Source organism: Carassius carassius, chromosome 23 (assembly GCF_963082965.1).
Source record: "Carassius carassius chromosome 23, fCarCar2.1, whole genome shotgun sequence".
NCBI classification, from domain to species: Eukaryota; Metazoa; Chordata; class Actinopteri; order Cypriniformes; family Cyprinidae; genus Carassius; species Carassius carassius.
Window position 1 is genome coordinate 9,050,780 of NC_081777.1, and position 114,814 is coordinate 9,165,593.

A 114,814-nucleotide genomic window follows, 5' to 3' on the forward strand; every position below is an offset into this window, starting at 1 on the left:
CACCCACGCCTCCTTGAATGTGGTCACATCTCTTTAAGAATTTACATTTCAACTTTAGCATGTTGCATTTGTGACACACCAATGCCACACCAAGCTAATGACATTTGACCCTGCGTTATGTTATCGACTGGGACTATGATTGAATTTCTGTCTGGTCCTCGTACAAACCAATATTTCTGGACCAAACCATATATTTTTTTATCCACTTGTTCCTTTTTTTATTGTTGAGAAGTAGTTACTGTAGGTTAGCATAGGGTTTGGGTTATGTATTCAAAAATATATATAAATATATGGAAGTAGAGTAGTGGAGGTGTGGATCTAGGTTAATTGCCGCTTTTATTCAAATGAACAAAGATAGTCAAGATGATCGGACAACTAAAGACACAGGATAGTGAGAAATTATCTAAACGCATACTGTAAATAAACCTTAACCAAGGAAATGTAGTGGGAAACAATGGAACTACTTTAAATTAAGAGTCCTAGGGAGACACAGAATCACATGGAACTTAAGAAATAATTGTGTAATGTGACAATTTATTTTGGCTGTTCAAACTGAAAATCATCAGCATGGAAATAAGTGTTTGTGTGTGTGTGTTTTTTTTTTTATTCAATTTAAAATAAAAATAAAATAACTCATCCACATAGTGCTGAATTCATTTATTTGACTTGAACAGCTTTTGACATTAGTACAGTATATCACTCCATGAAATTGCACTGATGAACACATGAAATAATTACAGCTACAGGAACTACAAACTCTCTGGTCCTTCAGTAACAGACCAAGGACCTCAATGGAGAAGCAAACATGAGATGTTCAACTGATCTGCATTATTACAGCAACTATCGATGTCTGCATAAGCTGTTTTTATACAAGCATGAGAGCAGGCTGATCTTGATACAATGAGCATCAGACTGTGGACCAGCTGATGTAATGTGAAAGTCATTTTTTACTAACCACTTTAGAACCTAGAACTGAGACTAAAGACTAAAACATGGCTGTTGGATCGGTGCAACAAATCTGAGTTTTTTTTTTATGTGCAAATCAATTTTTTTTTAAGAGGCATTTGGAAATCTATACCCATTTCAACAGGAATTATACAGGTTTATACTTCACAAATGTCAATAAAGCAAATGAACAGAATATGAAACCCCACAGAGAAACAAAAGTGTTACACTGAGGTTGTCCATTCAGAGGTAAGGTTTTATCTAAAATATGACATTGTACTGTAAATAAAACCATGTAAAACATGTTAACATTCAACGACTTTTTTTTTTTTTTTTTTTTTTTTTCATTTTCACTTGTGTTCCAGTACAACTTTGTTATTTTCAATTTGAAGTGATATGCATTTTTTTTTTTTATCAAATTGCATTTGTAAATCTTCCAACCTTTTTTATTTGAATTCGACAACAACTGGACTAACACAATAAAAAAAGCAAAGGTCACACACACACACACACTCATACACACAATGGTCCCATGATCATAAAACTCCTGAATGATTCCGTACACTGATGAGAACTGAGATGTTGAATGCTGAACTTGATTTCAGCTGTGCTCATCTGAACTGAACATAAATAAGCTGCAAAACAGCAACAACAAAAACTAAAAAGCTGATCACTATTTTTGTCTTGTTTTCCAGTAAAAATATCTATATGACCAAAACATTCTAAAATGATGTAAACAAACTCCATTTAACTGAGAAGGAAAATAAGACATTTTCAAATAATATTTTGAATTAACTTTCCCCCCTTACCCCATTACGTTTTTGATTTTATTTTCAACTACATTTTTGCAAATGCTTAAAATTTGAAAAAGAAAATCACCAATGAGGTATGTCAAATAAATGTAATTCAAGAAAAAAAACACTGGAAAACAATACAAAATTGATTATAAAAAAGGTCTTTGCACTGTCATATATGTGCGCACACACATTGAAACACTGATCTCCGTCAGAAAGCAGTTGAGACTGATAGAATGATACAGAAGCTCTGCGTGATACTGGATGGACTATAACTACAGTAAGGCATGGTAAAATCTCAGTGCATTCCAGTGAAATGGCATGAGATTCTCTATTTAGAACCAAAGCTGTATGTTAATGGCCATTAACACACTGAACTAGTATGGAAGATCATGCAGTAGACAGAGTATCAACATGCGTCATCCGACCCTAAAGCTTTTATAATATAATATAATATAATATAATATAATATAATATAATATAATATAATATAATATAATATAAAAAGGTGTGTGAATGTCTATGTGTGTGTGATGGAAAGTATGGCTGCACTACAGTGACTGCTTTAATTCCAGAAGTTATAGAACAAAAACAAATACAAAACAAATAGCTTTCCAATAAAAGCTGCCCGACACATTCAAGATAATACTGATATCCAGCCAGATGTGAACACAAAAGACAAACAGTGAAACAAAGCACACGTGACAAAAAGAAATGTGTCCATATATATTAACTCATCTGACAGCACATGCCTTAAAATAAAAAAGCTGTGTCTAACCTTTAAAAACATATAATACTGAAATAAATAACAGCAAGTTTATGATAAACATCTTCGCGTGTTGAGACAGTCAGTAGTTTGGGGTTTCGTTTAGCTCTGTTTGGGATATCCAGCGTGCTTTTGTGCATACAAGTCACCTCTATGAATCTAACAAAAACTATTTTCTTATTTATCTTTTCTTTAAAAAAAAAAAAAAAGTGTATTAATGTATGTACTGAGCAATATGATTTTTTTTTTGCCCATTTGCAAAACTAAGCACAATTATTTCTCCATCAATTCTCAATACTGTAATACAAACAATAATAAATTATGTTATTTAAATTGTAAAGTACACAAGTAAAGATCACGGAGTTACAATAGTGAGAATTTGGGATTAAAACATGCCTAATTATCCTGAAAATAATGCAACAGTGCAATCATATTCTTCATAAAATAGGCTTAGTATTCTTTGTTATTTCATTTCATATTTCACTGGGACATTTCTTTATGAGATTCACCAAACAGTAGAACGGTGGAGGGCCCAAACCATCTGAAACTTCATTAAACCTCATTTAGGAGTCTAGATCTCACCTGAACTAGCTCAAGGTCTGCTGAAACCTGTGGAACACGGATCTCATGCTCTTGATATGTTCGTATAATGAAAACCAAAGCAATCCCATCATGCACTGGGTCTGGACTGTACCATCTCTTTGGAAATTATTCCTGAAGATCAGAGATATAAACTTGAGAAAGCTCTTGAGGAAGAAATAAGCTCTGGGGCAGTGCATGGATGCAAAGTTTTCTTTCCGGTTACACCAGACATGACTTTTTACTAGCTAATCAACATCACCACACACTACTAACAAATAAACACCTACATTAATGAAGTCAGCTGACATTTTTTACTGAGACTAGGATATTAATCTGTTATGGATGAGAGTAGAGGATTAGAGTATGTTCCGCAACTGGATATCCATGTTAGCTAGCATCTGAGAGAAAAGAAAAAAAAAATATGTATATATATATCAGATATATATATCTGATAGGGTAAAGCAATAAATAAAATATCCTAGGATCATACATATTCATAGATTATTTCTGTATACGATTATACAGCCCCGTGAACGTATTCTTGTTGTGCTCTGGAAAGGCATTAGTGTTAGAATTAGTTATTTTGACCTTCATTCTTCCTTTCATAACGTAAAACATTGCTGAAATATTCCGGTTTAAAAGGTGAATCTCACAGAAATATCCAGCTCCCACAATATAAAGAAAATATTATAAGAATATACCTTCCATGAAGTAAATGAAGAACTTTATTATTATTATTATTATTTATTTGTAAGGTGCTGCTGTGGATATGTGTTTTGATCATTTCTGTTATTCTGTTCATTTAAAAATAATTAATTTTTTATCCATAAAAAAAAATCACTGTATTAATTATTCATTAATTCAATTATTTATTTTAATCCGCATATGTTAGGAAACACTGTACAATGTCAATAGTATATCGAGTTAAAATTATTATTATTATTTTTTTTTTGCATTTCAGTAATCAGAATTTTTCAGTAATCAGAATTTTTCAGTAATCAGAATTTTGGGAGGAAGTGAATGAATGTCATTAAAATTGCACCACAATATCAAAATATGAATTGTCCAAATGAGCTTAATTTTCTTCAAGCAAAGTAGTTTCTTGTGTTTCTTTTGATTGTTGGGTCAATTGTGATCTGAACACATACTGGACAGGTTTCGTGAGATTCACTCTTTTATTGAATAAATAAAATAATGAAGAAGTGCAAAAATAAGGATTGATGGCATGACTGATTTAAATTGCATTCTCTTTAAGTGTGTGGGTTAATTACCTACAGTATTATCATTTTTTTTTTCATTTATATATTTTGGCTCCCTGTTCCTGCCATGTGATTGGTTGAGGTGAGGTGATTGACAGGTCTACACACGAGTGAGGAAGCCCACATTGAGGCTGCTGGGTATCTGAATAGTTTCCAGGGCCAGTGAGGAGGGGTTAAAGGGGAAGGTCACGGGGTAGATGAGTTTGGTGTCCATCAGCAGCTGAGGCGACTCCTTTCGATCCCGTAAACGTGTCTGGCAGAGGAAACACACAGACAAACATGAAGGAGATTGACTTAAAAAACACAAGTATTGTGTTATAATGTTGAGTTATGAAACATACCTGTATTGTTCTTATGAACAGTACTGACACACGCTCTTCAAATGCGTTGACAGGTGTATACAAGTTCAGCACCTTCACAATCTGGATAGAAGAGAAGAAATGATGAAGAGTGTGTGTGTCAGGGGTATGATAAACTGAAACAAAAAAAAAACAAAAAAAAACATTTTCATAAAATAAAATGTTACCGAGGCAACATTTTCATTTGTTTAAATTTGCTGTACTAAAATAACTATTGAAATAAAAAATTATAAAGACTATACAGACAAAAAAATACAAAAATTACTCAAAATCACAAAAACAACATAAACACAAACATTCAGACATGATTCTGTATCTGGTGTGTTTTCCTTTTATTTTGGAAACATTACCACACTAAAACTTAAAGGGTTAGTTCACCCAAAAATTCTGTCATTAATGACCCTCATGTCGTTCCAAACCCGTAAGACCTCCGTTCATCTTCGGAACAGAGTTTAAGATATTTTAGATTTAGTCCGAGAGCTTTCTGTCCCTCCATTGAAGCTGTGCGAACGGTATACTGTCCATGTCCAGAAAGGTAATAAAAACATCTTCAAAGTAGTCCATGTGACATCAGAGGGTCAGTTAGAATTTTTTGAAGCATCGAAAATACATTTTGGTCCAAAAATAACAAAAACTATGTCTTTATTCAGCATTGTCTTCTCTTCCGGGTCTGTTGTGAGCGCGTTCAAGTGTAGTGATGTCCGGTTCACGAACGAATCATTAGATTTAACCGGATCTTCTTGAACCAGTTCACCAAATCGAACTGAAACTTTTGAAACGGCATCTCCAATAAGCATTAATCCACAAATGACTTAAGCTGTTAACTTTTTTAATGTGCCTGACACTCCCTCTGAGTCAAGTCATATCCCGAAGTAATTCATTTACTCAAACAGTACACTGACTGAACTGCTGTGAAGAGAGAACTGAAGATGAACACAGAGCCGAGCCAGATAACGAACGAAAGATTGAATCTTCTGAGTCAAGAACCGTTTCTGTTAGACGCATCTGATTCGAGAACTGAGGAGCTGATGATAACTGTGCATGTGTGATTCAGCAGACAGACACACAGCGCGTCTGAACCTAACTGATTCTTTTGGTGATTGATTCTGAACTGATTCTGTGCTAATGTTATGAGTGCGGGTAAATCGAAGTCTTGAATGAAGGCCAATCATCGCCAATGATGTCATTACTTCGAGTACAAAAGAACCGGTGAACCGTTTTCTTCAACCGGTTTATTGAATCACACTGTCCGAAAAAAACGATTCGCAGAAAAGAACCGAACTTCCCATCACTACTGGTGATCCGAAAACCGATGCAACCGGTTCTTGACTCGAGAACGATTCAATCTTTCGTTCGTTATCTGGCTCAGCTCGGACATCACTACACTGCAATGTTGTGAACATGCTCACAACAGACCCCGGAAGAGAAGACAATGCTGAATAAAGTCGTAGTAGTGTCGTAGTTTTTGTTCTTTTTGGACCAAAATGTATTTTCGATGCTTCAACAAATTCTAACTGACCTTCTGATGTCACATGGACTACTTAGATGATGTTTTTATTACCATTCTGGACATGGACAGTATAAAGTACATAGATTTTCAATGGAGGGACAGAAAGCTCTCTGACTAAATCTAAAATATCTTTAACTATGTTCCGAAGATGAGCGGAGGTCTTACGGGTTTGGAACGACATGAGGGTCATTAATGACATAATTTTCATTTTTGGGTGAACTAACCCTTTAAATATAAAATAAATAAATAGCATTTCGATTGATAGTGTAAATCATAGTCACTTAAATAGTCATGAACACTGCACTAAAATATCTACTTACACAAATCAAATGGTAAACATGGAAAATGAATCAAGTGGTGTATAACAGATAAAAAGAAATCATGATCATCTGAAGTGCAGTCTGGTGTGTTTGTTACCTGTGCTGTAGAGAGGCTGTTACACATGGAGCAGATGGCCTCAGCATCCTCATCCGTCTTCTTCTTGACCTGCAGTAGTTGTGCAGCCTGAATCAACGGCTCCAGCGTCTCTTTCGCACCGCATGTCATGAGGTTCTTATCTCTCAGCCACTCCTCCAGCTGACTCACGTTATACCTGAGCACACACAAACACATATATAAACCCTTGTACTGGAGATAAGACGACTAAACTAAAATATGGCTAACTATCTTGATCTAACTGTACATACTGTACAATGTAATCTACCAAAAGATTGGGGTCGGTAAGATTTTTTTAGTTTTGAAAGAACCAAAAAATTCCCCTGTATAAGTTTTTATAAGTGATAAGCGATACCACACGAGCAGAAAGTAGTATTACACGAGTGCTGATTTTGTCCTGAATACCACGTTTAAATGTGATTTATACAAGTTGATATTGTGTTATATTTTAAATGCAATATTATCTGAACATATTACCTTTAAAACCATTGCAGAAATACTGTGCTTCTGTGAGCAACACTGCGGTGTTCAGTTTCTGAATGAATTCTCATTTTGAATGAATCTTGTGAACCAATGATTTAAAGGCCCATTCATAGAGGGAGCTGAATCGAATGAATGAATGACTCATAAAGACATTTACCACCACCAGCTGGCAGATTAAGTTCCTTATTTGAAGTATAATTTCATATTTATTATTATCAATAAATTATTCATAATGAAATTTCATAATTTCAATAATAATAATAAAAATAATAATAATAACTACATTAAAAACATTAAAAGGATAGTTCACACTCTAACATTAACATTTTAATCGACTAACAGCCCGTTTTAATATGTAATGTATTCCCATGATGGCAATGCTGAATTTTCAGTAGCCAATACTTCAGTCTTCAGTGTCACATTCATCTTAAATATGCTGATTTACTACTCAAGATTTTATTATTTTTATTGTAACTCATTAGAATAAAATTGTAATATTTATTTTAATATAAAAAAGAATGTTCAATTGCCTTATATTTCTCAATGGTGTCAAAACGATTTTCATGAATTACTGGTATTGACTACTTAAATTTACAAGGACAACCCTATGTGGTTACAATTGTATTTATCTGGTCTCCATATGTTTTGCATTGCTTCATCTGCACACACCTGATCTGCATGCCCTTGCTCCAGGAGCACATGTCTTTACGCAGCAGCAGGTTGTTGAGGGTGACGGCGCCGATGATGTAGAACTGCTGCTTGACCACCTGTTTGATGAGCTCTGGGTCGGTTCCGTGCTGACACATGATGGAGTGGAAGGAGTTGAGCTGCCGGATGATGGAGTCCAACGTGTATGTCCCCTCATCAGCAATACTGGACGTCCTCTTACGGAGACCAGTGGGCTTCACCCCAGACACACCCTGGATGGTTTCATGCTCCAGCATGCCAGAGACTGAAGAGAGCAACATTCGGAGGGTTAAATACACAGGAAGAGAGAAACAGATGGATAGAAAGGCACCCAGAGATCACATGCTCACCGATCATGGGCTGCAGGATGTTCTCCATACACTTGATGAGCTGCTGGTAGATTTGAATGGCCAGATCACTCAGAACCTGCCGGTACTCGGCCAGGTCAAAGTTGGAGAGACAGTGATCGTTCTGTTTAGTAGTGTTATGCTTCATGAATTGCTGGAGAGAGGAAGGACAAAGTGTTGATTCTGGTTGAAAAACACTGGCGACAGAGAGAAATTGTGGCCACATATACAACGAAGATGAAGGTCATCACTGGGTAATGTACAGGATTCACAGTTTTCACTGACTTTCCCAGACACTTCCAGCTGTTTGTGATTAAAAAACTGGATTGACTAATTCATTCAGTCTGTCTGCTATATTTTTGTTTAGACCAATGCGAAAATCAGACCAAATGTTTGTTGTAAATCTTAATGGTCAATGGAAAATAGACAACCTTGTTATCAGAAGTTGAGTAGACCACAATGTCAGCTGTTCTGACTTACAGTCTGTAAGTACATTTACATATTTAAAGGATTTGCCACTGATGATTTAAATGCAAGTTTTGAGCAGTGTAGAGTAGAGCTTGTTGTTTGTAATTTCTCTGTTCACAAATGCAGACATGGTTTTATGTTACGCGGCACGATGCATCGCAATGCATAAAAAGTCAGTATAAGTCATTATAATTTGTGATTATGTCACCACTGGATACAACAAATGCCTCGTTTGTAATGTGTTTTATGTATTTTGCCTTGCCGCGCCGGTGTTATGACAATTTGTGGTACCCTGTCATTAAAAGAGATGGTAGCATAATTTAGAATCAAAATCCATTATTTACATGTATACCTATCCCAGTGGTTCCCAATTCCAGTACTCACACCCCCCAGCTCTGCATATTTTGCATCTCTCTCTTTGTTAACAAACCTGATTCAGATAATCAGCTCGTTAGAAGTGAACTCCATGCATGAACTGTGTTCCCATTTACATGGTCCCTACACAGTGTTCATTGCTCCTTACTCCCTGAGCAGGAGAAATCTGTTGAAGTTTACTTCACTTCAGAACATTCATTCACGCTGATCTACAGTAGGATAAATACAGTGTTGGTAGCATAATCTGATAGGTAGCATTATTTGTTAGAACACCGGGTATGTTAAGGAGCATAACATTTCCGTCACATGCTTGAGGTATTCGGCCAATCACAATGCACTGAATAGCTGGCCAATCAGAGCACACCTCGCTTTTCAGAATGATGAGCTTTGTTTCAGAAAAGGCGGGCATAGAGGAGAAACAATGATGCACATTATGTGGAAAATAATGTGTTTTTTAAACCTTAAACTGAAAAAAAAAAAGAAATTCATTACACCAGATACACAAAATAAAGTTCTTTATAGCAACATCCTATGACCCCTTTAAAAAAAGTGTGAATAATGAATATGTGCTAATTTGACTTTATTTGAACATGTATGCATGTCAGTAGATAATATTTTTAGTTAGTTTAAAGTCTGGCCATCATTTTTTTATGTTTTTATTTCACTGTTTATGCAAACAAAAAGTGAATATGCGCAAATTTTTATTTGTTGGCTTTAGTCATAAAACTTGGTAAAATGATTTCAGTGTGTGTATAAGTACTTTTCCAGCACATTTTAACAATGCCGTGTATAACAGTTTAGATTTATATTTAAGAGATTTAAGTATTGTATAACACTGGTACCTCTCAGCCGCATTCATTTTTAAAAAGTAGCCCCCGAATGACATAAGGTTGGAGATCCCTGTTTTAAGGTGTGATATCTTACCTCGTCACCACTGTACTGTTTCAAGCAGTGCAGGAAACGACATGTATTAGACAACCAGAAGGAAACAGTCTCAAAGTCATCACCTCTTTTCTGTAGAAAAACAAAACATTAATGAGAAAGGAAGATAGTATGCCTTTTTAAGAATATTATCAAAACACAGTTGTGTTAAGTTATAACATTTTAAACGTGAATGGTTTGTGACCTTGAGGATCTTCTTGATGCTGTTGATGACGGAGGTAAGTAGAGATCGGACTTTCTGGTCATCATTAATGTAGTCGGCATGACGCAGACACATGAAGAGGATGTATGCCGGCAGACCCGGTATCAGATTCACTGCCACTCCACGAGGCTTTAGCTCTGACAAAAAGATACATGCACAAACCAGAGTCACAGTCTGCTTTTTTATTATTATTTTTTTATTATTATTATTAAACAGAACCAGGAATTGGGTAAGTTGAAGTCAAACTAATGAAATCATTTAATAGATGTATTATTTTTACAGTTATAGGACTATGTGTCTTACCAAGTATGAGGTTTTTGACCAGTTTGAGTTCATCCTCTTTCTTGTATTCCAGCATTCCCTGGAAATCTTTCTCCCTGCGTGGAATATTCACTGGATGAACAGGCTCATCAGTCGTCTGTCCTGGAGACACATCCATCTGGCCACCTTCAATACACAGACAAACATCAATCGATATAATCATTAAGGATCGTAAATGTAAATTTAAGATGTTCCTGAACAGAGTCTCTAAACACAGCCTGTTACACGTACCTTCAAGGTCATTGATCTTCTTTGCGAAGACTTTAAGCTGTTTCTTCAGTTTGCGGACGGTCTTGTCCTGTTTCTCCAGTTGCTCCATAAGATCCTGTCACCGCAGAGACAGACATCATCATCAGACAATCACAGCAACACTATGACAAATGAGTCTCTTTGGCAGAAGGGTGAAAAATATTGAAATAAAGGGTTTATTTTTAGAGAATCGGGACAAAGCATCTTTAAGCTCTGCAACAATCTGAAGATATCAGCTGACTTTCATCTGTCCATGCAACTCATTAAACAGAGAGAAAAAATAGAGAAATAGTAACAAAGGTGGGGGGTGGTCTCACAAAGAAATGTCATATACCACCTTATCAAAAAAAACAAGTTTAAAGAGTTCAAAGCATTTTGTTTTTTTGGTTTGTGATGACAGTTTTTTTTTTTTTTTTTTTTTGTGAGGTTCACCCGGATATTGAGAGAGAAACATATTAAAAAGTGTATTGATTCACACTGTTGTGGGTTAAACACACAGTTAGAGTTCAACGCAGCTCAGATTCTGTGCAACACACACTAGTGCCAGTTAGTTTTCTGATACATGCGCACACACACACTCGTACACACACGATCCTACATACAACCATCCTGCGTAACATGCTGATTCTGTAGGCTTTATACTCCTTTGGATCATCAGAGTGAAGCTCCTGTGAATGAAACATCTCCACATCAGATGGTGCAGGTGCACAGTACAGCACTCAGACCAAAATCACACTCCAACGGTTTCATGAGTGAGTAAATCTGAAATCATTTATTTAGAATCACACAAAGCAAAAGGGTGAGCAGCAGGATTTCTAAATGCGTCTTTCTAATGCAAATACCGCTTTTGATGCTCATATAGACTCCCAGTGAAAAAAGGCATCTGGACATGACCCAAAATTACATTTATAGCCTACAGCCCAATAACACGTATCATATATATTTATGCTATTCCACTATATATGCCTCTAAATGTGCTTTCAGCTTATACAGTTTTTAGTTTGAAATGACATCTGTAGTTTGTTCAGGCCCATCCTTCTCATAATTAAAGACACAATAAACTGGTTTGACAAAAGTATTCTTTTTGGTGTTTATGTTGTCCGATTGAAACAGGATATAGACCAATTCAATGACTTTTTGTGGGCGGAGCCTTTCTGGTGGCAGAAAATAACAATATCAAGTAGCGATCAATGGAAACCACGGAATAAACAAATAAAAAAAGGTAAATTTGAGTTTATATTTCAAAATTCTGACTTGATTTTCGCAATTCTGAGATTATATCTCTGATAAGGAAAAACAACTATTCCTTCTTTCTGTTCCCCTCAGCTCAGAATATAAGTTTATATGCTGACTTCTGGCTTTTTTTCCTCTGTATTGACAAAAACGCTACTGTTAAGTTAAATCGAGTTATAATGTCCAAACAAACTTGCATTGCGAGAAAGAAGAAGTAAAATTCTGAAGTTGTCAGAATTGTGAGATAAAATAGGTAAATGTTATGTAAAATTTTAATAGTAATAGGTTTAAACAGTATTAAATAACATTCTTATTCTAGAGAGAAATATATAAATCAAGATTCTGTGTAGGATTCTTTGTATGCAAATGTAACCCATGTCTGCATTATCTGCAGCAGCTTAGAGTTTTGTCTGATTTCTGAACCCCCCCCCCGGATAACTATATTAGCTTACACACCAACAGTAATATGTAATTTATGTTTATTATAAGTGAAGCTGCTAATTTAAATGCTACGCTTTTTAATATTGGAAGTATTCTGATTAATGTTTTGTTGGTCATAAGCTTGAAAAAAAGTTCTTAGAGGGTCTGTCACTTTAATAAATAACTGGTTGGTTTCACAGCAAAGTACATAAAAGTGCATCAAATGTCACCATTTAAAAAAACACAACAAAACAAACAACAAATACAGTTTTTACGCACCGCAAAAAAATTTGACAGTGTCAACAATAATTTATATATTAAATAATAAACATATCTTAAATTATTTTAAATAAAAAAAAAAATTGAATATCTGGCTAGTTTTGCCAACTCACTGTACAGGAGAACACTCAAATCTAACATAATTCATTCAATTATGAATTCATATTCATAATTATTAACTAATAATGAAAAACAGATAATAACGCTACTCTAATTATCAATTGACTTTTATGGGACACCTAATGCTAAAAGGAAAGGATGTAGGTTGAGAACCACTGGTAAAGGAAAGTGTTGGTAGTGTGTTTGTACTGACCAGGTTCTCGTTGGTGAGGCGTGTGATCTCGTGCTGTAGACTGGCCTCGATTCGGGCCTCTGGAGGAAGCTGCAGATTCTGAGCTAACAGCTGCTGCTGACGGTTATTCTCCTCTTTAACACTCTGCAATTCTCCACGCAAAGCCTCCACCTCGTTCTCATGAGACCGACGCTGAGCCTGCAACTGAGACTCCAACAACCTACACACACAGAGAGAGCAAATAACCAGAAACACAGTTCTTCATTAGAACAGCTTTTGATTCTGTTTTGAGTTTCCTGGTGTGAAGCGTTAAAGGAACAGTTCATCCAAAGATGAAAATGCTGTCATTATTTATATAATGATCATCATTTTAAACCTAAATATTGTAAAAACTATTTCCAGTGTTTTTGATGCAGCATTTCCACACAATGATATTACACCATAAAAATAAAAAATGCAATCCGTGTGCTATATTCCAGGTCATCTGAAGTCATATAACAGATAGCTTTGCCTAAGTATCAAATTGAAATTATGTTTTTATTCACAGTTTATCTTCATATTTGGCTTTTTAAATATTGCGCTAACAAGTGTAATTTTAGTATCTTTAAGATATTATTATAGTTTTCTTTTTTTATCTTATATTTATATTGTATTTTTTATATTAAAGTTTTAGTAATTTTTTTCTGTTTCTGTCATTTTTTAATGTCTATATAGTTTTTTATATTTATTTTTATTTCAGTTTTAATTATTTTAGTACATGAAGTTAAATTGAGTAATGTTAATCTGTTAAGTAATACATGTATGTTTAGAGTTATTATGTTTTATTTCAGAGCTGCAAAAAAAAAATTGCATTTTTTAAATCAAGAAATTTTGAAGACAATTAAAAATTATTGTCTTGTTTTCAGAAAAAAAATAGTTAAAATTAAGTTAGTTTTTGCTTAGAACAAGCAAAATAATCTGCCAATGGGGTAAGAAAAATAATCTAATTTCATACAGAAAATAAGATAATTTATTTTACTCCATTGGCAGATTATTTTGCTTGTTTTTTCAAGCAAAAACTCACTTAATATTGACTTGTTTTGTAAGTATTTCCACCTGGTTTTCACACAAAACTACTGAATGACTTCAGGCGATTTGGAATATCACACAGTTGTACAGACTAGTTTTGTAGTTTTTAATATTATGATTTTGCCATAATGGTGTGGAAGAACATTATTCTTGACATTCAGAACAAGATTTGTTATAATGGCCAGTTTTTTATTTTTGAGTGAACCATTCCCAACTAAGGCTGAGAAACCGGCCTATTGTTTCTTGCAGTGCAGCAGCATTCACCTTTGTCTATAGCTCCTTTATGGCCATTGTGACTACATGCTGTTTTAAAATAAGAGTTTCCCTATTTCATATTGGTTAGTCCAGTATTACCACTTTAAAACGAGTACGTTATTACAGGTTTTGATACCATGAAGCACTACCCATATGTTAAGGAGAGCATTCTGCAGGCACTAGTGTTAAGGAAAGTATCACACATTTCTACATGCTCTTATCTCTCTGCACTTTAACCTGTTAGTTTCCTTTAACCCTTCATAAACCAGCCACAGTTCTCCATCCTCATTCAGCTTATGGTAGTCAGGGAATGGGGATCTGATGGGGTGGAACAAAAAAAAGAAAAGAAATGGTAACATGGAGGAACGGAAGAAAGATGAGTAAATGATGAGAGAATTTTCATTCTTGAGTGAACTATTGTCTGGTTTGGGCGAATATTAATATGGATTATTCTGATTAAATGACTTGTTTAAGAAAAACAAAGAAACAAACAAACAATTGGCTAATTCAAGTATTAAGTAAAACGATGAAATGCAAACACAATACATGATAAAATAATTATGACAAAGAATACTGCAAATGTAGCAAACACTGAAAATTTTTAAAAAGCACTTAGTTTGTCATCAGTTAATTTGCTTTAATTACTGTAATTATTGGTCCACTGCATTATAAGTAATAATCGGCATCTAAAGCAGTCAGCCAGAAGCCATGTGTAGGTTCATTCATCCAACACACTGAGTCACATGACCAAGCGTTGTTGTCGCAGCCTGTTCAAAACTGCAAAGCAATCACCTCAAGTAATCTAATAGGCTGAATTTGTTGTTTTGCATCTATTTGGCAGAGTCGATAAAGCCAAACCTCATTACTCTTGCTCAAATTTTTGAGAAGGCGGCATGGCATTAGTTCAGCCTCAGACACTTGGCCACAGACCAACATAGTACTGACAATCTGATGCATAATGCACACAAAACTACAAAATTAGTTTTGGTTTTTACCTTTGGACGGACAAATTATCTGATCAAAAAGACATCACATAATGCAATTTTTTGGGCTTGTTCAGTAGAATGGTTTGCACAAATTGCTGCACTGTTACATTGCCATGCTATAAACTATTTCAAATAAACTTTCTTCTAAAACCTTTTCCTGACTACGTTCACACTGCAGGCTAAGGCTACGTTCACACTGCAGGCTGAAACGACCCAATTCGGATTTTTTTGCCCCTATGCGACCTGTATCTGATCTTTTCATGACAGTCTGAACGACACAGATCCGATCTTTTCAAATGCGACCCAGGCCACTTGGGTATGTGGTCCTAAATCCGATACGTATCCGATCTTTTGAAATGCGACCTCCGTCTGAACGGCCAGGTCACATGTATCCGACCCGTACGTCATTGATATGCTACAAACGTCATAATTCTGCGTTGAAGAATGCGGGAATGAGAAGATAAACAACAACCATGGCGGACGATGCTGCTTAAATAACTTTTAATATTGCTAAACGAGCTCCGCTGTTGACTACACTGTTGTTGACATCCATGTTTAGCTACTTCCGCAAACAACGAGTGACGTCGTTGGCCGTTGAGTACTCTTCTGCGCATGCGGATCACTTCTGGGTCATTTCACGTTCACACAGTAGATCACAAAAGGTCGCATTTAATTGGAAATGTGAACGTCCTTGCAAAAAAATCGAATTTATTCAAAAAAATCGGAATTGAGCATTAAGCCCTGCAGTGTGAACGTAGCCTTAGAGGGTGGTGCCTGGCAGTAATAAGCTGTAAAGTGGACCAGACTTTATACCGATAGCCAAAGGCCTGGCTATGTGAAATAATTCCTTTATATTAGAGTTGAAGCCTGGAATTGGACTTTGTTTTATGTTTTGTTGTCTATGTATGGGCTCTGGAATGAGGCTGATTCGCCTCTCTGCTCTGAGCTGCACACACATGCAGTGAGAGTGGCCCATCATGCCCGTCCATCTGTTACCTCAACCTGCTCACAAGCTCGTTCACTTCAGTCGGTCTGCGTGTAAACCTGGGTGATCTGCGCAGGACAGAGATGAGCCATCAACAGACAGACAGACAGACACAGACAGACAGACAGAGGGATGATCCAAACAGGAAGGTAGGATAGGGTAAACACACAGGCTTGTGAAAGGATTGTGAGAGTGATAAGTCATCATTTCCTTGGTTGGAGATAGAACATAACTACTATAACAACTACCTTACTTACTTTCGATAAGCAGCAAATTAGGAGTTTGCTGAGGGAAAACTCTTTAATTAATAGTGAATATGTGTTTCATATGTGATACTCAAGTTCTTTCAATTTTCAATTATTAGACCTTTATTTCATAGTTATGTAATATTCTCTGCCATTCAAAGGTTTAGGGTCAGTAAGGTTCTCTCTGTCTTTTAATAAATATATTTATTTTTATAAAAAAAACATATATATAAATATATATTTACTAGAACCTTTAAAAGAAGCAAAACAATATGTAACACTGGAGCACAAAACCAGTCAAAAAGGTAAATAGTGAAATCTGAAATCTGTATAAATAAGCTTTCCATCGATGTATGGTTTGTTAGGGTAGGATAATATTTGGGCGAGATACAACAATTTGAAAATCTGGAATCTGAGGGTGCAAAAAAATATTTCCATGACATTTTTCAAAATCTTACTCGCCACAAACTTCTGAAAGGTAGTGTATAAAACATTTCAAAACTGAATTTCTACCACAAATAAATACATTGTGACATGAGAAGCATTATCTTTCTGGGGGATGCAAGTTTAAGAACTTCTGTTGTAAAAAAGATGGAGGACAGAGGACATCAGGCAACATATACAGTGTGAGTAGCTCCCAGATGAGGGACACATTCTGTAGACTCAGCAATGGATTTCATGTTTTGTGATTCAGCATGTGATTGACTGAAAGTGAAATAAATGTAAAAAGAAGTAAGTACCTGTTGGTGTCTTTAAGGCCCATGTAGGCCTGGGAGATCTCCTTGGCATCAGTCAGCTTCTGCACATCCTCAATATACGGCAAAGGCTCAGTCATGGTCTCCTAAACACACACAGGAGGTTCACATTCACAAGTTATAAATCACAGCATCCATCGACTAACTTTGACTTATATAATACATTTAAGCATCAGACAAAACACAAGACTTGTATCTAGTATATCACTTTACTTCATTCTCAATTAATAAAAGTACAATTAAAATTTGTAAAAAAAAAAAAAAAAACGTATGCATTAACATATGCATTATGCAGTTAACATTAGCACAAATACATGACAACAGATGACATGCTTTATACTTTTTTAGTATAAAGTTCACTTCCAGGACAATTCCTGATAATTTGCTCACTCCATGTCATCCAAGAGGTTTGTCTTCCTTTCTTCAGTTGAAAATAAAGGTTTTTGAAGAAAATATTTCAGGATTTTTCTCCATATAGTGGACTTCACTGGTTATCAATGGGATAAGGAATAAGGGTCTTATCTAGAGAAACAAACTGAATTTAAAAAATGAATAAAATAAAAATGCATATACGTTTTAACCACAAATGCTCATTTTGCACTAGCTCTGTGCCACTTCATGCATTACATAATCACGTTGGAAAGGTCATACATGGTTAGTTCTACAACTGTGTACTTTGCTTCAAAAAGGTAGGGTAGGGCGAAAAACTCATAATCTAATTTTCTCTAACTTCAAAATCGTCCAACATCGTTGTTTTACCTTTTTTATAAAGGGTGTTTCACATTTTTTGGCATGTTCACTTTGTAAACATTGGACAGTGATCTTTCCAATGAGACTATGCAATGCATGGGGTCAAGCTAGTGCACAACGAGCATTTGTGGTTAAAAAGTATATACAATTTTATTTTCTTTTAGAAAAAGTCTAGATAAGACCCTTATTCCTCGTCTGGGATTGTGTACAGTAGAGCCCTTTGAAGCTGCAATGAAATTGCAATTTGGGCCTTCGGCCAATTGATCCCCATTGAAGTCCACTATATGTAGAAAAATACTGGAATGTTTTCTTCAAAAACCTTAATTTGCTTTTGACTGAAGAAAGAAAAACTTGGATGATATGGGAGTAAATTATCAAGCAATTTTTTTTTCTGGAAACGAAGTAAAGAGCATCTTGGCAAGTATGTTTCAAAGTAACTTCTTTAACGTATTTTACAGGCCAAAACAGAGGTGAAGTGAAATTATTGTTATGCTGTCTGACCAACATACCTTCTCATCCTGATATGAGCGCAACATAGGACAAAAGGAGAAATTAAGTTATAGATGTTAACAAGACTTAATGAAGTCGAATAATGTAAATAACAGATACTGTATTATGCACTAAACGTGCATAATACACTGAGATGTCCACATGTTTAGAAACATCTGGAAATCCTGAAATATTTGATGTAAGAATGAAAGGTTTTGTTTCTGACCTTGTGTTGCATGGCTTCTTTCTGACTGACGAGTTGAGAGCGCAGGATGAGCACCTCCTCCTTCCGCACCTCCAGCTCCTCGTTGGAGGCGTTCAGCTGATCCAGCAGGACCGTGTACGCAGGAGAACCCGGAGCAGCAGAACCGGCCTTAGCGCTGCCTCTCAGAGACTGACGCATCTCATTCAAATTATGTTTTAGCTTTTTGTTCTCGGACTCCAACTCCTGACGCTGATTACACGAGAGACAGAGAGAGAGATCTATATATGGCTTTATTTTCCTCATCATTTATCTAGCTTTATGGTGGGGGCAAAATTCTAGGTGTTTTAACAACTGTGAGCTTGGAGAGAGTTCAGTGAGTTTCATGAAGAATTTTGCAAGCAAAAAAGCAACCACTGCTTTTCAAATAACCCAATCAATTCTAAAGACTGCAAACTGAAGTGGTTTGCCACAATGCAGGAAAAAAAATGAAATAGAACACAGTGTGTGTGCTTACCTTTAGGGATTCATATTCCAGCTCAGCACTGCGAGCTTTCTTGTGTTCCTCATCGTCCTGGTCAAAAAAACAACAACAACACACATTATCAGTAACATAGTATACAAAAAATACAATACACTTATTTTTTTGTCACATTTAAAAAATAAAATTTAAATTTAAATATGACAAAATCTCTTATTAGGATGTCCTTAAAAAAATCTATATACTTTTATTATTTGGGTTACGGAGAGTCATTACATTTAACCAGAGCCGACCCAAGGCATAAGCGAACTAAGCGGCTGCTTAGGGCCCGTGGAGAGTACAAGAAATGGCTTGATTTTTTTAATAAACAAGAAAGCAAAAAACAAACTCCAATTCCAGGCATTAACTCTAATATGAAGGGATTATCTCACATAGCCAGACTTTTCTTGTTGGCGGAGGCTATTTACATTAACTGTGAATCGGCTAGTGAACAATACAAAAGACATTTTTTCTCCCATCTCAAATTCCAGATCACATCTGAAAAGCATTTATTTTCAATGAAAATTAACGATATAATCAAAAAGTTACAATAAAGAATCGGGTAGGGTTAGGGTAGATGTAGGGAGGGATTAATTGTCCCAATAAGGTAGCATCCATTTAATAATTTAAATTAAAATGATAATTTACACTCAATATGTTATTAGTGCATACTGTTTTATAATGTACTATAATACTGAGGTGCAAATAACTGCCCCTATTTGCAACAAGTAGTATAAATAGTGTTCGTCTTCTGTGTAAAAATAACTTTCCAGGGTAGGCAATATATTTTTGTAATAAAACAATTCTTTTTCATAAATTTGGTACTAACAATAGTTTAACATTATTTACCTTTGCCTACCTTTGGGGTCTTTGCTAGTATACTCCAATATCATTACTCCTCAATTAGTTAGTTATAGATTAAGATTTGTTATTTTTTAATCTACAGATGGCTTGCTGCTGTTTATAATAATTTATGTTGTTAAAATAACATTATTTTCTTTAAATGCAATGTCTGCTGGTTTATTTAGCTACCTTTCAGTGCACCACATTATATAACACTTAGTACTGTAAGACTGGATGTTAAAGTGCAAATTAAAACCTGAGCGCTCTTGTGGTTTGCTACTGTTACAATTAAAAATCACAGAAGGGTAAAAACATTGGTGTGATGTAAGCAACACAGCTACAACGAATAAAACTGATAATGGGGGAGTTAGATTTATAAGTGTTTGAATAATCAAGCATTGACAATAATCAGTTGTACTGGCGACAATGAGGGGCCCCCAAATAAAATCTGCTTAGGGCCCCATAAAGGCTTGGGCTGGCTCTGCATTTAACTTCAAATAAAAACAGATGCAACATCATCAATTAAAAAGTAAATACTGTAAACGTGTGTGTGTGTGTGTGTGTGTGTGTGTGTGTATACCCTAGCTCTAGCCCGCTGAAACTGCTCTTCTCTCCGATCGAGTTCGTTCTGTAGTGACTGTTTCTCTTGCTCCAGCTCGGATACTCTCTTCTGCAGCTTTAGGAACAAGGACATATCCAGTATCCCCTTGATAGCGTCCTGAAGATAGATGAAACTCATCCCATAATTACACATGCAATATATGCTATTTTATGTCACTTTTATATTTATGATCTTTGAAAGAGTCAAACAAAGTAGTGGAATTTAAATTCTATCATAGACATAGATACAGTATAATGTGAAAGATTTGAATGATATTCCAAATTCTAATCTCACCTCCCCTCCGCGGGTCCCGTCCTCGGACTCTGCAAACTCTGAATTGTAGGTACATTCTGATTCGTTGCTGCTGTGTGTGGAGTCTGTGCGTCTGTGACCAGGTTTTGGTACATTCTAGAAAAAAAAAAAAAGATATGCTATTTGAGTAGTCATTCAGAAAACCCAACTGAAGATTTACAATCCCTGAATAAGTGCAAACTCACTACAGCAAGTGTGATCTCCTCTTTCAAATCGTCGTATTTCTCCTCTAGTCGGAGGTGTTCGGTAAGAAGGTTCTGGTAGCGTGAACGTTCCTCGTTTAAATCGTTTTCCAACTGCTCGGTTTCCTCCTTCAGTGCCCTCTGCATTTTCTCTGCAAAACACACAGATACATATTATATGTACACCACTGACACACATTCCCACAGCGCAGTCAACCAATATTGAATTACTCAGTCATCTGACACAATATTGACATTGTAACAGGACTGGGACGAGCAAGAAATTGACAGAAAATGTTTATATTATATTGTTTTTTTTTGTTTCAGATCTGAGTTGGTCTGGGCATCAGACAGTATATTAAAGTCCTATTATGGATTTTTGAAAATGACTTTTCATGCAGTGTGTAACACAGCTCTAAGTGAATGAAAACTTTCTGCAAAGTTTTAAATCTGAAAGTGCACCATGTTTATAAAGTTATTGTCTCTCAAAAGAAAGTCGACTCTGAATCATTGAAATCAGTCATTTTTAAAACTAATCCCAAGCCTTTTTTAAGGTTGATGTCAACATGAAACATTAACATATTACACGGCCACTTGATGGACTTTTCGCATTGGACTGAATGAAAATGCTAATTCTTTTCTTTGCCACTAGGTGTCGCTTTTGGAGCGGTAAAAATAGCGGTTTCTCCGGTAAAGCTGTTCACAAAGCAGCACTGCGCTAACAAATGCTACTTTATTAGACATTGCAGGCAAGTTGAAATTAAAATGAGACCAATCGGACCAATCACGTAAAGGAGGGAAAAATTGGAAAAATTAATCGTTGAACGAATCATTTGGGAACCGTTGAGCAAGTAAGACAATATTGTAAGACAATATAAGTGTTTTTTTTTTACCTTGCATGCATGTCAACCTGCTACTAGGGACTCCCAAAACCAAAATATGAACGTTTCATTACCCATAATAGGGGCAATTTAATGAGCAATATATTCCACTGTTGTTTTAATATTATTTATAACATAGTGAGTTTTGTGAAAAAAATAAATAAATTACCTTTCCATTGCTGGCTCTGTTCTTGGATCAGTCGGTTCAGGTCGTTTTTCTCGTTCTTCAGCAGGTGGTTTTGCTCCTTTAGCTCTGAGATCATCTGTTAGAAACATTTCACAAACATAATCATTATGACATATTAAATAATGACCCAGGAACATTGTTTTAACTGCTGAGAAATATGATATTATATACACAACAACACACACCCAGTACTGTGTTTATTGTGGCTTTGTGAATCGTTCTAGTCCTCTACCACCCTAAAACTACAACTACATCTAACATTTAAGCTGAGCTCTAGTCTCTATCTCTCTCACCTGTGTCAATGAACAGATCCTTTCTTTTCCCAGGTTTAAGACAGTGTGTAGGTCTCTCTAATCCCTGAATATGGAGACACAGTATATCTGTGTCTTTAGAGGGTTTTACAATCTAGGAGGACTGTCTAAAAGCAAGGGAGTGATGGTAACCTATGGGTCTAACTTTACTTTTTTGGGGGATCTGCTGTGGAAATTTGATAATGTAATGCCACATGTTTAGTGAGGTTTTGTATGAACACTCAACACACATATCGAAAACACATTTACTGTACGAGTCCCACACTAATAAATTGGAACGGGTTCTTAGAAATGATTCTGTTATGTTCAAAGATTTTGCAAAGTAGTATGAGAGAACTTTTGTGCATTAGAACCAGGAATGTGTGTGGAAAATTTAATTAATCATTTTTTGACTCTGTCGATATGAGCCATTCAAATGAACTGACTGACTCAGTCAGTTCACTGAAATGAACCTTTCAAATGGACCATCTTTAAAGGAACACCAATGGGAGATGACTCTAATGCATCAGCGAATCAGTTCCCTGTTCAAATGAATTGCCTTCTTAGGAACATAACTGGGTGATGACTCATTGAATAAATAAATCTGTTCATTTTTATATTTTTTTTCAATGACACAAACAAACTGATTCGTGAATCGCCCCCGACTTTTTGTAAAGAGCTTTGTGAAGCCCGCACCAGTGCAGGCACATCACGTCTGCTACATATCTAACTAATAGCACCTGTTCCATCTCATCCTGGTAGGTTCGTGCCCAGTCCTCGATTGCTTTCTTCTCCTTCTGTGTGTTCTGCAGGTCTTTGCGCAGTCGCTCCACCTCTTCCAGAAGAGACGTAACTTTGTTGGCGTTGTTTTTGGCGTCCTCTTCTGCCCCTCGCAGACGCGTCAATTCTACACGCAGACGCTCCGACTCTGCAGCATGGCTGACCTCTAAACTGTTCAAACGCTCGCTGAGACCACGGTTCTCCTTGTTCTAGAGTGAAAGCAAAACAGAACATCAATCAATTGTATTTAACCCTACAAAGCCTAGGGCATCATACTGCATTTGATACAACAGTTACTAAGGCCTAAAAAACAGAATCGAAACCTTCTGCACTCTGATTGACAGTTCATTCTTTTTAGTATGTAAAACGTCATTTTAAGCATCTTTCTTTAAAAAAAAAAAGTTCACTTTCAGGTTGTTGTTCTGCGAAAGGTTTACTTATTTTTATAAAGTAATCTTATGTATAAAGTACATAAGATAACTTTTATATATTTAGTTATATTTCAAGATTAACATTTCCGGTAACACTTTAGAATACTGTTTCTTACTTACTGCATAACTAATAAGGATTCATTGAAGAACTAACAGGTGATTATTCATTAAGACTTAACTCACTACTGTTAACTACTAAGGAAGATGTGTTAACTAATCAGTATGTAATATAATTTTATGATTGTGTTAAGTAACAGTTAGCTAATCAATAACTAATATATTCTATCATACCTCCTGAAGAACTACTATTAATTATCTACTAGTTAAGGTTCAAGAAAAATAACTATGAAATAACTACTAATGAACAGTTATACGCAAATAATCACTATAATAATCAGGCTGTGGCCCACAAATCAAGTACTTGAGTAAAAGTACAGACACCCCAATAAAATATTACTCCAGTATAATTATAAGTAGGCCTGTTCATTTTCAAAGTTACTTGAGTAAAAGGACAAGTACAAAGTACTACTACAGTAGCAACTTTGTTAAAGTCCACTTATTAGCCTATAATGGAAATGAAATATGCATTTTGTTTGCTTCTAAATGTTTAAGTTTTGAATATAAAATGTGTGTTAAATTAGTTTAAATGTGGGCAGTATGCATGTTAAAATTGAATAAAATATGAATTATCTGATAATTATTTATTAATTACTAAAGGGTTCACTATAATTTCACTTTAGAATAGGCCTGCTGTTTCAGGTTCGAAATAAGTCCGGCTGAATTATTTGATAATTATTTATTAATTACTAATGGGTTCCCTATATTTTCACTTTAGAATACTGTTTTAGGTTCTAAGTAATTATTGAGGAATTATCTAATAATTCTTTATTAATTACTAATGGGTTCCCAATATTTTCACTTTAGAATAGGCCTAATGTTTCAGGTTCGAAATAATTCCTGCAGAATTATTTGATAATTCTTATTAATTACTAATTGGTTAACTGTATTTTCACTTTTCCTCAAGCTTTGCCTTACATTAAGAAATTGAATTAATGGTAATGTGGTATATGCTGATGAGGCACACATACAGTACTATATATAAAACATAAAAACGAAGGTAATTATAGCAAGGCACTGGAGTTGTGGTAGGATTCCTACTGGAAGCTGATTTCTTACAAAACACACTCACAAAACAATTCACTACACAGGCAAAACCTCTGTAAAATGTATTGCATTTATTAATATTGCATTTGTATACTACTACAACTGCTAATAACTTTTATATGAAAGGGTTACACAGCAAACAATCCAGAGTGAAATTAACTCTGCTGGGAGTACATGTGAGACCACACTCAAGACTGTGAAAGTGTTAAAATAGGAGTGTTAAATTAACACTGAAGCTGAGTTAAAGTTAATGAGATAATTAAGTGATTAATTGAGGGATGATTGACCATTATTGATGAGACCTGATGTTAACATGCAGAATCAACAAAGATGAAAATCAATATTTTTATGTCACCATTATAGTGGTCAGTGTTTGGTTTAGTTGGGCTCTTGAGCCTTACATTTTTAAAGTCAGATTTGGTTTGGTGGTTACAAATGTAGTGTAACAAACAGACAAGAAAGAATCGAAACATGAGCATTTGACCTGAATCACCAGACTCAATTAAAGCTTAAACAGATTTGATTGACCTCATTGATTATAACAACCCTGTGATTGTACAGTACCCACTAATTAAGAGGATTTCTTGAAAGTTGCTCTGATAATAAAAAAACCTTGTTTTAGGCACACACATACATCAAAATTTAGTGTAGGAATCTCAACAACGGTGACAAACAGCATATTAAGAAAAACAGAACATCTCTAAACATAAGAAAACAAACTACTAAAAGTAACATAAAAAACAAAAATAGTAGCAGAAGAATAAAGGAAATTACTGAAACAATTCAGCTAATAATTTATTCATGACGCAATGCATCATGGGAGCCATGGATGAATTTTGATAGGTGGCACCCAGAATGCACTGCAACATGTTATTTTGATTTTCACCATTGTTGAGATTCATAGGTTGATTCTTGATGTTCGAATGTATAACTGAAAGACTCTTTTGAAACACTGTTGAACAAACAACTTTTAAGAAATTCCTCAGATTGTATTTAAAATGCTGGAAATGCTTTGTTGAAGAATCATAGGGCTGCAATAATCAACAACTTTAACTCAATAATTCAGCAATAACTATAGTCTTTGCTTGTCCATCAGTTTTATAACTCAGTTATAACAGCCAATTAAAATCTGACTTTAACATTTTAGGGGTCAAGAGCCCAACTAAAGCAAACAATGACCACCATAATGGTGACACCATAAAAATATTGATTTTCATCTTTGTTGATTCTGCATGTTAACATCAGGTCTCATCAATAATGGTCAATCATCCCTCAATTAATCACTTAATTATCTCATTAACTTTAACTCTGCTTCAGTGTTAATTTAACACTCCTATTTTAACACTTTCACACTCTTGAGTGTGGTCTCACATGTACTCCCAGCAGAGTTAATTTCACTCAGATTTTTTTGCTGTGCACAATTCAATGAAATTGTGTATAACTGTTAATTCGTAGTTACTTCATTGTTATTTTTCTTGAACCCTAACTAGTAGATAATTAATAGTAGTTCTTCAGTAGGTATGACAGAATTCATTAGTTATTGATTAGCTATCTGTTAATTAACACAATCATAAAATTGTATTACATACTGATTAATTAACATATCTTCCTTAGTAGTTAACAGTAGTGAGTTAAGTGTTAATGAAAAATTACCTGTTAGTTCTTCAATAATTCCTTATTAGTTATGTAGTAAGTAAGAAACAGTTTTCTAAAGTGTTACCACATTTCCTTGATCAAAGAAAGTTAGGTTTAGTTGATTGAAAAGTCATGGTCAAACACAAGTATAACATGATATTTGATACAGGCTTGAACATGCTTTTGAGTAACATTTATTTTTTATTTATCTCTCAATCATCATTGTACTGTGTTGGCCTCCCACAATAAAAACCACAGAGCTCTGCTCACAAAACTAGGTGCACATATTACATATTACTAAGACATATTATTGTAAAATGACAACTATGCATTTAATGTAACTACTCTGCTATACAATAATCGATCAGCAATTCATCTTAATTTTTAGCCATATACATAAAAACATCTGACCAAATTGCATTATTTTGCCCAGTTTGGGCCTTTAAATTAGATGTGTTTCTTTTTCCCCCTCCTCATGTGTGAGCTAAATGTTCTCACTATATTATAATATGCAAGCTATAAAAGCCTGATGTATCAAAACATAAAACACATATGCAAACACAAAACAAGCATGTGTTTTTCAATGTATATATAAAAGAAATATACAAAGGATTTTTTGGACTTAAGTATCATTTTGGGGAATCTAAGCAATAAATCTTAAATATTTCTTTCTCATTTATATTTGCTGTTTTGCATTTTTCAATTCCAAAAGCATGTTTTCAATGTGGATTTAGACTTTTGAATCCCACTGCACAACTCATTTGAATTTACATTGCACCTACATACTGTAACAATTACACTTTGTCTTTCAAATCAAGTATTATACCGACAGCTACATACATATACACAAAGATCCTGCCCAGGGAAGCCAAGATCTAGATGATGTGATCATGTCCTGCTAACAGATTCTGATTCATTCTAAAGGAATCAAGTTAACACTGCATGCTTGCAACCTGTTTCTCTTCCATAAACTGAGATACCAATACTGACAGATCTTTTTAATGAGGCACAACAAGCCACAGCATCTTAGTGTGAAGTGCGGTACCTGTTCGTCTATCCTGCGCTGCAGTTGCATGATCTTGTTCTCCATGCCGATGTTGAGTTTCTTGAAGTGTTCCACCGACCGGGCTTCGATCTTGAGCTTCTTGAGTTCTCGCTTGGCTCGCATTCGCCGGATGCAGCACTGCAGGTAAACGATGGCTTTGAGCGACCGCTTGTACCACTGCCGCGCCAACCAGCCTCGGACCATCTTCTGAATGATGATGGCCTTATGCTCACGCAGAAGCTAAACAAACACACAACAACACATGATGAACAGGAAAAAGAAAATACACACAAGAGCTAAGAAGAAGAATGCATGCAAAGTAGAGATCAGTCCAGTGAGTGTTTTCAAATCGCTTTTTTCCTCTCACACCTTCTGCCTTTTTAATTTGCAGATATTACACATCCTGCCTCGATAATCCACTGCTGATCAACAGAGCTCTAACGGCAGGAAAAGAGAGGAGAGTAATAATACAGCCGCAGCTGGTGCGGTCAGTCAGTGGGACAGTCCCTACACTGGGACATCCTGCTCCTTGGATGACTGTACCTTTAACACCATTCAGTTCTCTAGGGGTGCAGTTAGCAGCTTTCACTGGTCATGTGTCTCATGCCTGAAATAATTCACTTGTTTCCAGTGTGTTAATTATAAACCACCCCGCCAGCATCATATTTTACCCTGTATGTAACCTGTGTCAGTGTTCCTTTAAATGTTAAGATCAGAACTAAATTGGAAATACAAAAAAAGATGCATGTAAAAATGCAGTAATGAGACCAGAAGAGTAGAGTCATGTGTTTTTGACTGCTGTCAATTAGGGATGTTCATCTTAACAGGTAAACCGTTAACCGGCTGTTAAGAATTTTTATCGATAAATACAATCAGTTAAATAGTTAAAAAAGTTATTAATTTATTTATTTTCAGGAATTTATCAAAATATTTAAATAGGCTTGCTGCATGGTTAAAAAAAGGCATATGCTACGCATATTTAAAAAAAGGTGTTTTTAGAGAGAGAGAAAAAAAACTAAGCAACGTTTTATTACTTCATTCAAAAATAATTTTGAATTTTCCACCTACGCGGAAAATTTTTACAAACATTATACCCTAATAAACACTGTAAACATAGCTAGGCTATTTTAGTTACCCTCACTCTACAAAAATACTTTCAATTAACAGTATTTAGAAAAGAACAAGAATTAAAAATATAATAAGTCATAGCAACATAACGACAAGCCAAAACGAATTAATTTAGGCTAAAACGAAACTGAAACCAATGTTGGGTCTCTCATTTGACACAAAATCAAACATTTCCGTATTGGGTTTCAATATCCATGTAAAACAAAATGTTTTGCATAACATCACGGCGGTACAGTGATAACACTTAACGGCACAGGTTTTACTACAAATTTAAACTGAGCAGTGTTTTTTTTTATGTTTGACTGACGGTATTTTATTATGATAATGAACAGGCTGCACTGTCAAAGTAGCAAAGCTTAACTGTGTGTGCATGCTGCGTCAGTGGAATCACTATTTTTTCCCCAGTGAAAGCAACTACTCCTTTTAGTCAAAAAGATAATCTGAATTGTAAATGGTTTGCCTTTATTATTGTACATTAACAATAAAAACAAATCTTTATGCTTAAAATAAGCCAAAAAAAAATTAAAAATAGGATGCCGCTTTCTGCCATCTTCTACGAACCGACACTCTGCATACTAGGATACTTGTTGCACATATTTTGTTAATTCTCTTAATTTATTATTTGAGTAAAATATATTTATCATATAGGCCTTTTTAACGGGTCACCGACATTTATCCATTCTAATTTAATTCAATTCTAATTTAAAATAAACTTTTTTGGTTAACGGTTAATATAATATAATAATAATAATCGGTTGATGAGCGTCGGATGTCGATTAGGAAAAATAACCGAAATGAACATCCCTACTGCCAATATAATTTAAATGTAAAAAGAGTGTATTAGTATGTATGGTTTCCTCCTCACCGCTTTGTACAGCTGTCTGGCCATGTACGCCCTGAGGATGCACTGCATGGCCAGAGCGGCAGCCTGCTTGCGTTTGTAACACGTTCTCTGGACATACATGCGCTGGTACTTCTGAATGATGATCGCAGCACGTGTGCGACGCAGGAATTTCGCAAGACTGTAGGGAAGAAAGAACAGCTCAGAGGTTACTACTGTACTTGCGCACCTTCTCACTTAAAACAGTGCAAAAGTTTGGTTCCGGAAATTAAAATCCCTTTGAGCTTCTCAGCAGGGAAACTGATTTTTACCAATAACCTACAAACCCTGAAAAGGTGGATATGCTGTCTGAGCGCCAAGGTTCACATTTTTTCAAACTGTTTTTCAAAAGAATTATGTCTAACAGAGTAATTCTTGGTCAAAAACTACATTCTAAGGATTCTGCAAATCTACATTACTCACAATTCCACCATTTAGAGATATGCAATGAGTAAATCGTGCCAAAAGAAAGACCAACTTCTTTAATATTTTTCAGAACCTTAGCCAGGCCCCACCCACTAGGGGATTAGTCCCCTCCCCCTCACCAGCGGGCCTGGTATCCACGGACGTATCTCTGGATGGTTGTGGCAGCATATTTCATGCGCAGGTACTTCTTGCGTGCCAGCCAGCAGCGGATAGTCTTCTGGATGCGGATACAGGCAGCACGCAGCTTATCTGCACGCAGTTTCTCCAAATACGCAACCTGCCCGGCGCGGAAAAAGATCTTGGTCTTGCCAAACTGGTACTTATCTGGATCCTATTAGGAGGACAAAGAAGTTATCATTATTCATCAGTCAAACTTTACTTTCAACTAAATTTCCTACAGAAAATGTGAATAGTCCCAAATTCTGGCATTCTGCTGTTTGCTAAGTGTCTGAGTAGTTTTAGTTTAAGAGCTTGTTATATTATGGTCTTTGCACAAAGTCTATCCAGAGTACCAGTATGATTTCATGAGATGACTTGATTGGCTTGTTGTACCTGCACCAGTTTCTCCAGAACATTCTTACAGGTCATCTTCCTGTCTGTCAAAACATCTTTTTGTTTCATCAGGACACGATACCTGCTAAAGAACTCCTGATATGTCCACCTGACAAGCAAAAGCAGTCACACAAACACAAATATACAGTCAGGTAGTGTTTGACAAAAGGGAGTGCAGTATGGTAATGTAAAGAACTTCACAGTACCTAGATGGGAAACCAGCTGCAGAGATGCGGATTGTTTCCAAAACTCCACATGCACGCAGTTGCTGTACTGCTCTCTTGGGGTCAAACCTATTAATGGCAGAAATCAGGTATCAGCCTCGCAACACTGTGTTCCTAATAGCTCACCATCAATTCTGCAAAGGCTACTGTTATAAAATAGTTCAAAACAGAGTCAACTGAGACAAATTAAAGAATTCCACCTTGACTCAACCAATGGTGTGTGTATGAGGTGGACCAACAGTACTTGTTTGCTACATTCTAAAGTCCTGTTCACACCAAGAACAATAACTATACACAGCTCATGACAGCTAGATGGAATCTGATTGGGTGTCAATGTTTTTATTGTTGATCAGCTGGAAAAAAAATTGTTCTGAAAGTTATTCCGTTATAGTGATACATAGAGTCCACACGACTCTTCTATTCTTTAATATTGATGATTTTTAGAACTATATCTTTATCGTTATCTTTATAACTGAAACCATTAAAAAATCTTTACTTGAAATAACTTGTAATAATCAAAGTATGTATACTAACTTAATTGTTGTAATTTATGAACCTAAAGTTGGTATCAGAAGTTGGTATCAGAAGTTACAGAAGTTTAAATTTACTGTAAAGCAAATGCACTATACTAATTTTATTTTATATATAATAAATATTTTATGTAACAGGTTTTATTCTAAAATTGGTATAAAATTAAAGCCATATGTCTAAATAAGTTATTTTCCAAATTTGAAGTTGATATGAAAAAAAAATAGGTCCTGTGAGATTTTATTTAGTTCATTTATAGAGATTTTATCAGAAACAGCCACCGAGTGCATTCAAACTCCACTAAATTGCTATAATGAATTTTTCTGTCTCAAATGTCTAGATTTCACTGTCAATATTATTTCGTTGGAATCCTGAGACTCAGACCTTTCCAATGATATGTCTTGTTTTGTCAATGGTTTGATTCTAAAAGACCATAATACATTTTGTAATATGACACTCAACACACCCCCCTAAGGGGGGGGAGACCGCTAAAATATCTTAAAGTACCATTTCCATAGTAATGCAATGTCCGATTTCAAAATGGTTTTCACAAGATGAATGTTAGGTTTCTAAGCTTTCAAATGATATATAATTTGATGATTACTAAAAGATCTGATAGAGACAACAACAACAAAGAAACGCCAAGCTTCCCACAGGTGGGATGGTGACCGTTAAGGGTTTTTAAAGCTCGCATTCTGATAAAAACCGAGTGTGCCGTGATTGGTCAGCTGGCCCAGCAAGTTGAATGTCTATAATTACAGCATCTCTTAATTGTTTTTTTTTTTTGCTACGTCTCCTTAAAGGGATAGTTCACCGAAAAATGAAAATTATGTCATTAATAACTCACCCTCATGTCGTTCCAAACCAGTAAGACCTCCATTTATCTTCAGAACACAGTTTAAGATATTTTAGATTCAGTCCGAGAGCTCTCATTTCCTCCATTGAAACTGTGTGTACGGTATGCTGTCCATGTCCAGAAAGGTAATAAAAACATCATCAAAGTAGTCCATGTGACATCAGAGGGTCAGTTTGAATTTTTTGAAGCATCGAAAATACATTTTGGTCCAAAAATAGCAAAAACTACCACTTTATTCAGCATTGTCTTCTCTTCCGTGTCTGTTGTAAGACAGTTCAAAACAAAGCAGTTTGTCATATCCGGTTCGCTAACGAAACATTCGATGTAACCGGATCTTTTTGAAACAGTTCACCAAATCGAACTGAATCGTTTTAAACGGTTCGCGTCTCCAATACGCATTAATCCACAAATGACTTAAGCTGTTAACTTTTTTAATGTGGCTGACACTCCCTCTGAGTTAAAACAAACCAATATCCCGGAGTAATTCATTTACTCAAACAGTACACTGACTGAACTGCTGTGAAGAGAGAACTGAAGATGAAAACCGAGCCGAGCCAGATAATGACTCGTTCAAGAGTCAAGAACCGTTTCTGTCAGTCGTGTCCGATTGGAGAAGCGAGGAGCTGATGATACTCCGCATGTGTGATTCAGCGTGAAGCAAACAGACACACAGAGCGTCTGAACCGAACTGATTCTTTTGGTGAATCAGAGCTCTCTTACTAAATCTAAAATATCTTAAACTGTGTTCCAAAAATAAACGGAGGTCTTACGGGTTTGGAACAACATGAGGGTAAGTTATTAATGACATAATTTTGCAAATTTGGCGAACTAACCCCTTTAACAGGAAAATCACTTACCCAACTACCGTATTTTCCGCACTATAAGGCGCACTTAAATGCCTTATAATCCGGAGCACCTTACATATGGATCAAGGTGCTCTGTCAAAATGTTGACATTCCCTTTAGCACAGCTCCATCTAGTGGATGCATAACGCAAACCCAGTCAAACGTTTGACTGCAGTATCTTCTATTCAATGTGCCTTAGAATCTGGTACACCCTATATATGAAAACAGTTCTAAAATAGGCCATTCATTGAAGGTTCGCCTTATAATCCGGTGAGCTTTATAGTGCGGAAAATACGGTATTCTTTGAGGGCAGGCCTAATCTACATATTAGAAAACTGACAATTAAAAAAGATCAGCGAATCTCAACTTGTGATCACAGCATGTGTATGCTTAGAGAAAGAGAGAGAGAGAGAAACACAGATAGTTCAATTAAAAACAGTAGAAGAACTGACGTGAAGGCATATTTGTAATCGTTGGGTTTGATGCAGCGGACGTAATGTGGTGTAGTCGCATTCAGTGTCTCCATCAGCAGCTGCAGAGAGTTACGGAACTACAGAGAAAAAGAAATGGACACATTCTCATCCACTGTTGGTCCTTATCAGTTTACTTAATCCAAAAATACAAATCATAAAGATATTCAGTACAAGTGAAAATAAGTTAAGACGAGAGCAGTCTTTCACCTGCAGTCCGACTGTCTTCTTGTGTTCTTTGCTGGCTTGGCCAGCTTTGTTCTTGTCTGGTTTGACGCTGAGGCGAGTGCGTCCTCCTGTAGCAGGAGCAGCACCGGTCGGACTTTTGGCTTTCTCCTCATCCCGGAACAGTTCCACCAGCAGGTCAAACTGAGAATTACAGCCAAGGCAGACTTAACATACATGCCACGACAAGTGTTCAGATGATCAACCAGAGGCACATTTTGACAATTAAACTCTATGTTATTTTACTTAAGCTACAATTAAATCCAGTTGTCACAAGAGTTCTTAACCCTGTTCTATACATTTAGTTGTTTATGGAAATGGCAACTGCATTTTACTAAAGCTATAAGTCCAAAAAGCCATGGTTTACAGTGGGAATTTTTCTGCTCTAACGCAAAACTCCTGATCATGTAAATTCCTGTTAGAATAACTGCATTCCACCCACAAAATTGCACAGAGCAATGGTAAATGTGACTGTGACTGAAATACCCTTAGCTTTATAAAAATGCTGTAAACTATGGCTTCACAGGATTGCTGTTATAAAATGGCCGGTAACTACATTTACCTGGCAATGTTTCATAAAATACATGTACAAACACAATAATACTGAGGTAATGATGTCACAGGTATGTGTTTATAGAGTATTTTACAATGGCTCTGAATGCAGCTGAGCCAGGATTTCACTCCAGAACAATTCAGGTAAATAAAATTTAACTGTGTTAAACGGTTAGCATTCATGCTTTTTTACAGGCATGAGACACTGGAGCATTTATCACTCCCAAAACTTAGCAAGGTGTTGTGGCCTTTTTTACCTGAATTAAATGTCTGCACTCAAAGAATCACTTTTATTTCAGATTAACCACATAGAAAATAACACTAAGCAATTTTGTTATAATTAAGAATAATGCACATCAAGACAAACAAATTATATTAAGTGGGATAGTAATTAACAGAAAAGTCTATGTGCTCAAATAATGTCCCTGGAATGCCAAGAGCACTAAGGGACGCTAGTGCTGGTACTAAGCAGCATGCAGCCTAAGCATAAAATAAGAGTCTTTATGGGACCGACAATTTAAACATCAAATCCCAACTCGCAGCAAACAAACAAACTCCAACTCTGTGTTAAGCCTGAACTTTTTGGTCTATGTGTAGTACATATCGATGTCTTCAACTGTTGAATTTTTAAGAACAGTTCACCTTAAAATGAAAATTCTGTCATTATTTATTGCCCATCAGATTGTTCTAAACTTAAATGTTGTTATTTTTCAGTGTTTCCCATTAATTACCTAAATTTCATCAAAAATATTTATACACTTCACAAGATTCCCAACATTGTGTTTTTCTTTAGCAAAGCATCTGTCAATCAAACTAGAAGCCTGACATTTAATTTAATCAGTGGTGTAAAGCTTGTCTCAGAGTAAAGTGTGGCACAGTGTACACATTTATTTTGCATTTGGGAATGCAAATTCCATCATTTTGTGGACAGATGTTTACAACCTAATTTTACAGAAACAGCATTTTTCCCAAAAAAATTAAAGGTTTAACAAAGACTTTTAGTAAATAATGACAGAATATTTATTTCTAGGTTAACTGTCTTTTTAACAATAAGTACTAAAATGACAGTCCAGCAAACAGTCAAACAGATGTTTCATTTTGATGGGGTGGTTGAGTTTGTTTGGATGGTGTTTGGAGGCTCTAGAGCTGAAGCGGGATTTATTTTCCTATAGAGTCAATGCAGTGCTGAGTTTGTGTCCTGCACAGCAGAAAGCAAGAGACTGAACATGCTAATACACACACACACACACCTCATACACACACACATCCAATCCAACATGCATCCAATCTTAATTTTCATATAGCAGGACAGCAGTAATTTTGGAGAGAGAGAGAGAGCGCTTAAGAGACAGAGCTAAATTTTACCTTCTGCAGGGGTACAGGTTGTCATGTTCACAAACAGCACATAGACAACATGACACGATGAGAAAATAGAAACAGAATTAACAAATGCAGAAAACACAGATACATCAGACAGATGTATATAATGTACTAGGTGAACAGACACCAGCTCTGAAGCATATTCTTATCTCGGCTCCTATTTAATAAACTAGATTTAGCTTGTTTTCTAAATTCCGAACCTATGACTGAACTGTCTAAACAGAATTCCACTAAGGCTAAGTCCACATTATCAAAAAAATGTATAAAGGCCAAATTAATGCTAAATAATTTTGAAATCGAATAAAAAAATAAAAAATATTTTTAGCTGGTGCCTGGCTTTATTTCTAACTCGTATGAAAATATAAATGTATACATGATAGATGGTAAGCAAATACACACATGATGATATGAACAGACGCAATGATCAATGATATGAATGTAAAGCAAAATGAATATGATAAAACCAGACCTGTGGAACAAGTGAAATGAAGGATTTGGATTAATCACTAACAGACTGATCTGGATAAGCAACAGAGAGCCGAGCCTATTACTGATATGAATTGTTAATAACTTTTTAAATAATAGTTGACTTGACTCAGTTTGAGGCATTATTATTATTCTCAGGCAGTCTGGATTAGTACAGCATGTGTTTACTCTTACCACACACATTTACTGCCTCACGCTGAGGAGACAAAGCATCAGACAGCATTCAGAAACCCCCAAATACAGAAGAAAACGATTTTACAAGAAGCAAAATCCACTTAAAGTCCACTCACATTATCAAATCATTTTAGGGAATATAAGTATTGGATTCTGATCATTTCAGTTCATTAATTTCCACGTCTTTGTGCTAGTTTATGAGCCATTTTATTTATTATTTTCAGAGATTTCATTTTTAAATATATTCGAGTTAAGCATAACTTGAAAAAGGTCAAAAATAAATTAGCATTCTAGGATATACATTGGAGGACCAAGTAAACACCATGGCAAATAAATACTGAAATAATTTAGTGCCATGGTTTATATCAAAATGTTATGATTTTACAGTTTGATATTTTTTTAGTGCAACACATAATGTGGCCATAAGTTGTAAGAGGTTGGGAAACTATGATCTGTGGAGGCTTTTATTCAGCATACATTCGGCTGCCTTGCCTGTGTCTCGATTACCAAATATGTTTGAATGAATACCCTCCTGAAAAATCCACAAAACACACCCCTGGCCCTGAAGGCACAGCTGATGGCATGAGGACTGATTTCATAACAGGCAGGGTATGCAGTGGTGTTCTGTCTGAACCTGCCTCATTAAAGAGCAGTCAGAGCACAGAGCTGCTGAGTCATGCTAGAGCTTCAAAACAGCTCTGATCTATAGATACTATGAGTCAAGACTGCAGTGACCTAGGACAGGACAAGGATATGTCAGAATCCAAACAACTAGAAATATGAACATATACTCCAATGAGTTTGGCAGATATCATGTTGGAACTGTGGGTGTGGACTGCACTACTGCACCTTGACCAGCAGATGGCATCCTTCCATTAACCTTCTCAGACATTAAGCCTCATTTAAGGTCAAAAATCTTGGACGAAAACACCCTGGCTTCAGCCAACACTGAAGGTTTGTTTGTCTCACCGTACAGGAAATAACTTCACCAAGACCTCCTAATGTCAAGTTACATTACAAAGACAATTTGACCCTTCCTGTGCATTTTTTACCTAATCAGTGCAGCCCTTGTTCATAAGCTTATAGAATCAGTTTATACATGATATTTGTAATAAAAAGAAGAAAATCAAGTGCCTGCACTAGCTACACAATGCGACAAACATACAATGGGAAAAGAATGCCAGTAAACTGAATTGCACTGCCTTGATTTTGTTTTGTTGTTAAGGGCATTATTTTTCTGTGAAAATTGACCAATGGCGACATCAGACTGACAGATATTCACTCACCTTACTGGCCTTCAGAACATGTATCTGCTCCTCATTCACTGTGTCTTTATTCTTCTCCAGAAAGCCATCACACTGATACTCCACCTGACAGACACAGACAGACAGACATGTGAGGTTATCCTATAAGAAAGAAAATCCATGAACTGGTATCTGAATAAACTCGCAATTCTGAGAACACATCAGTCGTTTTCCACTTCAGGATTGGAATTTATAACTTGTTGTGTTATAAAGTTTATATCTCACAATTTTGAGCAAAAAAAGTCAGAATTGTAAGATACAAACTCACACGTGTGAGCAAAAAAAGTCAGAATAGTGAGTTTTCATCTTGCAATTTTTACTTTATTTCTCGCAATTGCAAGTTTATATCCCACTATTCTGAGAAAAAAAGGGAGAATTGTGAGTTTGTATTATGAAATTCTTAAAAAAGTCAGAATTGTGAGATTAAAAAGTAACAATTACCTTTTATTTATTTTGCTATTCAGTGGCAGAAATGGGCTTCCATAGTAATTAGAAGGAAAGCAAACAACAACAATAATAAATACTACTCTATTCTTCTTACATTTTGCCCAAGTCTTTATATTGTAAAATTTGAGAAAAGCTTTACAATAAGGTTTTATACCTACTGTTTTTTTTTTTATTATTGATATAAGATTTAGTCAGTCAACATAGCTGACTGATATGAAATAGAAATGAACAATAATGCAGTTTACACCATTTGTTAACCTAGGTTAATGTTAACTTCTACATATATTAATACAATTTTACATTTCAAGTATAGGACTGAATAAAACATTAAAGGGGTCATATGATGTGATTAAAATTTGTCCTTCTTTGGAGTGTTACAAGCTTTTGGTGCATAAAGAAGATCTGTGAAGTTGCAAAGACTAAAGTATAAAATCATAAGAGATATTCTTTATAAAAGTTAAGAGTCAACCACTCTAACACAACCCCAAGTCTACATCATTATGTGGGAAGATTTGAATAATGCCCAAATGTTCACACAAAGAAAGGAGTAACTTTTATTCTCGCTGTTGCCACCAGTGCCATGTTGTAGAGACAGTGTGTGTTTTGTTGTAAAAGTGAAACTACTTTCTTTGGCCTTCCAAAAGAGGACACAACTAGAAATCAGCTTTATTACAACACTGTTCCAGAACTGTTCAATCAGCGCATTTTACAGAGGACAAGGACTGTTTCCTGTTAGAGTAGCCTACAGTGCCGGTGACTGTTTCTATAAAGTGGAGCAGTTCCAAGGACAGTCTTCTACTTCTGACTCACAGTCTGTAAGTACGTTTTTATATGTAAAGGATTTGCCATTGATGATTCAAACATGAGTTTCGAGCAGTGTAGAGTAGCGCTTGTTGTTTATCGTTTCTCCGATCACAAATGCAGACATGTTTACAAAGCGCGATATGCAGCGCAATACGCAATGAAACGCAACTCGTAGAAAGACAGTATGTCATTATAATCATTAATTATGTCCCCTCTGGATGCAACAAATGCCTCGTTTATAACTGGTTTTAATGTTTTTGTCTTGTCGCTCCGGAACACAGCATCACAGTATGGTGCGTAACATCTCTGTCACATGCCTGAGGAATTCGGCCAATCACAACTCACTGAGTAACTGGCCAATCAGCGTGCACCTCGCTTTTCACAAAGATGAGCTTTGTAAAAAAACAATACACGCATTTCAGAAAGGCAGGGCATAGAGCCCTTTTTAGCAACATCATATGACCCCTTTAACCCTCTGGAGTCTAAGGGTATTTTTGGGGCTTCGAGAAGTTTTGTCATGCCCTGACATTTGTGCTTTTTTCAGTTTCTTATAAATATCTAAATGGGTAAAGTCTAATCTCACTGTAATCAGCACAAACTTGGTTGTAATAATATGTGAAATGCATGTATGTACATGATTGTGTTTTTGAGAAAAAAAATATTATGTGTGGTTAGTGAAAAACTAAAAATGTTAAAACACTTGAATAAGGCAAAAAAACACATAAAGAACAATGGTTCCCGGGATTTTTGAGAACTGGAGCTTGTAGACTAGAATTTTTCTTTCTAAATGATGTGAAAATCATCTTGTTTACTCACTCACAGAAAACAATATATTGATTTAAATTTTCTAAGACACTTTTTGTTGGTAAAAGTCATATGCGAGTAGGCATCAACTATCATGAATATCATTGTGATTTACACCTGAGAAGACAAAGGCCTGCATAATGAGCTCCATAATGAGCCTTTCAGTCATCTGTGCCACTGTGAGTGAGGAGTTACAAGAAAGAATGTGAGAACAATATAAAAGTATATAATTTTATGTTTGTAGTTTATTAAGAATATATTTAATTATCCCACAACATAATTTAATATCCACTTGGGGGAGCAGTTAAACAGTTTATTAGAAACAATCAAAGCTGACTTTCAAACAAATTGTTTGGCATCCTTACTCCAGTCACACAATCCTTCAGAAATCATTTTAACAATCTTATTTTCTACAAAAAAAAAAAAAAACATTTATTGTTATTATTATTATCATTATTATTAATGTTGAAAAGAGCTGAGAATATTTTTCTGGGTTTTTAGGGGGAATAAATTGAAAGAAAAGCATTGTTTTTACATTTGTTACAGTTATCTATTTGTTACATTTATATTATTTACATCAAGCTTTTGAATGGTATAATATTGTATATTGTTATTGAAACTTCATAATGTTTCACTTGATTATACATTTAGTCAGGAATTATAGTTTGGAAAAAGTCTTTGGAAAAAGTCTAACTAGTAAAATGTTTACACGTTATGTGAAAACTAGTACAAGTATATAAATAAATAAAAAGAGACTTACTCATGTTTATGATCTCTGCTGAATAAAGGAAATCCATTTCTCAAATCCTCAACCACATGACATCTTTTTGGGGTGATTTATGTCTTATTCCTCTCATCGCGAAGCAAACAGTAAAATAAAAAGAACTTGAAGAACAGTCTGGCTGCGTTTTCTTCTGTTATGGGCGTATTCAAGCCGCGCGCTTCAGTTTGAATCTGAATAGCGCGTTCAGCGCGGGGGCGTGGTCACATTAGATATAATGAAGGGAGACATGAAAAACAGACATCGCGTTGTTTTCATATGGATTACTTTATCACATAATATCTGTTTTCGGCGGCACTTGTTTAGATAGACATGTCAAGCTTTCAATAGATATCTCTCTCATGTATTTTCGTTGTTACAGTTCATTTAAATGACGTGTTTGTAAAAGAAGATCAGCGCAGACAAAGGCTGCAAACAGCACACCTTGTTTGTTATCTTTATTTTATAAGTGCACAAAGTTTTGTTGTTATGTCTGTATCCAAAAAAAAGTAGACCCTTTACAGATTCGATTGATGTATTGCTCTTATCTGTACGATTAAAACTGAAAGTGTAATTTAAGTTCTTTTCGGGGTTATCAGGAGAAAATGATTCAAAACGCGTATCCGCGTTAATCGACTCAAGAGGGTTTTAACATTGTTAAATCAACAATATATTCTTATTTTTATGGACTTTTGTAGTGTTTTTATAGATGATTAATTTGTGAAAATCATTATATATATTTCAAACACATGAAATAATATGGAAAAAATATTATCACAAATGTAATTCTTTGCCAACTTAAATGCTGCAAAAAAATCTAAATCATGATATAGTACCTGATTATACAACTGTAATCAGCTGAATTGTACTGTTAAGTGTTACCAAGATTTATTTATACTTTTGTAACCTGATTTACTTCAGAACAAACCTCTGAGATCAATTAGTCATTGTACTTAAATTAAAGCGAAGAGCTCCATTAGCCTCCCTGTTTTCCACCTGGCGTAAATGATGTTATTTTATGTATTCTATTACATTTAAATGATTCAGACTTTCATTTATATTAGTAATGCAGATTAGAGACTGAAGTGATTTAACCCTGAGGATGTTTGGGAAAGCACCTACTAATGCTCAAACCCTGATTCAACACTGTATGTTTACTGAATGTCTATCACACACTCTAAATGTGTCTCATTACCCCCACCCCCTTCTCCATCAGTGCTTCCAAACGGATATTGAACACCACTTCTAAAAACAGATCTGTAGCCATCATGAGCTCATGCGAGGACGTATGTAGCAGTTGCTGTGTCATACAAAGACCCGACTTCTGGTGTTAGCATGCTGCTAAGCTAACAAAATTATACTCTAATGTAATTTTTAGAACTATTTTATATCTATTAGTGTTTTTTGTCTTTTAGTGGTAGGGCTGTTTCACATACAATATAACAGTGGCCCATCTGACAGAGCCTACGCAGAGTTATTACAAACTTAAAGGATTCATATGACGCGATTTAAATTTCTCCTTTCTCTTTGGAGTGTTACAAGCTCTTGGTGAATGAAGAAGATCTGTAAAGTTGCAAAAACTAAAGACTCAAATCCAAAGAGATATTCTTTATCAAAGTTAAGACTCTGCCACGCCCCCCCAAAGTGGCTCGTTCTAACACGCCCCCATATGTCTACATCACTATGTGGAAATATTTGCGTAATGCCGCCCAAATGTTCATGCAAAGAAAGAAGGAGTGGTTTCACTAACCGCAGTTAGTGTTGAAGCAGACATGTCAGGGAGATTCTGTGTGTATCTAGGCGAAAGCAAAAGCACTTTATTAGACCTTCCGAGAGTAGATGCATTATATATATGTACGTTTTGTTATTAGTATTTGCTATTGACTGTTCAAATGCGGAGTCACGTGTGTGTGTGTGTGTGTGTGTGTGTGAGAAAGAGAGAGAGAAAGAGAGACGGTCACACAGTGGAGTCAGCTGTCTTAACTGTCCGTGGCTTGTGTACTGCAAACACATATGATCTTCATCACTGTGTCTGTCACACAACTCCGTTCCCCTTCGGTCTTGAACTGATGTTAAAACTAAGGACATTATTAACTGTCTTTACACTTATTTTGAAAGATGAAGTTCGCAAATATGGAGAGGGGCGTTACATTTCCAACGAGTGATTGCTGTGTTCGGCCAATCACAATGTACTGGGCCAGTTGGCCAATCAGAGCAGACTGCACTTGTCAGAAGGAGGGACTTTGTAGAAAACAACACATTTGAGAGAGGCCTAGGCCACAGAGGACCTACAATAATGTACAGTATTTGAAAAATAATGTGTTTCTTGAATATTAAATCATGTCAACATATTCCATTCCATCAAATACACAAAATAATGATCTTTAAAAAAGCATCATATGACCCCTTTAAATATTGTGATCTATTTTATATGAGGTGGATAACATGTATATTCAAATGGTTATCTTTCTCCAAATTAACTGAATAACTCACCTGGATTCAGTCAGATTTACTGAACAGGAAGCATTTGTCTACCTGTTACTGTGCATGAATTTTAACAATGCATGAGTAAATTGCTCCACAATCGTACAACCTGAATTCCGGAAAAGTTGGGACGTTTTTTAAATTTTAATAAAATGAAAACTAAAAGACTTTCAAATCACATGAGCCAATATTTTATTCACAATAGAACATAGATAACATAGAAAATGTTTAAACTGAGAAAGTTTACAATTTTATGCACAAAATGAGCTCATTTCAATTTTGATTTCTGCTACAGGTCTCAAAATAGTTGGGACGGGGCATGTTTACCATGGTGTAGCATCTCCTTTTCTTTTCAAAACAGTTTGAAGACGTCTGGGCATTGAGGCTATGAGTTGCTGGAGTTTTGCTGTTGGAATTTGGTCCCATTCTTGCCTTATATAGATTTCCAGCTGCTGAAGAGTTCGTGGTCGTCTTTGACGTATTTTTCGTTTAATGATGCGCCAAATGTTCTCTATAGGTGAAAGATCTGGACTGCAGGCAGGCCAGGTTAGCACCCGGACTCTTCTACGACGAAGCCATGCTGTTGTTATAGCTGCAGTATGTGGTTTTGCATTGTCCTGCTGAAATAAACAAGGCCTTCCCTGAAATAGACGTTGTTTGGAGGGAAGCATATGTTGCTCTAAAACCTTTATATACCTTTCAGCATTCACAGAGCCTTCCAAAACATGCAAGCTGCCCATACTGTATCCACTTATGCACCCCCATACCATCAGAGATGCTGGCTTTTGAACTGAACGCTGATAACATGCTGGAAGGTCTCCCTCCTCTTTAGCCCGGAGGACACGGCGTCCGTGATTTCCAACAAGAATGTCAAATTTGGACTCGTCTGACCATAAAACACTATTCCACTTTGAAATAGTCCATTTTAAATGAGCCTTGGCCCACAGGACACGACGGCGCTTGTGGACCATGTTCACATATGGCTTTTGCATGACAGAGCTTTAGTTGGCATCTGCTGATGGCACGGCGGATTGTGTTTACCAACAGTGGTTTCTGAAAGTATTCCTGGGCCCATTTAGTAATGTCATTGACACAATCATGCCGATGAGTGATGCAGTGTCGTCTGAGAGCCCGAAGACCACGGGCATCCAATAAAGGTCTCCGGCCTTGTCCCTTACGCACAGAGATTTCTCCAGTTTCTCTGAATCTTTTGATGATGTTATGCACTGTAGATGATGAGATTTGCAAAGCCTTTGCAATTTGATGCTGAGGAACATTGTTTTTAAAGTTTTCCACAATTTTTTTACGCAGTCTTTCACAGATTGGAGAGCCTCTGCCCATCTTTACTTCTGAGAGACTCTGCTTCTCTAAGACAAAGCTTTCATAGCTAATCATGTTACAGACCTGATATCAATTAACTTAATTAATCACTAGATGTTCTCCCAGCTGAATCTTTTCAAAACTGCTTGCTTTTTTAGCCATTTGTTGCCCCCGTGCCAACTTTTTTGAGACCTGTAGCAGGCATTAAATTTTAAATGAGCTAATTAAGTGGATAAAAGTGTAAAATTTCTCAGTTTAAACATTTGCTACGTTATCTATGTTCTATTGTGAATAAAATATTGGCTCATGTGATTTGAAATTCCTTTAGTTTTCGTTTTATTAAAATTTAAAAAACGTCCCAACTTTTCCGGAATTCGGGTTGTATATTGCTTCATATTACAAAAAAAAAAAAATGTATACATAGTTTTAAAGTGCATTGTCAGTATTTCCTGCTGAGTTTAGCTTGTGTCACATAGCAAAAAGCTCTTAACTCTCAGTGTCTAGGACACTTCAGGGACACAGCGGCATGTGACTTATGCAAGCGGTGAATGCTGTTAATCTGTTAATATGTTGAAATGATTATGCACTGCTGAGATGCAGTAAGTGTGAGGCAGCTCATTAGGTTTTACGGAACAGAAATACAGTAGGTCTCTGTTTAGACATTGATATATGAAATATCATACACTGTGTATATCACAGTTGATCAGAAATGCTGATCCAGCCCACGTGTGAGGTGTGTGTGTGAATACCTTATCTGCAAAGTGCTGAATAATGAAAGCTTTATTGGACATCCGTGGTTTTTCAAAAAGTGCACACGTCTTCAAATGAGTGTTATACAGTTTCTGAGCCCAGGAGTCATCAGAGCCCTTCGGCATCTAAGAAAGAGAGACAGAGACGGAGTACACTATATGAAGTCTCAATCAGGATTATGCAATTACTGTAAAAACAAACAAACAAATACAGTGTTGTGTAACTGTAATGTACACTACCATTTAGAAGTTTGGGGTCAGTATGCTTTTTAAAGCAACGATACACACAAAACAATACTATATATATATATATATATATATATATATATATATATATATATATATATATACACACACACACACACGCTGAAGATTTAAGATTACACTTAAAGATTTGAAAATCATTATGCATGCAATCAAGTACCTGGTTTATTGACATTACATGGTTATGACAGAAATACTGGATTTAAATTTACAAATACCAGTTATATAAGTGATTTTTTGATGCTAGTCTCATGTTTGACTTATTAAGTGCATGCACCGCTCATATTTAATTAATTTACAAATTTGTATTTGCAAATTGTCACATATCTGTGCAAAAAGCTATGTTGAGTAAGCCAATAACATTGTGAAGATATACCTTGCACTCTTCATCCAGTAGGTCCAGGATGCCCATCTTGGCCTCGATGAGGTTGATACATGGCTGATTATCATAGAAATCAATGAGAGTCCAGGGGATCTGCTCTTTCATATACTCTTCCTGCTCCAACTTAAACACATGCTGCATGCAAGAAGACAGGAGAAAAGAAGATACAACACAATTTACTGTCAGAATTTATAATCAAACATGAACTGACGAGATCTGGTGTCATGTGGAGTGGCTCAGATGGGCTCACCATGTTGAACTGTTGCTGTAGTTTCTCATTGGCATAATTAATACAGAACTGTTCAAAACTGTTGATTTCAAAAGTCTCAAACCTGGAAAAATAAAATAAAACAAAACATCACAATTCACTTCTGTAAATCTAGAACTGAAGATCTTTCAGAGGAAATGTAGTCTGTACCCGTAAATGTCTAGGACTCCAATGAACGAGTGCTGTTTGACCGTAGAATGCAGCGCTTTATTCACATGGTCCACGATCCAGTTGAAGAGTTTGGCGTAGATATGTTTGGCGAGAGCATCGCGGGAGTTTATGGCCTGTAGTTTGGGAACAGGCTTAATGTATGTCTCAGTCGCCGTCTTCAGCTTCTTATGACACAGCCAATGAGACATGTCTTGATATGTCACTCCCATCAATTCACAAAACACACTTAAGTGACCATTATTTGGCTGAAGGGAAAAAGAGAAAGAGAATTACATCGTTGCTACATGTTAAAATTGGAGACTCTGGAGAATTTGGGTAAAAATGTTTCTGTATATGTAAAAATTTAATAAATTGTCAAATTTGTTCAATTCAAGTTTTAAATATATAATTATTTAAAATCTCTTCCATCTTTATTTGACCCTCTAACTTTAAAACTCACTATTCTAATTCTATTCTTTAAAAATCTAACTACCTTTCTAATCTTTTTGTATTCTATTTTCTTTTCATTTATTATGCAATTGTATGTGTGTGTGTGTGTGTGTGTGTGTGTGTGTGTGTGTGTGTGTGTGTGTGTGTGTGTGTGTGTGTGTGTGTGTATGTGAAAAGATCTCTAACACTAGCTTGCTCTATTCTTTTTTTATTCTATCGGTTTTCTTTTTTCTTTTTATTTATTCATTATTATTTTTTTATTATATTATTTAAAATCCCATGCTACGTATACTGTGTTAACCTAACTGAGACTTGTTATAGCACTTATATATCATTGCTCTTTTTGTTGTTTTTGATTGCTTCCACTGTCCTCATCTGTAAGTTGCTTTGTCTGCTAAATGAATAAATGTAAATGTAAATGTAAATAAACCACAATGTTGTAGCAAAAAGGTAAACTGTATTAACACACTATATATAAAGTTGGGATACACATTATATCCAATGTCATCTGCATGCATACACGTAAATCAATATACACTATACAGCAAGTCTCCTTTATGTTTTTTTTTTTGTGCTGTCAAACGATTAATCACATCCAAAATACGTTTTTATTTACATAATATATGTGTGTGTACTGTGTATATTTATTATTTACATATAAATACAGACACATGCTTGTATATATTTAAGAAAATATATGTTATTTTTGTATATTAAATATATTTATACATAATATAAATTATATAAATATACATGTAAATTGTATGTATAAATATACAATTATGTATAATAAATATCTACAGTACACACACATATATTACTTAAACAAAAACCCTTATTTTGGATGCGATTAATTGTGATAAATTATTTGACAGCACTGATATATATATATATATATATATATATATATATATATATATATATATATATATATACTGCTTCAAAGCTTGTATCTTAGCAAAATGTTGATTATTTTATTGCCCAGCTCTAATTTGCTAAATGTGACTATAACTCATGAAGATACTGAGATCTTATTAACATAATGATTTTCTGTAAAACAGCTTTGTAACAATGTGTATTAAAAATGGTGATATGCAAATCAATTTGACTGGAACATTATTTTTTTTTTTTTCATAAAATGCATACACTGACAAAAAAGCATTGAACTTCAAGGCATTTATGAAGTTATTTGGTTTATATTTTCACCAAAAAAATAAATACATAAATATTGAGAAAATTGCCTTTAATCATTCTAGTAGTGAGGTTTTTTTTCTGGCAACTGTTATTTTAGAACGTTTCCCCTTACTGTTTCCATGGCGATGCGTCATGCTTGTCACATGACACACCGCGGCCACAAAAACACTGTATGACAGATGGATCGCATTTATTTTGTTTTTTTTTAATTAAATATTCATAAACTTGCTTACCATTACATGAACAATCTGATATTGCGATTCACAAATGTGTGTAAATGAGTGCGTTTTGATGTTTAAAAATCTTTCTAAAGGATCTTAATCGTGATCTTTAATGTGAGATGAAGCTCTCAGGAATGCATATGACCAATCAAAATGTAAGTTGTGATATATTTACGGTAGAACGTTTACAAAATATCTTCATGGAACATGATCTTTACTTAATATCCTAATGATTTTTGGTATAAAAGAAAAATCGATCATTTTGACCCATACAATGAATTTTTGGCAATTGCTACAAATATGACTGGTTTTGTGCTCCAGGGTCACATATTTGAACTTAAAAGTCAACACGAAACTCACTGGAATAATACTGCTGTCTGAGTCTCTATCCTTTACTTCCACGTTCCCCAGGTGCAGAATTGAAGCCAGAATCTGAAACAAGCCCAACTGATAGGACTCGTTTACACCTAAAGAGACACATCAACAAATTACCAATATGAAAAATCAAGAAACCAGCTCAATTTGTGCTTGTTTATAACAAAAATCATTCCGTGTCGCAGTGCATTGTGGACTATGCAATCCATGATCAGGGGCTTCATGCATCTAGTTTTTGTGAGTGGGCACCAGTGACAGTTCTTGCACTTCTTTCTAAGTCTTCCTGAGTCTACTCTGAGTCATGATAAATCTAGTAGCACTGTTTGTGTTTCATGGGAATAAACCCAAACCCAAATAAAAATAACTATTTGTTATGGTTTATAATCAAACTTGATTATCAAGTGTAAAATGTCTTGTCATTTTCATTCACAATCCATATGCAGAAAATAAAAATACATTTAAAATAAACAGATTTTAGACAGGACTGACCAGAAACTAATCTAAGTCTAATATTAGATACTGTAATCTAATCTAAGATGGTTATTTTGCCCATTAAACTATCCACTACATAAGATATGGTTGATCTTTCAGTCTGACCTAGCAGTGTGAAGGCGTTTCTGGTGGTCGACATCTCCTTGGCATCATCTATTCCATCTATCACTGGGTTCCTGCCCTGTTTGGTGTAGTGAAATTCATCAGCCTTTCCTGTGGGGGAACACACACATACACACACACATTTATTACACCATGCAAATACACAATTAGCAGACCTTCTCAAGGATCTATTCCAAGGACAATATGTTCATCAATAAAGATATAATTGTACAAGAAACTCCCCCATCATTAATGAACAGAAACTTAGTCATTAGTACTAAGAAAATCTGCATGAATAAACATGTCTTATTCACAGACAAACCCTAAAATACAAAACCCTGTTCATAGATTTAATGAACGGTACACTGTTGCTTGGCAACAAAGACCTTATTGAGATACACACTCACACACACACAAACCCTCACATTAACGGGGCGTCAGCTGAGCAGGCAACCAGCAGGAGAGTGTACAGAGCCAGCAGTGTGTGTGTGTGTTTCAGAGCAAGTCAGTGAAGCAAACATAGAAGAGGTGATAAGGAGAGGTGTGTGTGGAACTGAACTACAGTAGATAGCTACAGTATTCATAGGTGTGTGTGTGTGTGTGTGTGTGTGTGTGTGTGTGTCTGTGTGTGTGTGTGTGTGTGTGTGTGTGTGTGTGTGTGTGTGTGTGTGTGTGTGTGTGTGTGTTTGCATAGCCGGCCTCTCAGTAGGGCAGCTCTGATAGCCGCTCTCCATGCTGTGCCAACACGAACACACTCTAATAAGACACGTTACCCACAAACACACACATTTACTTGGGCCCTGGAAATTCTGTCTTACTTTTTATTATTATTATTATTATTAAGTTTTTTTTTTTCATTAAAATTTTTCTGGATTCTATTAAATAATATTTTTGAAAAAAAGCATGTTTAATTAATAGAACCTATACAAATTTAACAGCAATTCATTTTAAATTAAACAAAACATTTTTTTTAATTAATTTATCTCTTTTATTTATTATTTCCCAGATATATTATATATATTACATATTATAATCATATAATCATAATATATATATGATTATAATTTTTTTTTACATTTTTCTGGATTTATGACTTATTGGCAAAGATTGTGGTAATCAAATAAAGCATGAAACATTCAAAATGTAATATGTAATCAAATGAAGATTAACTATTCCTTTTATTTTTTGGCAAACAAAGTATATATATATAATTGCATTGTTATTCAATTATTTATTATATTATAACCATACGTAAGATGTATTAATAATTAATGTTATTATTAAATAATATAAATATTATATTATTTACTTCACAACTTATTAAAGTTAACCAAACTTTTATTTGGATGGGCTGTCATGAACTTTGCATTTCTGTGTGCATTTATTAACAAGATATTTAAATGCTATTGAATTATTTAAATTGTACAACCTTACTTTTGATTTATTCATTCAATATTTGCCAACTTATTTGACATTCTGCAATTATCTGTTAATTCTTTAATTTAATTTAATTTTTTATGAGTGGATTCTGCTATCCAGCTTTCTCCGCATCGCAGAAATCATAGGGCCCTTAGGCTTAGTTATCAATTGTATTTAAATGGCGACATGCCATAGACTTTATTCCAAATATATATATATTTTTTTTAAACAAATTATTACTACTACAGACCAGGGGTGACGAACATTGGTCCTGAAGAGCCAAAGTCCTTATATAATATATTTTATATATATATATATATATATATTTTTTTTTTGCAGGATTCAAACTTTCTAAACATTTTTTGTCAAAACAGCATTGTATGTTTGGCTCACCGAGTTTCAGGGCTTTGAACTCCGGGAGTTGAGCAGATGCACAGAGCTGATAGAAGATATGATAATTCCTCTCCTCATCCGCCTGAAAATCATAGGATGCAAGAAAAACATATATAAGAATATTTCAAATCAACAGCTGGTTTCATCTGCATATTTTCTTTTTTTTGGCCACAAGAAACATACAAGGATCATACATAAAATGAAACAAACAAAACATACCAATAACTGCTCATTTAGCCACATTTACTCACTTAACGTGTTTGATATTATATAACCATGAGGTCTAAAAATTGTGTAAGGTGTTTTTTAACTTCATTAAAAAGCGTATGGCAAAAATATCTTGGTTGTAGCTTTGATGATGATCAGTTGGATGTTGTATACAGTTCAAGTGTGTCTATTTCTCATTCTCTGGTAACAAAATAATTGAATATAATTACAAATTTATTTAAAGAATATACATGACCCCAGTTCACCCAAGACATATTGGTGCTTCTCTTTGGTGTAACTGACACATGCATGTATATATTTAAGAAAAATATCTTACAGAAGACAAAAAAGGGCACCATTATGCACATTTTTTGGAACTGTGAAAAACTAGATGAGTTTTGGGATACTGTATATTAGTTCTCTGTGATGGTCCTGGGGAAGAAGTATCACAAGACTTCTTTAATATAAGTTTTTGGGGTGAACCTTAAAAAAGATAGTTCACCCAAACTATGGACTGTCACATGGACTACTTTGATGATGTTTTTATTACCTTTCTGGACATGGACAGTATACCGTACACACAGCTTCAATGGAGGGACAGGAAGGTCTCAGACTAAATATAAAATATCTTAAACTCTGTTCCGAAGATGAACGGAGGTCTTACAGGTTTGGAACGACATGTGGGTGAGTTATTAATGACATAATTTTTTTTTATTTTTCGGTGAACTAACCCTTTAAGGAGATATCAGACCCTTTATTTATCAAAAGGGTAGGTCTGATCTCTTACACATCAAAGAAATCTGTTCTATTAAACTGGAAAAAGGAAAACCTCCAACATTTTAATTACTTAAAAGATATCATAAACCACAGACTGTGCATGTAAAATTTAACATGCAGTTTAAAAAACAGAACCCTCATCTCAGAGACCTGGAATTTATTTTATTTATTTTTTGGACCTAGAATGAACCCTTGGACTTGTGCTTATATAACTTAATATCCATTGTTATGACACTGACCATTCATGTGCTATCATTTGATTTCCATTAGATTTTTTTTTAAATGTATTTGATGATGTATGTTTTCATATTTGTATACTCATATTTTTTTTTATCATTTTGATTGTTGTAATATTGTAAACCGGAAAAAAAAAAGAACTACTTAATGTTTTTTCAAAGAACTGCGCTTACTATAGGAACGTTCTTACATTCTCCTTAGAATTTACCATAAGAAATTTCTTGTCTTTTGAGATGATTTTCATGAATCCAGCCTCGAACCCATAAAGACATTTTCCATAAATAATAAAAAAACAATAACTCAATATTAAATGCCCTCTGCCTCTTTGTCCCAACAAACTAAACCATCAAAATATGTGAAAACGTTAGGAGGAAAATACAAGAGGTCGATTCCTTAAGAATGGATTGCACCCTCTATTGTATTTTTATTTTTTTATTAGATAACATTTGATGCTCAAACGTAAACTTGCCAGGCAAATAACACGGACTTATGTGAATAATATATGTAAAATAAACCGAATTCATAGCATTCACACTGAAAAGAAGACTAATGACATCATTTAAATATACGGCACAATACCAGTGCAGACTGTAGGTGATTAGTAAATAAGATGTAGGTTTTTGTGATGAAACAGCACACTTAAAAGTGATAAAACATGTTACTGTGACAGTAATTTATTTTAAGTATGCACTGTACAACAAGCTTGCAAAATAACATTAAATTTAGCATTTACATTAAAATATATTTCTAGTCAAATTCTGCCTCTAACACAATCACACACTTAAATCATCTGGAATTCCCCTAAACACAACAGTAGTCTGTAAGAGTATGTTACATAACACTGAAAAGACATGTTTAACTCTATTATCCTCATTCCTCTCCAGTTTAGGGGCGAATAATACAGGTGCCACCCTGGAAAACAGTCTTCAAATAGATATTTCAGATTTTGGCAAAGGTCCTAAAACAGTGTCAGTGCCTGAAATTGCTTCCTGTGCTTTTATATAGTGCACTATTTGATAGTGATGCACCAAAAATGTTTTATTGAATGTGAAATTAAAGGTATCCAAGAAGGCAGAATCATATTAGTTGACTAGAGTCTTGTAAGTGTAGAAGGACACAGGAGCCTTCAAGGAATGAAAATAGCCCTGTGAATTAAATCCCTGAGGTATCTGAGAGGAGCTAAAATTAGAGCGGACATAAGCAGGAAGTGCGGTGTGCTTCAGAGGGCTGCTCCTGTATGTGTACACACTGTCTTATGCCATTCCTTGAAGCCGTTTCAATTTCTAGTCCCAATTCATATTGCAGGATTGCTGATTCAGTCTTTCCGTTTTCTGAATGATAAAGACACCACACAACACGTAAACACTACATAAACAGTAGATATTATTTATAACAATAACTCACCCAAAAGGTAACAATTCTATATCTGTTATGTGATGAGTTTGTTTCAATTCAGTGCTTTTAGTAGTTCATTCAACATGTGCACTACATTCCATGTGTACTATACTGAATAGGACTGTACAATTAATCGAAATTCAGTTGCGATTTCGGCCTTAAACAATTATGAAAATACAGTAATCGAGATAAAACAATTATTGCGCTCCATTCCGCCCCCTTTCCAGTGGTGCTTTTTCGTTCCTCCATAAAAGCCCAATTTCACATGCAAATCAGTAATATCATGTAGCGAGACTTTCGCAAAATGGGACGTGCTTTATTTATTTAATTTAATTAGATTTATTTATATTTTTTAAAGCGTGAAAGAGAACCTGCGCTTCCTCGGGAAAGACTATTGTGTATGCGCTCAGAGACAGAACACAACAAAGACATGTAAAATCATCTTTTAATGCCTTTAAACATTGAAATCCACACAAAAGTGCTTAGTTATTATTCACATAAACCCTCCCTCATTGGTTATGTAAAAAATGTACGTAAAGAGTTTAGAATGAAAATACTAGAGTAACAGTAAATTGGATCCTTGCGGCTCTCAAAGTGTGATATTTTTTCCTTATACAGAGCTATTGCATGACTTTCAAAGCCCTGTCTGGAATCCGATGGGTTTTGCATAGAAAACCTTTTTGGACATATTAAAAATCATTACAAAGATTTAAAAGTGCACAGTTAATCTTTGGATCACTAAGTGTTTGATAACATCTGGTGGCAATTCTGAAACACAGCAGGCTTTTAGTTTAAGACTCAACAGAAGAAACCACACATTCATTCAGTTTTTAAAAAAAAAAAAAAAAAAAAACTGGCATGGAAAATCACATATGAGGGCAAAGAGAGAAATTAGCATTTCCATCTGAAAGGCACAGACATTTCCATGGTCTTCCCACTACCATATTCTAGATTGATTTTTAAACATTCATATGTGTACCTTTGTTAAATGGATTTGCTTTGCTCTTTTAAAAAGAAAAGGAGCTCAACCATTCATTCAAAATGAAAATCCCACACCCCCAGTCTATAAAAAACACCACAAAAGCAAATGAGAAATTGTCAATACATTATCATATGACCACCCAAATGTATATATCAATAGTATTTAATTCTGCATTTTATACCAAAGGCACAATTACTCATTTGATTAAAAAGGTTAAGCAATGCTGACATAAGTCAAGTTTTAAAGGTATAGTAGCAAACAGCCTGTTTAATTTTAAATGCCAGAGAGAGTAGAAAATGGGCCTGATATATTTATATATATATATATATATATATATATATATATATATATATATATATATATATATATATATATATATACATATATATATATGAAGAGTTTGGTTTAGAAATTTACTGTCTGCCAAAATTAGTATTGTATCTGGTTGGTATTGAAAAGAACATTTAAAATTTTACGCAAAATGCAATATTCGCAGAGTTAATAGGTCATGTTTTCTCCCTTTTTTTCCAAAACGCGACAAACGGTAGTCTCCGCTTTTTGCATGGCATGGCAAAGATGAATGCACTTTTGGAAATTTGATGTAAGGGAAATGTGATTTTGGAATTTCTGTGGTCTAAGGTGATATTGTTGTTCATGTTCTTGTTCATGATGAAATGTTGATATATTGATGCATACATATTGATGCAATGGATTTATTGCATTTTGCGGAAAAAAATAATAACATTTTATAATCATAACCTTGATTTTTTATTTTTTTTTTAATGTTATTATAACCTAATGATGCTACAGTATGTTAAAGTTTGAAACAGAAAACAGTGGTTTTCATCTTAGCACTTTCTTGGTAAAGAAAACAATTTTTACTAAAATTAATCAAAATGGATTTATAGAATTTTGGGACCAAACTATTGGTATATAATATATATATATATATTATGCATGCTTGTTCCTTACCTGAAATACGACACGTGATTTCTCCAAGAGATATGTCCTCATGTTCGCACCAATGATGCGATACTTTTTATCAAAGCCAATCTCAATGTACTTCCCAAAACGACTGCTATTGTCATTCCTGGTGGTCTTGGCATTACCAATGGACTGGAAATGAGAGGAGAAAAGACATCAGTTTGAGACAAATACTGGACTGACCTATGGGTTTTTTTTCATAGAACAGGACAGGTTTAAAAGTTTAAGGGGCACACAGAGCGGTTACTGATTAAAAAACACAGGAACAGCAATATCATGTATGTGGGAGACAACACACAGTGTTGCATCTGTGGGTCTCTACAGCAGGTCAGGAAGTTGATACCGCCCCCCAAAGAGCAGAAACCTGGTGACGAACACTATCAGAATCAGCAAGTAGCGAGCTTCTGAATGAGCAGCATTCTTATAAGGCACAAATAGATTAAATCTGACTACATAACCTTAGATCATATATCAAGAAACTTAATGATAATATGGTACAAACTTTGCTTTAAGTGATTGCTTTGATATTATGAAAATAATGATTTTATTAGGTATTTGTACCACCTCACATTTATATGACATGTAAAAATATAAGTAAATTAATAAATAAATAAACAAACTTTCATTATATATTTTACCACAAAATGTATTGCTCGATCAGTGGTCAACAAGACAATACATATACAATTAAGGGAGTAATAAAAGACGGATTTCCCTTACTGTAAAGGGGTCATGAAATAAGAAACCAAAATGGCTTTGATCTTTTGATATAAGACATGTTAAAAACATCCTCTAGGTTTCAGAACTGAAAACTTTCTTGTTAGTCTAAAAACAGCTCATATTGAAGCCTGTCTGCTAAAACGACAACTTTTGAAATGTACTACTTTAGGATGTAATAGTGTGGCTAAACATCGCCTCAGCAGAAGATGATCAACGCCTGCTTCTACATCACTGTCTGTTTAGCCCCGCCCACCGATTCGCACATGTAGTGTAAATAATGAGATGAGAAAACCTAGGTCTACACAGAAACCAAATGATAAAGAAGACTCTGAAGACAAGGTGCTATGCAGTGCCAAGATGTGGAAAAACAGTTTTTGCATTGCCTTCCTTCTATTAACAATATTAAGAAAGATTGGATGAACTTTATTTTTGACTGCGTCAATTTGAACTTTGTCCTTTGTTCACTTAATTTTACCGCAAATTTGTTTACAAACAAAGCACAATTCAATGCAGGCATTTCAGTAAGTTTGGAACTAAAAGACCATGATGTTCCGCTTATATTGGATCTGACAGTAATGTTGCGACTGCGAGACACAACTGTGAGTAACTGTTTTTGTCTCACAGCAGTGTCCTTCTATGAGGAATGTAAACTGTAAAACATACACAATGTTAGCCAATTATAGCAGTGGGCATTTACTTCCAAGTCTACAATTGGCCACGCCAATTCAAACAGAGCGTCCTGATGGACGTTTTTGATGTAAAAATCTATATTAACATTATAAGTGGACCTCAGAGAATAGTACACAATAGAAAAAAAAACAAAGGCAGTCCATGTACCCTTTAAAGTGTGCCTTTAGCCCATTTTTACCATATTATCACACATAAAAAGACATAAAACAGCCATTTTGAAATTATTTATATTGGTACTTTTCAGTATGGAATGAATAATTTGACTGGTTAATCAGCACTTTTTCTGCTTTTGCCTGTGAATGATACATGGAATACTGGCATAAAAACAAAGTAATCAATTATGTGCATTCACATCTGGAGTACCAATGATGCTTTAGCATGCAAAAATTAATATGAGGTAGCTAGTTTCTGAAAAAGTGATTGTGTATGTCTTTAAGTATGCTGAAAAAAAAACAGTAAATTAGTTGAGGACAGCAGAGAAGGTCATGAGCTTTCATGCTAACACTTAATTTACACATACATATACGAGCACTCATACACACATATACACACTATCTCTGCTGCTGTTCAGCGGGAAATGAACCCTGGGGAGGTGAAGACCATGCAGTGAAGGGCAAATATAACACTCTGAACAAGACACTCATGTTTAGCCAGTGAGCTTTTAGTCTCTCAGCCCAAGGGGTTTGGCTCTCTGAGATATGAATGTCTGTATTATTAAAGCCCTTTATAGAAACAAACAACCCAAGTTTCAGTACTGAGTTCAAATTGGCGCACTGATCTACTGATGCAGGAAAAACCCACCTCCATGATGGGATTGGATGCCAAAACTTTCTCTTCCACATTGGCTTCACTGGCAGAGCCACTGACCGTAGCAAAGTAACGCATGGCGTATTTGGCTGAGACAGTTTTCCCTGCTCCGGATTCTCCGCTCACAATGATGGACTGATTCCTCTCATCCCTGCATAATGTGGAAAAAATATATAAGATAAATGCAAGGAAAAAAGAATAAGTATTACTTTTTTTTTAAGAAGAAGAAGAAAATGTGATTGGAGTTTGTCCATCTAAAACTATTGTTTCTACACAATGATAGGGCATTGCTGGGGGTTACTAGGGTTTCTGGATTGGTGTCACTAAGCTGTTAAGTGTTGTGAATGGTTCCTATGGTTTTCTGGGGTTGTAGGACTGAGGAAAGACACAAGGCTTTGAGGAAATGATGCTCCGTGTAAACTGTAGCTTTTGCTGCAACACAGGTATCCACTGATCAATGAAAATTTGAGACAGACAGGTCCAGTTGTGTAACCATTGCAGCCGCATTGAGAAGAAGCGAGAGAAACATTACCTTGGCTGGTCTATTTTTGGCTGGACTGCAGTGAGCAACACCCTGACCTACAAACCTTCTCTTCAGATTGAACAGTAAAGCATATACTCACACACTTGACAACTGACATTAAAGCCAGAGACAAACTCTGTGCAAACAGCGAATGCTTTGCTAATGCAATGCAGGCTTAGTTTCACTGAACATACTGTTCCTAAACAGACAGTTCACCTAAAATTTAAAAGACTGTCATTTAACCAACCTTTTGTCTTTCCAAGCCTGTATGACTTTATTCGGTGGAGCACTGAAAAAGGTATTATGCAAAATGTTTCAGGTTTTTTAGTCCATACAATGCAACTTGGGGGTTTAACATTCTTTAAATCTTTTGTGTTCCAAAGAATGAAGAAATTAATGTTTGGATCCCAATACCCAGTGGTTCAAACTGCAGTTGGTCTATGATAAATACAGACACATACTGGGGAGCTGCTTTACAGCTGAAAATGGAGTTACTAAAACATACTGTATGCTGCTCTGTGTCAGCAGCACCGTATGCAGATACCTCAGATCAAACTGTAAACAACGTATCCGCATGCATATGTTTTTTACGTCTGAGATACTCTCCAAAATGGCGAGACGAGTTGTTGAATAAAGTCATTATTTTTGTTTTCTTTGCACACAAAAAGTATTCTTGTAGCTTCGTAAAATGATCGTGTCAGGATCCTTGCTGTCTATGGAAGGTTTAGAGAGCTCTCGGAATTCATTAAAAATATCTTAATTTGTGTTCCAAAGATGAACGAAGCTCTTACAGGTTTGGAACGACATGAGGGTGAGTAATTAATGACAGAATTTTCATTTTTTGGGTGAACTATCCCTTTAAGGAATCCACACGATCAAGAATTCTGTGTGAAATTAGCATCCGCTTCAATCATGACCCACAGAAAGCTGCTTGGTTTGAAACTGACTTTCATTTGAAATGTGCTTGATATAGATCTATACTATTGATAATAGACATCGGACCATTTTTGTCAATTAAACATGTTTTTACCGCTGAGAGAAGAATGAAAACTGAACTTCACAATGAGTATATTAGGGCCTTATTCAGGTAGCATCAGTTTAATTAACTTTAATTTGCTCAACCCCACCTGGCCATCTGTTTGTAAGCTTCTTCTGCAACTGCAAAGATGTGAGGGTCCATGTCACCCATATTCTGCCCACTGTACGCGTAAATGATTTCAGTTCCATAAATGGGTAGTGTCTCATATGGGTTTATAGCGACTAGAACAATACCTGGGTCAAACAATAAAAAACAATAATTAGAGCTCAATAATTCTAGACATATTAAGTGTATAAGTCTTGTGTGTGTGTGTGTGTGTTTACCGCAGTATGTGTAGATGAGTTTGGAATCAGTGAAGCGCACTTTCAGATTGTGTAACACAGCGGGTTCGTGAAGGTAACTGAGAGCTGTCAGGTCATTTTCTCCCACCAGGATATCAGGGTTACGGAGGTGTGGTAAGTTGTTTGTCTTGGGGTCCAATTTATATTCCAGTTCCTGAATAGCACAATTCACAGCACAATAAATTATGGCAGTTTGGGTTTTAAGGGGAAAGCAGCATCATCTGAAGTCAGACGATTGGTTTCTGTGGGGAACAGATTGAGAAACTCATTCAAGTTTCAGCATTTTCAAACCTGACTTGTTGCGATTGGTCACAAGCCAAAAGATAATCAATGTGATTTGACATTACCTACCTCTGATGCTATCATAATATGGAAATGATCTGTCAAAAATCCATAAAACATCTAATTTGGAATTAAAAAAAATTCTATGATATACAGTATACAAATTAAACTTTTTAAATAACACATTAACTAGTTCTCTGAATCTATATATAAATATTTAGAGTTTAGAGATGGATTGGAATTCAGTGCAATGAGCTAATAAAGTCATCAATTAAATACATCACACTAATAGAAATTACTACAAAGCAAGTCAGAAATTAATGGGGCTTTAAACAAAAATAGCTCCAAAATTAACAAACATAGCCTGCAAATTCAAGATAAGGGGGCAAAAAAGCTAAATCTATTATGTCTGTTAGAATTAAAGATAAATGTGAAAATGAATGAAACGTGTCAATTGCATTAGATTTCTATGTTGCACAGATTACTTTTTACAATTTGTTTGCAGCACTGAACAGGATAACCAATCAATCAGAGGTGTTTCGGTTTGTCACTTGTTTAGTGCGCATGCTCACTGACTGAATTCTGAATTTGCATTTTCAAATTCTCTCATCATCATAAACTAAGTGCAGAAATGATCTAAGTTAGAGATTAATTTTGCAATGTACACATTGAATATAATGGAAGTTTCTGTGAAAGCGCACAACTTACATTAAAGTCATGGACCGCTTAAGTGTTCTTTGTTTTAAATAGATGTTTTGTTTTTCAAGCAACTAAAACAACATTTCCTAATCAGTAAAAAGTAATAAACTAGCCTAATTCATAAAACATTCAACAACAACAGTCTATATTATTGTGATTTATGTATTTGGTTAAATTGAAATATTTGACATAAAAACAAATACATTTGCCATAAAAACTGCCTTTACAAAGTTAATAAATGCCCTGGAAATCTGCTCATGAGGGCAAATATTGCCCCTTAATAGAAAAGATAATTTCTTACCATGCTACAAAGATCATAAAAATACTCCCACCACCACTTTTACTGCCGTTAACCCACTAGAGATCACTGAACAGAGAGAGTTAAGACTCATTTAGACCTGAAGTCATCAGAAGTGTTTTGTGCATTATTGTAAAATGGACAAAAATGTAATTGACACTAAAGAAGGTCAAAAAGTCAGGGTTATAGTCTCATATTAACAAATGTAATGTTTAAATGATTTCATTGTAATTCCATGTGCTTGACTGCTAAGGGTGTATTAATACATTTACTGTAAGAGCAATTCCCAAGTGCTTTTACAAACTTGTGTTTACACGATAGTCTATAGTATTAGGACAGTGTGACTGGCAGTGGTACGTTTAAGCTAATGCTTAATGATCTGCTTGATTGCTAACACAAAGGCTGTGGGATCAATCCCTTGGACCAATCCCAATAAAATTAAAGTACTCCAGTAAATCTATCGTACTGTGAGTAATGCTAATGAAAAGGCTTATAAACACTCATTGCTCTAATACACACTGACCTTTCCATCCTCCAGCTGTAGCTGCAGTACACCATCTCCATGTCTATAGTCCTTGGTGAGCTCTGCTGACTTCCACACTTCCTCTACATCCGGGATCCAGACCCGTGCATACTGTACAGACAGAATTATCAGTTAATATCTCTTGCTCACACAATGTTCATTGAATATTTAATTTTAGTTAATACAGATTTAATGAATTGTGATAAATCATACAGGAATGTGATTGAGAGTGGAAAAGAAAAACATTCTGCTTCTAATCATGTCAAGCTAATGCAGACTAACATTTAATCACATGACACTGGATCTCAAAAACAGGCCAAAGATATTCAGAGGGTTATGTAAATTACATAAATATTTACATAATATTATATAAATATTTATTTGCAATTAATTCAAATCAAAAGAATCATGCAGAATTCATACAGAATGCATTCATTACAACAGAAGACAACCAGCACAGTTCATCTGACAGAACAACTAGATCCAACCAATAATCCTGATTATACATGATTGACTGACCCGAATAAACATGAGCAAAGAAAGAAACAAAGAAACCACAAAAATAAAGTATAGCATTCGCATTTATGACAAATGTGAGCAGCACATTTAAAGCTTCATGTGATATATAATATAAAATATATATATATATTTATTTAAAAGTGGAAACTTTGGGAACACTTTTGAGAGCTAACACAAAATTATGAAAAGAATAAAGAAGCACTGATGAGCTATAGCAATCAATTCCGTCAATCAGCTCCAACATGTTCCTGAGTCAACCGTTTCCGTTTTTCACTCTGTGTGTGTTTTAAGCATTTCTGTGTCAGCAGTGATTACGTCAGTTAGTCACATGGGCCAGATGGGATATAGTCCAGCTTTCCACACCATCGTTATAACTCATTCGTGTATGAGGCTCACACAGACACACTGGCACACACTAGGGCTGGGCGATATATCTAACGGTATGATCATGCGCATCTAGTCAGTAAATCTGGTTCCGTAATTACCACTAAATCGTCATCACCTGCTTTCAAATGGAGCGACATTTAATAGACAGAGACGTAGATCACTGACAAGCTTGATTTTTCAGTAGAATGTACATAGCCTACTACTACTACTACTACTACTAAAATGAAACAAACACTATTTTTTTAAGGAATAAACACACAATATTTCTTCCATGTTTTAAAAACTATCAGTTAATTAATAGGTATTGGCCAGGGTGGTCCAACCTACCTATCGGTATCGGCAAAATCCACTATTGGTCGACTTCTAATTAATACTATGACATATTCAAGAGAGCAGCAGGTCTCTTAGGCTGAATGTGCACTGCAAGGCCTGATACATCGATCCAATATGGTGCACTTGTCCTGCATCTTATGTTCACAAATCAATTGTGTTTACATTATTACCTCAACAGGTGGGCATTTTGACAAGAATGTCTTATGCATAGCCACATTACCTTAAAACGGAATTCACATGCTCACAAATACACACTCACATGTTCGACAAAGGATTTCTGACTGCACTGGTACAGCATTAGGTTGCTACTAACAATACTGCAGATACTATAGTTTTTTTTTTTTTTTCCATTTTAATTTTGTGTTGTCCCAACACAGTGTTTGTAGTGCCTAATCAGAAAGTCAAAAGTAAAATAACAACTAATGGTATGGAAACTGAATTTAAAATGTTATGAAATGAAAAATAGAAATGTATATATATATATATATATATATATATATATATATATATATATATATATATATATATATATATATATATATATATATATATATATTAGAGACTAAAATAAGTCTTGTACCACAGTAAAGTGGCTTTTACTTGTGATGCTTGACTAATGTGCTTTTTTTGTCATTGCCTCTCTTTAAACCATTTTTTTTCTCAAAATTATATTGCTGAAAATCATGGTGATCAGCCAAATCCAGATAGCCATAACTTTTGTTATGTTCAAGCTATGGACACACTTTCTTTTTCCATTTGGTTTTAACACTGAACATTTGGTGATTAAATAAACTGTTATAGGCCGCTGCTCGAGTTGATATCTGGGAGTTGTCTGTGTAGTGCTACACTTTTGCCTGGTGTGTAACTAATATATTTTGTTACTAGATTAGATAATCATCAAGTGTTCTAACACAGAAGGAAATCAAGTGTAATAGTACACAATTTCAATGCTATGGCCTTTGTGTAGATATTTAAAGATGGTCATCTTTAAGCATGACTGTTGAAATTAAATGGTAACACTTTACAATAAGTGTCTTCTGTTAACATTAGTTATTAAACTATGAGCTAACTTTAACTATCAATATTAGGGGTGTAACGATACGCAAAAATCACGGTTCGGTACGTACCTCGGTTTTAAAGTCACGGTTCGGTTCATTTTCAGTACAGTAAGGGAAAGAAATGCAAACATTAAACTTCAGGTTGTTTATTACTATAAACCTTTTAACAATTTGTTTACACTTTTTTAAAATACTTTTTAATAAAATATATATAAAATAAAAAAAGAATAAGAAATAAAATACTGCTGCAAAGTTCTCCACTAAATAAAATACTCTCAGTCTCAAACCAATATCATATAATAAAATATAATGAAAAATATAAATAAATAACTATGATTACAGTGCAGCATTACCAATCCCAGGTTCAAGGCCTGCTCATATTTAAAAAAATATATATAACTTTTCCAAAGTGTAAAGTGCAGCATCAACAGTTTCAGTTTTTAGACCTGCTCAGATTTCGTTATTGCGTTGGATCGATCGGAAATTAAGAGCAAAGGTCTGTTTAAATGCCGACGGGAGCTGCGTTTGAATTACAATCTTTTTTTTCCTAGTTGTAGTGATGTTCACACTCGCGTGATGCCTTTTGAAAACCTTAGGCCGGTGACATACTGGCATATTGCACCTGTCAAACATAGTCTATTTTGCCGTCAATACTGTTGATGGTGTCCTTTATCATTAGGCTTTATATTTATGCTCAACATGAAGTATAGATATTGTTGTCGTGAAGACAAGATCCTGGTCTGTCGGCGGTCTCCCTCTATGTCACCTACAAAAGGAGCAGCGTGCCAGCGCCGCGTCAGGCACGATTCTGGTGTGTAAAGACACAGAAAACGTGAAGCAGCCATCACGCAACTGACACGCAGCAGAAACGCCACGCAGCCAGTGTGTCACCGGCCTTAGAATCAGCTGCAGGGTGAGATTTGCGCTGAACGCGGAGATTTCTGCCACTTAATATGTTCGTTGGAAACACGAAAATGTATATGTTCCGCACACAAAATATTGCATTCGGTCATTCGGTACACACGTGCACCGTACCGAGAGCCCTGTACCGAAACGGTCCGGTATGAATACACGTACACCCGTTACACCCCTAATCAATATAATAATTAATATTTCTATTCATTAAAGTATGGTTCAATACAGGTTTTTTTGTTGAGCATTTGATGAGTTTTTGTGTGGTAAAAAGTATAAAATTTTTCTTAGAAAATGGCTGATCATTTCGCTAGATAAGACCCTTATTTCTTGGCAGGGATCACCTAGAGCCCTTTGAAGCTGCACTGCAGTTTGGACCTTTTCACCATTGGCCACCACTAAAGTCCACTATATGGAAAAAATTCTCGAATGTTTTCCTCAAAAACATGATTCTTTTCGACTGAAGAAAGAAAGACAAGAATATCCTGGACGACATGGGGGTGAGTAAATTATCAGGAAATTTTCATTCTGGAAGTGAACTGCTCAGGGTTTTTCCTACATTAAAAATTTTTTGGCGGCCACCAAAACAATTTTTTGTCCCGCCAAAGCCTTATTTGATCTGTAATTGGGTTTTGTGAGTGAAGCAGGCTACTGACAGAGTGACGGCGAGAACGAGCACAGCGCCCCACCCCCGCGCGGGAACTCTCCGTCTTCAGTTCTGTCTTTGCTCTCTCCCTCACATCAAAATCAGCTGATCCCAGGGTCGTCGCTAGTGGGGTGAAAGTTGGTGACGATTATAGGGGCACACGGCTGAGGGGGTGCCCCTGGCGATCTCAACCGTCTGGCTGAGGCCAGCCTAGAAAGACGCTCAGGACAGCTGACAGGCCACTGCTGCTTGTGCTCACAAAAGCTTACCATTTTCATGTGTTGTTAAACCTTGCCACTTGTCGAATTAAACATTAAAAAGAGTTTAAAGCATTCAAACACAAGACACGGAAAAGCTGAACTGAGAAGCTGTTACTCGCGCGCTGTGTTCGTTGCGCACGCGGAGAGAGAGCCGCGTATAGCGGACAGCAACACTGAACTGAGCTATCCTTTGTGAAGTTCTCCTCGAACTTCCTCCTGCACCTGAACGAACAACTACAAATCGCAGTTTAAACAAACAGAAAAGGATGTGAAAGAGCCCAATTCAGCACTGAGGTGTTCAGAGCTCATCCAGAGAGAGGCGTCTCAAAACGCTTGAACTAGTGATGGGTCATGCGCAAAAGATGCGGCTCTGAGAGCCGATGCTTTGTAGTGAATCAGAAGAGCCGGCTCGCAATGAGTGAGAGCCGGCTCCCAGTTTTTTTCTTTGGCTGCTTACCTCAAGGAAGAACTTTGTTTTGATTGGTCAGCAATCGCATCGTGGCCAATCAGATGTGAGTATATGGGATCACAACATTATGTAAAAACGTGGATTTGCGCATCTTCTCAGTTAACAATGGCTCTGTGTAGTAACAGCTGCTCTATGTGAAATCACGCACCTAAGGGAATTTACCGCTGATTAGAGAACCGGCTTTACTGACGAGATGCTCATTAACGATCGGCCGAACGTGATCGGAGCAGCCCTAGTGTATTGTGGCAACATCGGTTCCTTCAGAGAGAATCTTCTCAAAAACAGGGCAGATAATCACAGAAAGAAGAAATAGGATCAGTCCGTCAAAGCTGAGGCATCTGATTTTTTTGAATGCCAATCTTCACTGAGGACATTAATACGATTTGCTTTAGTTTGGTTCTAGTTCTGTGGATTTATTTGCGGTTTTGTTGTTATTTTTTTGCAATAAAATGTTTTATTAAAATATTAAACAAAAGAATGGTTTTGTAACAAAATAAATGCACAAAATTAGGCAATTATAAAGATTCTCATAAAAATACTGCACATGAAAGTGTTTTCAACACACAAACCATTAATTTTTGCAAAGTTATGGTAAAACAAAGGCCTACAAAAAATCCTAAATTAAGAGCCATTCAGGAGTCGAAAGAGCCGGCTCTTCTTTGGGAGCTGAGCCAAAAGAGCCGGCTCTCTGAAAAGAGCTGAACTTCCCATCACTAGCTTGAACACAGAATTTGCCTTATTTTGCTCTTGTACCGTCAAATACAAATACCGTCAAATTCATACCGACTTGGAAAGTATGTTCGAAAAAAACTGTCGGTTATGTCTTAAGTGAAAGTAAAAAGTTTAGAAAAAAATTTGACGTGTATTATATTGGATGGATTCATTGTCTCTTAAAGTGACCGTGCCTAATTTAGCTTTATGGCTGCTGTAATGTTAATCCAAGAAAATGAAAGAAAGAAAATCACACACTGCTCTTGACTGAATTACTTTGTAGTTTTAACAATAATTAATGCACATTCAAACCAGCAATTATTCAGACACCAGATATATTTTTTTATATATTTTTTTACTAGTAGGTGCAGGACACTATAATACATTTATGCAGGTGAGTATAGCAAAATAAAGTGATCTGCGACATATTATACCCAAAAATTCTTCATACAGTGGACCACTAGTGAAATTGATTAATAATAATAAAATTGGGACCAAAAATTATTCAGCACCATATAAAAAAAAGAAAAAAATCTATACAGTTATGAGGTGTTTTGTGTGTGTGTGTGTGTGTGTGTGTGTGTGTGTTGACAAATCTTTCACAATGTCCTAACAGCCAGGATTCCCACACAACACATCCACTAAAGTCTGATTTGTGAATTAATGACTCCTTTGAGTCGATTCATTATAATGAATGGTTAAAGCAATTGGTCTGCCCGTCAGTGTCTGAATCGGTGTATAACAAATCATTACTTCTTAGAAGAACATACACATCTGAAATGAGAAAGTAAGTGTGCTTACCCCATTTAGCAAGAGTGTTATAATCCACAGTATGTATAGGCCTATGACAATGTGTAGTAAATTACCTATAAAATAATTTAGTTTAAAGTTAGACTGGAGTGAGATGAAACTAGATCTGTTGCTAGCTAGCTGCTAATTGTATTAAATTTTATATGGTAAAAAAATACACTATTACAACTTTTAACGTTACGTTTTTAATTGATATGATTATACTAAAATAATTATCAGGTCTATCAAAAAAAAGATTTTATCTTTCTTAACTATAAAAGCCAGTTATGGAAAAATCACAGCTTTTTTTGCAAAGAGGGGAAGAAAAGATGACAGTGATCGTTTTTTCATGAATAGGATAAAAAAAAACAGTTTCTTTGTATTTGTTTTAAATTTAACATTTATTATCAATATTGGACTTGCGGATCATGTGGGTACTAGGGTACTCTTTGCTGTGTGTGGATGACCATGTCGGTCAGCCGCCACCGAAGACCAATTTTGACCCAGGGAAAACCCTGCTGCTCCTTTAAGGACAAAAACCTAACAAATATCTTGAAGTACAACACCTGAAAAAAATTTAATAAGGTTACTGCATCATAAGCATAATAACTGACTCCAGGCAGTGAATTCTAATAATTACAATGCTTTACATTATTAACAAAAGGCATAATTAGCACATTTAAAAACTGGTTCAGAAACAAAACACACAACAGACAACCATCCACAGAAGCAGTGACGTATTCATTTTTTTAACCTTAATCTCTGGAGGAGACCATCCCAGAACTGAGCTCCTAGCAACAAAGATACAGGGACAGGAGGAGAGAGGGTAAAAATAGCATCTTAACACAATCTCTCTCTTACACACATACAGACACACAGTCAAAAACACAGTCACAGACTCAACTTGCACCTACATCTCGCACACTTGGCCACATTCACACTTAAGTGACGATCACCCTTAATGCCAGAAAATTGAGAATTACTGGATGGTGTGAAAACAGCAAATGTGTGGTTTCAATACAGCTGAAAAAACCATGAGCTAATCCTCATGTGACACAACCACATGATTCAGCAGACAGAGACAGATATACATGCATACATGCACCTGACCCAGCAACCAATGAAAGGGCATCTGTAATCTGACATAACACATAAGCATTTGGCATGTTCTGCAAGAACACACACACAACCCCCCCCCCCCCCCACACACACACACACACACACACTCTCATATGAACTGATGTATCTATACGGTTTCATTACAAAATTTTAAAATGCTCATACACACTGCAAAGTTTTGGAAGTGTATACAGAGCAAATGAAGACGCAGTAGTAATGGTTATAGTGATGTCTCTGTGTCTCAAGGTTGTAAGAAACATGAGTACTAAAACCTAGAGTATATTCCAGTTTTATGCAAAATGCTTAGTATGTACAGCCAAACACATAGCCCTTATACTCCAATTGATAGTGAGTCCATGTCATGTGCATTGAGACCTATCGTGAGAAAAAGATCACAGGATTTAACCAGGGTTTAGATGAGGTTAATCCCAACCAGGTGAACTACACCTCTGACTTATCTCCATTAACCTAATCTTCACCTTACGTGACATCTCAATCCCATTCACTTGCAGTGTTTCAATGAAACCCAACTGTGATCTCATTGTGAGCCATGTGAAAGCTCATTTCCTGACCACGTCATTCACTGTTCATGTTCATGAAATTAAGTTGATTCAGAATTACTCATTCTTTCACTGGATTTTTTCTTGCCACCACGCATGCAGTCTCGCAAATATCAGTAGCAATCCTATAATGATAATAGTAAAGCATTAGTTTACCCCAACATGTACATTGTTATATGTATTATTAGTATTATTAATGATTTTAAGTAGCAGCTAAAAGCCTAAAAGTCTATTGACTTAAAATTTTGACCCCAGCCCTGGTCCTCCTTGGTTTGTTCATGTCGAAGTAGTGAAGTACAACATTGAACCAATACGTTTTTGTGTGTGTGTATGTTAGATCATTCCAATAAAGCAGCTGATCTTCTGCAAAAAAAATATATATGTATATCGGAAAAATTCAGTTAATTAAAGTGTAATAATTAAAGTTATTCAATGTCTCTGTCCTCAGTGGTTAACTGCTCTCTAGAAATTATAGATAAAAAACTTATCAATCTACTCTGCTATTGCTGCAACACACAAACTTCCGTCGGTCTTAGAACACAATGTAACTACAGCGACGAGTTTTAAAAAGGAAAAATAACAAAACTCTTTGGTCATTTTTGAGTGAGATGCTAAAGGTCTAATCAGATTCAATGATCTATGCTAAGCTAAGCTAAATGTGCTACCGCCAGACCCAGAGATTGGCTGAACAGATTAAAAAAACAGTAAAACTCAACTGTTTAACTCCAGGGAAGTTGAAAATTAGCCTATTTTAAAAAATAGTGGACTTTTCCTTTAAACGATAGAATCAGATTTACTGGTGGAAACCTGTGCCAAAGATAAAATTCACACTATGTTCTCAATTAACATTCAAAACCACATGAGCAATATGACCTCAAATAAAAGAGGAATGTGATTATTGTGTGTGTGATTTAGAAAGAAAGAAAGATGGGGGAGTGAGAGGGAACTTTACAAAGCATTTGTAAATCGGTTCACATCCAAACGGAGATTATGGCATTAACCCTCAGCTTTCACTTTAGAAGTCATAACTCTTTCCTCACTCCACCTGTACTGTCAAGGATAATTTGTATCAAACAGGTTGATCATGATCACAACTTCATACAGACAAAGAGGTCAGATTCAATCAAAGTGATTTGATTTTACCATAAACCTCCAAATACCTCTATTTCACTGGTTTCTGGTACAAACCTGTGTCTATTCATAAACTCATAAAACACAGACACACTATAATCTCCCCCTCATTCTAGACAAGACACATGGCTGTTTGTGTGAGAGCATGAAGATTACAGAATCAATTAAATGAACTACTTCTTCTGTATGACATTCACATCTCAGCTGACTACACTGTGTGAGAGACATTTATGTAATGGGAAAAGTCCAACCATAAGTCTACACTTCACAAAAATGTTTAAAAAATGTCCATGTCGCTCTTTTCCATGCAATCATAATGGTTATGATTTACATGAACAAGCTCAAAAATATGATCAGTAATCCATAAATCATGTACAGCATATGTTGTCTGTATAAAACAATACTGTGAATAATATATATGAACGAGTCGAAATCAGTTTTTTTAACTATTGTTTAACATAGTATATGCATTTCATTTTCATGGGTTTAAATAGAAGATTTTTGAACTGCATCAAAGCCACTCAGTTCCTGTAAAAAATTTTTTACTTGATTTTAATGGTACAGGTTTTAAAAGCATTTTAAACATCTCTAGCAAATTTCTAAATTATCCAAAAATCAATCCTTGTTACCCCTTTATGCACATCGTCATATCCATCAAAGCTTGCCTGGCTGTCAGTTGTAATACTACAGCTAAAAACATCAACATAACATTACTCATGGACATTAATCACTTTACTGAATACTTAACAGCTACAGTACATCATACATAATGATTACCTTATAATTCATTTGTTTTCAAATCTACATAATTTAAATACTACAACATTAATGTCTGTCAAAAAATAATATGCATAAAAAATGGTAGTATTTACAAGAAGCAGAGGTCCAGGAAGTACACGAAATACACAAATACTAACTAAATACTTCTTGTTTTGACGATCTACATCAACACATTCCAAGAAGGAGAAAATGGTAGCCAGAGCAGATTCGATATGTCTGATATGTCTGATAATGATAATGTACCAAATACAGTACATAACACACGTTACGATAAATTTGTTCTTCAAAATTTGTTGCTGAAATTTGTAAATTTGTTGCTGAAATTTAATTGGAATAATCAGGGAACTGGCGGAAAAATTTGCACTGCATAAACACCAAAACTTTACTGTGTTAGTGAACGTTGTTGTATGCAATGTATTGACGGACTAAAATGTAGTTTTAAATACTGCGTTCTAAATTATATTTAATATACTATTTCATGGTCTTTTTTGCCCATTCACTTTCATGGAGGAAAAAACATTAAACATTCTATTTGGACATTCTGCTAAACTCGTTTTGGGTGAACTATCCCTTTAAATGTTACATTATGCTCTGGGCTTTGACCTCCCAGTTTAAAGGAGAAAACAAGGAAAAAGGGAGAGGGAAAGAGTAGAACAGACCATCACATGACAGACGCTCATGTGAAAATCTGCTGCCTGCTGTTTCCCAGAGTCTCCCTTCACCCACCAGACTGTTACTACTGACCAGCTCTCAAATACGCTTGCCAAAAATGTCTGAAATCCCACAAAATCTGTTTGCTGGAAAAATAACTACGTTGCACTTGATTACAGTTACTCAGAGCATTCCAAAGCCAGGTTACCCAGGATTCTCTGGGGCACAGAACAGTGTTAACACATATCCTGATGAATTACCACAGCCAAAATAGGATCTCATCCAAATGTAATGACGCAAGATTAAATTTAGTCAAAATAAATGGAGACGCGATGTTCACATGGACAATAAAATCCTATGATATGAGATCACAGACCTTTTCCGATAGAGCGTCTTCTTATCAGCATTATTGTTGCATGATTACATCTTTATCAGCTTCACACTTATATATACTGCATGACAACTACTGAAAATGGAACGATTGGCAACAAATGTTATCTATGGATTTCAGTAAAAAAACTAGGATAAAAAATACTATCAGTAAAAAAAAAAAAAAAAAAAAAAAAGGTTTTTAATGACCAATGACCTTAATGTTCTAATGTAGAGTTTTTCAAAATGTTGATGATGACCCGAAAATATAGTATTCACATTATATTTTATTTATGGAAAAATAGTAAACATATTATTAGACAACAATATCAAATATTCAAAAAATGTTTACATTACTATTATTATTGTTATTATTATTTTCGAATTATTTAATCTATTCCGTACAAATGTAATAGAAACATTCAAAGCAACTACTAAACTGAAACTAACATTAACATTTATAACAGAATAATACATGATTATCTTTTACATAAGTCTTTTTCTGCAACAACAGGAAAATAATCAGGAAACGCAACGTCATATTCCAATTAAAAAAAAGTTAGACGACCAATTTTTTTCTAGCCAATTTAGCTTGTCTCCAAAAACAAACAAACTGAGAAGTACCACAGTGAATATTGAAATTTCATATGCTCAAAACAGGCAAAAGAGTATTTAAGAGTTACTTACTTTAACAAACATAAAATCCAGCTCCTGGTTCATGTTTAAAGCACAACCTGCTCTATTTCATACTGAAGACAAGAAAAATGACATCTGTCCTACTTCTGCCAGCGCTGGGAAACACGTTAGGGATCGCTCAATGCATCTGATTGGATCCCTGATCCCAGGCGGATATGTATTGATAACTGTGTCTGGGAGACAGTCTTCCGAGTGGCTGTTGCTTGAGTCAGCAGAGAGAATTATTTGTCTGTATCCTCAGCTGTTCTCAGAACAGCCAAACCCTCTAGTGTCACATGAGCAAGAACAGACCTTTTTTTATTTTTTTTATTGCATCATTCTGCAAAACTGTGGGACAGTCAGTGGACAGAGAGATAAGTTTCAAACTGGCATGTAAACATAACATTTGCCACATGCAGATGCACCAGTAAATGGCTGAGCTCATTTAATTTACCCCATACAGAACTTATTTACTTCCTACTAGTAATGAAACACACATGTTGGCAATCAATGGATTGCCATTTAAGAAAGAACGAAGTCATTCACATACAGGTTTATTGGGCCGATAACATTATTACAGCAGAATGTCCAAGATAATAAAAAGATAAACATTCATGTTGGCATTTGGTTAAAAAAAAAAAAACGTTTACACCATTTTAGCTAAAGTTGAAATTTGAGTCTAAAAAATATCATGTGGTGTAACAAAAACTATCTATATAGATAGTTCCGGACCTTGATTCTGGTTGGTTGAGCCGACCTCGAAGCTGTTGTACAAACATACACCTTTGTTAACTTCTGTGTGTTGCTCGGCAACCATTTGTTGGAAGCATAGATATGTATAGACACCCCATTTGACGGCTCCAGGCACGTAGATGTGGCCGCCATCTTGGAACCGCCAACTTGACGTCATTCATCATACTGTAGGTTCTCACAGAGCAGTTAAGCCATTCTGTGCTGGTTTGTGGCATATTTTGAATATTCAGTGAATACTATGATGAATGACATCAAGTTGAACTTTATGGCAGACCGCTTACGCATAGCTGCCCATAGAAACAATTGCTAATGAGGCATCTACGTATTTATTTATATATAAATTAGTGCTGTCAATCGATTAAAAACTTTAACTAGATTAATCACACATTTTTTCTGTGATAAATCGCAATCAATCACAATAAAAAAATAAATGTTTTTGTACGTTTTTAATATATTTTTTTATGTAATAATTTCACAGTTAATCAAATTAATGTAGAAACAACATAAAGACAGTATATTTTAAATACTTGTTTAAATGGCATCTTTTTATGAATGAAGGCCAGTATTACTGATATTAATACAGCTACTGATTTTTTTTTATTTTTTACATTTATTATTAGGCTTCAAAAATATAACAGTTTTTAATTTAAGTAAACTTAAAACAATGCTAACATAATAAATGTCATGTTTACTCTTGCCCTTCCTGTCTTAACAGTTAGGAAATATACAGAAATTTAATAAAGTTATCAAAGTTATATGCAGTCTGCACTGCATAAACTATAAATTAAATAGTTAATCCTTATTAAAGCTACAAAAGTTATTTAGTCAAGAGCAGCAAGTCATTTTCTCTGTTCCCTTTCTGTTCTTTAACTTTACTGACAGGAAGCTTTATTGGCTGCTGTCCCTTTAAGAGCAGACAGACACGCGGATCTCACCATTTATATACTGTCTATGGATCTCGCCTCATTCTCTCACAACTCTTTTTGTTCATTTTAGACTTTATATAAATCATTTAAGATTGCTCTTATGAGGATAATCGACAAAACTGGCACTTTGGGATGTTTATTGTTAGTTCAAGCACTTAAGAGAACTGGATTCTGGCGCCCTGTCAATGCATTGTGTGTGTGTGTGTGTGTACGTGTGTATGTGTCACATAAGGGCATTCACAGACAGCGCATTCTCTTTTGTCTTGCCACGCTTGAAATGTTTAAAAGCATTTAAATGAATAAGAGCGTGATCATATAATGTAAAGCTAGCCAACGGGTGGCAGAAAATACGGATGCTGCGTTAATTGCGTTAAATATTTTGACACGTTACACCAGACAAAAATTAATCGCATGCGTTAACGCATTAACGTTGACAGCACTAATATATATATATTATATTTATATATATATATTTGGAACCACAACTGTATCTGAGGAACTACATTGTTTGGTGGAAGAATACGGTTTTTATTTAAATGATTACACTTTATTTGCTCTGTTTTATTCTGTGTAACCTTACTACGTACAGTCGTGGCCAAAAATATTGGCACCCTTGGTAAATATGATCAAAGAAGGCTGTGAAAATTCATCTGCATTGTTAATCCTTTTGATCTTTTATTTAAAAAATTCACAAAAATGTATCCTTTCATTGGATAATAAGAATTTAAAATATCATTATGAAATAAAGGTTTTTCTAAAATACTCTTTGGACCCAATTATTGGCACCCCTAGAAATTCTTCTGAGTAAAATATCTCTGAAGTATATTCCCATTCATATTCACAATTTTGAGCACTCCAGCATGATTATAAACATGTAATCATCCAGCCATGGCTTCCTGTTTCACAGAAATATAAAGAGCAGGGAAAACAAAGCCCAAATTCCCTTAATCATCCATCAAAATTAGAAAAACCAAAGAATAAATTTCTGATATGCAGCAAAAGATAATTGAGCTTCACAAATTAGTGAAGTGGCTTTAAGAAAAGAGCTAGAGCAGTAAAAATTCCCATTTCCACCATCAGGGCAATAATTAAGAATTTCCAATCAACATAAAATGTTAGGAAACTGCCTGGAGGAGGACGTGTGTCTATATCGTCCTAATGCATGGTGAGAAGGAGAGTTTGAGTGGCCAAAGACTTTCCAAGGATCACAACTGGAGAATTGCATAAAATAGTTGAGTCTCAGATCCAGAAAACCTTTAAAAATAATTGACAAACAGAACCTACATCACCACATGTTGTTTGGGAGGGTTTTCAAGAAAAATTATCCTAGCTCATCCAAAAACAAACTTAGGCATATTAAGTTATCAGACATGACTGGAACTTCAAACAGGACTGGCTTCTATGGTGAGATGGAACTAAAAAATGAGCTTTTTAGCAGCAATCACTCAAGATGGGTTTGGTGAACACAGAGATAAAAAAAGCACCCCATGTGTACAATGAAATATATTGCTGTATTTTTGATGTTGTGGGCCTATATTTCTGCTGGAGGTCCTGGACATCTTGTTTAGATACATGGCATCATGGATTCCATCAAATACCAACAGATAAAAAATTAGTAAGTGACTGTTAAAAATCTTATAATGGGCCATGTTTGTATCTTCCAACCATACAATAATTCCAACACAAACCTCAAAAACAACACAGAAATGGGTCACTAGGCACAAAACCAAACTTCTGCTATGGCCATTCCAGTCCTCTGACCTGAACCCTATAGAAAATGAGAGGAGTGAACTGAAGAGAAGAAGCACCAACATGGAGCTGGGAATCTAAAGGGTCTGGAGTGATTCTGGATGAAGGATTGGTCTCTGATCTCTTGTCAGGTGTTCTCTTACCTCATCAGGCATTATGGGAGAAAACTTAGACCTGTTAAACTGGCAAATGGAGGTTTCAAAAAGTATTGAATAAAAGGGGGCCATTAATTGTGGCCAATGTGTATTAGAAAAAAACCTTTATTTCACAATGATATTTCCCCCCATTTTACATTCTTATTATCCAATGAAAGGATACATTTTTTAATAAAAGATCAAAAGGATTGGGGCTTATTGCTTCATTGTATTTTTCTTACACCTTAAGTATGTTTCCATACCCTAATCATTATCTTCAACATGTTTTATATGTATATATATATATATATATATATATATATATATATATGTGTGTGTGTGTGTATGTGTGTGTGTGTGTGTGTGTGAGTGTGTGTTTGTTTATATACAGGAATGTATTTATTAATTCACAAATATTATATCTTTTAGGCAGGTTGTACAAAACATTTCTGTATGTTGGCCACACATTGTAATTTTTATTTGGCATACACACATTTTTTTTAAATATTTATAACATTTGAACAAAACTGCTTTGCTACTTTTAATAATAACAAAAGTTTATTCCAAACTACATTTAAAGAATTTCATCCTCATAATGAGGCTTTTTCTGCATTAATTTCCTCACCTCCATGTTGTTCCAATCATGCAAGACTTCTTTGGAACACAAAAGAAGATATTTTGAAGAATGTTGGGATACAAAATCCATTGATTTTCATCTTTTGCATTGGTCATGCAATGTCAACCAAGCAGATGTCATGTATTTTTCTCCAATGTGTACCAAGTATGTTGTATCTGACATAAAATCTACAGCTTGTGTGTGAATGCATCATTATAAATGGACCTTAACGGAAGAAATTAAATAATAAAAAAGTCATATAACCTCTTTTAATACGGTTCTTTTTACACAAAGATCAGACTTTTAGCACAGCTTTGTGCATGTGAGAGTGCAATTTCATCCTCTTTTATAAGGATCTGGTGATTCTGCAAAAAGTTGTTTCCATGAGATCTTTAAGCAGCAGCCTGTGGCAGAATTCCATGATACTAGCGAAGAGAACAGGCTATTCCCTGCATCAATGTGAGTTTTATCCAGAGAACATGAGCACACACAAAGACCTTCATGTTCTCAGGGTTGCCTAGGAAATTGTGAATATGACTTCTTGGATTTAGTGACCTTTGAGAGAGGATAGAAAAATCTCATGCTGACTGCAGACTGCCAAATAAAACATTTAGACATGACATCATAGCAGTTAATAATACTTTGATTGTCTAATCGAATGCATCACAATAACCAAGAGAAACACTTCAAGACTAAACTGCATCAAAGAAACAGTTAATCCAAAAAGTTTCTCACCCTCATGTTGTTTCAAATGCTTTGTTTCTTCTGTGGAACATGTAGGATATTATTAATAAAGTCAAATAATCAAGTCAAGTCAGTGTGGAGGTAGCATAAAATAATCATATTTTTACTGAAATCTGAGAGGTTCCTGTCCCTCCTTTGAATGTCAAACATAGAAGATCCAAAGAGGTCGTAAAGACAAGTAACAGTGAAATGAATCCATATGAATTCAGCAGTTGAATCAAAGTCTTGTGAAGAGAAACAATTTGCTTTACTTAATAAAGGCAATACCTCATTGGTTCTTGTTTCCCACACATGTGTATTTGATGTTCTGTGTTTATCAAACGTGACATGCTGTAAATAAAAGGCTAAATTAAATCTATTCATCATATAAAGTGATCATAGCTTTTCAGTGATCATAAGACATTAAACCAGTCGATTCACATGGATTCATTTAACGGTTCCTTTTATGACCTTTTTGGCTCTTCTAAGCTTTATGGGTTTGAAACAACACATAGGTGAGTAAATGATTCAAAATGTTAATTTTTGGGTGAACTATCCCTTTAACCATTATAAATAAACAGGCTATATTGCATAATATATATATATATATATATATTTAAAATACTTTTGCAATTTAATGTAGGTAGCATGGTTTTGTTTAGTAGTCAACACATATTATGTGCTGACTACTAAACAAAACCATGCTACCTACATTAAATTGCAAAAGTATTTAAAAAATAACCCTTTGTCAAGCTTACTGTACATGTAAGCTTGAATCAAAATAAATGCGCTGTGCTCTAGCAGCTCTCTAAAGGACCATGCATTTACAATAAGACAGCTGCATCATGGGGGAAGGGTGGGCCTCCCTCCTTCTCTCTCTCTCTCTTCAGTAAAAGCATCCAACCATTCGTCATCCGAGACATCATTATGACTACATATGTGATGATGTCATGTTTCGGCTGCTACGCAACAATATTCTGATAGATTTTTTTCCCAAGGAGACACGCCTTGATGTGTGCAGACCGGCCTACAGGCCGCAGCAGGGGACTATGCTGGAAGACGCATGGATGCAGGCTGATGGTAGAGATGCTTGCATCAGCACCAGAGATGGTCGCATCATCCCATGCAGACAATGATGCTTGCATCAGCACCGCCGCGTCCCACTGGCTCTCTGCGGTCAGCCATCAACTACAACTGTGACCCATATCAATGCATCCCAGGCCTTTGAAAACCTCTGCTTGCATATCCAAAACTACGAATCTTTGTTGTTTTCAAGGGTGCTGAAGGTATCTGCTTATCAACAGTCTATCTAATACTGTACATAAAATCTTTGCATGCATCACCTTTAATAAAAAATAACAAGCAATGCATGTGGTTTCATGCTCATTTCATTGTATTTTTTATAAATGCTGTGTTTTTATGCTGCTTTCCAAGGTTGCCAATTTAAAGGAAAAACCATGTGGTAATACAGACAAAAGAAAATCTCTAAAACACAACATCTTGATATAAAATTAAACAATATGTTTTTCATCTGCATAAGGCATGCGTGATGAATTACTTCATTCAAATAATCAGGGCAATAAACACAACATGCCCTATGTCTCCCAGAAATGCATAATAATGAACAATAATCCAACCTTCAAACGCATGCACGCACTGACATTGCGGTAACACTTCGGCATTGCACTGACATTCGCATATGATCTTCACACTATGAGATGCCGAGTATGTTTACCTTTGTGTATAATTCAGACGCAGCCATGATGATGGTCGCACAATGTTCCTGCAATCACAGTCAGCTGAACGTCCGATCAGTCCCGAACATTCAAAGCTCTCCTGTAGATCTCACTCAGTGAAATGCCTTTAGATGGATGTCATGAATCCAAAGGCACCGGCTCATTCCTCATGAATCTGGTCGTGTTTTTGGCGTGTCTCTGCTCGTTCTGGGTGCGATCTATGCAGAGAATGACTGAATGAGTCAATGAAAACGCGCTTGCCATGACCGAGAAAAAAAAAATGACGCAAGAGTGCGCTCTGGTGGACAACACTGGACCACCATACACTGGCATCCAACCAGTTATCTCTATCTATCAGTCTATTTATCTACAAACAATAATAAAACTAATATACGGCACAGGAATGCTCACTTTACTATTTTTAGCACTATTAGCCTACATTATAATTCACGGAATTTATAACTGCTATTTTAAATTTTAATAGTAGGCCTAAATTATTCAAATTCTAATTTAACTTTTATTTTATTTTTGCATTTACTAGACAAACATGAGAAAAAGAAATAGGCGCAAACCAACCACATTAATAGAGACAATAAAAATATTGGCTATTAGAAAAGTTCACTCAGAGAGTTCTGATACAGTTTACTCACCTTTATGTCATTCCATTGCAACCGCAAATTACTTTGTTTTTATTTTTATTTATTATTATTTTTTTGGCTCTTCTATTTGGTCTTGGCCATGTAGCCTAACAACTTAAGTTGTAATTTGCTATAAAACGCTCTCAAATCTCATTCATGCTTATGCTTTTCATGGCTGCTGCATATGCGTCATATAATGTTTTGAATTGAACTTTTAATAACTGTTTACATATAACAACTGTTTTCAATTTTAATATATTTTAAAATGCATTGTGTATTAATTACATTTAAAAATATTTTAAAATAGAAAACAGCCATTAAAAATTTTAATATTAGTTTTACTGTTTTTTTATTATTATTATTATTATTATTATTATTATTATTATTTAACGGCCTTGAAAAAAAAAGATCCAAACGTATATTATTACACTGTATATTATGTGTCCACTCTGCCCTCTGCTGGTGCGTTTCTCATTCTAAGACACAATAGCGGTAATTTATAAAACACTCTCTGATAAGATTTTGAGTTGTCAGCCCAGATCTTTAAAACCCACATTTTCCAATGTGTTTTCTTAAACTTGTTTACAATCTCTTAACATCTTAACATCTCTGAACCTCACGCTGGCTATATCTGCTATAGAATTCAAATAAGGACACTGGATTATACTGCTGCCAGTGGTTACTCATACTGGAATGTTTACTGTTCCTCTTCACGATGCCTTCTCTGTATGGAAGCCCGTTTCTGTCACTAAATAAAAAAGAAAAACAAGGTAATTGCGACTTTTTATCTCACAATTCTGACTTTTTTCTCAGAAATGTGAGTCATAAAACCAGAATTGTGAGATATAACCCGCAATTCGGAATTCTTTTCTTTCTTCTCGAAATTCCGAGATTTTCTTTTTAAACTAAAAACTTATATTTAAAAAAAGTTTCTTTATAACTCGCAATTGCGTGTTATAAAGTCAGAATTACAAGAACTCGCAATTCTGCGAAAAATTCGCAATTACCTTGTTTTATTTTTTATTCAGTGGCGGAAACGGGCTTCCATACACATTTCCTCAAAACCCACCAACACATATTAAATTAAATAACAAGACTTGGGCAGAAGTTTCTTGCACATTTGTTTACTAAAAGGCAAAATTTATTATAAACAGTATTTTGTGGTAACACTCAATAAGGTTCCATTTGCTACCATTAGTTCCCTAATTCAGTTAATATTAACAATGAAAAATACTTCAAGAGCATTTATTAACCTTAAAGTTACTTCAACATTTGTCATACAAGACATCAACATTAAAAGTTGGATCTCTTAATATTATTTAATGGACCTGAGCGAACATGAATTGCAGAATTTATATTATCTAACACTAACAAACAAATACATTGGTTATTAAGTTTACTTTAGTTAATGCACTACTAACGAGACCTTATAGTAGTGTTGCCATATTTGTAATTGAATATGCACTTATTTTTGGGGTTATTTGAGATATGTTAATAAACAAATAGGCCTAGATAATGTCACATACAAAATAGACACAAAAGCACAGAAGGTTTGCAAAACTATTTTATTTACAAGTCAAAATGGCTCAAAAGCGGCCACAGTTTATGCTCATGCGAACCGTGGACAGTTTACTGTAGTGCGAAAATGTGGTGTGAGAAGCCGACTGTATCTCTCCTCTGCATAGAAGACAACGTACAGAAGATCACATGGAGTTTATTATACACCAGAAAGTGGAGAAGCATCCTCACTGCCTGGAGTCTACCACCAGACACAAATGATGTGTGATATTATAGAACTGCTTGCCAATCTGTGCATTGGCACTACATCTTTATAAGGCTTTAAGCTCTATGGTACAAGGCAAGATGACAGCAGTCTCAGAGATCTGCATTTCATGCTATCAAACATGACTAACCAAGTGTCCTCCAATTAAAGCTGAAACATGACAAAAAAAAAAGAAGCGTTCTCATGAAAGAAACGGTGCAGATCAACCACATTATTAGAAGTTACTTTCAATTCATTATCGATTCAAGCACTTAACTCCATGATTAATGGAAAAGCTCACCCCGAAAAGAAAATTCTGGCACAGTTTACTCATTCCAGCCACACATGACTTTCTTTAGATCTCAGTCTTCTGACGCTATATGTGCTAACTTAAGTTGTAATTTGCTAAAAATTCTCCCAAAACTCATTTACGCTTATGCATATTCAAACCTACATGTTATGGTGCTTTTGCATAAGCGTTAAATGCAACTGCAACAATTACTCGTGACTGATTTTAATTTGTCATTTGAAGGTTTTGAATTAAGTGTAAGTACTACTGACACTTCAAAACAAAAACACAAAGTTAACATATGGCTTCAGAACTCAAGATACACAGTTGTCAAATATCAATTGTTGACCTAGTTACATCACACTTTTTGTCCATTAAAACTGAATAATGCTGGAATTCACACTCGTTTTCTTTAACCAGTAACAGTAATGCCTACTCTGATTTGATTGGCCATCCAAGTCATTATGACACTGATGAGCACTATTCAGCTCAGATAAGAAAGTCTGATAGCTTGGCATTGTACAACATCAACTATTATTAGGCAACTTTTATAATACACCTCGAATAGGTCCGCATCTGGTGGACCTCAATGGTTGTTAGAACTACAGATTGAATCTGTGCGGACAACTTATAGTACAGTTGCTTTGTAATTACTGGAGCTCTACTTTAATTTCCCTTTACAGACTTTCTTTGTTTGAAGACAAAAACAAAAAAAACAGCTTTGACATTCCACTAAACTTCTCCTTTGCGCTCAACAGAGGAAACAAAGTCCTACGCATTGATTAAATGACAGAATTTTCATTTTTGGGTGACCTAGTCCTCTTAAGCAGTGGGTAATTCAGGAATGATTACAATTAAGATGCAAAACATCTCCTAAAACGCTGTTTGCCCTCACTCACTAGCAAATATGTACACTTTCAACTACATACTACGACACATTAAAATATCAGAAGTCTTCTGAGAACTTCACCCCCTTTGGAGCCACGACCCAATCCATCTCACAGTGCGGCAGTACAGCTCTGTAACATCTGCAACCCTTGAATATTCAGTGTATTTTCAGAAGACAGGTAACGATAAAGGATGAGGGGGGGAATGCAGGATCGGAGATAAATGAGGAAGAGACAGGAAGTGGGAGTGTGGAGTGAAGGACAGCAGCAGGTATCAGCCAGCCAGTTTGCTGGCCACCAGAGAGGGTTTCCTCTGTGGCAGGTCCTGAGGAGTGGGGATGTGGTCTCCGGTGATCTCGGTCTTCTCTGTCTGCGCTGCTGGAAGCTGCTTGTTCTTGATCTTGGCCTTCGCCATGTTGTAGTCACCCGAGTCAAAGTACTTTGGCTAGGAAAGGAAGCAGTTCAGAAGAACTTGTTGGCATGAGTAAATTATAGCACAGTAAATGTGTTCAATCTGTTCCAAAGCAAACATCTTGTCTGACTATTTATATACATGAGTATATTTGAGCCACTGAATGGGAATGAAAAAATGTAAAACAAAAACAACACTGCCAAATATTAAATAATATGAAATAGCAAATACAAATATATCTTATTAAATAGTTTCTTAATACGCGTTTAAACCCTCGATCCAACAAGTTGAATGTTTTGATGTCCATGTTCTTGTTCAGAGAATGACAGTGGTTGTAGCATTTCTATCATAAAGAAGTGGCTAAATATAAGATTAAGTGGACATTTTAATTGTTTAGTTAACATTAAACGAAGATCAGATAGCACTGTCAAGTGTTAAAACTCTCAGCATTTGATAATACATTAAGTACATAACTTATAATTATCTTATTTTATTGTATTATGTATTTTAACAGTTTTGTTCAATAAAACCATATGATTATTTGTCTTGAACCAATTATTATTGCCTCATTGCTATTAAATGTGTCATTTTAATGTACATTGTTTGCTTAGGTCTATTTTTATTACCACAAACAATTATCTGATTACTCGATTGCCAAAATAATCATTAGTGACATCCTTAATATTATTACTATTTATTAAAATAACATTTCTGTTTTGCACTAGTCAACATTTGAAGTGGATCGAAACCTTTCATTAAAGTTGACCAAAATGTATTCTTGTATTAGGACACCTTTTAAACTTTTTTGATCCACTTCCAATGTTGACTAGTGTAATTTAATTTAAGGAAGACCAGGATTGAGAGCTGCTGATTTGCAGTGACTTGCTGCCACCTACTGGTGGTTTTAATTACACATTTAAAGTATATTTTTATTACTTTAAGGGTTAGTTCACCCAAATAGCAAAATTTTGTCATTAATAACTTACCCTCATGTCGTTCCAAACCCGTAAGACCCTCCGTTTATCTTCGGAACACAGTTTAAGATATTTTAGATTTAGTCAAAGAGCTCTCAGTCCCTCCATTGAAAATGTGTGTATGGTCTACTGTCCATGTACAGAAAGGTAAGAAAAACATCAAAGTAGTCAGATGGTCAGTTTGAATTTTTTGAAGCATCGAAAATACATTTTGGTCTAAAAATAGCAAAAACTATGACTTTATTCAGCATTGTCTTCTCTTCCGTGTCTGTTGTGAGAGAGTTCAAAACAAAGCAGTTTGTCATATCTGGTTCGCGAACGAATCATTCGATGTAACCGGATCTTTTTAAACCAGTTCACCAAATCCAACTGAAGTGTTTGAAATGGTTCTCGTCTCCAGTAAGCATTAATCCACAAATGACTTAAGCTGTAAACTTTTTTAATGTGCCTGACACTCCCTCTCAGTTCAAACAAACCAATATCCCGGAGTAATTAATGTACTCAAACAGTACACTGACTGAACTGCTGTGAAGAGAGAACTGAAGATGAACACAGAGTCGAGCCAGATAATGAACAAAAGACTGACTCGTTCTCGAGTCAAGAACCGTTTCTATCAGACGCGTCCGATTCGAGAACCGAGGAGCTGTGAAGCAGACTGACACACAGAGCGTCTGAATCGAACTGAATATTTTGGTGATTGATTCTGAACTGATTCTGTGCTAGTGTTATGAGCGCGAGTAAACCGAAGGCTTGAATCAAGGGCAATCATCGCCAATGACGTCATTACGTTGAGCGCAAAAGAACCGGTGAACCATTTTTTTCAATCGGTTTATTGAATCGAAGTGTCCGAAAGAAGTACTGGTGATCCGAAAACCGATGCAACCGGTTCTTGACTCGTGAACGAGTCAATCTTTTGTTCATTATCTGGCTCGACTCTGTGTTCATCTTCAGTTCTCTCTTCACAGCAGTTCAGTCAGTGTACTGTTTGAGTACATGAATTACTCCGGGATATTGGTTTGTTTGAACTTAGAGGGAGTGTCAGGCACATTAAAACAATTTACAGCTTAAGTCATTTGTGGATTAATGCGTATTGGAGACGCGAACCGTTTCAAACGAATCAGTTTGGTTTGGTGAACTGGTTCAAAAAGATCCTGTTACATCTAATGATTCGTTCGCGAACCAGATATGACAAACTGCTTTGTTTTGAACTGTCTTACAACAGACACGGAAGAGAAGACAATGCTGAATAAAGTCGTAGTTTTTGCTAGTTTTGGACCAAAATGTATTTTCGATGCTTCCAAAAATTCTAACTGACCCTCTGATGTCACATGGACTACTTTGATGATGTTTTTCTTACCTTTCTGGACATGGACAGTATACCGTTCACACAGCTTCAATGGAGGGACTGAGAGCTCTCGGACTAAACCCTTTAAATAATCTAAAATATCAGTATTCAACGTTTAGTTTAATATATCAAAATATTATTTGTGCATTTGTAACTGCAGGTTAAATGTATTCATGTTCTGCATTAAACTGTGTGTAAACACATCTAAATGTCACTTAAGAAGCAGCTTCTGTGTTTCCTCTGTATTGCAAATAATAATTTTGCTGATACTGATTTAATTTGCTTTGTAAAATATCTTATTATTAGAATTCACTGATTAAAAGTAAGGATTTGACTCAAAAGATAATGTACACTTTCTAATAAAAAGAAAAGGCTTTAAATAACCTTTATATAACCTGCGTACGTGCGTACCTGCATCTCTACCTTGACTCCTCCCCGAAATCACCATATATGGAGCTTACAACGCCTAGTTTTACTATGCATAACCTCATCTACATATCATTTCCATGCGAATTCCCATGCACGTGACACCATGTTTAAAACAGAAACAGTATGGAAATAGTATCCTCGCTATTTTTAGAATAAATATATGAAAATATCCATAAAAACTAAATGGTAAAAGTAGTTCTCATATATGTTTTAGTAGTTATCTCATTCTTTTACACTGGCCAAATATTATTTCAATTGTTTTAAACAATTCAAATCAAATTACATTTATGCAGTTTTGCTGATAAGATAAACATATTTTAGCTATTTTAGTGGAAACAGATAAGCCTATATTTATTGCAGTGTATTGTCTGATTTGGCGCGTCACTGACAAAGTATTTTAAAAATAAACATGCAAATTTGACTGTTTCCTCCTAGTTTTATCCTTCAAATATAGTGGTACTTTTCATAATGTTGTAGAGATGACTTTACACGACATTAACACCTCCATGCAGCTGTGGTTGTACAGTAATCAAGCAGTGTCCGCCATAATATCGCAGTAAGTGCACATCATCGATCATTGTTCTCGCTAAAATATTTCTCATAACATGTGATCTGTAGTTTAGTTTAAAGATTAATTATTGTGCACCTACAGTACTCCTCGCTGTCATTAAAAAATAATGTCACAGGAAAATTATGTTTATCGTTAATGAAATTATATAATTGTTGTTTGTAAAATTATGTAATTTCAGTGTTAATCTCCTTTAATGATAATAATAAATAATAAACCACGATATGTGCGTGGAAAATTGCGTATGGATCTATTATGCCCATTTTGTGCATACGCAACATTTATAAATGAGACCCCAGAACTCGTGTCTGTTGTCTCACAATACTAATGCCATCTGTGGCTCATGACTCAGTCACATGATGCTGTGATGAAGCCCTGTGATCTGTATCTCCTCTTCTAACACAGTTATTCATCCTACCAATATGAGTGGTAAGAAAGAGAGTGTGTGAATGAATCTCACCCCCTTCTGCAGTCTTTTTCTGAGCAGATCGGATCCTCCGGGTTTATTACCTAAGTGAGGGTATTTGGCCTTCAGTTTGGCTTCCTCCAGTTTCTCTGGATAGACCTTATTCTCCTCCTCCTGAGAGAAAACATTCACATCACACACAAATTAATGTCACACATTTGAGCCATACCGGCACCATTTAAATTGAAAATCTCTCAAAAGATTAACAAAAGGATGTTTTCCCAAAAGTCTCTGAAATAAAAAAGCAGAGATGGTCTTATTACGAGGAGACACCAACCTAGGCAGCTCTTAAATTGGAGAAAGCATAATGTTCAACATGGACCACGTGCGCCTTAAAGGGTTAGTTCACCCGAGATTGAAAATTTGTCCATATTCTACGCACACTAGCTACTCACACTCCTAGCTGTATGTGACTTTCCTCTTTCAGAATAATCCAATGGAAGTTATATTAAAAATTGTCCTTGCTCTTCCATGCCTTTTAGTGGGGTAAGCGGGTGTTTGTAGTCAACTGTTCAGAATACGTGAAATAAAGTGTGCATATCTGATGTGCAGGCAGAAGATTGAAGACGTATGCATCGCACACGCACCTCTGGGAAATGTAGGAGCAAAGGAAACAAAGTTTCCGTACTTTAGCAAAGGAAAACCAAATCTTGTCTTATTTCGAAATCATCCGATGTTTTTCTTTACAAATGCTTGTTTAGTGCTTCTAATTTGTGATCAGCATTTTGTTTTGTTCATTTGTCCGGTAGGGATATGTTGGTATAAAATTTTCATTTTGCAATTAATTGCTAATGCTTTTATCACGGTATGTGGTATTATCACAGTATTGCAATTAAGTAAAAAAAAAAACAGGCATAATACAGTATAACAGGTTTAATAACTTTTTTCTGATAACAAAAATAACGGTGCAATAAAGCAATACAGAAGAATATATGAAGTTAAAAGTTTTACACAGATTAAAGTGCAAAAGAACTAAAAAGACCAACAGGTATCACTTTACAATAAGATCTCATTAGTTAACCTTAGTTAATGCATTGACATTCACATTGAGAAATAGTTACATTTGCTACAGAAGTTATTGATCTTTGTAAAAAAAAAAGAGAGAGAGCGAGCGCGCACGAGAGAGCGCGAGAGAGAGAGAGTCTTCATGCTAGGGATGGGCGTTTTCCACAAATATCACATTCGAATATTTGAGCTCACAAAAAACGAATATTCGAATATTCATTTATTTAAATTAAGTTTAATGAGTCAGACGTTATTTTTCAGCAACATTTGTTTTCGTCATTTTGAACAAGCTTACAATAAGCTTGAACATTACACATCGTGTTTTGTAGCTGAAAACCTTTAACAATGCGTGCAAACAAACAAAAGTACAGATTAAAAGCAAAAAAAAAAAAAAGTGAACAAAGAAAAAACGTAAAGCAGCCTGCAGCAATTAGGCTATTGTACAGAATGTAGCTTACACTTAACTTGTAAACTGTCAGCAAATCTTTTTTGCTTTTTTTCTATTGTTTCAAATGTTCTTGTTAAGAAATACGGGCATGTAAACATGATCGGGGGAAAGTCGGCTCCTTAGTCTGTTAACAATAAGGCCGGCCGTGGAGAAAACGCGCTCTGATGATACAGACGTTGTCGGGACTCACAAATAACGGATTGCTAAGCGAATCAGTTTTGTGAAGCGCTTCGTGTTTTCGTTTACCACTGAATGGGATCCTCATCCAGTGGAATACATGGCTCCAGCAAGAACTGTTCCCACTCGTCTCGGCTGGACTCTCTGTAATCATCGCTGGAGAACTGGCTCAGCCTTTTCCGACGAGTGGGCATTGCATATTCTTCATCGTGGCGACTGCATCCGCACCACTCGCATCAAGGAAAATGTTCTGATAATGTTCAAAAAAGTTTTTTTTTTCTTACTTCTCTCATGTTTTCATCGAGAAACCTGAGATGTTTGTGCCGAGGGTCTAGGGCAGACGCGAGAAGAGGAGTTTTCACTGCATTCTCCAAGTTAGCAGTGTTTATTCGTTGCTTGAGAGATGCTGCAACAATGTTCTTGGATCACTTTCTGTGATTCTCCACGGCATATTTGAAGTACTGTAGAAGACCGCAGTTCTTTTAGGGGGCGTTCACATATCGCGTCTTTTGCATGCTCAAGTTCGTTATTTCCAATGTATTTCTCATAATGGAAGCGACGCGGTCGCGATGCGCACGCAGTGCGACGCGGTCCCGTTTTTTCCAGGCGCGTCCGCACAGCATCGAGTTAAAAACATCTCAACTTTCAGAATGCTACAAGCGCACCGCAGGTCATGTGACAAGAACTAAACATTCAGCTTCATCCTTTCCTGTAACAACGTTGAAAGCTCAGCCAAGATGAAGGAACAGCTGATCATAGCTGTATATGGATTGCCATTTTGAAATAAATTTAGTAGCAGAGCTACTGAAAGCGATTTTTTTTGTGCTGCAAATCCATTTATCCTTTGCTGAAATTTCCGTCTTCATGGAGAGAACGCGTCGCCTCAGGAGCGCTTCTGCCCGAGCGCTTTGGAAAGAAGGAGAAAGCGGTGCGCATAGCCTTTTCCACGCCTTATTAGGCGCGATATGTGAATGGCCCCTTAATCATTCATTAATTATTTTTTGCTTGCATACACCTTCAAATATGCCGTGGAGAATCACAGAAAGTGACCAAATTAGGTTTTATTGTGAACTTTTTTTTTTTTTTTTTTTGCGAAATTCGAATATCATTTTTATTTATCGAATAATTAGAGCAGAACGAATATTCGAATGTTCGACTATCCGTGCACATCCCTACTTCAAACAACACGAGCGCTGTCTTGCTCTCTCTCCTTTGCGCATATTAATCAATTGACACGATGGTGTCGATGTTTAAATCATTTAAAATGAGAATGGCAGTGTGCTCACCCCATTTTTGTTTGTAAGAAAAAAATTGATTAGATTTCAAATCGCAATATACGGTAGATCGCAGAAAAATAAAATATCGCAATGTCATTTTTTCCCAATATCATGCAGCCCTAGTTGGCGCTGTCAGAAACAATTAACTACTCGAGCATGCATTAACCATAATGCGTACAAAGAGTTTGCAAGTACGACGTGAATTTTAGGATTACAATATTGCGTGTAGCTGTTACTTTCTATGACCTTATCTATGTTGCATGTAAAATGTGTAAATAGGGGTGTGCCTGAAGCCGAATACCTTATTCCGAATGGCACGGATAATGGCTTCAAAAATGAATAACAGACAATGAATAATTCTGCTTGAATACCTGGCTGAAGCTGGCACAGTCCGGAGTTTGCTAGATAACAGGCGAGTCAGGGGATCAACGCAATATTATACAGAGACCTCTAAAGTCACGAGTGTGAAGTGAATCAAATGTAAACTTTATGAGTGAAAAGAGCGCAAATCAAACACCGCATTGCTGTTGCCTCTCCGTGCATCTCTCAGAAATCAGAGCTTGGCAAGAGTAAGATCACCTATAATAATACATCATACATGTTCTATTATTTGTATATATTTAAAAGGCAATGCTTTAGATACGAATGAATGGATTAAGCACAGCACGCTCACCAATCAAACAGCCGCGCTGCGCATCTCAGTCTCTCAAAAACCAGTTCTCTCGAGAGAGCAGGCTAATAATCAACTTAGATATGGATACATTTTCTACTTGTCCTACATGTTTGCATCATTATCTTTTGCTGGTTTCCGCGGCACACGCACATTTGTTTAGTGAAGTTCACTAAACATTAAGACTCGCTTAAAGACTTAATGTAATAAAAATGTGCGCATTGAATTGATTCAGTCGTGTTTAAATGATCACTAAATGTTTGTCATGACATCTCTCTGCTTGTATGATAAATATTATTTTAGAAATTAATAATTATTTTAGTTTAACACGGCATTCTTTTCAGTTCAGTTCAGTGATAGCTATGAAAAAATAGATGGCCATAACGGTCTTATCAAGTACTGTACGACGTTGTATCTGAAAAATGTTGTGATTGTTACATACACAAAATATACAAATACTGGTTACATGAAAATTTAAATATGTAATGTCATAATAGTTTTGACAATTTATATATGTAATTGTTGCATAAGGCTATGAATTAATAAGCATTTATTGACAATTAATGTATTTTCATTTACAGTAGCATGAACCACGAGTAGTCGAGTTACTCAAGTATTTTTTAAATAAAAAAATCGACTAGTAGAAATCAGTAGTCGTGCAACCCCTAGAATTATCTAATGATAACTAATGAAGCCCTAATGTAAAGTGTGACTGAACAATAAAGAATCAAAATACTTTCAAACAATATCTAGGGGCATGTTTAGTCCAGATTAAAATGTAAAAAAAAAAAAAAAAAAAGTCTAAAAATAAATAGCCTATTAAGTCTTTAAATATTTAAATATTTGTATTTATTTTTTATAAATTGTATTTATTTAAATGTATATTTAAGTTTACATTTATGTTCCAACAAACTTGAAAAATTCTACTTGATAAATGCTCCAAAACTTTTATGTAAATGATTGACATATATATATATATATATATATATATATATATATATATATATATATATATATATATATATATATATATATATATATATATATATATATATATATATTACCTGTTTTATATATTTAATACTTGGTCAGTTTATTGATTTTGTTTGGTTAACTTCGGATAGATTTTTTATTTTAATACCGTGCAGTGCACAAAATTAAGATTCGAGAGATGGTTCAAGTCAGTGCTCAATAAATGATGATAAGTTAAGAAATGTTGTGCATCCACTTATTATTAGTGTGACATTTTTGCATGCAAATGAAGGGGAAAACTTCAAGATATCGGCCCTAAAAATCGGCAGCACATATCGGCCATCGGCTGACCCTGACCTCTAAACATCGGCATCGGCTATAGAAAAACCCATATCGGTTGATCTCTAGTTCGAATAGTTCGAATATTCGTGTATTTTTTAGAGGGAATATTCGAACATCATTTTTGAGCAATTTTGACAGCCCTAGCACACAGTTTATTTATTTTTCTCTTCCCAGAACCTAAGGGGGCTCCATAGAAAAAGTTGCTTGTTTTGGGCTTGTTTTCACAGGCCTGGTTGCTTATTTGTCTCGCAAGATCTGGCAACACTGGTCAGAGAGTGAATGTGCTACTCATGCGTGCTTGTTTACATCAAAGCATGTTCCGGTTTCCCAGTCAGCAGAAGTGGGAAAAAAAAGTGTTTATTAAATTTGAAATCTGAATATTTATCTTACAAAAACACATGAATTCGCTACGGGGGGCTTTATTCACCCCCCGGAGCAGTGCGAGGGACGTTTATTACAGATGCGAGCACTTTATTTCACGTCTTCTGACCGGTTGACAACAAACACCCACTTTACCCCATTGAAATGCTTGAAAGAGCAAGGAAAATGTTTAATATAACTTAAATTGGATTATTCTGAAAGAGGAAAGCCACATAAACCTAGGATCCTTCGAGGGTGAGTAGAAGATGAAAAATAATAAAATCAATACACAATGATATTTTACTGTCAAATATGCTGAATATTAGCTGATAGACTGTCAATTAATTAAAGCTGCAGTCCGTAAGTTTTGCCTCTGTCATCATCTCTGTCTGAAACACTGCAATTGCAGCTGTTTGTGGAATTATCCTCCTTGTGTGGGTTGTGCGCCGGCACGGCTCCAGCATGAATGAATCTAATGTTTTGAGGAGTATGTGTGGCAGTCAGTCACCAGTGTGGATATTTACTGTACTTCACATTGCAGATTCTAGCCTACGTCTTGACCTAATCAAAAATTTTCACCGTGTACTGTCATCTGAACAAGTACGTAACAAGTCGGCCACGTTTGTTCTTACCAACTGAGGAAAAAAGCATTACAATAAATCATGCTATATGGTTAGCTCATATCACATCAAACTAGGGCTGCACAATTAATCGCATACGATTGTCATGCGTGTCTTTTCAGTAAAGCTGATTCTGTGATCTTGGCCTTATAGTAGCAAATGTCCATCACCTGCTTTCAAATGGAGCGGCAATTACTACACAGAGATATATTTCACTGACAAGCTACACAATATCACATCATAATCGCAGATGAATCGCATTTGGTTATGAACACGATGATCGTGCAGCCCTATATCAAACCTATTAAAGATTCTTCAAATTAAGAAATTCTTTTAACCCAAAAAGCTAATTATGCTCCCTTTGAACGGGTTGTCTTTAAAATACAAATCTTGTGTAATCCCAGGCTATAAGTATTCAGAAGCACATTTATACCTGCAATATAATTTAATATCATTCACATGTGTTTCATAAACACACAGAATCCTTTCCGGATAACAATCCACCGTCAAAATTATTCTATCTGCTGTGAGAAAAGGCTATAAAATGATCTCTACCTGCAGGATATTCACATGCGATAGCCTAGTAGCCGGGACAACTTCTTTATGTTTTTCTTTATGTTGATATTCAAAACAACAGCTTGTGTCAATATGCTTAATTGTCAAATAATAGCTTATATTTAAATATTATTATTATATTAAATCAATATCTGCCATGGAAAAGTGCTAAAACGTTTCAATTTCACATCATTTCATTTGTAGGACGACATTAACTGGAACTTTTGGGAACATAGGAATTCATTCCTTATTTACAATGGAATCATGGTGCTCTTTTGTTTATTGTATGGTGCTTCAAAAAAAAAAGTCTAAAAATAAATAGCCTATTAAGTCTTTAAATATTTAAATATTTGGCACGGTGATGAACAACACATCAAATCCACAAATCTTTATGGCTATTTAAATATGCTTTAGAAAGTAGAGCAGATTCTTTATTTATGGGGTTTCCAGTGTAATGGCTGCATTTTCTGCAGTTTAGTGCCAGAGACAGTGTTGTCAAGTCCGCGTATAATACGTGACTTTGGGCTTGTTTTTCTGTAAAGTCACTTACAAATATTGGTAGTCGCGGGTCGTGTTTTTTTGGGCTTGTTTCTAAAGTGTAGTTGCTTATTTGGGCTTGTTCCCAGCTCCATAATAAGTAATCAAGCAGATATTTTCTATATGTTATTTAAACGTAGGAGTTCTAGCCTGTTCTCTCTGTCCCTCCCTTTTCCCCATACACACAGGAGACAGCAGAGTTTTTTCCCACCCACATCCTGCTTCTAATTGACTCTGACCCAGATGGCAACGAGTACTCCCCAATCAGAGGCAGAGCAGGGCAATCAGTTTTTTTCTGGTTAGGAAAACGTCGTCAGTGAGTGACGTAAACTTTAAATACATGCACGCGAGTGGCGACTGATGGTGATTGACTGGACTGTAGGAGAGTTTTTATTTTGCAGTAATAAAGAATTTGTGAATTCAGGATGATATTTATTTATGTGCGCAAATTTTAATTATCAGATGTTTACTGTGTATATAATGTACTCGGTACATCAGTCTATATTTGATATCCCATCAGTTTTATAATGTTAAATAATGTTAAAAGGTGGTTTAACTCCCTCTTGTGGTCATTGTCCTGAAGCTCAGGGGGGAGAAAAATAAATAAACTGTACCGTGTGTGCAGTTTTCTAAAACTGCGCACAGTTTACCAATCTGTCCACATGGATTTAAATTGACAATCTGTACCCACAGTTTAAAATCCGTCCCCACGAATTGTAAAACCGTGCACACAGTAGGGCTGTCAACGAATATTCTAAATTCGAATATGTATTCGAATAGTTTTAAAAAAACGAATTTCGAAGGTGAAAATTAATATTCGAATAAAAAACAAAAAGTGGAAAAAAAAGGCCCGCGGTAGTAGGGGCGTGGTTGTCTGCTTTGCGAGTGGGCACGCTAGCGCGCCTGAGGGTTCAGGGACAGGTCACAGCCTCACAGGAGTCGTACTGTGTGGCACAGCATCACTGCTGAAAGTTGACGTGTCTTCATGGAAGATGCCAGAAAGTGCAGAGCCCAACTCGACCGCAGCAGAGAAAATGAGGTAAAATTGTTGACCCGCGAGACAAAGTTGTATGCAAGCTATTTAAGATACAGTTAGCATACCATTCCACTAGCAACATGAGGTCACATCTCAAAAATGTGCACCCAAATGAGCATGGCATAATGTGTGGAACTCCAGCTAAACAGTCACGTCTTGACTCTTGACACTTAACGTTACTTTGCATCGCCCGCCGCAAGCTCTTTGTCTGCAACACGACAAGAGGCCATAACGGATAAAATAATTTCGTTCATTTGTAAGGACATGAGACCGATCAGTATCGCGGATGGGGCACGCCTCGGGGAGTTCTGTCAAGCAATGGATCCGAGGTTTGATTATTTATCGTTTCATGTCAAGGAAAAGTTCCATGTTTACCACAGCACAGCTCGCTCGGAGCATTCAATGTCAGTTCTATATGCTGTAAAACTTCAATTAATATTAGTAATATTTGTTTCAATCACTGAATGAAGCCTGCTATATTTGGGACAGTCGCGACCTTAAATTGCTTGCACAAAAATTTGTTTGTTCATTTAAACCATTATGCGCAGAGAACGTGAGGGTGAGAGAGCGTGAGGTCTGCAGTCTTGGCCATTAGTTGATTTCCTTGTTTTTGTGTAGGTAATACGTTGTCATATATGTTTAAACTTAAATAGACTATCTATACAAGTAGTTATGTCTCTTTGTATTATTTTAGCCTGTTATTGACGTAATGCGCAACCAGATGTTCGCATTAGAGGTCGACCGATATATCGGTCGGCCGATATCCGTGTTTAGTAGCGCCGATTTAAATTCAGGCACGTCGGCGGGCAGCCCCGTGTTATTGGTGCGGTGGAAAGTGCTGCTGCTGCCACTGCATGTGAAGCACCCCAAGCCAAAACTTTTGGAAGATTCAACAGCAGTCCTGGGAGATAAAGGTAGTCAGAGAATTTCACTCTGTAAATGGGGTGGAGAAGTTGGCAGCTCTAACAAACACTGCAGCGTGAAGTTACCAAAGTAAACTGTCTCTGACGTTACTCCGCCCCGCTCACAGACAGCAGCGTGCTCGGAGAGACAGCTGTCCTGGAGCTGCCCAGAACGGTGAATGACATTTGTTCGGAGGCATGGTTTGATGCAGACAATAACCAGTTTTCCATCCAACTCATTTGTATTTAGGGATGTCAATATTCGATAATTTCCATGATCGATCGTCGTTTAAATTAATGATCAATTAATTACTTTAATGCTGCAAAATGTGTCTGCAGCGGTATTATTATTATGTGCAAAAGCCACTTGGAAAAAAAGCTTTCTCACCCGAATTAAAGGGGTTTTAGTCTGAATAAAATGCTAGTAGCAGGACTGTAAAATGAATAGATGTGATTATGATCATTTGATAAAATGAAGAGAGCGCGCCATACGTTGGAGATCATTTTACTTTGTTGACTGTTTCCCGTCAAGGAGACCGCTGAATGCGCCTCTTTAAATGGTTTCGTGGTGCTCGTTGTTGTATTTTAAAACGCATCTGCAATGTTTTCAAATGACACACTATAGTAGTGGTGCAACGGATCATCATTGATCCGTGATCCGTTCGGATCAATATCTTCGGTTCGGCACACACGTGACCCGCGGATTGATTTTTTTTAAAAAAAAAAAGTTGCGCATGTTTAGTCCACACTCAGTGGTCATGGCGAGTGGAGGAACGGAGGAGCTTGAACGGCCCGTGCATTTTGTATTCCCTGTCAGATATAATGATGAGGAAAGAGGTTAGAGTGAAAAGATTGTGCCAGATCTTTATGAACAGGAGAAGAAAAAAGTTGTGGATGAACTATCCCGAGCATCCTCTGTTGCGCTCACGACAGAAGGTTGGATGTCCAGGGGGACGGAGAGCTCTGTGATGATAACTGCTCACTTCATCACAGCACACTGGAAGATGAGAAGTCGGGCTATTATGTTAAAAAGAAGATATTATGTGCACTTTAAGTTGATTTCATATATTTTAATTTAATAATTTAATGTTAATAAAAAAAGACAAAACGTATGTTTATTTGTCTTGGCTTTTTTTTTTTTTTTTTTTGCTGATCCGAAAAATGATCCGATCCATACGAGCGAGCGCGGGTTTGGCTAGATGTATTTGGAGGTTATTGGTCTCGTTCTGCACATATCCAAATGTTTCCATATTCGCAATGTATCTGAATGTTAAACTATAATATTTTTTATTTATTTAATGTAAACTAGACGATAAAGATCATCATCTTCACATGAGCAAAAACGTCCTTGGCATAACAGCAGAGTGGACCGGTATACGGTCTATTTAAACTGACCAGTGTAACCTTTTAAATGTTTGATTGACTGTACTTTATTTTAATAATGAACAGACTGCGATGTAAGTTTGAAATTAGAATGCACTTTACATGTTCTGTGTCATTTATACCAAACACAAATGTTGCTGGTTGCTAGTGTGTTTGCAGCACTACTATTTATTTTTTATATATTTATTTATTTATATTTTTCAGATTTTTATTTTTAAAATTGTATTTATTTAAATGTATATTTAAGTTTACATTTATGTTCCAACAAACTTGAAAAATTCTACTTGATAAATGCTCCAAAACTTTTATGTAAATGATTGACATATATATACATATATATATATATATATATATATATATATATTACCTGTTTTATATATTTAATACTTGGTCAGTTTATTGATTTTGTTTGGTTAACTTCGGATAGATTTTTTATTTTAATACCGTGCAGTGCACAAAATTAAGATTCGAGAGATGGTTCAAGTCAGTGCTCAATAAATGATGATAAGTTAAGAAATGTTGTGCATCCACTTATTATTAGTGTGACATTTTTGCATGCAAATGAAGGGGAAAACTTCAAGATATCGGCCCTAAAAATCGGCAGCACATATCGGCCATCGGCTGACCCTGACCTCTAAACATCGGCATCGGCTATAGAAAAACCCATATCGGTTGATCTCTAGTTCGAATAGTTCGAATATTCGTGTATTTTTTAGAGGGAATATTCGAACATCATTTTTGAGCAATTTTGACAGCCCTAGCACACAGTTTATTTATTTTTCTCTTCCCAGAACCTAAGGGGGCTCCATAGAAAAAGTTGCTTGTTTTGGGCTTGTTTTCACAGGCCTGGTTGCTTATTTGTCTCGCAAGATCTGGCAACACTGGTCAGAGAGTGAATGTGCTACTCATGCGTGCTTGTTTACATCAAAGCATGTTCCGGTTTCCCAGTCAGCAGAAGTGGGAAAAAAAAGTGTTTATTAAATTTGAAATCTGAATATTTATCTTACAAAAACACATGAATTCGCTACGGGGGGCTTTATTCACCCCCCGGAGCAGTGCGAGGGATGTTTATTACAGATGCGAGCACTTTATTTCACGTCTTCTGACCGGTTGACAACAAACACCCACTTTACCCCATTGAAATGCTTGAAAGAGCAAGGAAAATGTTTAATATAACTTAAATTGGATTATTCTGAAAGAGGAAAGCCACATAAACCTAGGATCCTTCGAGGGTGAGTAGAAGATGAAAAATAATAAAATCAATACACAATGATATTTTACTGTCAAATATGCTGAATATTAGCTGATAGACTGTCAATTAATTAAAGCTGCAGTCCGTAAGTTTTGCCTCTGTCATCATCTCTGTCTGAAACACTGCAATTGCAGCTGTTTGTGGAATTATCCTCCTTGTGTGGGTTGTGCGCCGGCACGGCTCCAGCATGAATGAATCTAATGTTTTGAGGAGTATGTGTGGCAGTCAGTCACCAGTGTGGATATTTACTGTACTTCACATTGCAGATTCTAGCCTACGTCTTGACCTAATCAAAAATTTTCACCGTGTACTGTCATCTGAACAAGTACGTAACAAGTCGGCCACGTTTGTTCTTACCAACTGAGGAAAAAAGCATTACAATAAATCATGCTATATGGTTAGCTCATATCACATCAAACTAGGGCTGCACAATTAATCGCATACGATTGTCATGCGTGTCTTTTCAGTAAAGCTGATTCTGTGATCTTGGCCTTATAGTAGCAAATGTCCATCACCTGCTTTCAAATGGAGCGGCAATTACTACACAGAGATATATTTCACTGACAAGCTACACAATATCACATCATAATCGCAGATGAATCGCATTTGGTTATGAACACGATGATCGTGCAGCCCTATATCAAACCTATTAAAGATTCTTCAAATTAAGAAATTCTTTTAACCCAAAAAGCTAATTATGCTCCCTTTGAACGGGTTGTCTTTAAAATACAAATCTTGTGTAATCCCAGGCTATAAGTATTCAGAAGCACATTTATACCTGCAATATAATTTAATATCATTCACATGTGTTTCATAAACACACAGAATCCTTTCCGGATAACAATCCACCGTCAAAATTATTCTATCTGCTGTGAGAAAAGGCTATAAAATGATCTCTACCTGCAGGATATTCACATGCGATAGCCTAGTAGCCGGGACAACTTCTTTATGTTTTTCTTTATGTTGATATTCAAAACAACAGCTTGTGTCAATATGCTTAATTGTCAAATAATAGCTTATATTTAAATATTATTATTATATTACATCAATATCTGCCATGGAAAAGTGCTAAAACGTTTCAATTCCACATCATTTCATTTGTAGGACGACATTAACTGGAACTTTTGGGAACATAGGAATTCATTCCTTATTTACAATGGAATCATGGTGCTCTTTTGTTTATTGTATGGTGCTTCAAAAAATTTTTAGTTCTAAGCTCTTTATGTAAATTCATATGGATCTCCCTCAGCTGATGTAACGTACACAGACTGAGACAAGATGCAGGTTATAAAACACATTAAAAGCTCAGAACATAAAATGCTGTTCAACAGTAAACTTAGCTTCACATGCTAACTGCAAGCTAACAGAATCACAACTCAATCCAGAAATAACACACCAACTGCAGCATTATTATTGATCACATCTCAACATATATATGTCTATTTATCTATCAAATGATTTAAAAAGCTGGTAATGTCAACGATTAGATCAGAATATTGGTATTTAATGGTAGAAGGCCTTTATACATCTGTGGAGATCAGCAGTGCTTTGACAATATTCAAAAACACTAACGAGACAGAACATGAAGCAATCATTAGATCTACCAAGGATATTACAGCATATTTTATGCGAAAATCGCTTTTTTTTTCGATGGGTCTTCGATTCGATCTGACTTACAGTCTGTGTAACGTCACACTGGTAATGTTATATAGCGGATATTTGACTCACTGCAACGGTTTGATTTCATAATCTTCAAATATACTCACTTTCTGCTCTTCCACATTGGTCTCCTCAGGCCTTGTATCCTCCATTTTTCCTAATATAATGGGTCTGTGTTGATTATTAGTTTAGAAATAACAACCTAAAATACTGTTCTGCAGACTATTCTAGTATAGCCCGCCCACGAATGCATTAATCCTACTATGGTGAAGGAGGGGTCATGAATATTAATCACGTAAGGTGACGTGCTCCCAATGTTGTTAAGGTGCAGGCAATGTTTATGAATAATAATTACGTAACGTACAGTTTATTGGACGAGCATACACACGTGGTTTAATTTCGTCCAAAAGCTGAAAAATTAAGGCTGCTTCCTTGACCAGCAGTACTTTTAAGGATTTCAGTTTAGAGTTCTCTTCCGCATTAAACGATAGAATGAGCTGGTCTGTCAAGTCTGCATGGCAGTGTCATGGAGGTTTTTCTCCCCCACGGTCACGACGTTAATAATATAATGTCAAATAATATTTAAAAAATAATTTTGAGCAAAAAAATAATAAAATAAAACTTTATATTAAAAAACTAAACAAATCTATGTCTCACTTCCTTTTAATACACTGTCACTAAATGAAGTGAAAGTGACATTCAGCCAAGTATGGTGCTCTGCATTTAAAGAGTAACTAAACCCTAAACCAACTTTTTTTAGTTAAAGATGTATAAGAATGGGGCTTTATTAGTGCTGTTCATTGATTCGAGTAACTTTTTTGACATATGAGTATAAAGTGTTTTAATTCTACAATATATGGTGTAAAAACGTGTGAGTGCTGCCCTCTTCAGGTTGAACGGTGTCTACTGCAGTTGATTTTTCCTATTGGATGTTGCGGTGGCAAGTGACGTAAGCGGTGGCAGGTGACGTAAGCAGTTTCCAGCTCACCACGCCCCTTGGTACGAGCTACCACGCCCTTGGCAGTATAAAACCATTAAAATCACTGTAGTGAGTCAGGAGCTGGAATTGCGAGTATTGGTAACGAGTCAAGGATAGACTATTATAGCATCTATTTAGCATAGCAATTATATAGTTATTTAGATCTTCAAGTTAGCGTAGATTTATCTGTATTTAGTACAGTGGTCAGGATGGTACAGAGGTGTGTTGCTAGTTGTGACAGCACTGCTGGACTGCATAGTTTACCAGCAGACTTTAAAATTAGGAGCCAGTGGTTGCATGCACTTGGGCTGGAAGACCGCAAGTTCCCGCCTAGAACTCGAGTGTGCAAACTGCATTTTACACGGGATTGCTTCTCCAACGCAATGGTGGTGGAAATGGGCTTCTCCATACAGCTCACGCTGAAAAGCGACGCGGTGAGGGAGTTAAGACCGCAGTTTGAGCCAGCGGCTGGAATTAATATGAACAGACACCTCGACACCCTCCACTTCAGGTGAAAGTGGGGGAGAAAAGTCCTCTACTTCAAATGATCGCTCTGTTGCAAAGCTACTTGCGTCACTACAGTCACTGTCCATTTTAGCGTCTCTGACAGCAGCTGTCAATCAATCCGTCACTGCGGGTCTCAGAATCACGCTGCACTCGCTCAGCCCCGCCCTAGGTTCGTCCCCTCTATCTCCGCTGTGATCTGCCCACTTTTCAGCATTTTTCAAATATTGTCAGTGGGTGGAGTCAGGCTCTGAGCAGGGGTTTAGTTACACTTTAACCCATCCAAAGTGCACACACACAGCAGTGAACACACACAAACGGTGAACACACACCCAGAGCAGTGGGCAGCCATTCATGCTGCGGCTTCTGGGGAGCAGTTGTGGGTTCGGTGCCTTGCTCAAGGGCACCTAAGTCGTGGTATTGCCATCCAGAGACTTGAACCCACAACCCTAGGGTTAGGAGTCAAACTCTCTCCAGTGGTTTACTTTAAGGACTGTTATGTGATTAACTGATGGCATACAGCAAAACAAATTTAGCCTTCATCTCATTTAGTGAATTTATTTTATTTTAATTGGACAAGCCATGATTGTGTGCTTGTGATTGTGTCTGCGGTGGTTTGGGTGGGACCTTGATAATGCAGCTCAACCTCACATCACTGAAATGAATGAATATGCATTATTGTTTTACTTTAAAGGATGTTATCTTGTATTATGAAAACAAAAGAAATAAAGATCTAGAATGTATTATTAGCATTTTTATTTTAATGGAAACATTTAACATACATAAAATTAAAAATATCTTCATTCATCTCCTATGTTTGTTTTTATGTTTATAATTTTCATTGTTATTATTTGTATGTTCCTGTTCTTTGCAATAAAAAATATCTGGGATATTTTGGATTAATTTTTCTTGGCTTCATTATGGAGGAAATTGAGACGCACGTCCATGTTTTCCTCCAATTCTTATTTTGTAAATTGGAATGTGTTCAAAGGATTGTGGAGGATTAAAGAGCACAAATGATACACTTGATGCATACTTGCAATACATACAAACACACACACACACACACACACACAGATACAATAAGTTGGTCTGTACGTATACTCGCAAAATCTAGGTACTGGGGTGCCTCAGGGATCAGTTCTGAAACCACTTCTCTTCTCTGTTGATGTGGCATCACTAGGTTCTGTCATTCAGAAACTTGACTTTTCATATCACTGCTATGCTGATGACACTCAACTCTACCTCTCATTCCATCTCGCACTGTATAACAGACATTTCTTACTGGATGAAGGACTATCACCTTGCCAAGACAGAACTGCTTGTGGTTCCAATAAACCCATCACTTTATTACAATTTCACCATCCAGTTTGGCACATTAACCATAACTCCTTCAAATCAGAGATAAATCTTTGGAGTTCTGATTGATGATCAGCAGATTTTCTCAGACCACATTGCTAAAACTTCCTGGTCCTGCAGATTTGCTTTTGCAGATTTGCTTTATACAACATTAGGGAGATAAGGCCCTTTGTTTTGGAACATGCAACACAACTCCTTGTTGAATATACTTGGCTATTGCAATGCTTTCTTGGAAGGTCTTCCAGCCAGTTATGTCAAACAATTCAAATCTCAATATCAAATCTCTACAATTAATACGGAACATGGCTGCAAGATTAATCTTTAATAAGCCGACAAGAATGCATGTCAGACCTCTGTTTATCAATTTGCACCGGGTACCTATAGCTGCTCACGTAAAATTCAAGGCATTGATGTTTGCCTACAAAACCACCACTGGCTCTGAACCCTTTTATTTAAATTCACCACTTTAGACGTATGCATCCTTCAGAAGCTTGCGTCCTGCAAGTGAATGGTGCATTGCTGTGCCATCCCAAAGAGGCACAAAATCACTTTCACAGACTTTTACATTAACTGTTCCCTCCCGGTGGAATGACCTGCCCAACTTAAAGTCCTGAGCCAAGAAAGAGATGGCCGAGAGAGATTGGGCACATGTGAATAACTGTGTCTGTGCATCTCTCAGCAGTGTTCGGCAGAAGCATCTCTACTAACAGCAAATATTTTAAAGTTAAACTGCTTCAAGAACCTCACAACTGAGAAAGATCATGTACAGTAGTTCCCTTTCAAGGGAACTTCGAACTGCATCCTCTAAGGGGCACTATGGGGAACACCTCGTCGTGACACCAATGAGTTGGCCTCCTGAGCCTCTGAAGTCACTACTGGCACGACTATAAACAGGCACCGGGAGAACACGTCATTCTCTTATTCGTCTTCACTGACTGTTCTTTTTGAAGCATGCATTTGAAAAAAACGGTAAGAGCGATCTTTCTCTGTCTATCATGGAAACTACTAGCAAGCGTTTAGACAATGTGTGCATCCGTTTCTGCATTATTTGACACCCGATGACACACGCGATCTTTGGGTCATTTGTTTGGGTGAAGAGCACACACGCGATGTCTTTGAAGAGGCAATCTGTGTGCATTGTGAGCGTTTTTTTTTCAATGAAAAAGCTCTGCTCTCGTTCGTCTCTCTTTCCGAGGAAAAAAAGGTGGCTATCTGCTTCCCACAGTTCAGGACCCGCTGCTGTGGAGGCACAGAGGAGAATGAGCTTGTGAGAATTTCAGGTCGATCTGTCTGAATGTTTTGAGAGGTAGTTTCCCTTTAGCGCTCATAATGGCGGCGGATGAGAGAGAGCCTCGGGAGGATGATGTTATATCTTTAACACTTTCTGATACTGAGGTTAGTGCTGTGCTGGGTTTTACCCAGGAAAAGCAGGAGATATCTGAGGATGGTGAAGAAGCTGAGGCTGAGCCTTCTCAATCCTCCTGCCCTGCATATGTAGAGCTGTTGGAGGTTATGGATCGCGCCACGGCAAAGTTGGACTTGCCATGAAAGTGCGCCAAACAATGTGACACCGTGAGGCTGCCTTGATGAGCGTTATCTTTCTGACCATAGCCCTCCAGCTCAGTTGAGCCTTCCATTTCTGCCTGATCTCCAAACAGAGGTCGAAAAAGAGGCCGTTTTCTTCTCGCATCCATCAGTTTCAGCATTAGAGTTGTGCCGGCATCAAGGCAATGCACGAAAGCGGCTATGAGAGGATGACCCCTTTAGAAAGAGCAAAAAAAAAGAAACAGGTAGCCGAGCTTCGCCGCACCACAGATCTCTCTCCAGGCTACCAAGCAGGCCGCCTCCACCATGGGCAGGACTATGGCGGCCATGGTGGTAGCGGAGAGACCTCTGTGGATGAACCTGGCAGACATCGGGAAGAAAGAAAAGGCTTTCTTCTCGATGCTCAGGTTTTGCCTTCTGAACTTTTCGGTATTTCCGTGAGACGGTGATCGGGAAGTTCAGGGAGACGAAGGCGCGCTCCGCTGCTTTCAGGTAAGCAGAACCTAAGGGATGTGATCCAGATGAGGCAGCGTTCTTGTCTGAATCGGAGCGATACTTAGGTATCTACACGTTCCCTTTGGGGATTTTTTTACTTCTGCTTTTATTCTCCTCTTCCTAATTCCCCTGTAACCACCAGCTCTCCACCTGATCAAGGTTAGGTGGAAACCTAGGGGTGCGTAAAAAATATCGTCCAATAATTAATGCGCATCTCGTCAGTAAAGCCGATTAGATTAGACGAGATTACTGACGAGATGCGCATTAATTATCGGACGATATTTATCGCGCACCCCTATGGAAACCTCTTGCATAACAGTCTCCTATGCTGGACCTATAATGTTTTTGGCTGGTTCTAGGTTCATAGCAACCCCCTTACTGATGGTCCGGAATAAAAGGAGGCACCCCTTGAGTGGGGCTCCAGCGCAGGAGGTTGGGTGAGTATGTAACCCTTTCCATATATACACTTGTGTATTAAATTGCTGGTGGTTATGTGTCTACTAATAAACTCTGTGAGCCTCCTTTGCAGTGCTCAGTTACAGTGTTTACTAAACACTCGTCAGCACCAGCCATCCGGCTTCATGTTCCGGTATTAGGCGGCTGAGATCACAGGTTTCTGCGGGAGCCTCCTTGATCAACAAGCCTGACACAGCACTGCAGGGAATTCCATGGATGTCTGGCCAGGTTACCCTGAGGGGTCTCCTGGCCACTTAGTTGTGCTGTCGCATCCAACAGGAAGTGGAGGTGGCAGTTACAGAAGTCTTCTTTTATATACTGCCTCAGGTGATGCTCCTTTCACCAGAGGTTTGTAAAATTTGAGCTTGCCTCTCCCGTGCGGTTCAGTGCCTCTGCGATGCTTAGGAACCTTTAGGTACACACGCTAAGCTCTGTACTAACTAACTTTCTGAAAACCACATGGTGGTTAGTGTGCACGTGAACACTTTGCGCACTTTCTAAAATCCACGCAAGTGGTAAGTGTGCATGCAAGACTCTGCACACTTTCTGAAATCCTGTACGGTAAGGGTTACGCTCTCCGCCTCGTTCCCTTTCTTGAGATAATTAGACCTTGGTTCCTTGGGCTCCATTCAGCCAGTGTGTATTTGTTTATACACTTCAAGCATAACTTCCTTCAACATGAGGGGCTATTTGGGCGGTTCTCGTGGTAGTTTAGCAGCACTCCTCTTTTCCAATAAAGGTCACCTATGAGTGGGCTGATCTGAATTCGGAGTTCTCATCTCGTACAAGACCACGGATCGAGTTGATGACTCTCAAACATACGGTTCTGAGATGCACCATTCCATCTATGAGCTGCTCTATCAGAGTGCCACGAGAGCCCCTCCTTAGAACAGTATTTGAAAATCCATGATATGGTAAGTGTGCACGTGAAGACTTGCGCACTTTCTGAAATCCACACTGTGGTAAGTTCGCACAAAAGTATTCTGCGTTCTTTCTAAATCCTATATGGTGAGGGCTTCGTGTGGCTGCTTTGTTCCCTTTCTTGAGTTGGTAAAAGCCCCATTCATCTTGGGCACCACTTGGGCTATCCTCGGATACCTATCTAAACAGGGTGTTTGGTTTTAGGGATCTGTTGAGACAGCTCCTTCAGCAAGCTTATGCGAAAGCAAGCGGTAGCCCCTGTGTGACAGGCAAGATTTGGTATAAAATGCTAGGTTCTTAGCCGTATCCCTTCGGCTAAGGAATCTTTCCTGATTCCAAGCCTTCAGCTCTACCCCGGGCCGAGGCTTTTACAATTAAGTTGGGTATGTAGCTTGGGTATGGCCGTTAGGGGTATTGTCACAGACAATGTCTAAAAATTGTCACGTCTAAACATCCCAGGGGCAACTCCCATGGAAACGGTAGAGTTGGTACTTAGTGCTCACCATGATCCTGGCCTGCATTCCCCTCAGCATGGCAGCGTGGGTTTACTGTTCCCCATAGTGCCCCCTAGAGTACGCAGTTCAAAGTTCCCTTGAAAGGGAACGTCTCAGGTTATGAATGTTACCATGGCTCCCCTGAATAGGGAACAAGACACTGCGTCCCCTAGCTCCCTGCCATGCTTTGGACGCAAGCCTCAGATGAAGAAGTGAATGACGTGTTCTCCCGGTGCATGGTTATAGTGACGTCAGAGGCTGTTGCCAACTCTATGTTTTTCAATGTATGCTTCAGACATGGGTCACAACGAGGTGTTCCCCATAGTGCCCCCTAGAGGACGGAGTGTCTCGTTCCCTACTCAGAGAACCACGGTTACATTAATAACCTGAGACGTTTTTCAGCTGCTAAACTATTTTATTGATAAATTCGCTGGGCAGCTCTGGCAACAAGTTTCTGTGTGTGCCTCCATGAGCGCACACAAGTACATGTCTGTACTGTGCGTGAATTTGCTAGAGAGAACAGGAAAGTGTGTCTTTCATCATTTTTCATCCTATTGTCTGTTATATTTAGATGCTCAATGTCTTTTGAGGTTTTGGTTCTTTTACTGTTGTAGATAGCCACCAATAGTATAAAAAGTGCCTTTGTTACAGTGTATATATACATTTAAGAATTTAATAATATTAATTAACTACATGTACTTATTATATAGTTACGCTTACTTGCATGCAATTAGGCCTATGCATGAATAATTGTTATTATAACAGTAAGTACATGTATAAAAAAGACACCTTAAAATAGTGTTACCCGAAAGTATTATATATCTCTTCACTGTAGTTGAAGCATATCTTCATGTCTCATCTATCTTTTTATTTTAACTTTTTAAAATAATTTAAGGATGAAAGAACCTCAGATACTTTGATCTCCTGAGAAACAGATAATACAATCATACATGGGCATCTTCGAGATACCCCACAGAGTGGAGGTGCAGGAAACAACTCTCTCACATATGTATCAGTTCCTTCTCGTCCTCCCTCCACTTGGTTCACTCAAAATGGTCAATAGTATAATGTTCTACAAGAATGTAAGTAATATTTATAGTAATATTTGGTATAATATGAATAGTCTCAGGGCGAGTGGTATAGTGGTCTCAATCTTACAAAAGTAGACTAAAAGATAGTACAGATCCTAAGAGTTAAGCTTACTGTAATGGGAGTACACTTTTCCAGGGTCTTCTATGTAAATTACCTTCTATTCCCTTTGAGGTGTAAATTACCATGGTCTGGGACCTGGTTTAATGCATATTCCAATTGTTTATACATGCCTCCGTTTGGGGGATGTTTTTATCTTGGTATTGTATTAAAAGGATTGCAGCAAAAGAATCGGGGCGTTTCTGTAGCCAGAGAGCCCATAGTGTGGTGTGTGTCTCTGCCCTCCATACTATGTATTTTCCTGAAGTCAGGTACTGTATGAATCCTTTACTCTTATTTTTCCTTGAGAAGTTGATGTCTTGTATTGATTTGATAACTTGAATTGGCTATGTAATTGGCATAATACAGATTTACCTGACTGATAATAAATTGTTACATTTGATTATGTTCTGTTTTACTCTGTAATTATTGACTCTAGTAGATTACGCTGTATCCTTGTTACCGCATATCCTGCATCAGTTAGTAACGGACTAAAATTTAGTTGAGATGGAGCATAGGGCACACCAACGGTATCTTTAGAGATCCAGCTAATACTTGGTATTAATTCAAGTGTACTTAGATTGTAAGGGCTTATAGGGAATTTCCGTTTAGGTCAACTGGATGTTGCCTAACCTCTGTTTATTATAATATTACTCTATCTAAGTGTAAGTGGGAAACCATGGCATGACCATACCAAAACTACTATCAGGGAATGTAATGTTTGTTGGCTTATATCTTTAGTAGTGGTCGTGACCTCTGACTAAAAATAATGTTGCTTTATTCAAGTGTGTACAAATCTATGGGGGCTAATTAAAAGTAAATTTAGAATGAGCAAGCATAGAAGTGACCATCTAAAGTATTAGCCAATTACCTCTGTCTAATAACCAAGACTGATGAATATGACAGTAAAATACGCTAAGGCCAAATCGATATTTTTGAGCGACGTGAGCACCCAAATGAACGAGTACAAAAATATTAAAGAATAAATAGAGGTGCTTCTCAGTAAATTATAATGTAGAGTAAAAGTTCATTTCTTTTAGTAATTCAACTCATTTTATGAAACTCATTTATTAAATAAATTCAATGCACGCAGACTGAAGTAGTCTAAGTCTATTTTATTTTTTTAATTGTGATGATTTTGACTCACGTTTAACAAATTAGAATATGGTGACATGCCAATCAGCTAATCAACTCAAAACACCTGCAAAGGTTTCCTGAGACTTCAAAATGGTCTGACAATCACTGACACCCTTCACAAGGAGTGTAACGCTGAGTCCCAATTCGCCTACTTATACTACGACCTAAAAGTATGTACTTTTTCTGAGAGGAAAAAGTACATACTTTTGAGAGTGTAGCAAAAGAGTATGCACGTTCTGGGACATACTTCGATGACGTCATGCAACGTGAACGACAACGTGGTTGCCTAGTTACGCACACCACAACTGTTAACGTTTCATTCATTCTTGTATGACAATAAAATATAACTTTAATTAGGGTTAAACATTTGAATTCTTACACTTAAAAGCTGAGGGCGCATCTCCGCTGCTGCATCCGGCTGCCATGTTTACATCACCGCAAAGCCTTTGCAAAGCTCCTCCCTCCCGCACGCAATGGGTTGTGGGCAATATTAGCACTTAGAGTGTGCATTGATCTGCACTTCGAATTCTAACCGGAAATAGTAGACCATCCGGGTATCTTTGGAATACTCTTTTCAACATACTACGATTTGGGACGTACTAATTCTAGTTTCGCATACTATTTAGGACGGATAGTATGTGAATTGGGACTCAGCGCAAGTCACAAAAATTCATTGCAAATAGGTGGATCTTTTGTGACGTCATTGTTTATGTTTGTCGCGTTGCATCATGGGAATCGTGTGGCAGGAAACACTGCTAGATACCTGTAATTTGATTGTTTTGCACGTTTGGAGGAAAATTTAGAGAAGAGGATGGTTCACTCTTGCAGTGTGGTCGATTGTACGGCTCGTTGGGGGCCTGATAAAAAGTTTTTCCGAATTCCCTCCGAAAAGGATCGCGAAAAACGAAAGAAATGGTTGTGTGCAATTAGGCGATTTAACCTGGACGCTCCGAAGAAAGCCTGGATTCCTGCAGCTTCTGATCGAGTTTGTGAGGCTCATTTTGTTCATGGTAAGTCTTAGTGACTATGTACAGTCGTGGCCAAAAGTTTTGAGAATTACATAAATATTAGTTTTCAAAAAGTTTGCTGCTAAACTGCTTTTAGATCTTTGTTTCAGTTGTTTCTGTGATGTACTGAAATATAATTACAAGCACTTCATACGTTTCAAAGGCTTTTATCGACAATTACATGACATTTATGCAAAGAGTCAGTATTTGCAGTGTTGGCCCTTTTTTTTCAGGACCTCTGCAATTCGACTGGGCATGCTCGTAATCAACCTCTGGGCCAAATCCTGACTGATAGCAACCCATTCTTTCATAATCACTTCTTGGTGTTTGTCAGAATTAGTGGGTTTTTGTTTGTCCACCCGCCTCTTGAGGATTGACCACAAGTTCTCAATGGGATTAAGATCTGGGGAGTTTCCAGGCCATGGACCCAAAATATCAACCTTCTGGTCCCCGAGCCACTTAGTTATCACTTTTGCCTTATGGCCCGGTGTTCCATCGTGCTGGAAAATGCATAGTTCTTCACCAAACTGTTGTTGGATTGTTGGAATAAGTTGCTGTTGGAGGGTGTTTTGGTACCATTCTTTATTCATGGCTGTGTTTTTGGGCAGAATTGTGAGTGAGCCCACTCCCTTGGATGAGAAGCAACCCCACACATGAATGGTGTCAGGATGCTTTACTGTTGGCATGACACAGGACTGATGGTAGCGCTCACCTTTTCTTCTCCAGACAAGCCTTTTTCCAGATGCCCCAAACAATCGGAAAGGGGCTTCATCGGAGAATATGACTTTGCCCCAGTCCTCAGCAGTCCATTCACTATACCTCATGCAGAAGATCAATCTGTCCCTGATGGGTTTTTTTTGGTGTGGCTTCTTTGCTGCCCTTCTTGACACCAGGCCATCTTCCAAAAGTCTTCGCCTCACTGTGCGTGCAGATGCGCTCACACCTGCCTGCTGCCATTCCTGAGCAAGCTCTGCACTGGTGGCACTCCGATCCCGCAGCTGAATCCTCTTTAGGAGACGATCCTGGCGCTTGCTGGACTTTCTTGGACGCCCTGAAGCCTTCTTTACAAGAATTGAAACTCTTTCCTTGAAGTTCTTGATGATCCTATAAATTGTTGATTTAGGTGCAATCTTAGTAGCCACAATATCCTTGCCTGTGAAGCCATTTTTATGGAACGCAATGATGGCTGCACGCATTTCTTTGCAGGTCACCATGGTTAACAATAGAAGAACAATGATTTCAAGCATCACCCTCCTTTTAACATGTTAAGTCTGCCATTCTAACCCAATCACCCTGACATAATGATCTTCAGCCTTGTGCTCATCAACATTCTCATCTGAGTTAACAAGACGATTACTAAAATGATCTCAGCAGGTCCTTTAATGACAGCAATGAAATGCAGTGGAAAGGTTTTTTTGGGATTAAGTTAATTTTCATGGCAAAGAAGGACTATGCAATTCATCTGATCACTCTTCATAACATTCTGGAGTATATGCAAATAGCTATTATAAAAACTTAAGCAAGCAACTTTTCCAATTTCCAATATTTATGTAATTCTCAAAACTTTTGGCCACGACTGTATTTATAGAAGATTGAATAAAAAATAAATAAAACTGAGTCAAATCAACCGAGTCATATGTTTTCGCGTTCTGATTCAGGTGTCCCAATCCGTTCCTCACATCAAAATGGGCTATTCTGGATCACAAAACTTAAAAGCAAAAGAAAAGGCTATTCAGCGATACGAACGGAGGATCAAGAGGCAATGCCTTCCATCCGCAATGCCTTCCACTTCTACTTCCGCTACTGTTCCGGACCTGGGTGGTCATGATGATGTTAGCATGGACTGTGAAGTGACCATCATTGTTGACCCCGATCCCACTTCTGCTGACAACGAAATGACCACAGAAACAAGCGCCAGTTGCTCTGACCAGGCAGCGAAAATACAGCAGCTCGAGGCAGAGACCAAGAGACTGGCAGAAGAACTTCTGGCACAGCAACGAGCAGCTGTGTACTACACTGAGAAGAGAACGAAACTCCAAGAAGCTCTAAATAAAGAAGAATTCACAATCAGCCTGTTGTGTTGTTTCATTCTGAAGTTTATTTGCCTGATCATATGTCACAGAGAGTGAATCTATGTAAACTTTATGCTGAGCTGAGATCTCTTGTGGAGTCTCTCCCCACCTTTGGAGCCTAGTGCCACTAAATGGGAAAGGTGGTGGACCAGGAGACTCCTTGGCAAGTAGATGGTCGAGCAGTGGTTCTTGATGTGGTGTTACGGACACCTGGTAGGGTTCACCAGCATTCTCCACGTGTGCTGGAACGTCCATATCTGTAAAACAGAATAATGAATATTTATGAAAAGAGGAAAGGTAGGACGTGCTAGGCACAACATATACCAAAAATAAAATCTTAAGTCACATCGGGATTGTAATATCTTCAGATACCTGTCCAGATCTCAGGTGTTTCATGTCAAATTACATTAATGCAGTTGTGACTTCAAATACCTGTCCTGATCTCAGGTGTTTCATGTCAAATTATATAAATACGGTTATAACTTCAGATCCCTGTCCTGATCTCGGGTGTTTCATGTCATATTACATTAGTACAGTTATGACTTCAGATCCCTGTCCTGATCTCGGGTGTTTCATGTCATATTACATAAATACAGTTATGACTTCAGATCCCTGTCCTGATCTCGGGTGTTTCATGTCATATTACATAAATACAGTTATGGCTTCAGATCCCTGTCCTGATCTTGGGTGTTTCATGTCATATTACATAAATACAGTTATGACTTCAGATCCCTGTCCTGATCTCGGGTGTTTCATGTCATATTACATAAATACAGTTATGGCTTCAGATCCCTGTCCTGATCTCGGGTGTTTCATGTCATATTACATAAATACAGTTATGGCTTCAGATCCCTGTCCTGATCTCAGGTGTTTCATGTCAAATTACATTAATACAGTTATAACTTCAGATCCCTGTCATGATCTCAGGTGTTTCATGACAAATTACATTAAGATCCCTGTCATGATCGTTTCATGTTCACAATATACTATTCAGTTATGGTATACCTATTTCACTTCAATAAGTTCACTGACTTTACATCAATGCTATCATGAGTTCTATCACACAAGACAAGTCTGCAGTTAAACCTCAGATTTTATTCATCTCAGTACTTTTCCAAAGCCCACTGCTTGTAAAGAAAACCCATGTTATTATTCATAATTCCATCCTAAATTGAAATTTACACAGAAAGAACATATGTTTGATGTTTGAAGGACTGGTTGCTTCAGGGGTTATACAGAATCTTCTGATATATTATCTCCCAAACCATCACTTTTCTGAAGAGTGGACTGTCACACTACAGGGAAAGAGATAGATAATAAAATATCTGAGGAGTAAAAGGTGAGAACAGGAGCACTGTGGTACCTGTCTGAATGTGAGTGGCTTATCAAACCCATTATTATTTTGTGATTACTATGGATGTCAATAACCATGTTTGGTTTTTAGTAAAACTTACAGTAAAACGTTAGGCACTTTTAAATTTTTTACAGTAAAACGTTACGGCACTTTTACATTTTTTTGGTTGTTTATTTGTTTTCGAAAATAGCTTAACTAAGACAATAAAACATAATAGATATGATGACTGTTTTCTCCTTCATTATCCATAGTATGATTTTATTTCTCCTTCATTATCCATCTGAGTTGATCTTGGAATTTAAAAAGGAAATTTTTTTGAAAGAGGGCGTTTTACCAAGACCTTCAGAAACGCCCATTTTATGTCGTGGTAATGAAACTGAAACTGAAAACTGAAACTGAAACCTGGAATTTAGTGAACAGCCAACTTTGGCATGCTGCTGCAGTTTCCTACATGTCACGTGATTGATGTGAAAAGATGACTGATCTGCATACAAGTATTTAAGACCTCCGCAAACTGTGCAGTGTTCTTTCATCAGTTGGGATTTTCTAGAACACAAGACAAAATTTGTGTATGATATTAATCATTTAATTTGCTTTTTGGGATCCAAATTCACTTCAGGTTTGTCAGATTTTACATTCTTACATTTATTGAATTTAATTATACAAATGTACAGTGCATGTAGAATGATTGTTTATTGTTAGTTCATTATGCATTAATAGTGAATGTTAACATTTAGTAAATGTATTAGTATTTATTGAAATTAACATTATCAATATCAATATCAAACATAATAAACGCTGCATTTTCAGTATATTAGTTATTGTCGACTTATGTTGTACTTGAGGGTGCTGAGATGTTGCTGCGCACATTATCTTAAGATGTATACTTTGAGAAATTTCAAGATTTCTGATCGTTTAAATGATCAGTCCTTTGTGGGCCCCTCAAACTGGGTAATTTCCTGCTGTGTATAATGCCTCATAGTGAGATTAGCTGAAACGGTAGTAGATTAAAAATTACTAAATTTGCGCCTGGACGTGCAATCAAACCTGCCAGACATTGAACAGAAAGTTACTTATAAGAACTCGTTAAAAACAAAACTCCATATATACCAATAAAACGGTACAATGCTGCAATGCACATGACCGGGAAAGAGATAGATAATAAA

At 36.3% G+C, this 114,814-nt stretch overlaps 3 protein-coding genes across 6 annotated transcripts in view; 1 reads left to right on the plus strand and 2 right to left on the minus strand.

Moving 5' to 3' along the window:
• LOC132101316 (tripartite motif-containing protein 16-like) overlaps positions 1-656 on the plus strand; it is a 5,685-nt gene extending 5,029 nt beyond the window's left edge. Inside the window, exon 6 of the mRNA XM_059506183.1 lies at positions 1-656. This exon is cut by the window's left edge and continues 724 nt beyond it. The gene's annotated coding sequence lies outside the window, so the exon portion shown is untranslated.
• Positions 657-4,065: 3,409 nt separating this feature from the next.
• Positions 4,066-72,750, minus strand: LOC132101315 (unconventional myosin-Va-like). 4 transcript variants are annotated; one of them, XM_059506178.1, is made up of 42 exons: positions 72,548-72,750; positions 61,167-61,277; positions 59,347-59,518; positions 59,112-59,256; positions 57,456-57,612; positions 55,233-55,376; positions 50,663-50,744; positions 48,854-48,961; positions 48,242-48,348; positions 46,017-46,282; positions 45,849-45,930; positions 45,593-45,733; positions 44,953-45,078; positions 37,567-37,650; positions 33,674-33,832; positions 33,446-33,543; positions 30,747-30,833; positions 30,541-30,649; positions 30,108-30,319; positions 29,548-29,704; positions 27,555-27,794; positions 23,240-23,488; positions 22,192-22,285; positions 21,145-21,293; positions 20,942-21,055; positions 20,627-20,764; positions 19,201-19,257; positions 18,708-18,935; positions 17,228-17,328; positions 16,254-16,310; positions 14,509-14,589; positions 12,970-13,168; positions 11,327-11,392; positions 10,707-10,800; positions 10,458-10,601; positions 10,137-10,291; positions 9,935-10,024; positions 8,171-8,321; positions 7,803-8,085; positions 6,633-6,807; positions 4,688-4,768; positions 4,066-4,599 (listed from the first exon to the last, which is right to left on the minus strand). In XM_059506178.1, the coding sequence occupies exons 1-42, from the start codon at positions 72,578-72,580 to the stop codon at positions 4,447-4,449; spliced, it is 5,679 nt and encodes a 1,892-aa protein (XP_059362161.1). In that variant the 5' UTR covers positions 72,581-72,750; the 3' UTR covers positions 4,066-4,446. The 4 variants fall into 4 exon arrangements, with proteins under 4 accessions (XP_059362161.1, XP_059362163.1, XP_059362162.1 ...); XM_059506180.1 differs by lacking the exons at positions 14,509-14,589; positions 16,254-16,310 and having other exon boundaries at positions 72,548-72,749; XM_059506179.1 differs by lacking the exons at positions 14,509-14,589; positions 16,254-16,310 and having other exon boundaries at positions 17,228-17,323; positions 18,694-18,935; positions 72,548-72,749.
• Positions 72,751-81,356: 8,606 nt separating this feature from the next.
• LOC132101318 (cAMP-regulated phosphoprotein 19-like) lies at positions 81,357-100,400 on the minus strand. The gene is made up of 3 exons (XM_059506185.1): positions 100,245-100,400; positions 86,937-87,056; positions 81,357-83,193 (listed from the first exon to the last, which is right to left on the minus strand). Exons 1-3 carry the CDS (start codon positions 100,287-100,289, stop codon positions 83,023-83,025), a joined length of 336 nt encoding a protein of 111 aa, XP_059362168.1. The 5' UTR covers positions 100,290-100,400; the 3' UTR covers positions 81,357-83,022.
• Between the last annotated feature and the right edge of the window lie 14,414 nt (positions 100,401-114,814).

Bases quoted from the DNA above. Each gene is read 5' to 3' on its own strand.
- LOC132101315 (XM_059506178.1), bottom strand. From the start codon at position 72,580: ATGAACCAGGAGCTGGATTTTATGTTTGTTAAA. The intron at 30,320-30,540 runs GTACAACAAGCC...TCCTCCTAATAG, and splicing joins TTCTGGAGAAACTGGTGCAG to GATCCAGATAAGTACCAGTT. The intron at 8,086-8,170 runs GTGAGCATGTGA...TGCTCTCTTCAG, and splicing joins CATCCTGCAGCCCATGATCG to TCTCTGGCATGCTGGAGCAT.
- LOC132101318 (XM_059506185.1), bottom strand. From the start codon at position 100,289: ATGGAGGATACAAGGCCTGAGGAGACCAATGTGGAAGAGCAGAAA. The intron at 87,057-100,244 runs GTGAGTATATTT...GTTTTCTCTCAG, and splicing joins CCAATGTGGAAGAGCAGAAA to GAGGAGGAGAATAAGGTCTA. The intron at 83,194-86,936 runs GTGAGATTCATT...TTCCTTTCCTAG, and splicing joins GAAAAAGACTGCAGAAGGGG to CCAAAGTACTTTGACTCGGG.